The sequence below is a fragment of the Mobula hypostoma genome, chromosome 13 (genome assembly GCF_963921235.1).
Source record: "Mobula hypostoma chromosome 13, sMobHyp1.1, whole genome shotgun sequence".
NCBI lineage: Eukaryota > Metazoa > Chordata > Chondrichthyes > Myliobatiformes > Myliobatidae > Mobula > Mobula hypostoma.
The window spans coordinates 62,821,662-62,965,840 of record NC_086109.1 but is presented as its reverse complement, the minus strand read 5'-3'; the positions used below and the strand labels follow the sequence as shown (position 1 = coordinate 62,965,840).

Below are 144,179 nucleotides of genomic sequence, written 5' to 3'. Positions count from 1 at the left end.
TGCTCAGGAAGCTTCATGATCTTCAAGAATTGATAGATTCTGGCATTGTACTGGATGACAGGAAAATTGCAAATGTTACTCAGCTATTTAAGAAGGGTGGGAAGTTGTTGAAATCGATTGTTAGGGATGAGATTACGATATACCTGGAGGCACATGACAAGGTAGGCCAAAGCCAGCATGGTTTCCTGAAAGGAAAACCCTGCCTTACAAACCTCCTGCAATTCTTTGAGGAAATTACAAGTAGGGTAGACAAAGGAGATGCAGTAGACATGGTGTACTTGAATTTAAAGAAGGCCTTTGACAAGGTGCCACACATGAGGCTGCTTAGCAAGGTAAGAGCCCATGGAATTACAAGGAAAGTTACTAGCATAGGTGGACCATTGGCTGATGGGCAGAAAACAGAGAGTGGGAATAAAGGGATCCTATTCTGTCTGGCTGCCGGTTACCAGTGGAGTTCCACAGGGGTCGGTGTTGGGACTGCTGCTGTTTACGATGTATGTCAATGATTTGGACGACAGTATTTATGGATTTGTGGCTAAATTTGCTGATGATACAAAGACAGGTGGAGGAGCAGGTAGTGTTGAGGAAACAGAGAACCTGCAGAGAGACTTAGATAGTTTAGGGGAATGGGCAAAGAAGTGGCAAATAAAATACAATGTCGGAAAGTGTATGGTCACGCACTTTGGTGGAAGAAATAAATGGGCAGACTATTATTTAGATGGGGAGAGAATTCAAAATGCAGAGATGCAAAGGGACTTTGGAGTTCTTTTGCAGGTTACCCTAAAGGTTAACCTCCAGACTGAGTCGGTTGGGAAGAAGGCAAATGTAATGTTGGCATTCATTTCTAGAGGTATAGAATACAAGAGCAGGGATGTGATGTTAAGGCTCTATAAGGCACTTGTGAGACCACACTTGGAGTATTATGTGCAGTTTTGGGCTCTTTATTTTAGAAAGGATATGCTGACATTGGAGAGAGTTCAGAGAAGATTGAAAGGGTTACCATATGAGGAACGTCCGGCAGTTCTTGGGCTGTATTCCCTGGACTTCAGGAGAATGAGGGGGGAATCTCATTGAAACATTCTAAATGTTAAAAAGCCCGAACAGATTAGATATGGCAAAGTTATTTCCCATGGTAGATGAGTCTAGCACAAGAGGGCACGACTTCAGGATTGAAGGACGTCCATTTAGAACAGAGATGCAGAGAAATTACTTAATCAGAGGGTGATATATCTGTGGAAATTGTTGCCACGAGCAGCTGTGGAGGCCACGTCATTGAGTATATTTAAGGCGCAGATAGATAGTTTCTTGATTAACCAGGGAATGAAAGGGTATGGGGAAAAGGCAGGGGAGCGGGGACGACTGGAAGAATTAGATTAACCCATGATTGAATGGCAGAGCAGACTCAATGGGCCGAATGGCCTTCTTCTGCTCCTATATCTTATGGTCTTATGGTCTTGTGGTAATGTTGAGACTTTATAAAGCACTGATGAGGCCTCACTTGGAGTATTGTGAGCAGTTTTGACCCATATCTTAGAAATGATGCGCTGAAACTGGAGAGGGTTCAAAGGCGGTTCACAAAAATGATTCCAGGATTGAATGACTTGTCAAATGAAGATCATTTGATGGTTCTGGGCATGTATTCACCAGATTCAGAAGAATGAGCTGTGACCTCATTGAAACCTATTGAATGGTGAAAGGCCCTGATAGAATGGATGTGGAGAGGATGCTTCCTATGGTGGGTGAGTATAATACCAAAGGACCCAGCATCAGAATAGAGGGACATCTTTTAGAACAGAGATGTGGTGGAATTTCTTTAACCAGAAACCTATTGAATTGTGAACCTGTGGTATTCTCTACCACAGGCAGCTATGGAGACCAAGTCTTTATATATATTTAAGGTGAGGTTGATGGATTCTCATGAAGAGATACGGGGAGAAAGCAGGAGATTGTGACTGAGAGGGAAATTTGATCAACCATGATGAATGGGCAGAGCAGACTTGATGGGCCAAATGGTCTAATTCTGCTCCTATTGGCATTATGGTCTTGCATGTTTACATAATTAAGTATGTGGAGCAAAAAGGGAGGGAAAAATGCTAAGGTAGTGTTCATGGGTTCATTGTCCATTCAGAAATCTAATGATGGAGGGGAAGAAGCTGTTCCTGAAACTTCATGTGTGTCTTCAGGCTCCTAATAGTAGCAATAAGGATAACTCATCTATGTTAAGTTTTACTTTAGTGAAAACATATATGATGTCATGGCATAATAGCATATTTTTACAATGACACAATGGCATAATATATGCCATTATGCCATGACATCATATATGTTCTCTTCACTATATATAACATATATAACCCATAATGAATTATGTAAAGAAGAAAGAATGCTTAATCAAAAGTTCAAAGTAACATTTATTATCAGAATACATACATGTCACCACATGCAGCCCTAAGATTCATTTTCCTGCAGACATACTTAGCAAATCTATAGAACTGTAACTGTAACTGTAAACAAACTGTGCAAATGCAAATATAAATAAATAGCAATAAAAGATGAGCATGAAATGAGCAAATAAGGAGTGAGGGCCACTGTTGGTCAGAGTTGATCATAGATATTGCATCCCAGCTCTTTGGATGTGCAAGCCTGCGCAGTATGATATGGAGAGCAAGCTGTTGCTCATGTAACAAGCTCCCCCTCTCCATGCATCTGATAAATCCAAAGGAATGGCAGAGACAGATACAGTTTGGCACCAGCAACGTCACAGAAGTTGCCAGTCAGCATTGAACTCGATGAACTCGATGGAGCCTTAGGGGCTCCAACTCCAGATATTTCCCTTGGGAAAGCCTTCCTCATGAGTGGGTGTAGTTACAAGAACGTGGAGGTTTTGAGATCAGAGTTTTCCTTCTCCTAGATGAGCTGCCAACCACGGCTGACGAGCCTCATCTTCCCAAAATAATGTAACTAATGTATAGCCATCCACATCACAGCAAATTTTAAATTGTCCCACTCAAGCTGAAAGATTTAATCACTGAGGAGAATTTCTTACTCTTGTGGGATAACATCTTTCCTGACAAGGAGGATCACTCATCTTGGCAGGTGAGGCTTGTGGCTGTGAAACAAACTCAGGTTCTAGGGCTTCCTCCGTGGTGATTGGAGGAAGTGATTCAGAAGTTGGTTCTGACAGCTCTGGACACCTTTCGTTTCTAACAATTGACTCTGCTCTCCTCAACTGATCGTTGTTGTTTCCAGATGATAACGAGGACAATCTCCACTGAGTTGAAAAATGCTCCAGTCCTGTTCTTAATCTTTCCAAGTACACACTTTTGATCACTTTTGTAGGCCCTCACCAGGGCCACTAGTCAAGGAGTGAAACATTGAATGTCCTTGTCTGAGAAACCATCAATTTTTCTCAGCTCTTTGTCCTACATGAGAAGTGAGTGAGGGCCTCTGTTGGTCAGAGTTGACCACGGATATTGTGTCCTAGCTGTCTGGATATGCAAGCCTGGGCAGTACGAAATGGAGAGAAAGCTGTTGCCCATGTAGCAAGCTCTCTCTCTCCACACATCTGATGAACCCAAAGAAACAGCAGAGACCTGATACCAGCACTGTCACAGAAGTTGCCAGTCTGCATTGAACTTAATGTAAGACTGCCTTAGGGACTCCAGCTCTGGGTTTTTCCCTCAGGGTTTACACCCAAAGCCTTCCCCATGAGTGGGTATAGCCACAAAGCAGCGAAGGTTTGAGATCAGAGATTTCCTTCTCCTAGATGAATTGCCAACCACAGCTGATGAGCCCCATCTGCCCAAAGCAACTGGTTTTAAGGTGCTAGTAACCCGCCTTTGCCCCTTCTCCTGTCTGACGAAACAGTTCCGCTGGTCTTAGTAGTTGAGGCACACATGAAGGCCAGGAGCTGGACTTGGTTGCCAAAGTCTATTTAAGGTGCACACCTTTGGGAGCATTTAATAGGTAGTGGGAACTTGTCCCCATTACCACCTCCTGCTATAACAGACTTGAGGATCTACATGCATACTCCTTCTGATATAGGGTTTGAGGAGGTCCAAGTGTGAAGGCAAGGGATAACCCAGGAACGGAGTAGCTGGTGAGTGTGCTGCACCGTGATATGCAAGGAGGAAATTGCTGAGCTTCCGGTTCAGTGTCAGTGTATTGTGTTCTGCTAACGTTGCTCATAGTACCTTCTCCAGATTCTGGACAAACCTTTCCACCAAGCTGTTTCTAGCTGGTGGAACGGTGCAGAAGTAATACGTCTTACTCCATTCATTTTCGGAAATGACTGAAACTGTTCTACAACAAACTGTGGTCCATTGTCACTGACTAAGTGTTCTGGAAATCAATACTTGAGCAGAGGCTTCTCAACACATCAACAATGAGTGAGACTATAGGGGACACACCTGGCTACTTTGTAGAGGTATCCGCTACCTCCAAGAAATTTGTGCCCATGTATGTTCCAGCAAAATGTACATGAATGCCCTGCCAGAGAAAAGCAGGGCATTCTCAGGGATGGAGAGGTGCTGCTCTTGGCACCTTCTGGTCATGTTGGCATCCCAAACAGTTTGTGCTGATTTGCTCGATCTGCTTGATCAGACTTGCTCTGAGGTCTTCACTTTTATTTTCCAGAGACTACGGTATACATTGCCAGTCAGATAGTCAGGAATGGAGGTCTAAGGCCTCTGTATTTCAATCATACTTGTAGACCAGCATGGCATCTCTGATTCCGTTTTCTTAAAAGGAAATGCACTTGCAAACTGAGTATGCTGTACAAGGTTTGTTGATTTTGAGCACTGATAGATTTTTAAACATCCTAAACAATGCTGCTTACTGAAGTATCCATTGCTGTGACTGTGGATTTCAGCTGTAGCAGTACGAGACAGGAATAATTTGATGATTCCCATTGGAGCTGCATGTAGAGCCGCCATTAATGGCACCGTCTCACCGGGCAGTGTGCTGCGGGGGGTGGTGGGGGAGGTTCAAGAAGGAAAGGGGAGTGATGAAGTCAAGCCAGTTGATGTCTCATCGGCAATTAGAGATGAAAAGATCTGGAGCAGGCAGAGATCCGAGGAGAGGAGGAAGTGTTGGAGATGGGAGAAAGGGACACCGGGGTGGGGTGGGGTATTCTTGCAAAAGGTGTGGGCTCAGAGACGGAGGCAATGGAAGAAGAGAGCGGCGTCATGATGTGCGTGAAGTACATTGGTGCGCAGGCAAAGGGGAACAAATATGTGAATAGGTTGAAAATGTTGCTCTAATATAAATGCATTTTTTTTCTGGAAGCACTGAGCATAAGATAAATACGTTCTGTTTTTGTTTATTGCAAACCATTGAAGGTCTGCTAACAGGAGGGAAAGTTAATGTTGGCTGATGGAGCATTACAGGTTGCTCTGCATAGATGAGCGAGAAGCACAGCACTTCAGCATACAAGGTAAAGACATCAGGTTTATTTTGTTTCAGCCAGCTTTTGTAGTTATTCTCATCCAGCTTATCAGTGGCCTGAAGTGATCAAATGATTCTAGCTGAGGTGAGTATTCAAATGATTCTAGTGACCTGAAGCCAATGAATTAATTACATATAGAATCTTTTGCTGCGCTTTTTCTCAGTAAGGGGGAATTCTTAAAGGTGTAAGCAATCATCTTCTTGCTAAATTATGAAGCAGGGTACATCATCTGATGATCATTTGCCTCTGAGCCCAAGGTTTGTGACCTAGTGTCCCATTCAGGGGCAAATACACTGTAGTGCTATACTGTGGGTCTGCTGTACTCTCAGATATATTATCCATCAAATGAAAGATTAAACCAAGGTACAATCTCAGACAGGTATAGGCATTGCCACGGTTGTACAGAAGAGCCAGACAGCTTTTAGAAGTCTTGCACAATACATATCCTTCTACCAACATTTCCAAAAGGAATCCACACTTCCATGTCATTCTTGCCTGTGGAGATTTCCTGTACTCAAATTGGCTTCATTGCAAGACACTATACTTCAAAATGTACTTCGGTGGCTCTGGTGGACTTTGGTACCGTTGAGATATGAACAAAATCACTGGAGAGGCACTGAAGCTAGTGGACATAAAAGTGTTTTATTCAGCAAAATCAAGAAACATGCACTGAGACACTCTTGGAAGAAGAGGTCTGCTAGACCCAATATCACATGACATTTATATGCTAAAGATCAAAGGTAAGAGCTAGATTACAATGTATCTACAATGCTTCCTTTGAATTGCATGTAGTTTTCAAACACCTCCTTCTTTGAAACCACTTACCAGATGCACAAAACAAATGTTAATCAGCACTGTCTGGTTTTCAGGAAAACTATTGTTCAGGGCTGCATTTTTAATTCAATATACAATCCACATTCAGATCTGAAGATTGGTTGCTGGTGAAATTAATATTTGTGATGTACCCTAACACCAGAATCTGCCCTAACCATGCATTATGAATTTATGAATGAAAGAAAGCAGGTGTAAGCTCACTGGCTTGTTTCTTAATCACTTGAATAGGAAGTCATACATTAAAATAGTTGACAGTGTTAACCAAGTCCTTTAATAGTGATGGATGACACCATTGTCTTAGACAGAATAAGAAACCTTAAAATAAATTAGGCTGTTGCCCAAGATAATTATCACTTGAGAATCTGTAAGAAAGTTAGACAGGTACAATACCTGTACAATGGAATCAGAGATGATTCAATCAAGTAGAAAGCTTTTAATGTGGTTCCAACATTAGAAAGCTCAGGTAAAACAGTCTCATGGTAATCTGTTATCCTGACTTCTTTAATAAATAAGATCCTTGAACAAAACCTTTGCTAGCATGAACATGGGAATTTTAACAAGGAGCTGCAACACAGGTATTGGTTTTCAGAATACTTATAAGTTGAACTTCACTCAGATGTTCAACAGCTCTGCTGGAAAGGGTAACCTGGTAGAAGTTAAATACCTGGACTTTGATTAAGTACTTCACAATATGCCTTCATGTCAAGATTGAATCTGGTGGGGTTTAGAATAATCCACTTCAGTTAATTCAAAATCAGTTAGATTAACTTCTACAAATAAGATTCTTAAGTATTGGCATAATGGCTTATACCTGTTAAATAATGGTGAATAAAATTAGAAAATATCAACAAGCTACAGCAAGAGAAATGAAAGCCAATATAGATCATTCCTGGGTTATTAGTCCGTAAGCCAATAGGGTTGGTCGGTATCATCTGAGGGGAATAATGCTCATAGTGATCTTTGGCAAGGTATACATCTCTAGAATTAGAAAATATGTGATAGCATTGCACCAGTGGTATCTTTATCATAATCATAATAATCACAATAATTTTCATAGTTATGATTAATAGTCATAATAATTTTCCAAGTCTTCCATATCTTCATCTGAACTTTCCACACTCTGTGAGGTGGATGCCTGGTTCTCACAGTCTGCCAGTCTACACATGTCAGTACACCTGAGGCCATTTGCAACACACATACATCTTGGGAGTGAACAAATTTTTGGACAGTTACAGGCCAGTAGATCCAGGACGGCATTGGGTGCTGGCTGGCCTTCCATCCAGTGCACACCAACTGTTCAGCTTCCTCTTCTCTCTCCATCTTCCTGTGGTTCCTTCTCCAAACATCTTCTCCATATACCAGACTGGTAGTTGGTTCGCTGTGCATGTTTTGTTAAGCAGTCCTTGTATGGTGGGGGTTGATGACTTTCGATGTCACCTTTTTTAGCACAGAAAAGGTGATACCTGAGCTCATTGACCTTGGTGGTCGATGCTTTTGGGGCATACAGGAGACATGCAAATGCCTTCACTTTGTCCATCAATTCTGGGGAGAGGTCCCATTCCTGACCCAACTCTAAGAATGTGTCCTGGGTTTTCCTGTTGCTGGTCAGAAGTTTTAGGGCACTTGTCTTCCCTTTGCCTGCAAAAGCGCTTACAGTGTCACATCCTGTATATGCGTGCAACCCGATGAGAGCCCTACAAACCTCTATGCCAACAGTGGCAGCAACCTTCCTGATGTCTACAAGCCTTGTACGGGTTTTAGTGCCACATTTCTGGAACAATGGGGCCTCAATCTTGTCACAAAATGCTAAAGACATGATGAAGACATCTGTGGCTTCTGAGCAGATCACTACAGATTGGTATCCCTCTCCTGTGGCATGGGCAGCTTGGAGAAGTAGGTGGCCAGCTGCTTTTTCTTGTTGACACTGAAGAGCTGACACCTCCTCACTGTCTTGAGATGTGATTCGGTAACATTTGTCATTCACAGTTGCGTACAGAATCTTCTCCTGTAGCTTTGCTCTGTACTCTGCCTTCCTCCATTCACCATCTGTGTGCCTGTGATACTTTGCAACTCATGACCAGTTTCTTCACCCTGTAGCGATCTTTCACTATTCTTGATAGCGTTCGCCCTGTATGTGTCGACCACAACATCTATTCTGCTACTCTGACTGCCTTCCCTCAGAGCCATACACAGAATTGTTGTGGCAACATCTCTGAAAGTAACTTGATCACTTTTCACACTTTGGACCAAGTTCATTCCATCAATCAATGTAGCAGAGTTTCCTGCGAGTTGCTCTTCTACTGCTACATTTTTCTACAAAGTTGTGGCTCAAGTAGCTTTATTTGTCTTTCTCAGCGATCCTTCTGGTGTGGACAGGGCCCAGGGCAATGGTCCAAGGAGATGAGAAAGGATATCCACCATACGTAGACTGCGCTCTTGTGCCATCACTATGATGCGTCCAAACAAAGACCTGTCTTCTTTCAAGATGATCCCCTTCCCATTTGATTTCACTTCTCTCTTCTTACACATATCACTGAAAGTTTTCAGCTTGTTGGTTTTCATTTCGTCATGGAATTTCTTTGCTGGTGGGTCTCCATCTAGTCTCTCATCCTTGAAGGGTGCATAGCATTGCTCACAAATCTCAATCTCATATGCCTTCATCAGGTCGGAGGCAATGTCCTTGGGGGCTGCCTTTGCCGTAGAGATGCTAATGAGGTCCCGCTTCTCTGCAAATGGGTTGACCCATTCATGTATGAGGCTAACCACTACCTAAACTGCTTCCTCAGCTTCCTGGATTCTTGGCCGCTGTAGCTCTGCATGACAAAGCTCTGATTTGTTGCCTTGAACCATTTCCCTAAACTGTCACAGGAATGCTCTGCAGTGCTCAGCTTTTATGTAGTAATGCTTGATAGCTCCAGCATTCATGCTGAACTGTGATGTGCCTCCAGGAGTCTGTGTGTCTTTGTTCACTGTGGTTTCAATAGTCTTCTCCACAGGGATCTGCCCAAGGGGGTTGTTACTTGACAGCTGCACTGAGAATTGGCCTGTCTCGAAGGCCTCATACACAGAAGGATTCTTCTCTGGGAGGTTCATCATCTGAGCAAAGTAAGGGGACAGGTACCTGGCATAATTCATCTTATCATAGGCAAAGCACCATGGGATCTCAGAAAGCTACCACCACTGCAATGCTATCACATATTGTCTAGCACTAGGAGTGTATACCTTGCCAAAAATCACTATAAGAATTATTCCCCCCAGTTGGTACTGGTGGCCCAAATTTGGGGTTCTGGCTCACAGACTATATGTAGGACTGTCCCTAAACCACTTTCTCTATAAGTCAGTTTTCTGTAGCTACTTGTACCATGCCACTCTACCAACACATGCAATAATTCTTTCATCTCATCAAATGTTCACCTTAACATGACCCATAGTTAATCTAATGGAGTATCCAGCTATAAATGAACATCATAAAACATTTTATTATTACTACCATCTTGAAAAATGCTTCAAAATGTATGGGAATAAGTAGGAGCCTCTGCAAAGAAAGAGATGTGGGTGTCACAGTACATTACCCTACAAAGTACCGTGACCAATGCTATGATGATATAATTGAAGCAAATAGCATAGAAATGAGCACTTCAGGGCACTGAGTCCACACCAGTTATCAACCATCCATTATTTATTCTACCTATATTCTCATCAACTCTTCCAAATTTTACCACTCACTTACCCTCTGGGAAAAATTTACAATGGCCAATTCACCTACCAACCCAAATGTTTTGGGATGTGTGTGGAAACCGGAGCATCCAGAGAAAATCGGTGCAGTCACCAGAAGAACATGTACACTTCACACAGAGGACATGTGAGATCAGGATTAGACCTGTGTCACTAGAGCTGTCAGACAGTGCTTCTGCTGTTTTCCACAGAACATATCACACAGAAGAGCACAGCACAGGAGAAGCCCTTTCAGCCCACAATGTTGTGCCGAACCAGCAATAAAGGAAATGAAAAGCACCCAAACATTAATCCTTCCTATCTGTGCCGGCTGCTACCATCTGGGAAACGGTATCGCAGCATAAAAGCCAAGACTAACACGCTCCGTGACTACTTCTTCCACCAGGCCATCAGACTGATTAATTCATGCTTGCACAACTGTATTTCTACATTATATTATCTATTCTGTTGTACATGTTTATTATAAATTACTATAAACTGCACATTGTACATTTAGACGGAGACATAACATAAAGATTTTTATTCCTCATAAATACGAAAGATGTTAGTAATAGAATCAGTTCAATTCAATTCTACACCATGTCCATTTCCCTCCACCTTCCATACATCCATGAGACTATTCAAACATCTCTTAAAAGCCTCTAATGTATTTGCCTCTACCACCATACCAGGCATCCACGAATGCCTGAGTAAAAAACCGACCCCTCTCATCCCCTTGAACCTACCTCTTCTCACCTCTAGTATAAAACATTTCAATCCTGGGAAACAGATGCTCTCTGTTCACTCTATCCATGTGTAACCGGGTGTCCATCGGATCTAATTCAGTATCATTAAAAGTGTACTGAGGTATCCATCCGGGTAATGCTAGAATAGTTGCCTGTGCCTTTAACAGAGATGGTGATGTCATTACGCACACGCGGGATAGTGGGGAGACCATTTTGCTTTCTGCTGAAGACGTGGTAAGGTGTTGGAAGTGGGTCCCTCCCAGAGTGTGCTGGGCATGGTGAGGAAAGGTGAGCATTAATTGACAATATCCAATTGTTTATGCTTGTTGGCAGATAAAGAACATCGGTAATTTGACATGTTTTACATGTGGATGCTTTAGATTTTCTCGAGGAAGTGACTCAACGCTGGATTGTGTGGCTTGGGCAAAGTTCCTCACCAGCCAAGTAGGTCAGTCTTCCTGTAATTTAACTACCAGGCAATACCTTGTAAAAGTTATGCCAAAGTGTAACTTTTGTATAACTTTATTGAATCGGGACTGATTGGGCATATAACCACGTAACGTGAATGTTTAGTCTCTGTTCAGAAGTTCAGCACATGTGTACGTCTTAGATGAGATATATTCGCTTACATTTTTCGCTGTAATGTATAAGATACAGGATGGGTGGGATTCTAATATTGTTTGTATTGTGTTACTTCAGGATTGCCACTACCGTATTAGTACCATATTAATACCATATTTGTACCGTATTAGTTCTGGTATTTTCTATACTGCATATGCAATTCTGGCCATACACAATTGTGTGAATCGGAATTTAAACTGAGATTGTGATGGCAAGAACTGGTTGTAAATTCGTTCGTTTTGTTTCGTGACCCTCTACTGGCACTTAAACATCGAAAACCGATAAAGGAATTAAAACCAGAAAAAGTCTTTGTTGTCCTGAGTGTGTACTTTTCCCCAGGCTACATATGCCTCTCTTGTAAACCTCTATCAGATCTCCCTTGAGCCTCTGGCACTTCAGAGAAAACACCAAATTTTATCCAGCCTCTCATGATAGCACATGTCCATTAAACCAGAAGCATCCTAGTAAACTTCTTCCACACCCCTCCAAAGCCTCAACATCCTTGCTATAATGGGATGACCAGAGCTCTGTGCAATACAGTTGGCTAACCAGGGTTTTATAAAGTTGCAGCAAAACCTCTGGACTTTTTAACTCAGTGCCTTGACTAATAAAAGCAAGTATTCCATAAGGCTTCTTAATCACCTTATCAATCCATATAGCCACTTTCAAGGAGCTATGAACTTGGATCCCAAGATCTCTTTGCTCACGAACACTGTTAAAGATCTTGCCCTTAACTGCTTCCTTGCATTTGCCCTACTGAGGTGCAAGACCTCACACTTATCTGGCTTAAAATCCACCTGCCATTTCTTAGCCCATATATGCAACTGTTCTTTTCCAGTCTTCTACACTATCCACAATCCCGCCAATATTGGTTATCATCTGCAAATTTGCTAACCCACCCATCTACGTTTTCATCCAGGTCATTTATATACATCACAAATAACAGAGGTCCTAGCACAGATCTCTGTAGAACTCCAGTAATTCCAAAACTCCAGCTCAATTATGTCCCTTCAACCACTACCCTCTCTCTCTTCTATGCACCAGCCTCCAGCGGGACTTTGTCAAGTGCTTTACTAAAATCCATGCAGGTAACACCCACTGACCTACCCTCATCAATCTCTCTTGTCACCTTGTCAAAAAACTCAATCAAGTTGGTAAGGCAAGACCTGCCATGCACAAAGCCATGCTGGCTCTCTCTAATCAGGGCATGGATTTCCAAATGCTCATATATCCTATCCCGAAGAATTTTCTCCAGCGATTTCCCTACAACTAACATGAAATTCACCAGTCTATTCCAGGATTTTCCCTACTTCCCTTCTTAAGAAGAGGTACAACATTAGCCACTTGCCAGTCCTCCAGGACCTCATCTGTGGCTAGAGAGGACATGAAGATACTCACCTTCATGAAATAATCTCATGAAATAATCTCACCTCTTGCCTCCTTCAAATAACCTGGGATAAATCCCTTCAGGCTCTGGGGACTTATCTACCTTAATACTCATTAGGAGGCCCAACATTTCCTCCTCCGTGACCTCTAAATGTCCTTACATATTTATACAGTCAGCACTGATCTCCTGGTCTTCCATTTGGTTTTCCTTGCTTAATACTGAAATACCTCACTCACATTCTCTGCATCCAAGCAAACGTTCCCCCACTTTAACTGTGAGTGGTCCCATCCTCTCCCTAGTTATCCTCTTGCTCTTGATGTATGTATAGAATGCCTTGGGATTTACCTTAACCCTACTTGCCAAGGACTTTTCATGGCCCCTCCTGGTTTTCCTAATTCCGTTCTTTGGTTCTTTTCTGGCTTCTTTATACTCCTTGTGTGTTTCGTTTGATCCTAACTTCCAAAGCTTTACATACTTTTCCTTTTTCTTCCTGACTAAATTCATCACCTCTCTGGACATCCAAGGTTCTCTTATCTTTCCACCCCCGTCCTTCCTTCTAACAGGAACATACCTTTCCTGTTCTCTGTGCAATTGATCTTTAAACACCCTCTACATGCCTGATGTGGACTTGCCAGAGGAAAGCTGTACCCAATGAATACCTCTTAGTTCCTGCCTAGTTCCCTTGTAATTTGCCGTGCTTCATTGTAAAACTCTCTACAAGGACCTGGGACGAAACCTAGCTTTATCTATAGCTACCCTGAAGGTTAAGGAGTTGTGGTCACTGTTCCCTAACTGTTCACCCATTGATAAGTCAGTCACCTGGCCAGGCTCATTACCTTATAGCAGGTTCAGAATGGCCTCTCCTCTCGCTGGACTGTCCACATATTGATTTAAGAAACCTCCCTGGATACACTTAACAAATTCTGCCCCATTTAAGTCACTTACACTAAGAAGGTTGCAGTTTATATTAGCGAAGTTGAAATCCCCCATAATAACCCTATTATTTTTATACACTTCCTTAATCTGATTACATATCTGTTCCTCAGAATATTAGGGGTCTGTAGTACAATCCCATCAGTGTGATTGCACCTTTCCTACTCTGGAGTTCCACCCAAGTGGACTCAGTGTCTGACCCCTCCATTACGTCTCCCTGAGTCCAGCTGTGATGGTGTCCCTGCGTCGTTGTGCAACTCCCTGCTCCCTTTTGAATCCCCTCCTATATCTTTCCTAAAACTTCAAAATCCTGGTACATTAATCACCCCTTTTTCAACCAAGTTTCAGTAATGGCTGCAACATCGTAGTTCCATGTACTGATCCATACTCTAAGTTCATCACTGATAATACTCCAAGCATTAAAAGGTGCACACTTCAAACTATCCGACACATCGTACCTGTTATTCGCAGGATATTTTGCTACAATATATGGTTTTGTCTGTGTAAGACCCTGATTGGGCCTGTGTTGGAATATTCACCTAAAAATTAGCATTCACCTCATGACTACAGACCGGTGGCATTGACCTCCCACATCATGAAGACCCTGGAGATACTTGTTCTGGACCTGCTCCGGCCTATGGTCAGGCCACACTTAGATCCCTCTCCAGTTCGCCTACCAGCCCCGACTAGGAGTTGAGGATGCCATCGTCTTCCTGCTGAACCGTGTCTACGCCCACCTGGAAGCTAGCGAGCACTTTGAGGGTCATGTTTTTTGACTTCTCCAGTGTTCAATACCATCCGCCCTGCTTTGCTGGGGGAGAAGCTGACAGCGATGCAGGTGGATGCTTCCCTGGTATCATGGATTCTTGATTACCTGACTGGCAGACCACAGAACGTGTTCTTGCAACACTGTGTGTCCGACAGAGTGATCAGCAGCACTGAGGCTCCACAGGGGACTGTTTTGTGTCCTTTTCTCTCCACCATTTACACCTCGGACTTCAACTACTGCACAGAGTATTGTCATCTTCAGAAGTTTTCGGATGACTCTGCATAGTTGGATGCATCAGCAAGGGAGATGAGGCGGAGTACAGAGTTACGGTAGGAAACTTTGTCACATGGTGTGAGTAGAATTATCTGCAGCTTAAATTGAAAAAGACTAAGGAGCTGGTGGTAGACCTGAGGAGAGCTAAGGTACCGGTGACCCCTGTTTCCATCCAGGGGGTCAGTGTGGACATGGTGGAGGATTACAAATACCTGGGGATACGTATTGACAATAAACTGGACTGGTCAAAGAACACTGAGGCTGTCTACAAGAAGGGTCAGAGCCGTCTCTATTTCCTGAGGAGACTGAGGTCCTTTAACATCTGCCGGACGATGCTGAGGATGTTCTAAGAGTATGTGGTGGCCAGTGCTATCATGTTTGCTGTTGTGTGCTGGGGCAGCAGGCTGAGGGTAGCAGACACCAACAGAATCAACAAACTCATTTGTAAGGTCAGTGATGTTGTGGGGATGGAACTGGACTCTCTCACGTTGGTGAAGATGCTGACTAAGTTGCATGCCATCTTGGTCAATCTCTCCCATTCGCTCCATAATGTATTCAGTGGGCACAAGAGTACATTCAGCCAGAGACTCATCCTACCGAGATGCAGCACAGAGCGTCATAGGAAGTCATTCCTGCCTGTGGCCATCAAACTTTACAACTCCTCCCTTGGAGGGTCAGACACCCTGAGCCAATAGGCTGGTCCTGGACTTATTTCATAATTTACTGGCATAATTTACATATTACTATTTAACTATTTATGGTTCTATTACTATTTATTATTTATGGAGCAACTGTAATGAAAACCAATTTCTCCCGGGATTAATAAAGTATGACTATGACTATGTAAACAACAGGAATTCTGCAGATGCTGGAAATTCAAGCAACATACATCAAAGTTGCTGATGAACACAGCAGGCCAAGCAGCATCTATAGGAAGAGGCGCAGTCGACGTTTCAGGCCGAGACCCTTCGTCAGGACTAACTGAAGGAAGAGTGAGTAAGGGATTTGAAAGCTGGAGGGGGAGGGGGAGATGCAAAATGATAGGAGAAGACAGGAGGGGGAGGGATAGAGCCGAGAGCTGGACAGGTGATAGGCAAAAGGGGATACGAGAGGATCATGGGACAGGAGGTCCGGGAAGAAAGACGGGGGGGGGTTGACCCAGAGGATGGGCAAGAGGTATATTCAGAGGGACAGAGGGAGAAAAAGGAGAGTGAGAGAAAGAATGTGTGCATAAAAATGAGTAACAGCTGGGGTACGAGGGGGAGGTGGGGCCTAGCGGAAGTTAGAGAAGTCAATGTTCATGCCATCAGGTTGGAGGCTACCCAGACGGAATATAAGGTGTTGTTCCTCCAACCTGAGTGTGGCTTCATCTTTACAGTAGAGGAGGCCGTGGATAGACATGTCAGAATGGGAATGGGATGTGGAATTAAAATGTGTGGCCACTGGGAGATCCTGCTTTCTCTGGCGGACAGAGCGTAGATGTTCAGCAAAGCGGTCTCCCAGTCTGCGTCGGGTCTCACCAATATATAAAAGGCCACATCGGGAGCACCGGACGCAGTATATCACCCCAGTCAACTCACAGGTGAAGTGATGCCTCACCTGGAAGGACTGTTTGGGGCCCTGAATGGTGGTAAGGGAGGAAGTGTAAGGGCATGTGTAGCACTTGTTCCGCTTACACGGATAAGTGCCAGGATGGAGATCAGTGGGGAGGGATGGGGGGGACGAATGGACAAGGGAGTTGTGTAGGGAGCGATCCCTGCGGAATGCAGAGAGAGGTGGGGAGGGAAAGATGTGCTTAGTGGTGGGATCCCGTTGGAGGTGGCGGAAGTTACGGAGAATAATATGTTGGACTCGGAGGCTGGTGGGATGGTAGGTGAGGACCAGGGGAACCCTATTCCTAGTGGGGTGGTGGGAGGATGGAGTGAGAGCAGATGTACGTGAAATGGGGGAGATGCGTTTAAGAGCAGAGTTGATAGTGGAGGAAGGGAAGCCCCTTTCTTTAAAAAATGAAGACATCTCCCTGGTCCTAGAATGAAAAGCCTCATCCTGAGAGCAGATGCGGCGGAGACGGAGGAATTGCGAGAAGGGGATGGCGTTTTTGCAAGAGACAGGGTGAGAAGAGGAATAGTCCAGATAGCTGTGAGAGTCAGTAGGCTTATAGTAGACATCAGTGGATAAGCTGTCTCCAGAGACAGAGACAGAAAGATCTAGAAAGGGGAGGGAGGTGTCGGAAATGGACCAGGTAAACTTGAGGGCAGGGTGAAAGTTGGAGGCAAAGTTAATAAAGTCAACGAGTTCTGCATGCATGCAGGAAGCAGCGCCAATGCAGTCGTCGATGTAGCGAAGGAAAAGTGGGGGACAGATACCAGAATAGGCACAGAACATAGATTGTTCCACAAACCCAACAAAAAGGCAGGCATAGCTAGGACCCATACGGGTGCCCATAGCTACACCTTTAGTTTGGAGGAAATGGGAGGAGCAAAAGGAGAAATTATTAAGAGTAAGGACTAATTCCGCTAGACAGAGCAGAGTGGTGGTAGAGGGGAACTGATTAGGTCTGGAATCCAAAAAGAAGCGTAGAGCTTTGAGACCTTCCTGATGGGGGATGGAAGTATATAAGGACTGGACATCCATGGTGAAAATAAAGCGGTGGGGGCCAGGGAACTTAAAATCATCGAAAAGTTTAAGAGCGTGAGAAGTGTCACGAACATAGGTCGGAAGGGATTGAACAAGGGGTGATAAAACAGTGTCGAGGTATGCAGAAACGAGTTCGGTGGGGCAGGAGCAAGCTGAGACAATAGGTCGGCCAGGACAGGCAGGTTTGTGGATCTTGGGTAGGAGGTAGAAACGGGAAGTGCGGGGTGTGGGAACTATAAGGTTGGTAGCAGTGGATGGGAGATCCCCTGAGCGGATAAAGTCGTTGATAGTGTGGGAGACAATGGCCTGGTGCTCCTTAGTGGGGTCACGATCGAGGGGTAAATAAGAGGAGGTATCCGCGAGTTGTCGCTGTGCCTCAGCAAGGTAGAGGTCAGTACGCCAGACTACAACAGCACCCCCTTTATCAGCGGGTTTAATAATAATGTTAGGATTAGTGCGGAGGGAGTGGAGAGCAGAGCGTTCCGAAGGAGTGAGGTTGGAATGGGGACAAGGTGCGGTGAAGTCGAGATGGTTGATATCCCGTCGGCAGTTGGCAATAAAGAGATCCAGAGCAGGCAGAAGACCAGAGCGGGGTGTCTATGTGTCTATGACTATGTGTTGTGTTCATCTATAGCGGTGTTTTGCGTGACACCATACTGTCTCTGTAAAAATTGTCGAACTGATCAAATTTATACCTAAAATAGCTCAAGGGTGCTTTACACATACAGACTCTTGGTAAAACAGGACCCATGGCATCCCAAAGGCATCAAACTCAACCTCGTGCAGCTGCCAATACGGATGCACTCTCACGATCACAGCCAAACTAGTCAGCAATGCAAGAAGACATTTCATGTCCTGATTAGGTAGCACACCACCAATTATAATTCAGCCACACATCCAAACCCAGCCCCAGCCTGCACTGATACAGACCAACACAGACAGACAGACACACACACACACACACACACACACACACACACACACATACACACACAATCTTTTTTCTTTGCTTCCACAGATGGTCTGAGTTCATCCAATAGTTTCAAAATGTTCTCACCAAGTTCTGGAGGTTTTTATCTACCTATCATCCCTTGTCACTTGCCTCACACCTTCTTCACCACTTTAGTTATTTATTTATTGAGATACTGTGTGGAATAGGCCCTTCTGACTCTTCACTGTCCAGCAACCCACGATTTAACCCTAGCCTAATCACGGGACAATTTACAATTACCAATTAACTAACCAACTGGTGGTCTTTAGACTGAGGGAGTAAATCAGAGCACCTAGAGGAAACCCACATGGGAAGAACGTACAAAGTCCTTACAGGCAAGAGTGGGAGTTGAACCTGGATCACATACAGTGTAAGCGGTTGTGCTACCAGTATGCTACTAATCCACACCATGCAGGTTATCTTCTCCTTTACACTCTCATTCCTCATGCAGGATCATGACCTGAAATGCCAACTATTCCTTTGCCTTCACAGGTGCTACCTGACCTATTGAATTCCTCCAGCAATTTTTTTTTCGAAATGGTATATAATGAAATGCTGTACCTACTATATACAATGGTAATAGAAAATTTGTGAACCCTGTAGAATTTTCTCTATTTCTGTATAAATATGACTAAAATGTGATCAGATCTTCACGGAAGTCCTAAAAATAGATAAAGAGAACCCAATTCAATAAATAATACAAAAAACATTATACTTGTTCATTTAGTTATTGAGAAACTTGATCCAATATTACACGTACTTGTTGGAAAAAGTATGGGATGATGCCTTCTACAAAAGCTATCTGGAGTCAGGTATTCCAATCAATGAGATGACATTGGAGGTGTGGGTTGTAGAGGTGCCCTGCCCTATAAAAAAGATGCACAAAGTCAGGTTACAGACAGAGCCTGCTCTTCTCAAGAAAGATCTGTTTATGTGCACCATGCTTCGATGAAAACAACTTTCAGAGGATCTTAGAAGAAAAATTGTAGAGATGTATGAAGCTGGAAAATTCAAAAGCATTTTTAGAGACCTGAGTGTTCATCAGTCCACAGTAAGAGAAATTGTCTACGAATGGAAGAAATTCAATATTGTTGCTACTCTCCCTAGGAGTGGGCATCCTTCAAAGGTCACACCGAGAATTCAATGTGCAATGCTGAAGGAGATGAAAAGGAACTCAAGGATAACAGCAAAAGACCTGCAGAAATCTCTAGAACTTGCAAAAGTCTCTATCCATGTGTCCACTATGAGAAAAACACTGAACAAGAATGATGTTCATGGAAAGACACCATTGCTCTCCAAATAAAAACATTGCTGCGTACCTCAAGTTTGCAAAAGACTACCTGATGTACTACAACGCTTCTAGGACAATATTCTGTGGACAGATAATACAAAATTTGAATTTTTTGCAGAAATTCATATTGCTATGTTTGAAGGAAAAGGGCAGAGCACACCAACAACAAAATCTCATCCCAACTCTGAAGCATGGTGGAAGGTGCATCATAGTTTGGGGCTGCTTTACATCCTTAGGGTCTGGATAGCTTGCAATAGTTGAGGGAACAGTGAATTCAAAATTGTATCAAGACATTTTACAGGAGAATATTAGGGTAGCAATCTATCAACTGAAGCTTAGTAGAAGTTGGATAATTCAATAAGACAATGATCCAAAAGACAAGAGGAAATCAAGAACAGAATAGTTTAAAGAAGAAAATCCATGTTTTGGAATGTTTGAATCAAAGTCCTGACCTTAATCCTACAAAAATGCTGTGGAAGGACCTGAAGCAAGCAGTTCATGCAAGGAAGTCCATCAATATCATAGAGCTGAAGCAATTTTCTAAGGAGGAATCACCTAAAATTTCTGATGTGCAGGACTGATCAACAGTTACCAGAAACATTTGATTGAAGCTATTGCTGGGAGTCACACCAGTTACTGAAAGCAAAGGTTCACATACTTTTTCCAACAAATACATGTAATATTGAATCATTTTTCTCAATAAATAAATAAATGAACAAGTATAATGTCTTTGTGTTATTTGTATAATTGGTTTCTCTTTATCTAGTTTTAGGACTTACATATTTTAGGTCATTTATGTAGAGATAGAGGAAATTCTACATGGTTCACAAACTTTCTAGCACCATTGTATGACACTAACCCAGTCGGTCTCTGATTGCTACTGGCACTTCTGGCACCCCTGACCACCATCTTTGCAAAGGATTCCCACAATCTACATTGCATCTGCAATTGCAAATCTATCTCTGGAATCTGCCACATTCCCTAAGCTGTGCAGTTCCACACAGACTACTGTTTCGACGTTGCAGTCTGAAGTGTCACTTATGCAAGCTCTTTCAGCCACCTACTCTGGGTATTACTGTACGAGGAAGCACTGATTTGCTTTGGGAGTTTGCTTAGAGTTAAGGTTGATGCACCTGGGATCTGTGACAGAGAAACTGACAGTTGAGCTCATCTGAGACATTAACCCTGTCCCAGGGAGATACTCCCCTGATGTTACTACCATTTACTGGGGAACTGCCTTTGATGTGGCCAGCACTGTTCACTGTAAGCTATGCAGGTGCACAGTCGCACAATAACTGAAACGCTCCTGTGCACATAGCATTTGTTTCCACACAGCTGGAATTTTCTTTTATATCATTTTGAAATTATGCGGATATAATTTTAAAATCTATACTAATATAATAGTGAAATACCTTGTAATTAATTATGTGTTAATGAATATAATCCATAAATTTTCTAAATAATAAATGTACCACAACCTTTACTTTGAAGCATTTTACAGCTTAAATGTTAGTGTTAACATCGTTAGTGTTTCAAGTTACAACACTTTCACTGAATGATTAGCTTTTGACCTTATTGCTAATGCAATCACAACCAGTTCTAAATTTAGAAAAGTGAACATTGAACGACTGACAAAAATTTACTCAGCTACTATTACAAACTACAACAAAAGTGGCCCCTCAGAAATATAGCAATACTGTGATTTCAGATTTGTTGCTTCTGAGAAATTTAAGACTGGTTCAATTAAGATATGTTGAACTACGTGCTTAGGAGCAAAGAATTTGAAAAGCTGTCAATTCTTGTTGACATCATTGGAACATTTCAAACCTCTGTGAACATGGATTCAGTATTATGAATTCAATCAAATGTAAACCCAGAAACAGACTAGCAGTGGAACATTTGGATGGTCTAATGAGGGTTAAGATGCATCTTTGATCTGGATGCAAATTAATCAGGACAGTGTTTATAGACAATAGATTTGTAATAAAGACACGAGAAAAAGTTCGCAAAATGTGAAATATTTTTGTTGTACTGCATTTCATTATAACCTTCAATTAATAAATAAAATCATAAGTATCTGATTTTTCAGTTTTCATTCTAAACATTCATTGTATGCATGTTACAAAAAAAAATGGAAGTGCTGCCCAGTTTTCAGGCCATGGAAAAGTTTCCTGCTCAGAACAATTGTTGGTCCATACAGCTGTAAAAAAACATTAGAGGGAATATAGGTTGCCGGTTCAAGAGCAAGTGCCACAGCAGGAATAGTCACTGTTATGTTGCCACTGATGAGTGGGATGGAAAACTTAAAGGGATAATAGAGTATCTCATATGGAGAGGTATAATGTATTAGATGAGCAAAGCAAGTTGGATACAGAAGAAAGTGATGAAAGACTTAACTGACTGCTAGGGTAGAGAAGTGCCATGCATGTCCAGAGGCCACTAGTTTTCTATGGAAGTTAATTCCTGATTTTTTGCTTGTAAGTGTTCCGTCTGCATTTTCCAATCTCTTACAGGGCAGGTTCATCAGCTGCGTTGCATAAAGGATGCCATGATAAAGGCAAGAGCCATGGCAGTGCCCAAAAGAGATGCTATTGGCTAATACAGCCTTGGTGTGTTGGCAAAGAATCAACTCTGTTGCCAATTTAATTCTTAATTCTTATTATGCCTATTTCCTGCCCAACTAAAATAACTGCCAGGTAGGCTGTGCATTGACTAGATTTCATACTGTCATCCACTTCAGTTACAGATCTAGTTTGTTAATATATATCTCAAGTTTCAGTTCAGCTTGCAAAGTTCCATAACAGTTCCATTGTTCTTCAGGACAACTTATATCCAATTAGCTTATGGTCTATCCACAGGCACGCATCTGTTCCTTCATTGCCTTGGGCAATATTCCCCTCACATCTCCAGCATAACCCAGCTCCAAACTAAGTTTCTCCGATACCAGATCAGTCCATCTGTCTGCTCTCCTCAATCTCTTCAATCACTCCATGCCTCCCTCTTCTTAGATTCCTTCCTTTACCAATATGCCAGTCCTATTCCTGTTCCATCTGCCACTCCATCCCACAGCACCCAAAGTATTGGTCTCAGACGTGTTTTCTTTACGGACCTGAAAATGTAAAAGCCTGGTCTCCCGCTCTTGAGTCCTTGTACTCAGCGTGGAACCAATGACTGGATCACCACTTTAGGGTCTAATGACATTCTAGATTAGTACCTGACTGTGGGATCTTGCTACATAAAAATTAGCAGCCAATTCGCCCATGCATTGCCCTTAGAAAGAATTGAACGTGCTTGAGGGTTGAAGGAAATTTTGAATGATATAGTACAAATGCAAATACTTGTTTCTCTAACTGGCAAATGAAATGAGTGATCATGCTGAATGCTGAATATTCTGTGCACTTGGGGAAGGATTGCATACCAACCTTATGAAATCAAAGCTGTTGCCAGTTAATGTGTTACTTTTGACAGATGACGGCTGAGCTCAGCGTTACAGTATTTTTTCCTCTAGTCAGAAAATTATGATTTCCGAGCCCATTTCAAAGTTCAGAGCACGCCACTTAAGGACAACATTGAAGGAATGTCATTTTCAAATGGAGTTCCATTTTGCATTAAGGTGGTAACTAGTGGAACTAATCATTCATTGCTCACATTTGGACGTTATGTCACCCCCTATAATGGTGGCTACTAGTACTTCACTGTCTTGGGACATACCAAGTCTCTGAAAAGTGTTGCAAACTAAAAGTGATTTGTTTCTATACCTTCCGCTAACACAAAGCAACTGAATGCTTTGGTATTAATCTATTTTTAATTGGCAACTGGACCTCAGGGAAATAGGTTGGCCAATGCAATTGTAGAAATCTTACTCAGCGAATCATTGACTGACAGCTGTGCCTCAGGTCTCCCGTGAGAAGGTCATGTCTGTAATTGGCTATGGTCCTTGACTGACACCTCTGTTTTCAGAATCACCATTTTAGCTGAGTTTTCTTTGGAGTCGCTACAGCCATGAATATTCCCCAATCCGCTTAAGTGTTACTAGCTTGTCTCTGTACTCCAAGATGAATTGCTGTTAACAGCCGTGATTCAGTTGAAGTAGAAATCCCCAGATCTGCACTATATGGCTAAACTTTAACTTTGTCCTCACAAGTCACAAAGAAGCAACAGAGACAGTGTCCCTTAGAACACATAGCCTGCAACTTTACATTCATCCTGTTCTGTCCAGTAAAATAGATAGGAAGCTGGAGTCAGTCCATGAAGAGTGACTTCCCTGAGATTTGAAATTGGGTTCCTGCTTTCAGGAATGTTTTCTGACATCTCACATGGAATTAAGTATCATGGAACCGTTACCCCAGATCTTAAGAGGATTTGAAGAGCAATATTCATGTCTATGAATGTTGGGTTTGTTTACCACTTGGAATTTTTGGTCAAGTTGGTTGTTCAGTTGTAGGTAATAATCACATCACCTACCCATTATACCTACTTGACTTAAGAAGGTAGTAGATTTGACTATTAATGAAGAACTGCAGATTTTGTGCCGGAAATGATCATGCAATGATGCTGAATCACCTAGGCACACAAGGCTACAGAAGATGAATTTTTTGAGGATGTAACTAGTAGAGTGGATAGGGGAGAACCAGTGGATGTGATATATTTGGATTTTCAAAAGGCTTTTGACAAGGAGATTAGTGTGCAAACTTAAAGCACACGGTGTTGGGGGTAAGGTATTGATGTGGATAGAGAATTGGTTAGCAGACAGGAAGCAAAGAGTGGGAATAAACGGGACCTTTTCAGAATGGCAGGCAGTGACTAGTGGGGTACTGCAAGGCTCAGTGCTGGGACCCCAGTTGTTTACAATATATATTAATGACTTGGATGAGGGAATTAAATGCAGCATCTCCAAGTTTGCGGATGACACGAAGCTGGGCGGCAGTGTTAGCTGTGAGGAGGATGCTAAGAGGATGCAGGGTGACTTGGATAGGTTGAATGAGTGGGAAAATTCATGGCAGATTCAACTTAATGTGGATAAATGTGAAGTTATCCACTTTGGTGGCAAAAATAGGAAAACAGATTATTATCTGAATGGTGGCCGATTAGGAAAAGGGGAGGTGCAACAAGAGTCATTATACACCAGTCATTGAAAGTGGGCATGCAGATACAGCAGGCGGTGAAAAAGGCGAATGGTATGCTGGCATTTATAGCAAGAGGATTTGAGTACAGGAGCAGGGAGGTACTACTGCAGTTGTACAAGCCCTTGGTGAGACCACACCTGGAGTATTGTGTGCAGTTTTGGTCCCCTAATCTGAGGAAAGACATCCTTGCCATAGAGGGAGTACAAAGAAGGTTCACCAGATTGATTCCTGGGATGGCAGGACTTTCATATGAAGAAAGACTGGATGAACTAGGCTTGTACTCGTTGGAATTTAGAAGATTGAAGGGGGATCTGATTGAAACGTATAAAATCCTAAAGGGGTTGGACAGGCTAGATGCAGGAAGATTGTTCCCGATGTTGGGGAAGTCCAGAACGAGGGGTCACAGTTTGAGGATAAAGGGGAAGCCTTTTAGGACTGAGATTAGGAAAAACTTCTTCACACAGAGAGTGGTGAATCGGTGGAATTCTCTGCCACAGGAAACAGTTGAGGCCATTTCATTGGCTATATTTAAGAGGGAGTTAGATTTGGCCCTTGTGGCTAAAGGGATCAGGGGGTATGGAGGGAAGGCTGGTGCAGGGTTCTGAGTTGGATGATCAGCCATGATCATAATATATGGCGGTGCAGGCTCGAAGGGCCGAATGGCCTACTCCTGCATCTATTTTCTATGTTTCTATGTCTATGTTTCTATGAGATTAATACAGATGAGTACTCAATAATCAGGTAGGATATGGTGGGTTGAATGGCCTATTTCTGTGTTACATGGAATGCTTGATGGACCAGGTGGCCTATTCTTGCTTTTATTTTCTTCTGTGTAATTGTATGATGAAGAGTGATCAACCTGGCACAGTAATTTTCTCTCCACCTATGCTGCCTGACTTGCTGAGTGCTTCCAGCATTCACTCTTTTTAAAGAGAGGAAATAAATCTGCTGTTGAGAAAGTGAGAAATGACTGAGAACAAAAGCTCCTCCAACCCATTCTCAAACTCCGATGGACCATTTCTTCATCCATAAAATTCAAGCAAAGCAGATTTCAGGTCTGAAGTTATCATTACTGTGATGTCATCTAAACATTCCCTTGCTGAGGGGAAAGCAGAGAGATATACAGACATTTGGTTAATCACCTTTCCACAGTAAGGATAATCTATCAGTGGAGGTATCTTAATGTAGAGGCAAAGGACACAGGCTCTGGTTTAAGATGGTGCAGGTGAATCTCAGTGGCTTCTGGCTGGTGGTGAATGAAACAAGGAAAGCAACTAAATACTTTGTTAGTCACTCTTTTTCTGGTAAATGATCAATGCAAGCAATAGTCTGTAACCTCCCTTTGGACTTGGAGGCAATTCAATGTGACAGAACCGAGGTAAGGCGAGGCAGCAGGTCCATCAGCAAAAGCAAGGAAGATTGATTTAAGTGCTGCATTGAGTTGGAAAGGTCAGGTACAAGCCAAATCGAGGCGGTGGAGTCCAAGCCCCAGAGTGCCCAGAGTGTATCAAAGCAACAGAACCCGATGTTTGGAAGATGATTTAGGCGCCACGCCAGATTGAGAGATTCGGGGGGGGCGAGCCCCAAGGTAAGTGATGGGCTTCTTCAGCTTGCTGCTTCACTCTGTGCTGAACTAAAGGAATGTAGATGGACCCTCTTTGTGGACTTCAGTTCCAAATGCTATTTGCTTGTGTTTATTGTTTGCATGATCTCTTTTTCTCTCACTGCACATTGGGTGTTCTTTTTTTAATGGGTTATTTTGGGTTTCTTCCTTCTGTGGCTGCCTGTAAGGAGATGAATCTCAAGGATATATAATGTATACATACTTTGAACTTCGAAGTCCTAGTTTTGAAACCTGGAGTATTTTCTATTGCCTCTTGAGAAATGCCTGTCAGAAAAGGTGTCAAGAAAAGATCATGCAGCTTGTGACTCTGAAATCTTTATCCAACTGCACATCCTCTTCCGACATCATTTTGGTTGCTTTCCAGATGTAAGATGAAAACATGACAAGGAAGATGACAAGAATTGCTAATACTCTAAAGAACAGTGAAGATGCAAAACTTCACTTGGCAATGGACAGCACAGTGGTGCACCTAGTAGACCCACTGTCCCATAGTGCCGGAGATCCTGGTTCAGTCCTGACCTTGGGTGTTGCCTGTGTGGAGTTTGCATGCTCTCTCTGTGACCATGTGGGTTTCCTCCCACATCCCAGTAACAGGCTGGTAGGTAAACTTGCGAAGTGGGAGGGTGGTAGAAGCTGGAAGGAGTTGAAAAGAATGTGGGGAGAATTAAACATGGGATGTATATAAAAAGGGCGGTTAATGGTCTGTTTGCACTCAATGGGCTGAAGGGCCTGTTTCTATGCTGCATAGTTCTGTGACTTGAATACCTGAAAAATCTCACTAACCCACCATAGACATGTACTGTGCTGCTTGATTTCCAATCTCTACACTGCCATCGTGACAATCTTTCACCTGCTATTTAATCGGCTTCTATGTTAGCTGCAGATCTGACACAGATGGTTAGTGACAGACCGCAAAATATTTTATTGCTGGAAATGTGTAACTGGATGGTGGTGACGGAGGACCTCCTGGTGGGGTCCTTTTAACATCCGGGTAAGCTCAGGTCCACCACCACACACCCTGAGACTGCAGCGGGTCAAGACCTGCCACCCACCATGAGGTGAAATATCCCTACAATGGAGGATGTCTCGGGGTTGTGCTGGGATCTGTTCTAGTTCACCCCAGTCATTCAATAAGACATATCTGCGCAGTTTGGCTTTGTCCCCAAGTTTTCTTCTTGTATGTGTCAAAAAAGATATTCTCAATCAACAGTGTCATGAATTTGTTTCAGTGCATTATTACATTGGCTGTGATCTCAACCTGAATCACGGAGATTTATTTAAATTTTAATATTGATCCAGAAATTCTATTCCAATTATTTGTTTTTTGAGATTTTTTTTTGAGTTTATGGAATACTAGTCATTTTTCTTCAACTTAGATAATGTATATTACATAATTCACAAGCCCCACTGCTGCTATAATACAGTGTGTGTAAATAAAGAGCTGGGAAGTAGCTATTGACTCATTATATTCAACACGGCAACAGTGTGAAGAAGCAATTATAAGGGCAAATTGAACGTTACCTGGATCACAGAACAGTATACTTAATCTCCAGAAAATAGATAGTGAATTAAGAATACAGTCTTGAAATACATAAGGATAGAATAAGACAGTTAAAAACAGTACACCTCTCTTTGCTTTCTATCATTCTCGAGCAACAGTGATGAGGTCGTTGGCTAATCATAGCTATCAATGTCTACAGTAGCCAATGGACCCAACACAAAACTCAGTGGGGGAGAGCATTGGGAGCCACAAGCTTCTCTCCCGCATGAGAAACTTAACCATCAGTCACATCTTAACTTACTCATTCCTTTTTTTTTGGCGTGTTCCTGCATGCGTGCGAGTCTGTGCGTCTGTATCTGTGTGTCCATGCATGCGTCCATGATGATGTCTTTTTCATGGCTTTTTATAAGGCGTGGAGTGAGAGAGTGAGAGAGAGACTGTGTGGTGCGCCACTCCTCACACAGACACCTTCGCAGTATTTTCCCTTCGAGTTGCGGTCTCCACACTCAACCCAGCACGGATGGAAAGCATGCTCAGGGGCAGACCCGAGTTCTGAACCCGGGAACCTCCACTCCCAGGTCTGGCACCAATGTCATTGCGTCACCAGCCGGCTCTAACTTACTCATTCCAATTATCATTATCAACTGTTCTCTGTGTCCACAGTGGAGAACTCCACAGGGTGGATCAATAAGAATTAAGTGTAAAATGAACAAGAAATGACGAACTAGACAAACCGATCAGGCTGGTGAGGAGGTTAAGTTTTGGCCCTGTGCCTCTGGAGACTACATCAAAGGATAATTCAACAGCATAGCAGGAGCAGCATGGAGCAAAGCATGGTGAGAACACAACCGTACCTCAGTCTGTCTCCTTTCCTGCGTGTTACTGAAAACAGTGCCAGCCACTGATCTGTGGCTCTGACTCAGTGACTCAGTTCGCCTCCGGCTGTTAATTCTAATCATGAATTGACGTGTGGATGGGTTAAGGAAGTCCTCAACTTTGGAAAGTCTGTTCACCTGGCTGTACTTCTACTCCCTGAGTATAGGCAGAGACTGAAGTCTGCACACCGTTAGTGAGGACTAAGAAGGTATGGCCAAGGGAGCCACAGGAGCACTTACAGAGCTGCTTGAGTCGGTGGACTGGACCATATTTAGGGATTCACCTTCGAGTCTGAATGAAGTCTGGCTGTCACTGACTTCATTAAAACTGTGTGGACAAGTGTGCGCCTACGAGAACCCAAATCAAATGCCATAGATGAACCAATAGGTTCATAGTTCTGCTGAGAGCTAGATCTGTGGCATTCAAGTCCAGCAACCCAGGTGTGTACAAGAAAACAAGATACAACTTTGCAGAGGCCTATTTCAAGAGCGAGGGAACAATTCCAAGCAAGGTTGGAGGCAACATTGGATGCACGTCAGCTCTGGCAGGCTTTGCAGGCCATCACTTCCTGCAAAGCAAAACCCAACTTCATGAATCCCAGAGTATTCTCTCTTTTGCTTTGAAAGGGAGAATAAAACTACAGCTATGAGGATCCTTGCAGCACCCAGTGACTCTGTGATCTCTGTCTCAGAGGCCGACGCCAGGCTGTCTTTCAAGAGGGTGAACCCTCGCAAGGCAAGAGGCCCCAATAGAGTACGTGGCAAGGCTCTGAAAATTTGTGCCAACCAACTGGCAGAAGTACTCAAGGATATTTTCAATCTCTCATTGCTACATTGGAAATTCTCACCTGCTTCAAAAGGACAACAATTATACCAGTGTCCAAGAAGAGCAGGCTGAGCTGTCTTAATGACTATCATAGAAAGCATAGAAAATCTACAGCACAATACAGGCCCTTCAGCCCACAATGCTGTGCCGAACATGTACTTACTTTAGAAATTACCTCGGGTTACCCATATCCCTCTAATTTTCTAAGCTCCATGTACTTACCCAGGACCCTTAAAAGACCCTATCGTATCTGCCTCCACCACCATCACTGGCAGCCCATTCCACGCATTCACCACTCTCTGCATGAAAAACTTACCCCTGACATCTCCTCTGTACCTACTTCCAAGCACCTTAAACCTGTGCCCTCTTGTGGCACACATTTCAGCCCTGGAAAAAAGCGTCTGACTATCCCCATGATCAATGTCTCTCATCAACTTATGCACCTCTATCAGGGCACCTCTCATCCTCCGTCACTCCAAGGAGAAAAGGCCAAGTTCACTCAACCTATTCTCAATAGTAATGCTCCCCAATCCAGGCAACATCCCTGTAAATTTCCTCTTCACCCTTTCTATAGTTTCCACATCCTTCCTGTAGTGAGGTGACCAGAACTGAGCACAGTACTCCAAGTGGGGTCTGACCGGAGTCCTATATAGCTGCAACATTACCTCTCGGCTCTTAAACTCAATCCTATGGTTGATGAAGGCCAATGCACTGTATATCTTCTTAACCACAGAGTCAACCTGTGCAGCAGCTTTGAGTGTCCTATAGACTCGGACCCCAAGATCACTCTGATCCTCCACACTGCCAAGAGTCTTACCATTAATACTATATTCTGCCATCATATTTGACCTACCAAAATGAACCACCTCACACTTACCTGGGTTGAACTCCATCTGCCACTTCTCAGTCCAGTTTTGCATACTATCAATGTCCCACTGTAACCTCTGACAGCCCTCCACACTAACCACAACACCCCCAATCTTCGTGTCATCATCAGATCTACTAACCCATCCCTCCACTTCCTCATCCAGGTCATTTATAAAAATCACAAAGAGAAGGGGTCCTAGAACAGATCCCTGAGGCACACCACGGGTGACCAACCTCCATGCAGAATATGACCTGTCTACAACCATTCTTTGCCTTCTGTGAGCAAGCCAATTATGGATCTATAAAGCAAGGTTCTCTTGGATCCCACACCTTCTTACTTTCTCAATAAGCCTTGCATGGTGTACCTTATCAAATGCCTTCCTGAAATCCATATACACTACATCTACTGCTCTACCTTCATCAATGTATTTAGTCACATCCTTAAAAAAATTCAATCAGGCTCGTAAGGCATGACCTGCCTTTGACAAAGCCATGCTGACTATTCCTAATTATATTATGCCTCTTCAAATGTTCATAAATCCTGCCTCTGAGGATCTTTTCCATCAACTTACCGACACTGAAGTAAGACTCACTGGTCTATAATTTCCTGGGCTATCTCTGTTCCCTTTCTTGAATAAGGGGACAACATTTCCAACCCCCAATCCTCCGGAACCTCTCCCATCCCTATTGACGATGCAAAGATCATTGCCAGATTCTTAGCAATCTCCCCCTTTGCCTCCCACAGTAGCCTGGGATATATCTCATCTAGTTCTGGAGATTTATCCAACTTGATGCTTTCCAAAAGCTCCAGCATATCCTCTTTCTTAATGTCTATATGCTCAAGCTTTTCAGTCCACTGTAAGTTATCCCTACAATCGCCAAGATCCTTTTCCGTGGTGAATACTGAAGCAAAGTATTCATTAAGTATCTCTGCTATCTCCTCTGGTTCCATACACACTTTTCCACTGTCACACTTGATTGGTCCAATTCTCCCATGTCTTATCCTCTTGCTCTTCACATACTTGTAGAATGCCTTGGGGTTTTCCTTAATCCTTCCCGCCAAGGCCTTCTCATGGACCCTTCTGGCACACCTAATTTCTTTCTTAAGCTCCTTCTTTCTAGCCTTATAATCTTCTAGATCTCTATCATTGCAAGTTTTTTTAACCTTTCGTAAACTCTTCTTTTCTTCTTGACTAGATTTACAATAGCCTTTGTACAACACGGCTCCTGTACCCTACCATCCTTTCCCTGTCTCTTTGGAACATACCTATGCAGAACGCCACACAAATATCCCCTGAACATTTGCCACATTTCTGCCGTACATTTCCCTGAGAACATCTGTTCCTAATTTATGTTTCCAAGTTCCTGCTTGATAGCCTCATATTTCCCCTTACTCCAATTAAACGTTTTCCCAACCTGTCTGTTCCTATCCCTCTCCAATGCTATGGTAAAGGAGATAGAATTGTGATCACTATCTCCAAAATGTTCTCCCACTGAGAGACCTGACACCTGACCAGGTTCATTACCCAATACCAGATCAAGTACAGCCTCTCCTCTTGTAGGCTTATCTACATATTGTGTGAGGAAACCTTCCTGAATACACCTAACAAATTCCGCCCCATCTAAGCCCCTTGCTCTAGGGGGATGCCAATCAATATTTCCCATCACGACAACCCTGTTATAATTACTCTTTCCATAATCTGTCTCCCTATCTGCTCCTTGATGTCCTTGTTACTATTGGGTGATCTATAAGAAACACCCAGTAGAGTTATTGACCCCTTCCTGTGTCTAACTTCCACCTACAGAGACTCAATAGGCAATCCCTCCAGGACTTCCTCCTTTTCTGCAGCCGTGACACGATCTCTGATCAGCAGTGCCACGCCTCCACCTCTTTTGCCTCCCTCCCTGTCATTTCTGAAACATTTAAAGTCTGGCATTCTAAGTAACCATTCCTGCCCCTGAGTCATCCAAGTCTCTGTAATGGCTACAACATCATAGCTCCAAGTACTGATCCACGCTCTAAGCTTATCCACTTTGTTTATGATGCTTCTTGCATTTAAATAGACACATCTCAAACCATCGGTCTGAGCGCATCCCTTCTCTATCACCTGCCTATCCTCCCTCTTGCACTGTCTCTAAGCTTTCTCTATTTGTGAGCCAACAGCCCCTTCCTCCGTCTCTTCAGTTCGGTTCCCACCCCCCCAGAAATTCTAGTTTAAACTCTCCCCAGTAGCCTTAACAAACCTCCCCGCCAGGGTATTGGTCCCCCTTGGATTCAAGTGCAACTCGTCCTTTTTGTATATGTCACTCCTGCCCCAAAAGAGGTCCCAATGATCCAGAAATCTGAATTCCTGCCCCCTGCTCCAATCCCTCAGCCATGCATTTATCCTCCACTTTACTCTATTCCTATACTCACCGTCGCGTGGCACAGGCAGTAATCTCGAGGTTACTACCTTTGAGGTCCTGCTTCTCAGCTTCCTTCCTAACTCCCTGTAGTCTGTTTTCAGGACCTCCTCCCTTTTCCTACCCATGTCGTTGATACCGATATGTACCACGACCTCTGGCTGTTCTCCTTCCCACTTCAGGATATCGTGGGCGCAATCAGAAACATCCTGGACCCTGGCACCTGGGAAGCAAACTACCATCCGTGTTTCTTTCCTGCGTCCACAAAATCGCCTGTCTGACCGCCTAACTATAGAATCCCCTATCACTGCTGCCTTCTTCCTTCCCCTACCCTTCTGAGCCACAGGGCCAAACTCTGTGCCAGAGGCACGGCCACTGTTGCATCCCCCTGGTAGGCCGTCTCCCCCTAACAGTACTCAAACAGGAGTGCTTATTGTTAAGGGGGACAGCCACAGGGGTACTCTCTAGTATCTGCCTCTTGCCCTTCCCTCTCCTGACTGTTACCCACTTATCTGTCTCCCGAAGCCCCGGAGTGACTACTTGCCTATAGATCCTCTCTATCACCTCCTCACTTTCCCTGATCAGATGAAGGTCATCGAGCTGCATCTCCAGTTTTCTATCGTCCAGTAGCACTCCATATACAGTGATAAAATGCTTTAAGAGATTGGTTACGGCTAGAATCAACTCCTGCCTCAGCAAACACTGGACCCATTGCAATTTTCCTATCGCCACAATTGGTGTACGGTGGATGCGATCTCATTCGCTTTTCACACAGCCTTGGATCACCTAGACAATACAAATACCTATGTCAGGATGTTATTCAGTGACCACAGCCCAGTGTTTAACACCACCAGTCCTACAGTTCTGATCAAAAAGCTCCAGAACCTGAGCCTCTGTACCTCCATCTGCAACTGGATCCTCAACTTCCTAACTGGAAGACCACAGTCCGTGCAGGATGGAAATAACATCTCCACTCCGCTGGCAATCAACACTGGTGCACCTCAGGGACGTGCTTTTAGCCCATCGCTCAACTCTTTGTACACCCATGTCTGTGTGGCTAGGCACAGCTTAAATGCCATCTATAAATTTGCTGACAATATAACCATTGTTGGTAGAATCTCAACAGTCGCCCGGGAGCAAGATAGACCAGCTTGTCGAGTGGTGTTGCAGCAACAAGGTTGTAGTCAACGTCAATAAGACCAAAGAGCTGACTGTGGACTTCAGGAAGGGTCGGACGAGTGAATACACACCAGTCCTCATAGAGGGATCAGAAGTGGAGAGAGCGGGCAACTTCAGATTCCTAGGTGTCAATACCTTTGAGGACCTAACCTGGACCCAACATATCAATGCAGCTATAAAGCAGGCACAGCAGCGGCTATATTTCATTTGGCATTTGAAGAGATTTGGTATGGCACCAAAAACACACAAATCTTTACAGATGCACCGTGAAGAGCCTGCTAACTGGCTGCATCACTGTCTGGTGTGGGAGCAGAGGGGCTACTGCACAAGATCGAAGCAAGCTGCAGAGAGTTGTAAACACAGTCAGCTCCATGATGGGCACTAGTCTCCATAGTATCCAGGACATCTTCAAGGAGCAATGCCTCAAAAAGACGACATCCATCATTAAGGATCCCCACCACCCAGCACATGCCCTCTTCTCATTGCTACCATTAGGAAGGAGGTACAGAAGCCTGAAGGCCCACATTCAATGATTCAGGAACAGCTTCTTCCCTTCTGCCATCAGATTTCGGAATGGACATCGAACCCATGAACACTACCTCACTACTCTTTTATTTTTTGCACCTCTTGTTAAATTTAGCTATTTAATATATATATATTCATACTATAATTCACAGTTTTTTCTCTATTATTATGTATTGCATTGTTTTGCTGCCACAAAGTTAACATATTTCACAACTTTGCCAGTGATCTTAAACCTGATTCTGATTCTGGTAAGGAACATAAATCAGCAAAGAGTTAAACAAGATCTTAAAAAGTAAAGACATATTTGAGGCTTAAATTTTTTTTAAAAGCAGAAAATACTGGATATATATAGCAGGTCAGGCCACACCTCTTCCCACATTTGCAGAAGGTAGAGGTTGCCCTTGTTTAGAATGCCTATCCTTGTGAATAAGCTTACAGTGAACTTTTCCAGAAAACATAACTGAGTTCAAAGTGTGTGTCAAACTTCGTGAGAAGATAGACTACCTGTCCCTTTGTCTGAGAGCCTGCCCTGTGATGCAGAATCAGGCAGAATAAAACCAAACAGCTCGTGGACCTTGCTCCGCCATTCAGTACGATCACAGCTAATCTGATCTTGGCCTCAGGTCCACTTTCTTGCCTCTTCCCCATAAACCTTGACAAACCCTTGGATTAAAATCCTGCTCTACCTGGAGACTGAATGCAAGTTAGTGTGGTGATTCATGGTTAACATCACACTGGAGTGTTCTATGCCATTATTCAAGAATGGCAGCAGGTAATGACAGGCCTAAGAATCTGTGGTAGGGAAGTTATTGGATGAAAAATTCTGAGGGAGATTGTCTCCAAGATTAACCTAGTTTGGAAAGACAGGGATTAATCAAAAATGATTTTGTCTGACAAATTTGATTGAATTTTTGAAGTGCTAACAGATGTATTGATACTGGCAGAACAGTTGTGGTAGTTTACATAGAACTGCGAAGAACCCTTGACAAGGTCCAACATGGAAGATTGACCTAAATGGTTACAGTCGTTGAGACTCAAGGCTATTTGACAAACTGGATGCAAGATTGGCTTGATACTGGGAGGCAGAGAGTGATAGTGAAAGTCATATATTTTGTAATTTGAAACCTCTGACCAGCAATATTTCAGGAGGATCAGAGCTAGAAACCATACTATTTGCTACTTATATTATGATTTAGATATGAATTCAGAAGGCATAATTAGAAAGTGTGCAGACAACATGAAATTTAGTGAGGAGTACTTTTAGATTACAAGATACTGGTGTTGAGCCGGTAAGAGGCAAGGCAGTGGCAGCTGCAATTTAACCTCAGAGTTGAGTCGAGCAGTTTGGGTGGACTAATATGGTAGAACATTAAAAAAATACATGATTAGGCTCTTGGGAGTATTGAGGGGTTTTAGTGTACAAGTCCAAGAATCTCTGAAGGTAACAGTACAAGTAGATCAGGTGTTGAAAAAAGCATACAGGATACTTACCCACCTACCTAATGCAGCAGCAGGGATATAAATAATAAAAGACAAAAGATTATGCTTCCTCACAATCAGAATCACGTTTCATATCACTGGCATATATTGTGCAACTTGTTGACTTTGCAGCAGTGGTAATAGAGATAAAAAACTGTGAATTACAGTAAGTATATATATATTAAATAGATAAATTAAAACAGCAGTGCAAAAATTGAAATAAAAAAGCAGAGAGGTAGTGTGCAAGGGTTCAATATTTTGGAAACATACCAAAGCTTCTCAAACTCCAAAGTTACAACCCCACTCAACTAGCTGATAAATCTCACTCCTGTACATCCTCTCCTCACCATCTGAAATTCTGTCAGCAATGTATAAATGGCATTTGACCTGTGCCTAGCCACCCAGCCATATGTGTAGAGAATAGTGCAGACATCCTGGGGTGTGCCAGTGTTGAGGGTCAACGAGGTGGAGATGTTGTTTCCAATCTGCACAGGTTGTGTTCTACCAGTTAGGAAGTTGAGGATCCAGTTGCAGAGGGAGGTACAGAGGCCCAGGTTCTGGAGCTTTTCGATCAGAACTGTAGAGATTATTGTGTTAAGCACTGAGCTGTAGTCAATAAGCAGCATCCTGTTATAGGTTTGTATTGTCCAGGTGATCCAAGGCCACATGAAAAGCCAATGAGATCATGTCCACTGTAGACTTAGTGTGCCAATAGGCAAACTGCAGTGGATCCAAGTCCTTGCTGAGACAGGAGTTAATTCTAGCCATTACCAACCTCGCAACACACTTCGTCACTGTAGATGTCAGGTAGTCCACCGTACTCTTCTTTGGCACTGGTATGATTGTTGCCCTTTTGAAGCAGGTGGGAACTTCCACCTGTAGCAAGGAGAGATTGAAAATGTATTTGAACACCTCCACTGGCGGTTAGCACAGGTTTTCAGAGCCCTACCAGGCACTCCATCAAGGCCTGTCAATTTGCAAGGGTTCACCATTTTGAAAGACATCCTGATGTTGACCTCTGAGACAGAGATCACAGAGTCACCAGGTGCTGCTGGGATCCTCATAGCTGCAGTTATATTCTCCCTTTCAAAGTGAACAGGAAAGGTGCTGAGTTCATCTGGGAGTGAAACATCACTACCATTCAAGATATTAGGTTTTGCTTTGTAAGAAGTAATGGCCTGCAAACCCTGCCAGAGTTGACATGCATCCGATTTCTTTGGCACTGGTATGATTGTTGCCCTTTTGAAGCAGGTGGGAACTTCCACCTGTAGCCTTGAACCTCATTCAGAATTGTTCCTTAGCTCTTGAAATAGCCCAGACTTGAATGCCACAGATCCAGTCCTCAGCAGGCTATGAACCTCCTGGTTCATCCACAGCTTTTGGTTTAGGGATTACAAAAAGTTCTTGTAGGCACACACTCATCCACACAAGTTTTAATGAAGTCAGTGACACCTGTGGCATTATTTTTCAGGCTCGAAGATGAATCCCTGAATACTGTTCAGTCCAGTGATTCAAAGCAGTCTTGTAGGCACTCCTGCACATCTTTCTCCATACCCTCTTGGTTCTCACCACTACTGGTACTGCAATTTTCACTCTCTGCCTATACTCAGGGAGTAGAAGTACAGCCAAGTGATCAGACTTTCCAAATCATGGGCATGTGATAGCACGGTGAGCACTCTTGATGGTGGTGTAACAGTAGCCCAGTGTTTCGGTTCCTCAGCTACTACAAGCGATTTGTTAATTATAACTATTGAGAGACTTTTTCAAGCTGGCCTGGTTGAAACCCCCCAGAATGATGGGGAAGGCATCAGGATGTGCTGTTTCCCGGCTGTTGATTATATTGCTCATTTCATGTAGAGACTGCTTGACATTGGCCTGAGGAGAGAAGTATAAAGCAGCCAAGATAATGGCTGAAATCTACCGTGGCAGATAAAAATGAACAGCGCTTGATCGCAAGGTCTTCAGGACTGGAACAGAACTGCCACGTTTGTACAGCACCAGAAGCACACTCCGCCTCCTCTGCTTTTGAAAGGCTCAACAGTCCTAACTTGATGGTGTATTGCGGACACATTAATCTCAATCGCTGTGACCAGAATGGAAGGGGTTAACCAAGATTCTGTGAAACAAAAAAAATGCAACTGTCCTAATGTCCCTCTGGTACAGCATTCTATTTATTTATTATTGAAATACAGTGTGGAGCAAGCCCTTCTGGCCAGTGATCCCCGATTTAATCCTAGCCCAAACACTGGATAATTTTCAAGGACCAATTAACCTACCAACCAGTATGTCTTTGGATTGTGGGAGGGAACTGGAGTTCCTGCAGGAAAGCCATGCGGTCACGGGGAGAACGTACAAACTCCTTACAGGCTCTGAGGTCTTCAATTTTATTTCCCAGAGCCTGTACGTTTGACAGCAAAATGGTCAGTATTAGGAGTCGAAATCCACACTTTCTTGGATGAAAGTTTAAGCCAGCTCAGCATCCTCTCTTCTGCCGCGTTAAAGGAGAACCGCCGCAATCAGAGCCCGTTCGAGCTTTGCCGATCTTAGGCAGTGGAAGATTCTTTAATCTCGGTAAAGCGGTGTTACTAACCTGGGTGTACTTATGGTTGTATGGGGTGTCAGGGAGGGGTAGCACCTCTGGTGGGGGAACATGTCACGTCCTTTTCAGGGCGGTTTTTCCACCTTTGGTCCCCACCTGGCACTCAGCTCTCACCTGTGGCTCCCCGTAGCTGTTTGCATGTGACAGTGGCCACACTCCGGGCAACGGCTTCGACAAGCCGGCTAAACCAGGTGAGGGTAGCCGACGGGTCTCAAACCCTCGGTGAGATAGGGAGTTGTCTATTCCAGCATGTGAAGACAGACTCCGGCGGATTGAGCGGACGAGACCAATGGAAGGTCCAACGGTCAAGAAGGCGGTCTCTGCAAGCGTCGTGGAACGTGTAGAGCAGGACAAGACACAGAAGACGTCCTGGTCATCCACTGCACCTAGTCCCATCTCCAGCCATCTCGACTCTGTCTTGCCACTGGATCCAGATGGGAATTGGGAAGAGAGAGTGAGGCTGACGCTGCGCAACTCTCCCTCACTTAAATCCAAATCACACGCTAGTCTCGACACCATCATTATGGTGTCGAGGTCCTCATCGATGTCAATGATGGACGAACAACTTATGGTTCTCAGCTGTAGCAGACTGAAACAGGAGTATTTGATGGTTTCCTTCTGAGCTGTTTGCATGAGTCACCTTGTTTATTGCGCCACTGAAGTAGACATAATAAACATTGGTCAGACCTCAGCTGGAACTGCTGGTCTCCGCACTATAAGAAGGACCCATGGCTGCACTGGAAAGGAAATATGAGGAGGTTCATCAAAATGTTGCCTGTGATGAAACATTTCAGATATGAGGAGAGAATGGATGAACAGAGTTTCTTTTCCTTGGAGGACAGAGTATTTACTACAAACTATTCCCAGAGTAAAGGAATATAAAATCAGAGGGTACAGGTTTACAGTAAGGGGTATGAGCTTTAGAGAGGATCTGAGGAAGAAGGTTTTCACCCTGAAGTTGGGTAGAATCTGGTCAAGAAAATGGTGAAAGAGACCTTCCTAACATCTAAGAAGTATCTAGAAGAATAGAAATCAGCAGGACATAGAATGCTGTTAGATCTGGTGATATTCACTGACATTCTTCAGCTGTCAAAATTGAGGCACAAAGTCAGTGTGACAAGAATAAAGAAATAACAAACAAAAATGTGAAAAAAAGGAAGCTGCGGTCATCTCTTACTCAGACTAGAGATAAACAGAATTCCAATGATAGCAGTTAACCTATAAAGGAGCCAAATTCAAGTGGCATGGCACCTGCTCATGAAAAACTGAGGAAGTCTTAGAAAAATATAGAATCAGCTATACTACAATTACTGTAAGGCATACTGAATAGTTACATGTATATAAAAAAAAAGAAACAGAGGAAAGTTAAACTCCAAGGAAAATAGTAGATAAATAAAAATCTTACACCATAATCCAACAAGGCTGAAGACTACTAGGTTCTGAATGATGGCAATTAGTATAGGTGGGTTGGAATGAGCATTATGGGTTGATGGGCCTGTATCTGTTTTTAAGCTATGAGATATAAGATATTAAGTTATCAATGTTATTTGGCAGAAAAGGTCAAGAATAGACCCCTAGTTTACTTAAATACAGAGCATAAATAATATCAGCCACATGTTCATTTGTAGATTTGTAGATCTCAATAAAACATAACAGATGATGTCACATTGCTGTTTGCTCATGCAAGGAATTTGAATACAGTCACAGTTGACCTTTTCATCTTTAAGGAATGCCCATGAGTGATGCTGTTTAAGATAAATCCCATCATGTGTTACCTTTGACCACAGTCTATTCAGTAATCCATTGAAGACTGCCATAGTACATCACAACCCACTCACTGTCTTGTGATCCAGGCCTTTTCTCATAACCATTGTAGAGATCAGACAGAAACATCTGAAAGTAATCATCTGACAGCAATATATCTGATGACAGAATGTAGCCGTTGAAGGGAGTCAGGTTAATTTATCAGTGTCAGCTAACAGGACTTAACAGATTTATTATCAATGTAAATTCCCATTACCTTGTTCAGATGTAATGAATGGACCGAGTCATTACTGCTGTGGTTAGAGATTAACAATAGTGACTCATCTCTGAAGACGAAAGGAGAGATGGGCTGAGGTGGGGCATGTAACATTTGTGGTTTCTTTTACCGCTCGGACTTTGAGTAACCCAACCTCTAACTATGAGGTGATTTGTGAACTTCTTACCGAGGCAAAAGTAGAGGAAAAGCTAGTTTAGAGGCTTCTGTCACCACAATAGAGGTATTGTTTAAGAACCAGTTGTCCACAAAGAATCGTTGGTTAGAATATTTAGACTGTGTCTCACTGATAACAATACAGAGAGTTATTAAGATATGCATAATTGATGGATGATATAGACTTTCATATAAACTCAAAGGGGAAGTCCTAAAGTAGTACTTTATATTTTTAAAAAACTGCCACTCTCCATAAGGAGTTACAGATGTTTTTTTCTAACTAAGCACTCTGCTTTTATAAATTTCATAGCTCTACTGCTCAGAAGCGGGGGAGGGTGTATGGCAGCCATTTTGAATTTCCTTCTTCAGCTAAAGCAATAACTTTGGACTCATGAAAGCATTCCATTGTTCACAGAGCAGATAATCTCCGAGTAAGGAACATGTTACGCAGCCATTTGTGATGTCAAGTAATTTACTGTATGAAGCATCAATTTTTCCTGTAAACTTCGGCATCTTCAGTTGAGCTTATTTTCACACACTGCTGGAAATTCCTCCAGCCCTCTTGCCTTATGAACCTTGGATATTTCACCCATCCTGATTCCCAACTGTTTTCCCTTAACAGTCGCACAACTAAATGAGATGCAGCTTCACCACTCCATTGACACGAGTTCAATTATGACCCCTACTGTAGCCTTGTGGAGTTTGCATGCTCTTTCTGTTGTTGCCTGGTTTTCTCAGAGGTGGAATAGAGTCATAGAACATCACAGCTGAGAAACAGGCCCTTTGGGCCATCTAGTTCATGTCAAACCATTAATCTGCCTAGACCCATTGACCAGCACGCAGACCACAGCTCTCCGTACACTCCCCGTCCAGATACCTATCCAAATTTTTCTTAAATATTGAAATTGCCCCGCTTCCACCATTTGCACTGGCAGCTCATTCCACACCCTCATCCCCCGCCGAATGAAGAAGATCCCCCTTATGTTCTCCTTAACCATTTCACCATTCACCCTTAACCCATGACCTCTAGTTCTAGTCTCACTCAAACTCCCTGGACAGAGTCTGTTTGCATTTAACCTATCTGTATCTTTTATAAGCTTGTATACCTCTGTCAAATCTTTTACATTCTAGGGAATAAAGTCCAAAGCTGTTCAACCTTTCCCTTTAACACAGGTCCTCAAGTCCCAGCAACATCCTTGTAAATTTTCTCTGTGCACTTGCAACCTTATTTATATCTTTCCTGTAGGCAGGTGACCAAAACTAGACACACTACTCCAAATTACGACTCAGCAATATTTTATCTAATTTCAACATGACATTCCAACTCCTGTAATTAATGTATTATTTAATGCAGGCCAAGAACTTTTTTTTGACCCTGTCTACCTGTGATGCTACTTTCAAGAATTTACGTATCTATATTTCCAGATCTTTCTTTCTACCACCCTCCTCAGAGCCCTACCACTCACAATGTAAGACCAGCACTGGTTGAGCCTCCCAGAGTGCAAGACCTCACACTTGTCTGCTTTAAATTCCATCTGCCATTTTTCAGCCCATTTCACCAGATCCCGGTGCAAGATTTAATAGTCCTCCTCACTGTCCACTAGACCTCCACCTTGGTGTCATCCGCAAACTTGCTGATCCACTTCATCACGTTATCATCCAAATCATTGATATAAATGGCAAACAACAATGGACCCAGCACTGAATCCTGTGGCACACGACTAGTCACAGACTGCCAATCAGAGAAGCAACCATCTACAACCACTCTCAGGCTTCTTCTGCAAAACCAATGTCTAATCCAATTTGCTACATCATCTTGAATGCTAAGTGACTGAACCTTCTCGATCAACCTCCCATGCAGTACTTTATCAAAGGCCTTGCTAAAGTCCATGTAGATAACCTCCACTGCCTTCCCTTCATCAACTTTCCTCAAAAACTCTTGAAGATTGGTTAGGCATGACTTACCATACAGAAAGCTATGTTGACTAACTCTAACCAGTCCCTGTAATTCCTAAGGTATATATATCAAAACCCTTAAAATGCCTTCCAATAACTTTCCCACTATTGATGTCAGGCTTGCTGTGTGCTGCAAATGCTGAAGAGCTGCAAATGGAACTGAAAGTTGTGCAATCACTAGTAAACATCTCCTGTTCTGATCTTATGATGAAAGGAACAAAATTGATGAAATGGATGACAATCATTGATGTCTGAAGTCTGCGATGATTGGTCACCAATTACCACAGCCATCTTCCTTTGTGAGTGGACTGTCCCCAGGCACTGGACATCTTCCCTTTAATGCCCAACGTTCTCAGTTTTATCAGAACTATAATGCCACACTCCGTCAAATACTGTCTTGAACTTAATGAGCAGTCATGCTCTCTCTCTGCCCAATTTTAGACTAAAGGTGTTATAGAATCCAGAGGTAGGTTTTTCTGGTGATTGAGTGACCAGCTGTAGGTTTTTGAGGAAGGGCTAAATTTAGAGGAAAACAAAAATGACAGAGAGTAAGTGGATCACCAGCAATAATGCTAGGTGCAGGATAGAAATTCATGTCACCAGCAGTCAAATTAAAAAGGTTTAGGGGGCAGGAGGTTGGACCCGTGGACTCGTGAAGCAAATAAAACTGGGAGAAGGTATAATGGGAGATAAGAATGGTTAGGACAGGGGTATCTGAAGGGAGGATGGTTTAGCTGTGCATGACAAAATAAGGGAAGTTACAGGGGCAGCTGTATGGATATCAATATTAAAATTGTACTGAATGGCAGAACAGGCACAGGCAGCTAGGTGAATGGATATGTTATTTCTTCATATAAACACAAGAGATTCTGCTGATGCTGGAAATTCAGAGCAAAACACACAAAATGCTAGAGGAACTCAGCAGGTCAGGCATCATTTATGGAACTGAATAAATTGATAGCTAACCAATTTAATTCCTATCCCCATTTCCTTTCTGACATGTCAGTCCATAGCCACCTCTTTAGCCATGATGATGCCACTCTCAGTCTGGGGGAGCAACACCTCCTATTCTATCTAGGTTAACCTCCAACCTGATGCATTTTTTTCTTCTTTATTTTCTTTTCCCTTCCCCCTTCTCTCTTTTATTCCCCGCTCTGGCCTCTTACCTCTTCACATCACCTGCCCCTCCTCCTTCCCTTTCTCCTACGGAACAAGTGCTACATCTGCCCATACACTTCCTCCCTCACCACCATTCAGGGCCCCAGACAGTCCTTCCAGGTGAGGCGACACTTCACCTGTGAGTCTGCTGGTGTGATATACTGTGTCCAGGTGCTCCCAGTGTGGCCTTCTATATATTGGTGAGATCCGACACAGGCTGGGAGACCGTTTCGCTGAACACCTACGCTCTGTCTGCCAGAGGAAGCAGGATCTTCTAGTGGCCACACATTTTAATTCCACGTCCCATTCCCATTCTGATATGTCTATCCATGGCCTCTTCTACTGTAAAGTTGAAGCCACACTCAGGTTGGAGGAACAACACCTTATATTCCATTTGGGTAGCCTCCAACCTGATGGCATGAATAATGGTTTCTCTAACTTCCATTAATGCCCCTCCTCCCCTTCTTACCCCATCCCTAATTTTTATTTTATTATTTTTTTCTTCTCTCTTTGCCTCTCACTGTAACTCCTTGCCTGCTCTCCATCTTCCTCTGGTGCTCCCCTCCCCCTTTCTTTCTCCCCAGGCCTCCTGTCCCATGATCCTCTCCCTTCTCCAGCTCTGTATCCCTTTTGCCAATCAACTTCCCGACTCTTAGCTTCATCCCTCCCCCTCCTGTCTTCTCCTATCATTTCGGGTCTGCCCCTCCCCTTCCCACTTTCAAATCTCTTACTGTCTCTTGTCTTCCGTTGGTCCTGACGAAGGGTCTCAATCCGAAACGTTGACTGTACTTCTTCCTATAGATGCTGCCTGGCCTGCTGCGTTCCACCAGCATTTTGTGTGTGTTGCTTGAATTTCCAGCATCTGCAGATTTTCTCGTGTTTGTGATTTTATATTTCTTTATGTGTTTGAAGAATTTGATTTCCCGGTCTAGAGTTAAAGTCCACAAAACAATTAATCAAACATTTTTCTTGCTGTTTTTAGGCTTTTCGGATGAAAATCAGTATGAGCATTTATGAACTGAATTAAAATGATGAAAGAATTTTGGAAGAATTCCTAAGTTGCTAAATTTAACTGGCCTATTGTCACTCTCAGATGGGGCAGCACCGTATTAGCATATTACTTATCCAATATTGCATTTAATTTTCATTTTTAATAAAATGTATCAGGGAGCTGTAACTGGACAATGCCATGCAAATTTAAATTCTTCTAATGGCAAGTATTAAGACCAGTCAAAGCACATTCTTCAGTACAAACCGCCTACATGTTTGTTTTCCATCTCCAAACACGGACTGATTTCACCAGCTGGAAAACGCATCTTTCTGGGATTCCTTGAAGTTTTCCATTTCAGTTCATTCAGATAACACTCACAATAAATTACAGTGAAGAACAAGCAAGTACGATCTGCAAAACATTTAGTAAACATGTCAGATCAGATCAATAAGCTCCCATTTATATTTTGTCAATGATTGTGTGGCAGGTTAGAAATATATAATAATTACAAAATGAAGATGAATAAGCAAATGTTATTTGCACACAGCAACAAAAAGGTCCACTAACTTCCTATAGGGCACATTACTTGCTGAGAAACCAACTTTTATAATTTTGATTTTATAAATTAGATCAGTTTTGCTTCCAAAAGAGCATTGGGATAAAATATGGATTATTGGCTATTGCTTGTGCCCTTGACTTTTAACATTGCAACAGACTGTCCATTGATTGATAGATGTCATAATGGCAAAGATATTAGTGTGAATAACAAGGGTAGACACATAATGATATCAATCAACAAGCAATGCTGATTTGTCACCAGTACTGCCATTTAGGAGCTCTCTTACTCTGTACTCTCGCTAACTCCTCTCTTAATCTTCCATAGCTGGGCAGTCATTCAGCAGGTCGAATAATCATTCACCAATGCAATTTAAAGTGATCATCTGTTAAGATAAATAACAGTGGGAGTTTGTTGATCTGATTCTAAACATTTATTAAATGTTTTGTTGCAGATCACGCTTGCTTGTTCTCTGCCCTAATTTAATGTGAGCGTTATCTGGATGAATTGCAACAGAAAGCACTATAAAACCCCAGGCAACTGTACGATTTCCAGATGGACCATTCTCAAGTTACGCCAAACTGTTGTTATGATTCACATGTATCTGGTATGTTCCAGTTTTTTCCATTTGTAAAGGTCGGCATGGAAATGGGGAGGAAAAATGTAGGAGGATATTTTCTTCTTCCGAATCTTCTGCATAAATCAGTTCGTCCTAGACGAGAGTGGATTGAATGCCATTCTCTTAAAAGTCCAGCCATCTGGGAGAATGAGCAAAGCCGCACAAGAACTTGGGGGGAGCGCAGAGAGAAGGCGTCTCTATGGAACTTGTCCACTTGTGAGAAAGGGTCAGTGAACTGCAGAATTAGTTCTTTCTGCATAGGTGCAGCTTCAGTTGCTAGGTATTTCTGTCACTTTCTGTTTCAGATTTCCAACATCTGTTTTTTTTTGTTTCCATTTCAGCAGAAGACATTTTCTAGTATATGTTCCCCTGCCTTAAAGTGGTGACCAGACAGCGGCAAATAGAGTTGCCTATCACTGTTCTGTCACAAAGGATGGACCCCACACTCAGCTCAAACCCCTACATTGCCCTCTGCTCCTTCCCAATGCACTAAGATAAAGGTGATGACTACAGATTTTTGAAAAAAACACTGTCAAAGCTCTATAGTGGAACATATGCAAAAAATGGAACGTCTGTCTGCATTCTGATGCTCAGAATCAGTATCAGGTTTAATATCACCAGCATATGTCGTGAACTTTGTTAACTTTGAGGCAGCAGTACAATGCAATACATGATAATAGAGAAAAAAATATGAATTATGGTGTAAATGCTCATGGTTCAAAGTCCATTCAGAAATCAGATGGCAGAGGGAATGAAACTGTTCCTGAATCACTGAGTGTGTGCCTTCAGGCTTCTGTACCTCCTACCTGATGGTAGCAGTGAGAAGAGAGCATGTCCTGGGCGATAGATGTCACCCTTCTGAGGCACCATTCCTTCCTGGATACTACAGAGGCTAGTGTCTATGATGGTGCTGACAAAGTTTACAACTCTGTGCAGCTTTCTTCGATCCTGAGCAGTAGCCCCCCTCCACCCATACCAGATACTGATGCAGTTACTAGTATATAAAAATCATAGTGCTGTGTTTGAAAATTGCAGTTGGAGGCATCAAACAACGTTACACTCCAGTATCAGGCTTGTGCTGACTGTTTATGCACCAGTCAAAAGAGAGTGAGTTTCCCAAAATCAGCAATCACAGGTAGGTATATTTAACAATGCAACACAGAGAGGCTATAGTCCCAAAGGAATGTGCCGCAACGTTCTCAGAGAGTAATGTGATTATCTTTTTGAAAGAAACTAAAGAAAGGTAGGATCTGCCTTGTGTATAGACAGGGCCATCCGAACTTCCCTTCTCAAGTATTGTGAAGTTTTGCAGATTCTCACTGTTGTCTTGAGGTCCACATGTGTGCTTTCAGTGTTTTGAGCTGCAGTTTGCAGATATTGGGAGTGTCCCTTTAAATAACAATGTTACAAATCATATATTGGAAATAAAGAATGGTCCTGCTGGAGGTGAGAAATGAAATGGGACAATAGAGCTTTGAGAACTAAAACTAATTTTACAACTCTCTGCAGTTTACTTCGATCCTGTGCAATAGCACCGCCCCCATCCTCCATACCAGACAGTGATTTTCACAAGTATGAACAAGGTTAATTTCAGCCTGCTTCACGTGGAAAAACATGTAGGCACCCACCTTAGCTGACAAAATAGCAAAGCTGACAAATGTTTAAACAGTCAGAAACTGAAAGCTGGTGAGTGCCCTTGTACCTGAATTAGCACATAGGTACAGCAAGCAAGTTTACTGGCATCTGGCACATTGCAATTGACTGCCAGGGTAAATGATTTCTGACCAAAATTATATAAGTCTCTGGGGAGGCTGTATCCATCTAAACAACAAATAGGGTCAAGCAGAGGTACACCAGATTGATTAGGCTCACACTCTCTTGAGCAACAGTTCCCAAAGAGGGCTACATCACCATTCCACCCCCCACCGCCCCATGGTCAGTGGGAGCTGCTAAGGCAGCAATAAAGTTAGAGGGGGAAGGGGTGTGTTTGCTCACGCGACTCCCTTGTCCATTCGTCCCCCCCATCCCTCCCCACTGATCTCCCTCCTGGCACTTATCCGTGTAAGCGGAACAAGTGCTACACATGCCCTTACACTTCCTCCCTTACCACCATTCAGGGCCCCAGACAGTCCTTCCAGGTGAGGCAACACTTCACCTGTGAGTCGACTGGGGTGATATACTGCGTCCGGTACTCCCGATGTGGCCTTCTATATATTGGCGAGACCCAATGCAGACTGGGAGACCGCTTTGCTGAACACCTACGCTCTGTCCGCCAGAGAAAGCAGTATCTCCCAGTGGCCACACATTTTAATTCCACATCCCATTCCCATTCTGACATGTCTATCCACGGCCTCCTCTACTGTAAAGATGAAGCCACACTCAGGTTGGAGGAACAACACCTTATATTCCGTCTGGGTAGCCTCCAACCTGATGGCATGAACATTGACTTCTCTAACTTCCGCTAATGCCCCACCTCCCCCTCGTACCCCATCCGTTATTTATTTATATACACACATTCTTTCTCTCTCTCTCTCTTTTTTCTCCCTCTGTCCCTCTCACTATACCCCTTGCCCATCCTCTGGGTTCCCCCTCCCCTTGTCTTTCTCCCCAGACCTCCTGTCCCATGATCCTCTCATATCCCTTTTGCCTATCACTTGTCCAGCTCTTGGCTCCATCCCTCCCCCTCCTGTCTTCTCCTATCATTTTGGATCTCCCCCTCCCCCTCCCACTTTCAAATTTCTTACTAGCTCTTCCTTCAGTTAGTCCTGACGAAGGATCTCAGCCTGAAACGTCGACTGTACCTCTTCCTAGAGATGCTGCCTGGCCTGCTGCGTTCACCAGCAACTTTGATGTGTGTTGCAAGGATTATAGGCTTAATTTTTAAAATCAATTACTTATTATAAGCATTTGATCATCAGTGCCTCACAATTGATTACAATGTTCATGCGATCACCTCATCTCTTGCTAATCCACTGTTCACTTGGACTTTGCTCAAAGCGTGTTATAGTTGTTGAAAAGCAATATGACACTTCTGTATTTGGCATATCATGAGAAATTGTGTTATTTCCAGTCCCAGCCTATGCATTATAGCCATTCCCTTCTGTAGTCCAGTGTTAGCAAGTATGATTCCCATACTCTAACCAAGCACTGATGCAGTTCCTATGAATTAGGGTGTGGTGTTCAATGGGGAAAAGTTAAGAATCTGCCCTTTCAGTTGGACTTGACCACATTTCTCTAGCCCACAGCCCCTCCAAAATATTATTGCCCCACTTTATGTACCTTCAGGCAGAGAGTCAGGTTTTGCCTGAGCTATGATGATGTTATAACTTTCCCCTTTATTGATCGCAGCACTTGAGGTTGGACATAAACAATAGATGATTGACTGTGGTCAGTAACCCATAACAAACATGGCAGAAGCAGACCAAATGAAAAAGAAGCGTAGACAGTAGAGGGGAGAGTATCTGAAATATGGTTTGTACTAGCAATAAGCAACCAATAACAGCCAATGTGTCTGTTGTGTGAAAAGGTTTTCCAAAAAAGGCAATGAAACCATCCAGGCTCCTTGAACATTTGAAGAGAATACACTCTGATAAAGCAAATAAGAATTTTGGCTTATTTTCAGTCACTTCATGAAAACTTTTAGGAATGGAAAACACTTCAAAACATGTTCACTAGCTCTTCACAACCAAATGGTGATCGTTTGTGTACTTCACACATTTCATTGCTCATTGTTAAATCTGAAAAGCTCCATACAATTAGAGAAGAACTAATCCTGCCAGCAGTAAGGAAGGTTCTGAGTACAGTTTTGCATAAGTCACCAGACCAAACTGTTAAAGAAATTCTGCTCAGCAACATCTCTTTTCAAAGGCAATCAGATGAAATGTCTGAGAATGTGGAAGAAACATTGTGCAACTCACTTAGGACAACAAAATTTTGCTCTACAGATAGATGAGTCAACTTTACCAGACAACAAATCTTTGCTTCTTGATTATGTTTGCATCATAAAAGTGAAAGCATGGTTCAGGAGTTGTTATTTTCAAGGGGACTGGAGACAGATATGAAGGGAGAAATAATATTTTAGGCTGTTGAGAAATTTCTGCTCACCAACATACTTACTTGTGCCACAGATGGGGCAGCATCTATGACAGGATGCCACCCTCGAGGCAACAATGCTGTACCTAACATAATTACCATTCACTGTGTAATTCACAGACAACATCTCATTGCAAAATGTCTCAAATGATTGGCAGCACAGATCATTATATACTGTTATCACAGCGGTAAATAAAATCAAGTCCCATGCTGTCAATTCTTGACTATTTTGAAAGCTTTGTAGAGTCATAGTCGTAGTCATAGTCATAGTCATACTTTATTGATCCAGGGGGAAATTGGTTTTCGTTACAGTTGCACCATAAATAATTAAATAGTTAAATAGTAATATGTAAATTATGCCAGGAAATAAGTCCAGGACCAGCCTATTGGCTCAGGGTGTCTGACCCTCCAAGGGAAGAGTTGTAAAGTTTGATGGCCACAGGCAGGAGTGACTTCCTATGACGCTCTGTGTTGCACCTCGGTGGAATGAGTCTCTGGCTGAATGTACTCCTGTGCCCAACCAGTACATTATGTAGTAAATGGGAGACATTGTCCAAGATGGCATGCAACTTGGACAGCATCCTCTTTTCAGACACCACCGTCAGAGAGTCCAGTTCCATCCCCACAACATCACTGGCCTTACGAATGAGTTTGTTGATTCTGTTGGTGTCCGCTACCCTCAGCCTGCTGCCCCAGCACACTACAGCAAACCTGATCGCACTGGCCACCACAGACTTGTAGAACGTCCTCAGCATCACTCGGCATTGAAAATGATATCATATTCAAAATGATAAGCGATATAGAAGCTTGCTGTTGCACATAGAAGTCAGATAGGTCTCAAAAGGAAACTGCCTGATATGTTTTTAGGCGCTTTTTGAAACTGTGACAAAATTCTTTGAAGATTCGAATGCCTTATTCAATATTCAACTCAAAAATATTAGGCATGGCATTGCATATTTGTCAGAATTATTCGCAAAGTTTAATGATGTGAATCTTATCAAAGTCAAATCAGTCGCGTCCACATTTCAGTCCAAGTTAATCCTATTTAAGTGCAACGTTGGCCATTACGACCTTTTCCAATTTTCAAGCTTGTCTGAGTTTGAAAGGAAAGAAAGAATACCAGATGATGATCTTCAGGTATACTATGTCCAACTGGGTCAGCTGCATAAAGACATGTCTGAGAGATTTCAGGACCTTCTCTCGATCCTAATTCCAGATTGGCTAGTAAATCCATTCCTGTCCACTTGTTGTGACGAATTTACATGAAGGATGGAGGAAGAACTGATCTTGCTACAAAATGACTTTGAGCTGAAGTCGAGATTCAAAAAATCTTATCAAAACTTTTACTTGCAGAAGGAAATCTCTAAATGCTATCCTGCACTGTGGAAAAAGATAATGTTCTTTATTGCCTTCCCAATGTTATATTTAGTAGAGCATAGTTTCAGGGCAGTCGCCCAACTTCTTATAGAGCAATGAAGCAGACTGTAAAATACTGAACGTGTGCATTTGAGACCCCTTCAGGGTGACATTCAGCCTGATGTGGAGAAGCTGATAACACTGCACCATGCCCATCCATCTCATTGAAAGGTGAAAAAGCAATGAAATAGTGAAATGGATTGGGGGGAACACAGATGATGTGATCTAGGAGACAAGGGGGCAGTAACCCAAAAAGTTTTAGAATCGCTGTTCTAATCTTTAGTGGACTAAAATCTGGAACATGCAAACTTCTCAGAGTATTTGACAAGGTAGAAGCTGGGACGATGCTTCTCCTGGCACAGGAATCCAAACCAGGGGTCAGAGTCTCAGCATAAAGGCTCAGGAATCCAGGTCTGAGATAGGAAGAAATCTCTTCATCCAGAGAATAATCATTACAATCCTGACACGTATTTTCAGGAGAGATCAAATTTTGCCCAGTTCTCCTTACTGTTGAGCTCTGGGACTCAAATGCCGAGAAATGTTTCAGCAATAACAATAAAAATAAGAAGTTACTGTTTGGAAATTGTAGCCAAGAAATCCTGAGACAGTCAATGCCAAAATGAGCAGCTGCACTTCAACATCTGAATCCCTGCTTTGTTCTAATATCAAGGCTGGTATGCAAAATCTGAGCAGTTCTGTGGTTTGATTATCGCACAATATGTTTTACATCGTCAATAAAGAGCCTGCACCTGCAGGAATGAAGTGGTGGGGGTGGGGGGGATAGGGGAGAAGAGCAAAGAGCAGAGAGAACAGGGAAGCGAAGGAGAAAGGAAAAATGAGGACAGAGCAGAAATGGAGAGAAAAGAGAGGTGATGACAGAGGGCGGGGAAGTGACAGGGAATCAAGGTTAGAGGAAGCTAAGAGCAGGGAGGTATGTGAGTGTGTGTCCCATTAGGTCCTGTGCATTGCATGTGGCATGGCTTGATCCATTTTAGTGCCAACCAGGGCTGTCATCTGAGTGTTGACTTGTGTATACAAAGGATATTTTGCTGAGAATTCATGTTTCTCTTTGCGATGAGCGTTATAAAAGAGTCCACCAGCTCCACCATGAGGCAGTAGCAGGGCAGTGATGAAGTATGAATGATAAAAAATGACATTCTCCAGTTAGAGCAGTGTCAATGGCAGCCAGGGGCTCTGCAGGAAACATTGTTGAGCTTGAGACATACAAGCAGAATCAATTGCTGACCCTGGAAATGGAATGAATGGAAAGGTCTGGAGATGAGCCATGGCCCAAGGATGGTCACAGAACAAATTAGAGAACTTCAGAAACAGGAGAACCACTGGCCCTCTATTTCTGTCTAATGCCACTGATTTACTCCAGTGTCCATCTCTTCTTCTGTGGCAGTGCCTCATAACACTGAATTCCCTGATTTAAAAAAATATGCCTCTTCTTTAAATGCACCCAGCGATGCAGTCTTCAGCCATTCAGGATAGAGAATTCCAGAGATTCTCCCCCTTTTCACACCACAGTTTTAGAAATCAATATCCTAATCTTATAACCCTCATTGTTTTTTCCTCACTAGTGGTAACACCTTAAAATCTACCCTATCATGGCTGTCAGGAGCTCATAATAAGATCATCCTTTTTTCTTCAAAACTTGGAACACTATAGATGTAATTTCTTTTGTTGTTCATGATAGGACAATCCTCTCGTCCCAGGAATTAGCCTAACAATTCTCCTTCGGTCTGCCTCTAGTGCCAATATATCCATTCTATGAATAGAGTGGTCCACCTTTTTAGTGTGTTGGCCAGGCAGGATATTTAATTTTACTGTAACTGGAATGTTCTTTGTTTGGAAGCAGGGATGTACTGTTTGGATTAGGGATTGCCAATGCCGTGGTGCTGCTGCTGGAAGTGGCATTGGTTTGGAGATGGGCACAACCGATCCCAGTAATAGAGAGGGACAGCTGTGGATGCCACAGAAAGGGGAGCAAATCCTTTATCCCCTTTCAGACAGGGATGAAAGCTCCAAGAAACAATAAAGCTTCAGCCACTATTCATTCACATTTAAATGGCAAGAGTGACCTCTAGTGCATCAAACACAGTGCACACTAAGGCACAAACAACAGGAAATCTGCAGATGCTGGAAATTCAAGCAACACACATAAAAGTTGCTGGTGAACACAGCAGGCCAGGCAGCATCTCTAGGAAGAGGTACAGTCGACGTTTCAGGCCGAGACCCTTCGTCAGGACTAACTGAAGGGTCTCGGCCTGAAACGTCGACTGCACCTCTTCCTAGAGATGCTGCCTGGCCTGCTGCGTTCACCAGCAACTTTTATGTGTGTTGCACCCTAAGGCTCGTGTGCTGAGAAATTGCTTTTGCAGCACTACAATTTTGTCTGCAATTATAATCTAATTTCCATGAAACGCTATTGAAAATCAAGGGCTTAGTGCAAAATGTGCAGAGTCAACAAATTTTCTCTGTGTCTCCACGGGATAGATATTTACCGTAATGAGGGCATTGACCCCCTGGATGGTGGACCCTAACACAGGTCAGGAAGACCCTGAACAGGTACATAGGGAACCTTGAACCCATGCAGTACATGAATACATGCATGAAGAATCCTGAACATGCACACGAGCCAATAACCTGCAAGATGTCCCCAGAAACATATATGAACCCTGAATATATATGTAAAGGACTCTGACCACACATGGAGGATGCATACAAAGAGACAGAGGACTTTTGTATATTCAGGGAATCATGCGTTATGGGGTTAGTAGAAATTGCTGCTGTGGTAAAAGATCAGTCATGATCTTTTTGAAGAGTTCTGACAGGCTGAATGGTCTAATTTTGCTTCTATTGTTTTCTATATCATTATGTGCTTTAACGTAACCTAACATTCCAAAGCATTTTGCAGAAAAAGTAACAAGTAAAATTCTGGCACCGAGCCAAAGAAGGAAGCACGAGGAGAGATAACTAGCACTTTGCAACGTGTTCTTCTTTAGCAAGAAGAAAGAGAATGTTCCAGGAGTGAATTCCAAGCTATCAGCCTTCATAGCTATGGAAGTAGCCATCAGTCAAGGAACAAAGGGAATGGGGCTCGGACAGGGTTGTTCAGATCGTGGACTGTTACAAGGCTGGAAAATGTTGGAAGGATGATGAGAAGAATGTGAGACCTGAAATGGAAATGTTGGCTGGCTGAAGGACAATGTTGATCGATGAATAGGATGAAGTAGTTTTGAATCAACAAGAACTGATGCCCTCTGCTCATTGTTGCCATCGAGGAAGAGATACAGGAAACTGAAGGCACACACACGGTGCTTCAGGAAAAGCTTCCTCTCCTCTGCCATCCGATTTGTAAATGGACACTACCTCACTACTTTTTATTTCTGTTTTTTTGGCACTATTTATTTTAACTTGAGTATTTAATAGACAAATACCTTATGTACTTAATGTAATTCAGTTTTTTCTCTATATTTATTCATTGTGTATTGCGTTGTACTGTTGTCATAAAGTTAACATATTTCACGACATATGCCAGTGATATTAAACCTGATTCAGATGCTCATTCTGATCTGATTAACATTTATGACATTATAGTAAAATGCTCCTTTGTGTCAATTACAAAAGAAGAGAGAAAATCAGTGCCAACCATCTGACATTCACCTTTATTTGGTGTGATAAATGCATGCTGGAGATTAACCTCAGTGTTCGTTGAGGTGCCCTCAAAAAATATCACAGGATTGGGAGAACTAATTTAAATAAAATACAGGGAAGATTTTAATGATGTGCAGCCTGTGTGGTTCCTGACGGCAGAGGTTGCAGCTGTCCCAACGTTACCACTAGGAACCATGGCCTAACAAAGCTGTCTCCACTTCAGCAGTTGTGGAAGGGAGGGAGAGTGCGGCCAGCTGGTGGGGGGGGGGGCGTGTGCAGGGAGATCATGGCCAGTTGGTTGATGGAGGGAGAGCATGGCCATTTGGTGGGGGGAGGGGGAGAGACGGGGCACAGCACACGTGAGGGTGGCCGCACACAGCCTGTTGCAATCTTTGGTGCAGATCTAATCTCCTGCCATGTGGCTGCTCTGGCTCTTCACCATAACAGGACTGCAATGTATGGCTGCAGTGAATACTGTGAGGCTTAGCAAAGATGTGTGAAGAATACACCATGTTAAGATGCAATCACAAGCAACACATCAGTATCCCAATTCATATCCCAGAGTTTTAGAGAGATACAGCATGGAAACAGGCCTAGTGAGTCCATTCTGACCATCAACCACCTACTTGCATTAATCTAATGTTAAATCATTGCCTTTTATTCTTCCTACTTTATCAACTCTCACACTCAATTCTACCACTCATCTGCACATTAAGGGTAATTTAGAGCAGTCTGTTAAGCTACCAACCTGCACTTCTTTGGGATATAGAAGAAAAGTAAGTATCCAGAGGAAATTTGCAGGAAAGGACGGTCAAACGATAGCACTCTTGGTCTCTGGCACGGTGGGTAAAGTAGCTCGGTAAGCTGCATTACTGTGTCACCCTTTTGCTGTTGCTGGGGGTGCTTCTCACTGATTTCAAGCAAGGACCAAACTTCTGGAGGAAGGTAGCGGATCAGGTAGCATCTGTAGAGGGAAAGGACCAGAACCTTACATCAGGATGGAGAGAGGAGAGGGAAGATATGGGCATTTACAATTTTCAATTACAGGCAATCCACTCCTCCTGTGGTCCTTTCCCACGCCTACATCCAGTTGGGCTCTCTCTCCCTTTGTCCATCTTTTCCAACCGCTCCTCCCGCCCGTTCATTGCCTAGACTCATCACCCTCCATCATGCGCACACTTCTCCACTTGGGTTCCTTCTCCCTCGCTTTCCTTTTCTTTACCCTCCACCACCTGGCACGATGCCACCCTGACTTCTGGTTAAGAATATGCTGAACAATCACAGAACATTCTGGGACAAGAAGATGAACAGCCGGAGGTGTGATCCATATCAGTAGCTGGTAAATTTTTATATTTTTAGGAAAAAGATTTTAAAACTGGATGTCCGGATTATGGCCGCTATCGTGTACCAGTGAGCCCAGGTGAGAGAGCAGATGAATATGTGTGGTGTGGGAGTGAAGGACTTAGATTTCTGGGGTTCTGAGACCTTTCTGAAAGATGTGGGACATACACATGTCATATGGATTGCACGAGTGAGATCAATATTCATGTGGTTGGGTAAACGAGTACCATTGAGGAGGGTTTAAACCAGCATGGACAGGTTATAGAGTCATAGATTACTGACGCTCAGAAACAGACCTTTTAGACCATCTAGTTTGTTCAAATCTGTTCTTCTGCCTAGTCCCATCTACCCATGATAGGAACATGGCACTCCATTCCTCTTTCATCAACGTACCTATCCAAATTTCCCTTCAGTATTGCAGTTGAGCCCACATCAACCATGTATGCTGGCAGCTCATTCCACACTTGCACCAACCTCTGAGGAAAGAAGATCCACTTCAATTTCCCCTTAAATACTTAACCTTTCACACCAAACCTATGACCTCTAGTTTTAGTCTCAACCTGAGGAGGAAAAAAAAGCCTGCACACCTTTATCCTAATTCTACATATCTCCATAAGATCTCCACCCAATCCCCAACACTCCAGGGACTGAAGTCTTAACCTATTCAACCTTTTGCTAAAACTCAGGTTCTCAGTTCCCAGCGACATCTTTGTAATATTTTTCTGCACTCTTTCAAGATTAGTGATATCTTCCCTGTAGATAAGTAACCGGTATTGCACACAATGCTCCAAATTTGCCTTCTTTTAGAGTTCAACATAATATCCAATGCTTTGATTTCGAAAGGCCAATGCGCCGGAATCTCTTGTAGAAAGATGAACAAAGACTCAAAGAGAGGGAAGTAGAACTAGAAATGGAGTGTGCAAAGTTTTTGGAGAATTCAGGAGGTGGAGCAAACAAGTTTAGCATCTAGGTGACAAGGGCATCTGAGGTTAGTGGTGTGTGTCTCAAAGCAAGGAAATCAAAGGACAAGGCAGATGAGGTGAAGGTACACAGCCAAGGGGAAATATTATATTTTGCTTAGAGGGCAAGGACAGGTGGTAACCTGTTAAATATAGTGGAAGTTCTTCATTCGTGCTTCCTTCCAAAGAACAAATGCTGTCGTTAAGGAAGAGGATGGTTAAATATTCAGTGGGATAAAACCAGTAAAGGAGAGAAAGTATTACGGGGTTGAACATGTTTAGAAATGAAAAAAAAAGTAATCAGATTCTGATGAAGAGTATTTTCCAAGGCATTAAATATAAGAAATAGGAAGGAGGGAGACCATTCAGCTCTTCATGTCTGTTCCATCATGTAATGAGATTAAGGCTGATCAGTTACCTCAGCGCCACATTCCTGACCTAACCCTTGATTCTATCAATATTCAAAAATATCTCTTTCAGACATGCCCAGCAACTGAACCTTGGATAAATGGACAGATTAATAAGGTGACATTAAAGGGTGGAGATCTTACAGAGGTATACAAAATTGTGAGGGATGCGGATAGGGTAAATCTTCCAGGAGCACCACAACCTTGTTGTGCCTCTATGACCTGGAGAGCTACGTTGGTTGGAGTCTGGGCTTTGTGCATTGACTCTTGGTAGGATCACCCATGTCAAACAGGTCAGAGGGTAAAAGCCAGTCTAAGGGGGATCCACTGGTCCTCCAGTCCTCCAGTCCTCCAGGTTCTGGGGTTCATCTCAGGGCTGGCAACACTGACTGGTCAAAATAAATGTTACAGGAACAGCAAAAGCCGTCCAAAATGCCAGTGGCATAACAGGCAGTAACTAGATAGGGTAAATATATGTAGGCTTTTTCCCCTGAGTTTGAGACTAGAACTAGGGCAAAAGCTGAAATATTTAATAGGAAACCAAGGAGAACTCATCACTGAGGTGATGTAAGTAACGTCAACTGTTTATTCATTTCTACAGACGCTGCTTGACCTGTTGAGTTCCTCCAGCATTTTGTGTGTGTTGCTCTGGATTTCCAGCACCTGCAGAATCTCTTGTGTTTAGGTCAGTAAGGTACTTTCCTTATTTCTCAAGGCACAGAATGTAAGCGGTTGTGCTGGAACTGTGCACAACTCTAGTTTGGCCACAGAATGAGCAAAGCAAACAGCTCTGGTCACTGTTAAAGGACAGGTGTGGCTGCACTGAAGAGAGTGCCGAGGAAATTTACAAAGATGTCCTCAGGACTGGAAAATCTGAACTGAGGAAAGATTGAATGAGCTGGCTGTTCCCTTTAGAGCAGAAGAATCTGAGGGGAGGATTATTTGAAGTGTGTAAGCTTAAGAGAACAGGATAGAGTAAAATAGGAAGGATGGGATTATTTCCCATTGCAGAGGAATCATAAATACCGAGGGTGATGGGGTCTGGAACTCACAGGCTGAAAGGGTGGGAGAGACAGAAACCCTCATCGTATTTAAAGTCTACTTGGATTTTCTGATGGATAGGATTCCAACGGGATCTGGTTATTACCATGTTTAACGTGGCTTTTATACACCACCTGTGCATAAGAATAGGCATAAATGGGTCCAATTTATAGGCTCAAATTTTTTAACACCTGTTACCTTATTGCCAGAAAGGTGATGTAGTAACTGGAACTCGTTGCTGTAACTATCTTATTGCTGATCCTCATCTCTGCAAATACAGCACAGAAAACATGTTTGATTCACGTGAACTGAGATGATGCGTGGTGTGTGTGGGACAAACATCAGCTACAGTCTGCAATAAGGTGTTCTTAGAAATGGATTGAGTGTAAACTTAGTATTTCTTTACGATGTAATGTTGCCATCCTCTTGGGGTGCATAAATATCAGGTGCAGTGGCCTCACTTTTAGAGATGAGTTTGACTGCCAACTCACTTACCGTGTCATTAATGAAAATATTTATCAACATTTGGAAGTGATATTTGCCAAGTGCATTTCCTTTCAAAATAAATTGATTTTGAAAGTTCCAGGCAACAAAATAAATCGCAGTCTTACTCCTCATTATTTTGTTTCTTTCCCCCTTTTTGTGCATGTTCCTCTTCTTGCATTAAACAAGTGCGTACAAATGTTGTTCCAATCTTCCCTCGTTCACAGACATCTCACCACCAGCTACCTGGAACTGTTCAACTGCCTTATGTCATCATCTCACCTCTACAACATCCCATTAAATAAGAATACAGTATAATAAAATTACTATTCTTTAAGTGTTGAGGGGGAATTTCTTGTTCTGCATTATTGTTGTAAGATTCATGTGTTTCATTTAGTTGTGCATCCGTGCGGGGAAGGTGGCTGCTGAACGTGTGGTTGGAGTCCATGTTGGGTAAGCAGAATCCTTCCTACCATTTCCAGCATCTGTGACTTCTCCCAGTCACTGTAGAAGGGTTAGGAGGATCCCAACATCATCGTGACAGAGGGGACAGAAGGTACTCAGCCAGGAATGGATGGTGGTTGTCCATCATGTCCAACGATGACAGGAAACCCGTGCAGGAGAGTTTTCTTTAAGGAAAGCCGTTACAGTGGGGCAGTTCCACTCTCTTGACCTCAGAAGTCTGGTTCCAGTGGTACGAAGAAATGTCACAAACTGGGGTCTTCCCTGGTTGCAGTGGATGACCATGACATCTTCTGTGCCTGTGCTTCTCCAGAGCAGCTTCCTGACCATTGGATTTCACTGTTGATCACATCCATCCAGTCCGCCGGAGCCGACTGCACATGATAGGACAGACATGTCCCTATCTCCCCGGGGTAAGAGGCTGGCAGCTGCCCTCACCTGGCTTAGCCCACCTGTCAATCAGTGCACCGGGGTGTGGCCGGTATCACGTTCAAACAGCTACTTGGAGCCACGGGTGAGAGTTGAGTGTCCAGTGAGGACCAAAGGGAGTGAGCTGCCAGAACAGACAGGCAAGCCCCTTCACCAGAGATGCTACCCCACACTGGACACCCCATGCACCCCAAGCAGAAATGAATAGAGCAAAGAAAATTCCTGAGAAATATCAGAGCAAATCTCAACTCAAATGTCTACTACAGGAGGAAATGAGATTGGCATGATGGTCATATTTTCATTCTCTGAGCAATGTCCTTGGCTCATCATTTTCCTAAAGAGGAAATGTTACCTGCTTTCTAGGTATTGGTTTAATGATGAAAAGAATGTGTTCATTTGTTGGCACATTGAATATAAAGAATGACACCTACTAATTATATTATCCTTCCTGTACATACATGTTATGAATAAAGTATAGTTTTGCAGCAAATGAAAGGAAGCAGTCTGATTTTCCACACCAAGAGAAAATTGCTATTACTTTAAGACATGTTCCTGGCAGTGAGTGGAACTCCGGTAATGCCCAGTTGTACCAATGGCATTGGCTGGGTGGAGGCATAGTTTCAATTGGAGGGGATGGAATGTTGTTAGACACACAGGTTAGCCAGTCGGTGTAATCTGCACAGACCACAGCATGCAAGCTGCCCGAATGAGGGCCACGTGCCCATTCCATACTGCGTTCATTGTTGGCTAGCCCAGCCCAAGGAAATATTTTGTTTTAATGTAACTAAATCTGGCTGTTTCCAACAGCATCCCAAACTTCACCTGGTTTGTCTTCATTTTGCTCTGAATACACATCTGCCAGAGGGATTGGTGAAAGTGAAAGAACTCAAGCCTTACAGGGACTTCACCTCATTGGTCTGAATATTGAAAGATAAATTGAGGATGCATCTTTTATTGATTCAAATTAAACTGATCACAAATTGGCACTAATAATTTTCTGCGGTTGCTCATGACAAAGCAATGCATGAATCATTGATTTTTCTCTGTAAACGAGTACTGAAGTGTGCTTCTTAATATCAAGCAAGCACGAGGACAGGACTGACTTGTAAGCAGTTTTGCATCACGTAGACAGACAGAGGGAAAAGATCAAAGGATGTGCTCAAAGGAAGAAGTGTATCATATGCACTGTCTCTTCGGAACCTTTGGCCTGCGCCAGCTCGAAGTGAAGGATGAGCATTTGGGATGGTACTGCGAAACTCGTACATTGGGAAAAGCCCTGTGGATGTGGACCACCTCATAATCTACCTGCCACCCAGTTAGGCAAGACTCTGTGGCACCCTCAGAATCTCAAAACCTGAGCAGGAGCAAGTTATCTTCAATTTGAGAGACTGCTAAAGAAGAAGGTATGCTTAATTCTTAAATTAGATTAGATTAGATTATGAGGACACGCACTCCTCTTTTATTGTCATTTAGTAATGTGATACAATGTTCCACCAGAAAGATATCACAGAAACATAAGTCAAATCAAGACTGAAAAACAGACAAAAGCCACATAATTATAACATATAGTTACAATAGTGCAAAGCAATACCGTAATTTGATAAAGAACAGACCACAGGCACGATAAAAAAAAGTCTCAAAGTCTCTTGAAAGTCCCATCATCTCACGCAGACGGTAGAAGGAAGAAAAAAATTCTCTCTGCCATGAGCTTCCAGCGCCGCAAACTTGCCGATGCAGCATCGTGGAAGCACCCGACCACAGCCGACTCTTGAGTCCGTCCGAAAACTTCAAGCCTCCGACCGGCCCTTCGACACCAAGCACCAAGCACCATCTCTACTGAGCGCTTCGACCCCAGCCCCGGCAACAAGCAACTTAACCGAGACCCGAGTCCAGCTCAGGATCATTCTTCACATTAAACTAATGTTGTTCCAGTGAGTTTTTCTCACAAAAAAAGCATTATTCCTGATCCACCAATAATAACTCAGAGGGAAGTCCAGCCGGCAGGGTAGTGCATGAAGTAACTGGGGTCAGAGAGACATTTAGAAGAGGCAAAGAGAAAGACTGCAGCAAATGAGACCAGCTAGGTTTTCCTGCCCTTAGAAAGGCAACACAGTTTCTTTTCAGCAGCATCACGTATGAAGCAAATTGGCAAAGGAAAGATAGAGTAAATGAAAAGCCATGGATGAACCAGGAGGTTCATAGTCTGCTGAAGGTTAGATCTGTGGCATTCAAGTCTGGCAGCCCAGGTCTACACAAGGAAACCAGGTACAGCTGTTTTCAGAGCAAAGGAACAATTCCGAACGAGGTTGGAGGGGGAATTGGATGCAGGTCAACTCTGGCAGGGTTTGCAGGCCATTACTTCCCACAAAGAAAAACCCAACATCATGAATGGCAGTGATGCTTCACTCCCAGATGAGCTCAACGTCTTCCCTGTTCACTTTGAAAGGGAGAATATAACTGCAGCTATGAGGATCCCTGCAGCACCCGGAGGCCGACGTCAGGTTGTCTTTCAAGAGGGTGAACCCTCACAAGGCGACGGGACCCAATGGAGTGCCTGGTAGGGCTCTGAAAACCTGTGCCAACCAATTATTCAAAGATATTTTCATTGCCTCATTGCTCCAGTCAGAAGTTCCCACCTGCTTCAAAATTATACCAATACCAAGAAGAGCAGAGCGAGCTACCTTAATGACTATCACCCTGTGGCACTCACATCTACAGTGATGAAGTGTGTTGAGAGGTTAGTTATGGCTAAGGTTATCTCTTGTCTCAGCAAGGACCTGGACCCACTGCAATTTGCATATTGACTCAAAAGGCTTACGGCAGATGCGATCTCATTGGCTTTCCACGTGGCCTTGGATCACCTGGGCAATACAAGTACCTATGTCAGGATGCTGTTTATCGACAACAGCTCAGCATTTGACAAGCCTTTTCTACAGTTCTGATCAAAAAACTCCAGAAGCTGGGACTCTGTACTTCCCTCTGCAACTGGACCCTCAACTTCCTAACCGGAAGACCACAATCTGTGTGAAGCGGAAATAGCACCTCCACCTCACTGACAATCAACACTGGCACACCACAGCAATGTGTGCTTAGCCCACTGCTCTACTCTCTCTATGCCCATGACTGTGTGGCTGGGCGCAGCTCAGATGTCATCTATAAACTTGCTGACGATACAACCTTGGCCGGCAGATTTTCAGATGGTGATGAAAGGGTGTACAGGAGCGAGATATATCAGCTAGTTGAGTGGTGTCACAGCAGCAACCTTGCACTGAACATCAGTAGGGCTAGAAAACTGCTTGCTGACTTCAGAAAGGCTATGATGAGGGAACCGACACCAGTCCTCATAGATAGGTCAGAAGTGGAGAGAGTGAGCAATTTCAGGCTCCTGGGTGTCAGTATCCCTGAGGATCTATACTGGACCCAACATATCACTGCAGCTACAAAGAAGGCACAACAGCGGCTATATTTCATTACGAGTTTGAGGAGATTTGGTGTGTCACCAAAGACACTCTCAAATTTCTACAGATGTACTGTAGAGAGCATTCTAACCAGCTGCAGCATTGACTGGTGGTGGTGGGTGTGGGAGAGGGCTGCAAAGGATCGAAGTAAGCTGCAGAGAGTAGTAAACTTAGTCAGCTCCATCATGGGCACTGGCCTCTGTAGTATCCAGGACATCTTCAAGGAGTGATGTCTCAAAAGGTAGCATCCATCATTGAGGACTCCATCACCAAGGACGTGCCTTGTTCTCATTGCTCCCATCAGGGAGGAGGAACAGAAGCCTGAAGGTATACACAATGATTTATGAACAGCTTCTTCCCCTCTGCCATACAATTTCTGAATGGAGATGAAACCCATGAACACTACCTCACCACTTTTTTATTTCCATTTTTGCACAACTTAATTAATTTAAATATTTAATATATGTACTTACTCATGTTTTTCTATTATTATGTATTACATTGTACTGCTCCCACAAAGACAACAAATTTCAGGACGTATGCTAGTGATATTAAACCTGTTTCTGATTGTGATTCTGATATATCTCACAAGACCCCAATTTGTATATTACTGAAAGTCACTTCTTATTCAAATAATTAGTCTCAATGCGCCACACTCTCCTCACATCCACATGTCAATCCCTAACTAATCCTACTGACCCAAATTCTCCCAGCAATTCTGTCACATCCAAATGTCCCACTTTCTTCACACAGCCCTACACCAATATAATCAAACTAATCTCACTGCCCTGTTCACACTTCACAGTTCTGTATCCATCCCAGTCCCATAACGTTTATCCATTTTTTTTCTTCCAGTACTGTATCCAAGCAAATGTACTAAAATAGAGATTGGATAAATCCTCTAACAAGAGTTGGAACCCAGCTCTCAGTCCTGTCATGCTGAGGACCCACTCCGCCTTCAGCTTCCCGTGTGCGTTCAGTTGCATGCAGACATTTAGCCTTCCTCCTCACTGCTCCCTTCTAACAAGTCCTGAGAAAACATTCATGCAAACATTAATCTGGAGCAGTATTGATGCAAGAACACAGAATTGCAAACCAAACCAAAAAACCCCTAAAATAATCAAAACCCTCACAAATTTAAATTCATTTCTAATAATTCACATAAATATTCTCACTGAATTGGCCAATCAACAATTATCAAGGCAACAGCAAAAAAAAAGAAGCAAGGCTATTGAATATTTTGGTTTAACCTCTAAGCAAGTAGTAGAGAAAGTTTGTTTCCTGTCTGGGGGATGATTCTCCCGGGGAATCGGAGACTGAGTGAACTGCTTGAAAGCCATCCCACAACTACCAAGAGAGAGGGAAGTGTGAAAAGAAGTCGCCCAGTTGTTGCTATCTTTACCACCAAAACCGAGGAAAGTATAGTGTAAAATTCGCTTGAGATTCTGTCCTAACACCACCAGTGAAGGAAGTGTAGAAATTCCCCAGGAATCAGGACTACTGCTTTCCTTAAGATATATTCATGTCTTGAATTTGGGTCAGGACATAGCTTCCAAATTTGCAGGGGGGCACAAACCTGAAGGCTTGGTGAAATATGCGAAAGGTAGTGATAGACTTCAAGGAGATGTATAGCGGCTGACGGAATGTGCCAAGATATTGCAGGTAAAGGTTAATGCTGGGAAATCCAAGTGGTGCATCATGGTGGGAAAGATGAGAAAAGCAATAAAGACAAGAAAGTACATTTCTGAAAAGAGTACAGAAACGGCCAAGTTTGTTGAAAGAGGCAAGGCAGTTGTCTTGGGCTTTTTAACTAAAAGCACAGAATATAAAAGCAAGGAAGTCATGAGGAACTCCTACAAAACATGAGCTTGCTCACAGCTAGAGTATTGAGTCCCGTTCTGAGCACCACAGTTTAGGAAAGGTGTGAAAGTTTTCCGGAGGACCTTGGACAGCGAGCCCCAAGGATGAGGGCCTGTGATCTCCCAGGTGTCATGCCAAAATTCAAAGTCACGTGATTGGCGAGTTCTGGGGTTGATACTAGAGGTCAATGCCCGGAGGTCACAGACCGCATTCGGCAAGCCCAGAATTAGAGACTGAAAATTTGAAGCACCTGGGTCAGCATGCTGAGAAGTTGGAGGTCCAATGCCTATCAGCCTGTGAGTCCAGTCCAGGAACTAGAGGTTCGAGGAGACTGGGGCCAAGGATTCCAGAGGCAGCCGATCTTGGGGATGGAGGCCTCTGTGTGTGTGTGAATGGGTGGGTGGGTGGGAAGGGGACTAGCTTCATATTTTGTTGTTTTATGTTATTGTTGATTGAATTGTTCTGCTGAACATTGTGGGCATGAAATGTGTGGCGGCCCTCGCGGTCTGCCCCCAACACACGCACTGGTTGTGTTGGTTATTAATGCAAACATTTCATTTCACTGTATGTTTTGATGCACAGGCCATAAATAAATAAATTTGAGTCTGAATCTGAATTAGAGAATACAAAAACTATTTGCCAAAGTGGTAGGATTGACTTTTTTTAATATATGGAAACCTGTGGCTAATCTTCTGAAAAGGTTATGAAAAGATCTGATGAAGTAAAATCATTGAGTGTAGAAAAAGTAGATAAAGAAAAAATGTTCCAATTGGCACAAGATTCCAAAAGCAGATAACATTGATTGAAAGTGATTGACACAGCAACCATTAATGGCATAAGCTAAGTTCCCTTCATGCATGGAAAGATTTACATACATCTGGTACTCACTGCCAGGAGTGGTAGTAGAGACAGATTAATGTACCTGAAGGGAAAGGATTTGCCAGACTATGAGGAAAATAAGGAAAATGGAATGAGAAAGATTACAATTACATTGTGTTAGTATGGACTTAATTGCCTCTGTCCATTAGTAGCTCAGCAGTGATTCTGAATGAGGTACAAGAAGGAGAAAGGAGAGGTGAGATTTAGGGGTTAGATGAGGGAGAGAAGGGAGATGAAAGGATATTGGTGGAAGCAGGAATACCATCATGGTCCAAATGGACCAAATGGCCTGAGTCTGTGTTATACTCTCAATGTGACACTCAGGCATTTGCAACATCTCTCCCTACTCCTCCTAGCTCAGTACAACACTCATTCAAATTTAGACAAATGTTTATCTGACATATCCTAAATCTTGACACCCTGAAAGTGAATCACCTAGCATGATCCCTTCCCAATTTAGGAGATGTAAATCTATAAAAATGCCTTCTTTCCTGATGGTCAGTTCATGACCTTTACTGTTGGTGGTTGAAGTCTGAATGTCTCCTTTTGTAGACAATGCACACAACATTCTTCTCCTCTGATGCTTCATTGAGCCTAATCTAATCCAACCGCTCTTCCACATTCTTCTGCTTCAAATATTTGTCCAACTTCCTCAATCAATGGATCAATTTCAGTCCCAACATTTTCTTTTCACACTGTGTGATGAGATTGCTTTTTCTGGAGCATCAGTGATGGAGGAGAAATCTGATAGAACTTCCTAAAAATTATGAGATGCATAGATAGGGCAGATATTGCTCTCCCAAGGTGGAAATGTCAAATACCAGAGGACATAGTTAAATGCGAGAGGGAAATGATTATGGGAAATGCGGGATGATGTTTTATATACCGACTGGAAAGCGCTGCCTGTACTGGAAGCAGATATGATAGTGACATTTAGACAGGGACATGAAAATAAAAGGAATTGAGGGATAAAGATCACGTACAGGCAAATGGGATTAATTTGATTTGGCATCAAGGTTGACACAGACGTCAAGGGTCGAAGAGCTGTGCTGTAATGGTCTATGTTCTACCTTCTTCACCTAATTATACTCACAGATTGACAAGTGCACTTCTGCCGTAGAAAAAATCTAGTAAAATATTTAAGGTAATAGCAGTCAATCAAATGAGTAAATGCATTTTTATTAGGTACTAGATAACTGATGGATTCATGATGGGCACTAAATCCTAGTTTTGTCAGTGACAGCTGCATCCCAAAAACTGAATATTTTTAAAATAAATTCTGGATGCAAGACTGCAGAAAAAATGACACAGCTTTTAAGAGAGTACAAGGAGACTGACTAGAATTGTCAAGGGCAAAGGGAGTTCAATTATGGAGAGAGAACGAGCTGGAGTGGGGGAGATCTGGTCCTCTGTTCAAAGCCCTGCCATCACACAATACTCAGCATTAAGGAACAATAATAGGAGCAGGTAACTTGCTGCCTGGCCTGCTGAGTTCCTCCAGCATTTTGTGTGTGTAAATTTATTGTGTCTTGTCTTTAAAGTCTGCTCCACCATTCTTGTAGATCATGGCTGATCTACCTCAGCCCCATTTTCCTGCACTTTTTCTATATTCCTTTATTCAGTTAATTTCCAGAAATCTCCAATATAAACCCTTGTGTTGAATATACCCCAAAGATACCTAAGGAATTTCACTGAGGTAGAGAATTCCAAAGATTCACCACCTTTGAGTGAAGAAATTTCACCACACCTTAGTCGTAAAGAGCCAACTCCTCAGCTGGATAAAAACATCCTACCCTCATCGAAATTGTTAAGCCCTGGAGGAACTCTGCAAATTTAAATGAGATTTTTCAGGTTTCTAAACTCTGGAAAAGACAGGTATACTCTGCTCAATCTCTCCTCACGTGGCAAGCCTGCCAGACCTGGAACTGCTCAATGGAAAGGACATCCTTTCTTTGGTAAGCAGACTAAACCTGTGCACTCCAGTCCAGGTACGCTTTCAACAAGGTTCTAGCAATTAAAATAAGACTTTAATATTTACTCCTGTTTTCAAATCTTTTAAACTGAGTACATCATTTGCCCACCTACGTGTGGGCATTCAGTGACTTGTACACAGGCACAACCAGGTCTGTGAAAATATCAACATCACCCAATTCCTATTTTGGAATTGGTATTGGTAACGGTTTATTATCGTCACGTACGAGATACAGTGAAAAGCCTGCCTTGCATATTTATTCATACAGATCAAATCTTACATAGTGCATTGAGCTCAAATAAGGTAAAACAATAAGCGTTGAGGCTTGCTGGCTGGGGGAATCTGTGAATCTCTGCAAGTCCTCCGGGAGTTTGAAGCCTGATGTCTGCAGGCCGACTCCACATCATCTGGAGGCTGGAGCTGGAGATCTGTTGTGTAGTTAACCATATATGAGTATGCAGGTGGGAGAATAGAAGGGGGTTGGGTTTTGTTACTTGTTGCTTCTTGTGGGCTATATTGTTCTGCCGAGCATTATGGGCATGCTATATTGGTGCCAGAATGTGTGGAGACTCTTGTGTCTGCCCCCGGCACACCCTCGGGTGTGTTGGCCGATAATACAAATGGCATATTACGCTGTATGGTCTAATGTATGCGTGACAAATACACTTGAATCTTGAACAATGCAGAACAAAGTGTAAAAGCTATCTAAAACATGCATTGCAGGCAAATAATAAAGTGCAAGTTCACAATGAGGTACACTGTGAGGCCAAGAGTCCATCTTATCATGCAAGATGTCCATTTAAGAGTCTGATACCAGTGGGATAGAAGCTGCCCTTCAGCCTGCTGGTATGTGCTTCTCGGCTTTTGTATCTTGTGCATGTTTGGAAAGTGGAGAAGAAAGCATGTCCAGATTGGGTTTTTGATTAAGCTGGCTGCTTTACTGAGGCAGCAAGTACAGACAAAGGCCATTGAGAGGAGGCTGATTTCTGTAACGTGCTCGGCTGGGCCCATAACTCCCTGCAGTTCCTTGCAATCACACGCAGAGCAGCTGGCATACAAAGTCGTTAAGCATTCAGACATAATGAGTTCTATGTTGTAAAATTAGTAAGGGTCAATGGGGACATGCCGAATTTTTTAAAAATCCTCTGCTTTTCTATTTTGTGCATTGAAGTTAATATCCTCGCATTTTGCCCATAATATCTTGTATCCGTCTGTTTTCACATCACTGGACCTTCCTCCCCTGCAAGCTGGCCCACCCCCACTCAGTCTTCCTGGAGCCATTGATGTACCTGATTTCTCTCATATGCTCCGTACTGGAAAATTGCACAGTGTCCGCCATCTACTGACCTATCCCATGACAGGCTTTGTCCAAAATGGTTGTAGCAAACGCCACAGCAGTGGGAAGACAGATGATCACACTGTTAGAGGTTCCAGTGAATTCCTACGCACCAACTCCCCTGGAGGTCTTCTGAACCTGATGGGATCCCAAAGTCATGGTGGAATTTGAAATGAAGGGTAGAATTCCAAAATCAATGTGTTTGCTGGATTAAGAGTCAGTACACATCAGTGAGTATAGGCAGATGGATGAATAGCATGAACAAGAATGGGAACAGTGGATAACCAGAGGAGCTGAAGGTTATTGATGGAGGGCCAGGGAAGGCCAGCCAGACCAACATAAGAATGGTCAAGGCTGGATACTTTTCAACCTGCGTCGAGGCCATCTCCAGCCTGAAGATTGGAATAAAAGGCCTCAAGGGTGTTGGAGGTAGACTGTCACAACTTTTAGGAAGTATGTGGAAGAGCACTTAAATTACAAGGTATTAGAAAGCTAGGGAACAGGTGCTTGGAAATTGCTATGTAAGTGGCAGCATAATGTGGTGGGGTTAAAGGGTCTGGGCTGTAATGGCTCACTGACTCGAAGAATGCAATTCCTTGGGCTCAGGTGGAGTAAAGGTAGACAGCAGAGAACCTGGCTGGGCCAAGCTAACTGAGCATGACGTGACGTTGTTTGGGCCTTTTCAAGGACGAAGGTGAAATCCAGGGTGCCAGTGATCAATTTCCGAGGATACAAAAGAGTATTCTGCCCTCTGTTGCCCACACCCATATACTCACACTTAGAGAATCATACAGCACAAAAACAGGACCTTCACCTCACCACATCCACATCTACCACCAGGTGCTACCTGTTCTAGTCCCATCTTCCAGCACTTGGCCTATAGTCTTCTCATCTTTGGTACTTATATGTCTCTTCTAGATCCTTATAAAATGTTGTGTGAGTGTCTACCTCCATCATCACCTGAGGCAGATTCCAGCCACCTTCGTAGAGAAATGCATTGTTCCCATATCCCACCTAAATCTTGTACCCATTACCATAAACTATAGCCTCTGATTTAGGCACATCTGCTGAATGGCAAAATTTCTCACTATCATCCCTATCTGTGCCTTTCATAATATTTAGTTAGAAATACACAGAGAAACAGGTCCTTCCCACCCAAAGAAGCACACGACCTAATAGCCCACCTATTTAACCCTGGCCTAATCACAGAACAATGAGCAATTAACTGTGATACCTTTTTTGACTGTGGGAGGAAACCAGAGTACCTGGAGGAAACCCACACGCTCACTGGAAGGACATGCAAACTTCGTATAGGGGATGCCAAAATTGAACTCTGAACTCTGACGCCCAGAGCTCAAATAGCATTGTGCTATCCATTACGTTACCATAGCACCCCAGACCTCTGAAAAATTCACCCCTCAACCTCCCCTCCACCAAAAAGAAAAGAAAACCCAGAATATCCATCTTTCCTCGTATGTGAAATGCTCCATCCCAACTAACTTCCTCTGTACCATCACCACAGAATTCTTGTCCTTCCTATACTGCTGAACTTAGATGTGAACACAGTCCTCCAACTGTATCTTAAGCAGGATAATCTTCCTGTTCTTTTATTTTACACCCCAACCAAAGACGAAATGTGTCCTGAAAGCAATCTTTATTGATTTATCTAACTTTGCAGCTGCCTTTAGGGATCCAAGGACTTGTATACCACGAACTTGTCCCCCTTTCTCTCAATACTCCATTTATTGTGTCTGTTCTACCTCTACTCATTCTTCCAAAATGCAACACCTCACACCTATCAGGATTAAATTTGATCTGCCTTTGCTCTGCTCGTCTTGTAGACTTTGACTATCCTTCTCACTATAAACAGTGCAGCTCTTAAATCATATCCCCTGAATTCATATCCAAATTGTTAACATACAGTAAAGACCACAGGACTAGTCTCTGTGGTACACCACTGTCATAGGCGACCGTCACAAACACAAGTCTTCATTGTTACCATATGCATCCTATTAATAAGTCAATTTTGGATCCTATTTGCCAATTTAAAAGGATGGTGGCTTTGACATGCCAGCTACTGTTGAGTGGACTGAACAGGGCAAGATCCCACCAATAGATTGCAGGGTTTGACTTTCATCAATGAACTCAAATAAATATAAACTCCATTGGATAAGTGGATGGCTTTATTAAATCCTGCAAAGGTCAGCATCCTCCTGCTCAATCCTCACATTCCATTTTAATCAGTAATTTAATCAAACGGGCGGTTCAGCTAAAAGCACACAGCACAACCAATACATTTTTCTTTGAATCCACTGCAGCAGAGTTTTCCAAACGGTGATATGTTCCCACTAGGGGTACATAAAGCAGGCTACCCAAGAGAAATAGTGTAATGATGGATTTAATTTCCATTATAATGTAAGACCTTAGGGACTTAGATTAATTAAAACTGATTGCAATCTTCTTACTTCAGAAACGGACTTTATTGTCTTAGTCCCCAACCAATTAGGACATTGCCTGTCTAACTTCCCTTTGCCTTACGACCATGTAGATTGCGTACTTGCCCTGAACCACAGCTGATTGTACATTTCTCTCTAGTGAGGATAATTGCTCAAAATAGCATGAATATTGTACTCTCCAGTTTCAGGTCACATGCTTGCCCTCGGCACTTTCTCTCTCCTCCTAATATACCCTTCTCCTCTGACACTCACCTCAGCCACCTCACAGACCCATATCACCCTGTTTCTTTCTCCCCTTCCACCTCCTCCATCTGCCAATTACCCTCACATTCATTTCACTGGGTCTTCGCTCTGTACGCTTCCCATCTGTCCATCCCATTGTGCTTATTTGCTTCATGCTCCACCTTTCTCCCCCATCTGATTCTTCCACCTGGAGCCCTTTGTTGCCTCCACCCATCACCTCCCAGTTTCCATCATTATTTCCACAATTCCCGCTTCCATCTGCCTATCACCCCTCCCCACCAGGATCAACCTAATGCATGCTAGCTATTGCACCATTTGTTTCTTTCTTTCTTTCTTTCTTCCTTCCTTTTTTTACTGATTATTTTCCCTCTACCCAAAACATCAACAGTCCATTTCCCTCCACGGATGTGCCTGGCCAACTGAGATTCTTCAGTGGTTTGTTTTTTTCTCTCTCCAGATTCCAGCATCTGCAGTATCTTGTGCATCCTAACTGCTCAAATGCTATTCTTCTGCTGGGACCAGGAGTAGTGAAGCTACCTGCCAAATCTAGGGTACATAAGCACCAAGGATTCTTCCTTAGCTAGGAATGCTCCTAGTTAGTCAGCCTGCAATTTTAGACTGCATTGGACTTGGAGCTCGTGCACCAGTATTGCCTATGCACACCCAGAAATCAGCATTTATGTATTGAAGGCACTCTGCAAAATAACCCACTGTAAAGTCAAAGAAGCAATTCTCCTCTATCTTAGTGCAGAATATTTTAATAAATTACCAAAAGATTCTTTGACAGCCCTGAATAAGTTAACCCCTTTCTTGCACAATGGTTCCAAGCACTGATATAAATCAAAGAGTGTTCGACCGCTGTAAGAGACATAGGAATATGGACAAGACATCATTTCAATTTAGCTTAACTAAAGAAACAAAATTAATCTGATCAGAAGAAAGAGTACTTTAAACTAAAAGAATAATTGTATGTATTATTATTATTATATATCATGATTTTTCTCTTTCAGAATCACAATTGAGAATTGAGTTGATTATGAAATTAATGAATCTTTTACTGACTAGTTTGCTGTATTGAGCACTGAGTAGTTTGATTGGGCATAGAGAGCAATTGTTTGATCGTGATCCAGAGAACAGCACATTGGGATTGTGTCAGCAAATAAGATTTGCCAGGTCTTCCTGTTTGCCTCCACTTTCTAGTCTGATATCAAAAGCCTTTGATTCTTACCATAGTACAAAAATCTGTTTCACCACTTCAATGATTCCTCCTCATCTCAGCCCTAAGCAGCCAAACCCAGGGCCTTTTGTTCTACACTAGGATGATTTCAGTGCACTGAAAAGCAGTTCTTTGGCAATAAGAGGTTCTGCCACATCCTGTGGTCATGAAAAACACTCTGTAAAGTCAAAGTTGAGTTTATTGTCATATGCACAAGTACATGTGTGCACAGGTGCATTGAAAAGCTTACTTGCAGCAGATTCACAGGCACGGAGCATCGGAGAAGCAGTGTTTATGAAATAAACATACAGTATATTCAACATTATTTAATTTAATAACAGCTCAAAGTCAAACCAGTACATTTTGTTGCCAAGTAGTCAAAGTGTTGATAAGTTGTAGTTATTAGGGTTGTGTCAGTTGGTTCAAGAACTGAATGGTTGAAGGGAAGTGGGTGCTCTTGAACATGGTGGTGTGGGACTTCGGGTCTCTGTACCTCCTGCCCAGTGGTAGCTGTGACAAGATGATATGGCCCAGACAGTGGGGATCATTAATAATGGGTATTGACTGCTTGAGGCAATGCCTCCTGTAGATACTACTGATAGTGGGGAAGGAAGCACCTATGACGTATTGGGCTGATCCACTGCTCTCTGCAGCTTCCTACATTCCTGGGTATTTGACTTACTGTACCACACCATGTTGTAACCAGTCAGCGTACTTATAGCAGAAGTTTATAAGACTGTTCAGTGATAAGCCAAATCTCCTTAACCTTCTATGAAAGTAAAGACACTGGGACACCTCCCAGTGATTGTACTGATGTACTGGGCCCAGCAGAGATCCTCTGATAAGAAGTAAGGTGCGAAAGGCAAATGCAATGTTAGCATTCAATTCCAGAGGACGAGAATGTAAGAGCAAGACTGTAATGTTGAGGCTTTATAAAACTCTGTTGAGGCCTCACTTGGAGTGCTGTGAGCAGTTTTGGGCCCCTTATCTTATAAAGGATGTGCTGACATTGGAGAGGATTCAAAGGAGAGTCACGAAAATGATTTTGGGATTGAAAGGCTTGTCAGATGAGGACCGTTTGATGGCTTTGGGCTTCTACTCACTGGAATTCAGAAGAATGAGGGGTGACCTCTTGAAAACTATCGAATGTTGAAAGGCCCTGATGAAGTGGATGTAGAGAGGATGTTTCCCATGGTGGGAGAGTCTAAGACCAGAGGACACAGCCTCAAAATCGAATGGAGATGAAGAGGAATGAGAGTCGTGAATCCGTGAAATTCATTTCCACAGGCAGCTGTGGATGTCCAGTCATTTGGTATATTTAAGGCAGAGGTTGATGGATTAATCATGGCTTGAAGAGATACTGGGAGAAGACAGGAGATTGGGACTGAGAGGGAAAATGGATCAGACATTATGAAATGGTGGAGCAGACTCAATGGGCCAAATAGCCTAATTCTGCTCCTAAATCTTAAATCATGGTCTGAACAACCAGGAATTTAAACAGGCTGAATCTCTCCAGAACTGATCCCCCAAAGAAGATTAGTTCATTCTCCTTCCCTTCCTGAAGTCAACAATGAGCTCTTTAGCTCTGCTGAGGTTATAAATCCATGGTTACCTCAGGCCCTAAAAATATTTAACATCTTGCTGGTTCATTTTCATTTCTGTTACATCATTTATTCCATTACAAAAAAACAAAATCAACAACAGTAAATGGAATCCATAATTATGGTTTGAGGAACTGTGCCAATTTCTAAATAACATATTTATTGTAATGATCAGCTACTTATTAGATGTATGCTCTTTGCTCCCTGTAATCACCAAAAGAAAGATCAGGGAAGACTGATGCTTTATTGATTATAGACAATATTTGACACGAACTACAAGAAAATAGGAACCCCTTAAGTGTGTACCACCCTTCAATGTAATCATGGCTGATCTGCCCCTGGCCTCATCTCCTCTGCTGTGCCTGGTTCGCATGGCCCTCAATCCATAGCACACAGCTATCAAGTAGAGGAAACTTATCAATCTTTAATTTCCTACTTTACTAAACATTTTTCCCCATGATTTTTGAAGTTCTTCCTCCCTTCTGCCTCCTGACTTTCAGCAATTGTTAGGATTTGTTTAATGTCCTCTATTGTGAAGGCAGATGCAAAATGCTTATTGAAAATACCTGCCATTTCCATAGATATTTTATAAATAACTTCTCAATCTAATTTTATGAGGCCCAAGATTTACCTCAGTTGCTTTCTTCCATTATTTATATCTGTAGAAGCACTTACTGACTGCCATTACATCCCTTGTTAATTTATGGTCATAATCATTTTTAGATGGCCCTGTACAGAGATATTCCCTTCACGCCATTTGTCCTTCCACCACACTTTGTGCAACTTAAAACTAATTTTTGATCTCACTTCCCTTCCTGTTTGATAAAACAAATTCAACATAAAGAATTACCTTTCCATACCAACTGACATGCTGAGTGTTTTCAGCTATTTCTGCTTTGGTTTTAGGTTGCCAGCATCTGCAAACCTTTTTGTTTTAATTTTTGAGTCATTTCCTCTTTTTTTTTGATGTTCCACATCCTGAAGCATTATGGTCTTATGTTCTAATCAGCTTAAAATTAGTGGGGGTATCAGAGGCAGTTTTTTTGACATAGAGAATGATAAGTGCATGTAAAACATTCATTGATTGGCTTCCTTCCTGACCTTGAGAAGGCTAAGCTATTGTTTCATGCATCCAATCAGTGTCTCAAACAGACCTTCTAGGTAAGGTGACACTTCACTAGCCCCTTTGGTTCACCTACATCCACAGTACTTCTCATGACCTCAATCTCCACATTAACCTTCAATTCCCTGGCCCCAGCCACCTCATTTTCACCATGGATGTCCTATCCCTATACGCTTCTATTCCCCATCAAGAAGGCCTTAAAGATTTCCTCTTCCTTCTCAAGAGAACCAACCAGTTTGCCTCTTCCACCACCTTTCCTCCATCTGGCAGAACTGGTCCTCAAGCTCTTCAGCTCCACCCACTGGCAGATTCGAGGTGTAGCTATAGGGACCTGCAAGGGCCTCAGTTATGTCTGCCTTTCACTGGCTATGTGCAACAGTCCTTGTTCTAAGCCTTCCTAGTAATGCTCCCGCAACTTCCCCTGCAGCATTGATGACTGCATTGCACCCATGCTGAGCTTGTCAATCTCATCAACTTTGCCTCCAGCTACCACTCTACTCTTAAGTTCACTTGGTCCATTTCTGACACCTACCCCACCTTTCTCAATCTCTCTGTCTCCATCTTTGGAGACAAGCTATCAACTGACATATTTTAAAAACACACTGATTCCCATGGTTACCTTGACTATAAGAGACAAGGTGGGAAGAGGTATAGTCAAGATAACCATGGGAATCTATATGTTTATGAAAGATGTTGGTTGGAGTGGAGGTGCCCGATGAAGTGGTCTCCCAATTTCCAACAGGTCTCACTAATGAGGAGGAGACTGTTCTTTGAAGAAGCAGGACATCTCTGATGCCCTGGAAAGGAAAGCAGCATCCTGGGAACAGATGCGGTGGAGACATAGGAATTGAGAAAAGATATTCATCCAAAGTATCATTCTCCACAACTTCTACCATCTCCAAAGGGAGCTATCACCAAACATACCTGCCTACCACTTCACTTAGCTCATTAATGTCCCTGCCAGCACTTACCCCTTCAAGCGGCCAAAGTGCTACACCTGCCCATTCCGCTCCTCCCTCACCTCCATTGAGATCCCCAAACTGTCCTCCCAGGTGCGGCAACATCACCAGCGAACCTGCTGAGGGTTGACTATCATGAACGGCGCTCCTGATGCAGCCTGCTCTACATTGGTGAGACCTGTTGTAAATTGGGGGGCCACTTCATCAAGCACTCCACTCCAACCACCAAAAGTGGAACTTTCTGGTGGCCAAACATTTTAATTCCCATTTCCATTCCCGTTCCGACATGTCAGTCCATGGCATCCTCTGCTGCCATGACGAGGCCACCCTCAAGTTGAAGAAGCAACACTTTACATTCCGTCCAGGTAGCCTCCAACCTGATGGCATGAATATTGATTTCTCCTTCCAGTAAAAAACCATTTCTCTCCCCCTTCCCTCTTCATCCATTTCCCATTCAGGTCTCTTACCTCCTCACCTGCCTATCACCTCACCCAGGTCCCCTCCTCCTTCCCTTTCTCTGATAGTCCACTCGGTTCTCCTATCAGATTCCTACATTTCCTATCCACCTGGCTTCTCCTACTACCTTGTAACTAGTCCTCCTTCCCCTCCACCCTCCACCTTTTTATTCTGTCATCTTCCCCCTTCCTTTCCAGTCCTGAAGAAGTACCTCCGCCCAAAACGTTGAATGTTTATTATTTTATATAGATGGTGCTTGACCTGCTGAGTTCCTCCAGCATTTTGTGTGTGTCACTTCACCTGCGAGTCTGTCAGGGTCATCTTCTGTATCCAGTGCTCCTGATACAGCTTCCTTGACATTGATGAGAATAGACACAGATAGAGGACCGCTTCGTCCAGCACCTTCAATTCATCTGCTCAAAAGGTGGGATTTTCTGATGGCCAGCTTCAGATTTGCATACAATACGATGAATGAAACAAAGAGTGACAAGAAACCAATCATCAAAAGAAAATAAACTGTGCAAATACAAAGAAAAATCATAAATAAATAAATAAATAAATTGCACTGTGGACAAAATTGTAGACTCATTGAAAGGGAGTCCATAGGCTCTGTGCAGTGATCAGTTCAGTGTTGAGGTGAGTAAAATTTTCCACACTGGTCCAGACGCCTGTTGGCTGAAGGGAAATAACTACTCCTGAAATGGTGGTTTGGCGCCTAAGGCTCGTATACCTCCTTCCTGATGGCAGCAGTGAGAAGAGAGCATGGCCTGGATGATGGGATCCTTGATGATGGATGCTGCTTTCTTGTAACAGGGGAGGGCTTTACCTGTGATGGACTGGGCTGTATCCATCACTTTTTGGAGGCTTTTTCATTCTTGGGCATTGGTGTTTCCATACCAGACCACAATGCAACCAGTCAGGTTACTCTTCACTGTGCACCTATGGAAGATCTTCCACAGATTGTGAGGTGAACTGCTCATTCTGGGAAGGAAAGATGAAAGATTTGCATCAGTGGAAATCGTTGCCTTAAAGATGGGCTCATTCATCCATGGTTCCACATCCTGACCCATTAAACCACAAATGTAAATGAAAAAATCCACAGGGCCACATTTGACACTAAGAACTTACAAAACCTCAATGGTCCCTCCTAGAAATCCTCAGAACCACATATATCCTACTAAAACCCAGAAAGGCAAACAGACATTGAGAGATGTTAGCTAGTGCTGTAGGAAGAGCAATATGCAGACCTGCAGGTTCAAAGGGGAAGTGTGAGAGGTGACAGGGGAATGGTCCAACTGAACTTCAACAGATGATCCTCCAGTGAAGCAAAGGAAGTAGTCATTGTATTCATGAGCTTCATGAGCTACTAGGGATTTCCCTGAAGAACAAGCTTTCTGATAAAGAATTTCCTAGGTCATGATCGCTAAGGAAACCAAAGTGGACCTTTACACATTTCACTCTTAACACCAACATAATGCACGAACAAACAACCATGAAAGAACAGCTGACACATAAAGTTCTTTCGCATCCTGCTATAACGTCTTATCTGGACTGATTTCAGTACCTCAGAGAAGGAATCACAGATCCAATTAATTAAATTAACTACTCCACCATCTCTGCATTTCCTGATGAGTGGTACCTTGCTTAAACAATAAGAGTCTCTGCACAGAATACATGTTGCTTGAATGCCAGTCCATATATGGGTCAAGATCTTGTATTCATCACCAGTGGTGGTTTGTTAAAATGTGGTCACAGCAGGTGTGAGTAATGCAAGTAACAAATATTGACTTTTATTCTGTGGATAGGCTGATGCATGAAGAGATCAATGTTTCAAATCAATGAAGTGTGGCAATGAGAAATCCCTCATGGAACTACATTGAAGTGAATTTATTCCTAAGCCACTGTACCAGTCATCTATTTCAAGGTATAAAACAGGGAACAACTGATGAAGTGACAATGACAGAAACTCACAACTTTTGGATCTGATCAATAGGGGGCCATTCTGTTCTACATAATCCATAACTTCTGAGTAATTTTTATTCAAACCTTCAGCTTTTAATGCCTCTACAGAAAGTTGGGCTCTTTGGAATGAGTAACATTCATTAGTCTTTATCTCACCATGCAAATTAACTCAGATTTTAGCAGTTCTTTTAGAAGTCCCTCTCTCAAAGGTCACCCGATAAGTATCAGAGGATGTGATGGATATTCACTATCCAGGAGCAGGGAGCATGTTTTTTGCCAAGATCAGCTTTCTAACACAGCACCTGACATTTGGAGGGATAAAAAAGTTGACTTGAAGTAAGTTAAACTCCCAACCTCTGATGAGAGATCTAGATGAGGATAGTAAGGACCCAAGTGCTGGAGTGTCGGAGACTAGAATTGAAACATGATACAAGACCCAGACAAGGACAGGGTTGTAAACTAGACACTAGATGTGAATTCAAAGTTGAGCTGATGATTGAGCACTGAACCTTTCAGGTCCTCTTTAAATATTAAAATCTTGGCATCAAAACATGGCCGCCAATTAGCGGGTGGGCCTGCGTCTTTAAAGGGACCATGCCAGCTGTCCATATTCTGGAGTGTCTGAACGTCTTAACCCCAGCAGCTGGATGTGTATCATAACAGGACCCCTCCCCTATGGCCAACTCCTGGCAGCCCAGGCTGCTCAGAGAGGAGATGATAGTACTCATGGATGAGAGCTGGATCCAAGATGTCCCTTTCAGGAACCCAGCACCTTTCCTTGGGTGCAAGTCTTTCCCAGTCAACGAGGAACTGCTAAACACCCCGAACAGTTTGTGAATCCAGAATTCTTTTTACAGTGAAAACCTGTTCCCCATCAACAAATTTTTGTGGCGACGGGGCTGATGGTGGTGGGGCCAAAGGACTGGTACTCACAGGTTTCAACTTGAAAAAATAGAATGTGGGATTGATCTTAAGGTCTTGGGGAGCTGGGAGATTTACTTTCTTTAGCACCTTGAAGGCTCCAATGATCCAATGAACTTGGGCACCAGCGAGGCAAATCCTGAGCAGACAGCTAGACATCTTGTCCAGGCTGCAAAGCTGGTCCCTGTCTTCTGTTGCTGTTGGCCTTCAATTCAGAGGCCAATAAAATCTTCCCTGCCCTCACCCATTTTTCCTTGAAGCGTCAGATGCAGATGAGATCTTCAGCAGCAGGAAACCCAACCTCGGCCTTTTGCTCGGGGAGGAGTGACAGAGAATACCCAAATTAGCATTCAGTCGGGGTCATCCTGTACCCTGAATTCTGTAGGCTGCTCTGGGTGACCTCTGTCCACTTCAAATGGTCACACGATTTGTCTGGATCTTCCGAGGCCAGGCATGTCAGAGTTCACTCCATATCCTAGTTCACCCATTCCGTCTGACCATTGGACTGTAGGTGAAACCCAGAGCAAAGGCTCACTGTAGCCCCAGTCTGAAAAGGCTTACGATCTTCATTTGAGTTTAGAACTTCGCAGACAGCAAATCCAATATGATCACAAGGAGCATACCAAGTCAGCTTTTCAATGAAAGCCACCTGCAAACAAAAGGTGGCAGCTAAGTAATGTCAGATTATTTTGTAATCATGGGATCTGTTGCAGCATGGTTACTGGTTTTAAGCATCACTTGCTATCTAACAGGAACTAAATACTTTCCTGAACATATTGGCATGAAACGCATGACATAAGTAACCTTTCTAGGTGAAGAATTGCAAGATCGGAAACAATGCCAGCAGCAACCACACAAGTGTAATGTATCTCGATACATTCAAGTATATCATTACCTCTAAATGAAAAGAATGCACTTGAATGTTGATTTTTTTTAGATTCATTATTGCAAAGTAACAGCATGATACATAAAAGGAAAGTTACTACATTTACCTGTAATTATATAACCTATTGCCATTGTGAATTGAGGAACTTGGAAGTAGATTCCTATGTCCTAGAGCTACTCAGCCATGCTCTCTCTATGGCAGGAGTTTGGTCGCTGGAAGGTTGTTTCCACCTTCAGGCTGTATGGGTGTCTTAATGATACATTAGAATCCCTTGACCATGGTGGACCATCTTCTGACTACCATTTACAATAGAGCCTTTAGAAGAAACAGTGAGAGATGATGGGGTGGGGGTACCATGTGCAAGTTGCCTGAGAGGCTGAGAGGTTAACTGAAGATCTCCTGAGGGGGTGATAATGTTCTGAACTTGTACATCTTCTGAGATGGCAATGATACACTGAAGAGTTTGCCTGGAGATTGGTCCAACATTGCTTTAACTGCCAGATGTGGAACAGACCAGCTGATGGCCTTGACTCACCCTTCTGGGGTACAGCACTATTTCTCAGTGAGTACATCCACTAGTGTTCAAATAAAAGGGAGCTAGTAATTACACTGCAGCATTGAATCATAGTGGCAGATTCTATAGAGACTCTGCCAAGTGGTATGGGCCTCTGAAGTCTTTTGGCCATAAGCAAAAGACTATTCCATCAAACCTGAGAGAAGTGGATGTCGTGAAGACCTTATCTCCATTACAGATGATCTCCCTCCTCCTCCTTTTGTTTTAGCCTAAATGGGAATAAAGGACTTTGAACAGCCTTCACAATATCAGAACATTGGGGTTTTGATCTCAGTTTAGAGGATGGAGGGATTGAAGTTTAAAGATCAGGTGAGCATGATGGGAGTTGTAATTAAGGGTGGGATGCATGAGAGTATGTATGAATGTTTAATTTTTGACTGGTACACAATCTTAACAAACCATGCCCAATCATGGAATACCTTCTGATGCTTCTCCAATGATTTCCATTCGTTGGGATGGAATCCTTAGCCACCTCTGATCAGGCTAAAATAATGGAAATCCTGATAGGTTTGGAACAACCCATCCACCCACCCACAGTGCAATAGGACCACTTCCATCCTCTTTCAATGCCCTGTGTTTCCAAGTTGCTCTTAAAGAAAGAGAGAAGTACTTCTCTTTCTCCTGCAGCCTATCTCTCCTCCATGGCACCCACAACATGTGCCACTGCCATCTACCTACATGAGAAGGGTGGCTGACCTGACCTGAGGTCAGTACATAGATGTAATCTTAAAGAAGAGAAAGCAAAACCTTCTAAGTTCTTAGAAACTTAAGGAGGTACAGAAACCCAAGTCCCCTTCCACCAAGTTCAAAAACAGCTACTTTGCTACAACCATCAGTTTCTTGAGCCGACCTGCACAATTCTAATCGTACATCAACAATTAAGCACTATTATTTTCAAAAACTTTCAAGACCCTCAATTTGATGTTTAAATTTAGATGTTGGCTATTATTAATTTTTATTATATGAGAAGGTATTTTACCTTTTTCTCCTTAATAAACAGCTTCGGTCTTGGTATGGGTTAGACTCTTTTTTTGTAATAAATTAGTATATTTCGATATAACTTTGACTAACCTACGTGAATACAGGATAATGAGATTGTTATGAATAGATATAATGTAATTGGTAGTTGTTTTTTTTTACCTTTATATATACTTTCTTGTACTCTGTATTTTTCTATGTAGAAATTAATAAAAATATTGAAAAAGAGCAATTAAACACTATGGACCACCTCAAGCACTACCATGGTTGTGTCTGGTTGTGTCTTTTTTGTGCTAATATCTTGATTTGCGCAGTCTCTTCACTCACTGGTGGTTTATGTATGATCTGTGCATTGTGCGTTGTCTGACCTACATACCTGTAATACTGCTGCAAGGTCGTGTTCAATTGTATCTGCACCTCACCATACATGTGCACGTGACTTAAGGGGGATGATGCTTTTCATTGGCTGCAACACAGCCAAGTCCATGGACTCACAGATGCACTTAGATTAAACTCAAAGCAGGTTCACAATTAAGGAAGAAATACTTAAAAGTCAGATAAAAAGTGCGAAGAGAAAATGAATCAGAACTAAATATGAAACATCCAAATGGAAAATGGGACAGAAGAAGTGATGTTGAGGCTGGAGAAGGTCAGGGAAGAATAGTTAAACTGAAAAGGGTGGACAGACAGGGAGAAATTAAATCACTAATAGTGTATGTGTAGAATAAGAGTGCTAGCCTAATGCTCATAGAAGTTCTCAGATCCTCTCAGCCACGTGGTCTATTAATCTAGAAAACAGGGTGGCACGGTAGCATAGAGGTTGGCGCAATGCTTTACAGTACCAGCAACCCATGTTCAATTCCCACTGCTGTCTATAAGTAGTTTGTACATCTTCCCCATAACCGTGTGGGTTCTGTCCAGGTGCATCGGTTTCCTCACACATCCAAAGGCATACCAGTTGGGAGGCTAACTGGTCATTGTAAATTGTCTCATGATTAGGCTAGGGTTAAATCTGGAGTTGCTGGGTGGCGTGGTTCCAAGAGCCGGAAGGGCCTATTCCACACTGGATCTCAATGAATAAATAAACAAACAACATATATGTATATTGTATGCTGTCACAGTTATTAAACTGTATTAATATCTGAACTGTACTTCTTCATTATAGCAAAGCAAATTCACTCTTTTATATGTGCTGGGAATAACTGAGGGCTGCCAAGATAAATATTATTTTTATTTCACATTATGCAAGAAGCATACTTTCAAGTTCTAAACTGGTATACAAGTTACTGAAATTTAATGCAGGCATAACAACACACTGACTAATTCCAGAGGTTGCCAAAATGCTAATGATTTTCTGTACAAATTTTCATAAAGACAACAATCTTCAGAGAATATGAAAGAAAAGACTTGCATTTCTATAGCATCTAGAACAACCTTGCAATTTCCAGGACTACAAACAGATAATGAAGCACTTGTGAAAGAGACATCAAGAGAAATGCAATAATGATCAGGCAGGGTGAAAATAAAAAAAGATGCGGGTGTTGGGAGAGTGGGAACAAATCATGACCTTAGGTCAACGAGTCTTTACCAGACCTGGGAAAACAAAAGTGCAGAGAGGGGGAGGGGTGACATGATAAGAGGGAATGTCCGTGATAAGGTGAGACAAAGGCTGCCCAGGAGTTTAAATACTTCAGAGCATGAAGTTCATAGTTGAATGAGACCAGCTGGAGAGGAAAGAATCAAAGTTGCTGGTGAACACAGCAGGCCAGGCAGCATCTCTAGGAAGAGGTACAGTCGACATTTCAGGCCGAGACCCTTCGTCAGGACTAACTGAAGGAAGTAACTGAAGGAAGGACTAACTTCCTTCAGTTAGTCCTGACGAAGGGTCTCAGCCTGAAACGTCGACTGTACCTCTTCCTAGAGATGCTGCCTGGCCTGCTGCGTTCACCAGCAACTTTGATGTGTGTTGCTTGAATTTCCAGCATCTGCAGAATTCCTAGTGGAGAGCAAAGCAAACAGTTTTTTTCTCTCTCTCTCTCCAACTGCCTGCAATGACCTGTTACACTAATGGAAATAAAACCAACTGCGTCACCTTGATGATATTGTTCTACATCTTACTAAAGATTATTCTTGCTGATTTTTCACCTCACCTCCTCACCGTCTGCTGGGACAGAGAATTCCAGAGATTCATCACCCTCTGCCAGAAGGAATTTTTATATGTCTCAGTTCTGATTGACTGGTCTCTTATCTTGCAGTTATGCCCTCTTGTTCAAAAATCTCTCAGTAGTGAAAACACCCCAACAACTATCTTGACAATTCCCCCTTAGAATCTTATATACTTGAATATGGTCACCCCTTATTATTTTAAACTTCAAGAAATACAGACAATGCTGACCTTTTGCATCACAACCTGGTACTCCAGCTGCAGTGCTGTTGACAAAAAAGCCTTGCAGAGGGTGGTTAGGGGAGCAGAGAAGGTTATTGGGGTCTCCCTACCTTCTGTCCAAGACCTCTTTCAGAGTCGATGCCTCCAGAAGACACGGTACATCATTAAAGACCCCTCACACCCTCTCCATGAACTGTTTGTTCTTCTGCCATCAGGCAAACGTTACAGGAGCATCAAAACTAAAACCACAAAGCTACTAAACAGCTTCCTCCCACAGGCAGTCAGACTGCTAAATAGCTGCTCTTCCTGACTCTGCTTTGGACACTTTTAACTTGCACTGGACACTTATAATTTAATTTTAACCGACATGTGGCTGTTGTGTTTTACTATTTATTGTTATGTTTATTATTTAGTGTTGCGTTTGTTATGTTATGATTGCACTGCTCCTGAGAAACGCTGTCTCATTCTGCCCTGCAGAGCTGATGTATGGTTAGAATGACAATAAAGTTTTTTGAATCTTGAATCTTAATGTTCCTTGATGGGACAACTGTCTCATCTCAATTTACTCTCAGTTCCCTTATATACTCTGCATGAGATTGTTAAGTAAGAGTTTGCTCATAAAACCGTCAGGCCTGCACAAGCAGGGACCTTCCATTCTCCTCCCAGCTAGCAGGAGTCACCTGCCACTCATTTCCAACTTGTCACCTGCAGCCTATTTAAACCCAGCTTCATCCACTACCCTCTGTACACCCATAAAACTATTCACCCTCAACCAGTTGCTCCTAGCTTTCAGTTATCTTGATGCCTTGTTGTGTTAATTATCTTTTCTCTCTTGTTTTGTGGCCCCTCGTGGCTTGTTATTTTGCAAGTTATTAGTAAATTATTGTCTTTGCTGTTCTGCTTTTGGGCCAAGCCTTCTCTACTTTTCGACACAGAAGCCAACATATAGTTTCCCTGCACAGTTTCCCTTAGGACATTGTGTCAGTACCAGGGCCCACAATTTGACTCCGAGCTTCTGCGAGCCTTCTGTTCCCACCGCCACACCTCAGTCCTCTGGCCATCATCTGCAGACCAACGGTCAATCAGAAACAGCAAATCAGCAAGTGAAGAAGTTTTTGCGATGCTTTGCTGCCTCTAACCATTCCGCATGAAAGGAGTGCCTGCTCTGGGCCAAACTGTCTCACAATCTACACACCTCCTCTGGCACTTCGAGCACCCTTTGAAGTACTTTATGGTTATGAACCCCAGTTGCTCCCTCTGGAGGAGCCAACAGTGGTGGTCCCATCCACTAGGGCCCTGGTTCGCCATTGCCAGAGGGCACAGAGAGCCATCCCAGCTGCCAACTCTGCCTGCTGTCACCAAGCTAACTGCCATCAGTGCCCAGCCAGACTATTCCAGTTTGGGGACCATGCCTGGCTGCCCACTCGAGTTCTGCTCCTGTGCAACAATTCTTGCAAACTCTCACCTTGGATCACTGGTCCCTTTAAAAATACCCATGCATCAATCCAGTCACTTAGCGTCTCCAGTTGTCACTGCTCCTCAAGATCACACTACCTTCCATGTGCCCTGTCTTAAGTCCATTGCCCATGGACTACTCATCCCACCTGAGCCTGCACCTCCAAGACCAAGTTTGCTGGAAGATGGTCTAGTTTATAGAGTTCACAGGTTGCTGGTTTCACGTCATCATGGAAGGGGTGTGCACTACCTGGTTGACTGGGAAGGGTGTGTTCTGGAGTAGAGATCTTGGGTGCTATCCACCTTCACCTTGGATCCATTGTTCATTGAGGAATTCCACCGAACACAACCAGATCATCCTGGGCCATTGGGTGCCAGCTGTGGTGGGGGGGGGCGGCGGGGAGGAGTCCAGTCAAACCTGCACAGGCAGGTGCCCATTTCCAACTCCTCACCTGCAGCCTATTTCAACCCAGCTCTCATCCACAGCCTCTTGTTCACTCATCAAACCAGCCTGCTTCATCCAGTTGTTCCTAGCCTTCAGTTACTTTGTTGCCTTGTTGTGCTAAGTGTCTGTTCTTGCACTTTGTGGCTTTTTGTGGCTTGTTATTCTGCAGTTTATTAGTAAAACATCACTTACTGCTAAATCATCTCCACGGCTCCGCATTTGGGTCAAGCTTCCTTTACATTTCCTGACAAACACCCAGCATGGATTTATAAATTTGTGGGACTCGCCACGGCTCCACCATCCTGCTGTGCTTTATCTACCAATCAGATCTGCAGGAGCATCCAAATACAGTTTCAGAACCAGTGTGTCTTGCCAAAAGTGTTACACTTATTTTCCAAAAGAAACATGAAAGCTTTTACCACTAAAGGAATAAAGATGATGATATACAGTAACTGATACAAAAATCATGTCATTTTGTAGCTCACTGATTAATGTAAACTTAAAAAGAAAAGATAAATCTTTTGACACAAATTTATTGACTATATCTCTCACTGATCATTGTTGAATCAATGTCATAGTTTATTAAAATTTCACTGACAAAAAACATACACATATAAATTGGTTTGTAATCATTTATGAACAACTGATAAAATTTGTTAAACTTTTTCTCCTTTCCTGAATTCTACAGTTGAGAAATTAAGATTTGAAGCAGCATTGTGGCCTAAGAGATAGTCCAACCAAAAGATCTAAGAGTCCAACTCTCCAATGCAGGTTCAGTACTGAGCACTGTTTCTGGTTTTGCCAGGTCCACCTGTAAAAGCTGTCCCCAACAGCTGACATAATCAGCAAGACACATTTATGAATGGCATTGACTGAGCTCATTTCATGGACATGCAACTGCAGGATTCTCCTGGAATGTCACATCTGTGATGGTTTAGATTGATAGTAAAAGCCCCTGATGTTTCTGGGGACCAGAAAGTTCAGGTTAAAGGTATCTTCACATTATTGTTTTACAGTGAAACAAATGAAACAGTTTAAAAATGGTGAACCCAACAATCAACTGTCAGGACTGAATAGCCTGAGTTACAGGGAGAGGTTGGACAGGCAAAGATTTGGAACATAAGGAACTAAGGGGTGACTTTATGGATCTGTAGAAAACCATAAGGTGCATAGATGAAGAGAATGTACATTGTCTTTTTCCAGGGTAGGGAATCTGAAGACTGGAGAGCACAGGTTTAAGGTGAGAGGGAAAAGAACCTGAAGAATGGTTTAACACATGAAACATTAACACTGTTTTGCTCTTCATATATGCTGCCTGACCTGCTGCGTGTTTCTACCATTTTTTGTTTCTTATGTTTTTTCCAAGAGCTTATTCAGAAAAAGGTGATAATTCTGATTACACTCTCTCATCGGCATCTTTTACCAATACCAGCTACAGAGTGTCTGTGATTTTCAGAGATCTGTTGTCCCATGGTCCAGCTCCAAAGTCTTGGGCACCTGATCCAGGCAAAGGGCTGCTGCAGGATTTCTACACAGTCACACATACCATTTCAAAACCAATGCTAAGCCAAAGATCACTGCCCTCCTGGGTGAAAGCAGAAGTTCCCTTATGAAAGCAGGGTAGAAGCTGTCCTGGTTTTTGTAGGCAACGTACCTGACAAAGCTTCTGATATGTAAATCAGGGAGATACTTGTGAAATTTGGCTTGGTTTTAAACTACCAGACAGTCCAAGGAGCTTCAGGAAAGTTGCAAGCATTTAGCTTTTGGGAGTATAAAGAAACAAAATCTACCCTGAGTGCTTTAGGTTTTTGCATGAATTTCAAGTGGGACACAAAAAGCTGTTTGTAAAAGTGGTAGTCTTGGTGATCTATGCTTTCAAGTTTTTGTGCCTTCTCCCAAAGGAAGAGGGGAAAAGAAAGGATGCCTAGCATGAGTGAAGTAGTGTCAGACTCGAGCCCTTCCTGAGTCAGCCATATAGATGTTGGTCTCTGTCACTACAACCATCCACTCAATGCCTCCCAGGACTACTGCAGGGAGTAAGGAGTTCTTCACCTACCGGACGGTCTTCATCTGCCAAGTCCTGGTCTCCCAGACATGATTCTGACCCCTGCGAACAATTGATCTAAGAAGTGAATGAAACAATTGAGTGCGAGGAGGGTGTGAAGTAAAGTGGGAGAGGGAGACTGGGGAGGAGAAAGAGAAGGAGGTAGTGAGAGATGGAGGGAGAAGAGGAAAGGAAAGAGCACAGATTGAGGGAGAGAGTGGAGGGGGTGAAGGAAAGAGGAAGGAATGAAATCAACAGAGATGAGAAGGAGAGAGACTGGAAGAAACAGGAAAGCGGAAATGAGAGGTGGAGATCAGAGGAGAACAAGCAAGTGAGAAGAGATAAGGAAGGCAGGAAGGGATAGTCAAGGGAGAAGGGGAAATGAAAGACAGATAGAGGGAGGGAGGTGCAGTCAGAAAGAAAGGAGGAAGTGGAGAAAAGAAAAGGGTTAAGGGATGAGGGAAGAGAGGGAGAGATAGTGAAAGGAGGGAGAAGAGAGGGAGTATAGACAAAGAAAGATGTGGAGATGAGGAGATAAAGGTGAAGAGGTGGCATAACAGAACGAGAGAGGTGGTGAAGAGAATAAAGGAGAGAGAGAGAGGGATGGAGTGCAGAGGAGAGTGCTGGACAGAGATGGTAGAGAGAGAAAGAAAGGAAAAAGTGAAGAAAGGTGGAGAAAGCAAGACAGTGTTATGTTTTGTAACTTCAAAACATTAAACTAATCTAAATGAAGACATGGGAGTCTGCAGGTCTAACTTCAGGTTTACTTTAAGTGAGGTGCACACATGGTAGTGTGGTGACATATGCAATTAACGTATTTATACATATAACCCATAATGAATTATTTAAATAAACAAGAATGGTTAATCAAACAATATATACCAGGATTACTCAAATATTACTGATACGTTAAAAACACAACACTTCTCCCTGCTTAGCTATAAACTCCAACTTAACATAGAAGGTATCTCAACTAGGAAGGGAGGAGAAGATGGCAGCGCGACGCAGCGCGCATAGCCTCTCCGGTGAAATGATATCGTATCTGTTAAATAGGGGCAGTGCACAACTCTGATTTGATGGAGACAGCCGTGAGAGCACGGAGGAACATCTGGAGTAACTTCTGAAATGCCTGGTTCGCTGCCACTGCTACTGTGCGATCGAGAATCTCCGGAGGGAAGGCCCCAAAATCTTCGGCTTTGCCTGCTGCTGGCGACCGGGGCTGAGGTTGAAGCGTTCGGCAGAGATGATGCTCAGTGCTCAGTGTCGAAGGGCTGGTCGGAGCTCGAAGTTTTCAGACTACTCGGAGTCGGACTGTGGTCGGGTATGGCAGGGAGAGTTTTCTTCCTTCTGCCGTCTGTGTGAGATGTGGGACTTTCGAGAGACTTTGAACTTTTTTACCGTGCTCACAGCCTGTTCTTTATCAAGTTATGGCATTGCTTGCACTGTTGTAACTATATGTTATAATTATGTGGTTTTTGTCACTTATTCAGTCTTGGTCTGTCCTATGTTTCTATGATATCACAGCGGAGGAATATTGTATTATTTCTTAATGCATGCATTATTAAATGACAATAAAAGAGGACTGTGTGTCCTCATAATCTAATCTAATCTAATCTAACTATATAAACAGTATACTACACAATATAACTGCTATATAGGCATCCAGAGCAAAGTAAATTTTAATTTGTCCCATTCAGGCCTAAAGATTTAATCACTGCGGAGGATTTCTTACTCTTGTGGGATAACATCTTCTTGACAAGGAAGGTCACTTTGCTTGGCAGGTGAGACTTCTGGCTGTGAAAGAATCTCATGTTCTGGGCCTTTCTCCATGGTGGTTGTAGGAGTTGACTCTGGGTTGGTAGGCAGAGGTTCTAACAGCTCTGGATACCTCTTGGTTTTCTCATCCACAACATTATCTGATGAACCCTCTGCTTTCACATCTCCATTGACTGCTTTATTTTTGGCCTTCCATTCATTCAGCTGGGTCTTTTTATCTGCTTTTACAAGAAGCTTTTTGTCTCCCACTTGAAATTCATGCAATAACCTTAATGTGCTCATGGTAGATTCTGCAACTTTCCTGAAGCTCCTGGGACTCTCTTCCAGCTTAAAACCAAGCCACATTTTGCAAGCAACTGCCTGTTTAACATATCAGAAACTTTCTCAGATATATTGCCTACAAAAGCTATTGTAGTTGGACCACCGCTTTCATGATTTTCACACTTCCTCTGAGCAACATAGTCCTTCCTTGGTCCAATATACTTAACAACAAGAGACACAGAGATTGTCACACACACCTGTTTGTCCTCTATTGGGCGACAGAGACAGTTGTGGCATCATCTAGCTCCTTTCTAAATTCACTTTCAGTTGGCTTTATTGCAGGGGGTGTGGCATGCAAATTGTGGTTGTATCTCCAATCAAGCTGTCTCAGCCAGTCATGTCCCCAGAATTCTGGCCCTCCTGTTTTTACCACATACAAGCCCAATGTGGCTTGTTGGTTGTTGTATTTCAGTGTTAGAAATGTCATTCCCACAGGAGTTACCTTTTCTCCAGTATAAGTACTGACTTGGATATCAGCAGGCTTCAATTCAGTATCTTTGAAATGCTGTTCAAGTTCATTTTCTGGAATGACTGAAACAGGCAAACCAATGTCCAATTCCTTTTTAATCAATTTGCCATTCATTTCTGGTGTAAGCCATATTGCTCGTCTATTGTTAATTTTTACACAGTAAATCTCAAGGTTACACAGTCTTGTGTCACTCTTCACATTATCAGATTTTTCATCAACAGCATGCTGATTAGTGCTGTTATAGAAACTGAAACTTGACTTTTTAGCTTTTTCTCTTCCCTATGTAGTCCATTTATTTTTGTCTGTCTGGTACGCTCTTGGCATGTGTCCTACTTTGCTACATTGTCCTCATGTTTACCCTATAAACCCGCATTTGTTTGGTGAATGTGAGCCCCTGCCACAACAGTAACACAATTTGTTCAGCCAGGCTGGTTTCTCTTTAGACTTTGCAATTTTGTTCATGCTCAATTTCATTTATGACTGCAATTCAGTTGCACCTCTGTCCGTGGTTTTCATAAAAACATTGATTTCAACTGCTCCTTTAAATGCCAGTTGTGCTTCAGTTAGGAGCCAGTTTTGAATGATTTCTTGATAGATTCTGCAAACTAAACAACCTCTTAATGTATCATTAAGCCCATTACCAGACTGACAATGCTCAGACAATCTCTTCAATTTAGCCATGTAGGCTGAAATGGACTCCCTTTCTTTTTGATTCCACTTTTGAAACTTAAAGCATTCTGCAATCAGCAATTATTTTGGTTCTAAATATTTCTGTGTTACTTTTACAATAGCAGCAAAGCTCATTTCTGATGGTTTGGTTGGAGCAGTCAAATTTCAACGCAAACTGTATGCCTTTAAACCCAATGTACAGCAAAATTAGTACTTGTTTCTCATTGGATATTTAAATTGCTTCAAAATACTGTTCAATTTGCTCAGTATATAAAATCCAGTTATCTGTTATGTAATCAAATATGCCAATCGTTCCAATATAGACAGCTATTTCTGATATTTTAAGACTATTATCACCCAGTATTCAATCTTTATGAACCCGTGAACTCTTCTGTTTTCAGCTTTTTTAAAACTTGGTCATGTCTTCCCTTCCAAAGAACACATGCCACAGTGATTTTGTAACTCAGCCATTTCTCACTATTTTTTTTAGTTCGAGGCCTCCAACAGGTCGGTAGCCATCTTGCGTTTGTTTTTAAATATCTCATCACCACTGTTATGTTTTGTAACTTCAAAACATTAAACAAATTCAATAGAATACATGGGAGTCGGGGATTGTGGGCTGAACTTCGGTTTACTTTAAGTGAGGCACATGCATAACGCATGGTAGCATGATGACATATGCAATTCACATATTTATGCATATAACTCATAATGAATTATTTGAACAAAACAAGAATGCTTAATCAAACAATATATATACAAGATCACTCAAATATTACTGAAGCATTAAACACACAATAGACAGAGAGAGGGCGGAAGCAAATTGGTAATGGGATTGAAGGGAATCTTTTCCTTTCCCTCACTCTTCCTTCACTCCCCTTCCACTCCAACATCCTCACTCTTCCCCCTCTATCATTAGCCTTCTCTCTCTCTCTCTCTCTCTCTCTCTCCCACCCTCCCACCCCCTCACACTCTTTTTCTCTCCCCCTTTCTATCTCTCCCTTCTTCTGACTCCTCTTCTTCCAGAATTGTCTCCTAACCCTCTTTCTTTTGTGCCTGGTCTTTTCTCAGACTTTCCCTTTTACGGTTTATTTTTCTTTTCCTTCTCTCTTTTCACCGTCCTTCTTGTTCTTCAGTTATTCTCCTCCATTTCTCTTTAAAGTATTTCTCTACCCTGTTTCTCTCGTCCTTATCCCTCGCTCTTTCTCTTTCCATTTTCCTCCCCCTCTCCTCCACTGTCTTTCACAGAATCGCAGGATGCTGACAAAACTGAAGGAACCATTTGGCCCACAGAGTATGTACTAGCTCCACATGAGTGCAATCTAATTGGTTCCATTCCCTGGCCCTCTCCCCCAAACACTTCAAATTCTATCATATGTTAGACATGGTTATCGTCAACAACTCCATGATCGTGTCCTCAGTTCAGTCTGCACTTGATCACATGACTGGAAATTACTCTTTTTGGATTAGGGTCTCCTAACCTTTTTAATGCCATGGAGCCTTACCATTATCCTGGGGGTTCAGGGACCCCAGGTTGGGAACCCCTGATCTAGATATTTCCCTGATAGTGAGGTTAAATTGACTGATCTGTAATTTCTGGATTTACTTTGTATTTCTTTTGAATAACCTTGTAATTCCCTAAATATGAATATAAAGACAATAGGAAGATTATGGCCAGGGCCTTGGCAATTTCCACACTTCATTCCTTTACAAACTAGGTTGTATTCACATGGAGCAGAAAATTTGTCTACTTTAGATTTAGCGAGCAATTCTAGTAACCTCCCTTAATACTCTTTAGCTTATGTATGATCTTAACTTTATCTGTCTTTGCTGAGATTCAAGGAACCTCATCATCCATAAAGACGATTGACATAAAGTAATCGTTTAGTCACAGTCTCTGCCTCCGTCTATTGGGTTTCTTTATTTTTTATTGCAGATCAGCTCCACCTCTCCTTCACCAGTCTTTCTCCAGTTTGCATGCAAATGGAAGACCTTCAGAATATTTAAATTTAAATCCTTCTTCATGGGACAAAACAAGTCCAAGCTGGAGTGAGTCCCAATCCCATCCACTACAACAAGTTGAGTCTACAAGCTCAAACACAAAAGATTCTGCAGATGCTGGAAATCCAGAGGAACTCACCAGGTCAGGCAGCATCTATGCAGAGGAATAAAGAGTTGATGTTTTGGGCTGACACCACTCATCAGGACTTGAAAAGAAGGGGAAGAAGCCAGAATGGGAAGGTGAATGGAGTAAGGAAAAGAAGTACATGTGGAAGGTGATAGGTGAAGGGGAAGGTAGGCAGATGAAGTGAGAAGCAGGGAGGTGATAGGTGGAAAAGGTAAAGGACTGAAGAAGAAAGAATCTGATTGGAGAGAAAAAAGGGGAGGAGAAGGGGCACCAGAAGGGTGATTGGAAAGTGAGGAGATGAGGAAGGGGTAAGAAAGTAGCCGGAATGGGAATGGGAAAGGAGAGAATGGAGAGGGGAGAGAAATTACCAGAAGTTGGAGAAATTGACCTTCATGCCTTCTGGTTGGAGGCTACCCAAACGGCATATGGGATGTTATTCCTCCAACTCGAGAGTGGCAGTAGAATCTCAAGCTCCATCCACAACCAGTACCAATGTTGGTTACCTTATTATGACAGGAAATGGATTTTGTTAACAGTAAATCATTATAGTCTGAGTTTGTGAACTATGCAATATGACTAAAAGTACTTGTTTTGTTACAGATGTGTCTGAGGCAAGGACTCAGATATTTTTCTGCTGTTCAGATTGACCAAAAAACAGGAGCCAAAGCCTTTTAACGTCAGAGGATCAGCATGACCTCCTCATACTGATTTCAACATGGAATCCTATTTGTGATGAGCACCCGGTGGACTGCAATCTTTTCCGGCTCCTTGACATGTTTGTGAATGGTTGACATAATGGTCTCAAATTAAGTCATGTCTCAAGAATTTCAATTACTTAAGCATTGAGATGTTTATGTGCACTAGGGCTCTGTACAAAGGAGAAAGAAAAAATTCAGAGCTCTGGACACAGATTACAAATACCTCTCTGTCTAGACTTGACTTCTAATGTAATGAAGCTGTCACATCTTTCAACAACTCTGCATTTGCTCTAACCGTGATGCCGACACAAGCAGGAAAACCAAGTAAACGAATTCTGTAAGTGCAACACTTTCTCCATGTCTGCAGGTTTCTGTTTGGAAGAAAATGGCTAAAAGCAGCTTTTTTTACGATACGAACTTATGGATTTGTTAAATTCATTGGTCATATTAAACTCAATAAGCAGGAAAATGCATTTGCACTCCTATTATCTTTCTAATTCAGAGCTTTACTGGACGCAGTGGAACTCCAACATTGATGTGTAATATAAGGCTGTGTGGTTGAGTAAAGTGAATTATGAGTAACTCACAGCAGCCTAGGTGGCTGCAGATAATATTCCGGCTTCTAAGGTAACAGTGCGACAGAAGTAGAGGGAGAACTGTGCTTCCTGTAACCTAGTGCTTCTGCAATCACCGATATCTCCTGCACTCCCTTCTCCTCTGCATTTTGAAAGCAGAATGTAAAAGACTTGCACTTCAGTTGCTCTTGTCTCACCTCACAGTTCCTGTTGATTGGTCCAGAAGAAAAGAAAACTCAGAAATGGGATAAGTGGTCAGCTTAGTTTGTGAAACTAACATTGGCTAAGATAGCAAGACAACTCATTATTTGTCTTCAAAAGGTGATATGGAATATTAATATTCTCAAAAATGGATCTATTTGGGCTCCATTAGCAACTTATTTCCCAATAACTCATTAAAACCAGTACAGTTCTCCTTCAATATTATACACTTGTTAATGTAATTAGTGCGGGTTCTATGTTACTGGATGATGAACCTAGAGAATGTAAAGTCTAATGATAGCTGGAAAGATCCAGGAGTCAGTTCTCAGAATGCCACTGTCGTTGGCCGAATGAAAGATAGTGATGAATCAGCATATAGGAGGGAGATTGAAAATCTGGCTGAGCAGTGCCACAATGAAAAGCTCTCAGTCAATGTCAGCAAGACCAAGGAGCTGCTTAGTGACTTCAGGAGGAGGAAACTAGAAGTCTATGAGCCAGTCTTCATGGCAGCATCTATCCTAAAGGATCCCCACCAACCAGGTCATGCTCTTTTCTCGCTGCTCCCATCAGGAAGAAAGTACAGGAGCATCAGGACCCACACCAGGTCCAGGAACAGTTATTACCCCAACCATCAGGCTCTTAAACCAGAGGGGATAACTTCATTCATTTTCACTTGCCCCATTATTGAACTGTTCCCACAACTATGGACTCACTTTCAAGGACTCCTCATCTCATGTTTTTGATACTTGTAACACAAAGGTGGTCATCCAGCCCATCTATCCATTCCAGCACACAAAACATTCCCATCAATCCCATTTCCCTATTTATTTCCCTGTAATTTCTTCAGTCTCACATATCCATTAACTCTTCCCAATTCTCCCACCAGATACCTACACTTCAGGCCATTTTACAATAACTCATGAGATTAAATGAGGGGCTCCCAACCTTTTTCATGTCATGGACCAATACTATTAAGCAAGGGGTGCATGGGCCACAGCTTGGAGTCAGACCCAAGGGGGACTGCAGAACTGGGAAATCAGCACTGTTTGAAATGAAAGCTTGTACTTTTCAGGTGGTTACAGAGTGAGATTGGTTGGTAAGGATGTAATTTAGTAGCATGGTTCAGGTGTGATTGTGATCTGATCTGATCTGTAGAAGTTAGATCATACAACTTAATATGGTCTCTGCCCAGCATTGCACAATGTAATTGCTGTAATTAGTAATTGGCTTTTATGTCACATGTACCAAGAAACAGTAAAAGGCTTTTCATTGTGTGCTCTCCAGACAGATCGTTCCATACATAAGGACATTGAGGAAGTACAAAAATACAACAAAATAGCATTCAGGATATAGTGTTACAGAAAACCTGCACTGCAGGTAGAGAAATTAATTACAAGGTCATGACACAAGGTAGGTTGGGAGATCAGAGGTTTATTTTTATCAGATAGTGTTACAAACTTCCAAGTTGTAAGCTTGGGTGTCCCAAAACTGAGCAACGAAAGTGAACAGAAGGTTGTGAACTATATGCCTAAGTGACCGGGCATGCAGTATGGGAAAGATCTTTTCACAGGACAAATGGCCCAAGATGGATATAATTGTGCTTCATTTTGGGAAGAGGGCATTTTTGGCAACTTAGCACTGAAAAACATTGCCCAGAAGAAGGCAATGCCAAATGACTTCTATAGAAAAAAGTGCAAACAGCCATCATTGTCATGGGAAAACCATGATTGCCTATGTCATACAATATGGTACATAACAAATGAATGAGCACTGAAGCAATCAATCCTTGAATACTTAATTTTTGAGTCATTTTTTTCATTCGTCTCTGACAAACATGATTAGCCCTTTACTGTCTGATAAATTGGCTAAGCAAATTCATTTCCTTTTTACATTAAGCCACTACGAATCAATTCCACTACTCTTCCTCAAGGCTGTAAGTAGTGGTCTAGCCAAGAGATCAGAATGTGAGGCTTTGAGTCCACACCACCTTGGTGCAGTATGGGAAAACTAAACTAAGACTGTTGTAAGCTCCCCTCTGTAAGATTGTTGGTTGATGCTTCAATGTATTGCATGGAAGTTTACATAATGGATGGAAAACATTGATGAAGGAAGGGAAAGGTAGTGGACTTGTCTCATTGTCTACATGCAAGGCCTTTGACAAAATGCAACCTAAGAGGCTGGTTCAGAAGGTTCATTTGCTTAGTATTCAAGGTGAAGTAGTAAATTAGATTGGACTTTGGCTTAGCAAAAGAAGCCAGAGAATGGTAGCAGGTGGTTGCCCTTCTGACTGGAGGCCTGTGCCACAGAGATCTGTGTTGGTTCCATTGTTGTTTGTCATTTATGTTAATGACTTGGATGATAATACAGTAAACTGGATCTGCAGATCTGCAGATGACACCATGATTGCAGGCGCAGTGGACAGTGGAGAAAGCTACTTAAGCTTGCAGTGGTCCTGGAAAAATGGGCTGAAAGTGGCAGGTGGAATTTAATGCAGACAAATGTGAGATGTTGCACTGCGGGAGGACAAAGCAGAGTAGAACTTTGGAGCATAGGAGAATGAGGGGAAATTTGATAAAAGTATACAAAATGATGAGATCTATAGATAAGGCAAATGCAAGCAACACTCACAAAAAATGCTGGAGGAACTCAGCAGGCCAGGCAGCACCTATGGAAAAGAGTACAGTCGACATTTCAGGCTGAGATCCTTCATCGGTGCTGGAAAAAAAGATGAGAAGTCAGAGCAAGAAGATTGGGGGAGTGCAGGAAGAAGTACAAGGTAGTAGGTGATAGGTGAAACCAGGAGTGGGGAAGGGGAAGTAAAGATCTGGGAGGTTGATAGATGAAAGAGGTAAAGGGCTGGACAAAGGGGGATCTGATAGGAGAGGTCAGAAGGCCATGCAAGAAAGGGAAGGGGGAGGAGCACCAGAGGGAGGAGATGGGCAGGTAAGAAGATAAGGTGAGAGAGGGAAACAGGAATGTGGGAATGGTGAAGAGGGGGAGGGTAATACAAGAAGCTCGAGAAATCGATGTCTATTCCATCAGGTTGGAGGCTTCATAGATGGAATATAAGGTGTGTGACGAGAATACACATAAAATTAAGATGTTTGCTGGCCTGGGTTAGCATCAGTGACATCAGCAAGTGGTCTGCCACCTGCCCTCAGGGGAAGGAGAGATAAGGAACAATGGAGCAGCGTCTGGAGATGTGTAATGAAGGGATGGGGTAGAGAGAGCTGTCTGGAGCGGCTCCCCCCTTTGAACCTTGAACTGTTTGAAGTGATGGACAGGCGATACCCCAGCAGGGGGATAAAAAGGGACCGGTTTGCTAAGGCAGGACACACGCCACCCGAGGTAACGAGACCCTGGAAGCGGTACGCTTCTCACAAGTCGGTGAGAAGTACCAGACAACGGCCAGGGTGGAAAGGTACGATCAGCGGGAACCCGGTGTGTGTCCGCCCTTGCCTGGGTGCCGGGTTCACTGCAGAGGATCGACCGCATCTGGAGGAGGGGTCACAGTCGGTGACCTCAGGTGACATCACCAAGGACCCGCCCAAAATCGCCGGTCTGTGAGTGAAGCCGTGTATGAATAGTTGTTCCTGTTCTCTCTCTCTCTCCCCGCACGTTGTCCATCGCCATGGCAACGATTACTGCGAACTGAACTACTAAACTGGACTGAACTTTGAGTCACTTTGAAATTTGGTCATTTACCCCTAGACAACGATAGAGCTTGATTGATGCTGTTATCTTAATTCTGTGCACATGTGTGTTTATCATCGCTGAACTGTTGCATTTATTATCCTTTCGATTACTGTGTTGCTTGTTTCTTTAATAAAACTTTCTTAGTTCTAGTACTCCAGACTCCAACTGAGTGATCCATTTCTGCTGGTTTGGCTACCCAGTTACGGGGTACGTAACATAAGTGGGGTTCTCGTCCGCGATTTTGAACGCTAAATTTGGGACGGAGTAAATTGATTGGGTTAAAATTCCCGAAAGAAAGAAAAGACAAACAGCAGAAATGGAGACTGAGGAATTTATAAAGGCGCCGACCTTGGAGGCATTAGAGGATGCCAGGAAATCGGAATTGGTAGCTGTGGCCAAACGGTTGAATCTTGCTAAGGTGAAGTCGACAATGAGGAGAGAGGAGATACACAGAGCTATTGTAGAGCACTATGTATCTAAAGGTATGTTTCCCCAAGGTGAGCTGGGGGTGGTGTCTATTGAAAAACCTGCTGGAGACGCAGTACAGGTACAGCTTGAAAAACTGAGACTCGAGCACGAGTTCCGGGTACGGCAGTTAGAACACAAAGAGAAGCAGAGAGAAAGACAGTTGGAGAGAGAAGAGAAAGAGAGGGACAGACAGTTAGAGAGAGAGGAGAAAGAGAGGCAATGGGAGCGAGAAGAGAGAGGGAAACAGAGGGAAAGGGAATTTGAGCTGGAGAAGTTAAAGATAAGGGCCGAGCAGGGGCTCGTGCCGAACCAAGGTGGAGGGTTCCGGGCAACCCAGGAGGTTAGGCTGGTTCCCCCATTTGACGATACCGACGTGGATCGGTACTTCCTCCACTTCGAAAAAGTGGCTATAAGTCAGGACTGGCCGAGGGATAAGTGGGTTGTTTTACTTCAGAGTGTACTGAAAGGGAAGGCCCAACAAGCTTACTCAGCTTTGTCCGCGGAAGATGCCCAGAAGTATGAGGTGGTGAAAGAGGCCATCCTCAGGATTTATGAGTTGGTCCCGGAGGCATACCAGCAGAGGTTCCGGAATGCGAGGAAGCGGTGGGACCGCACGTATTTGGAGTTTGCCCGTGAGATGCAGACATATTGTGAGCGTTGGTGCGCCTCGAAAGGGGTAGAGGGGGATTATGACAGACTGCTACAACTGATCCTGATTGAGCAGTTTAAAGGTTGTGTCCCTGAGGGTATGAGACCCTACCTCGATGAGAAAGAGGCAGCCACGTTAGCTGCAACTGCTAAGTTAGCGGATGAGTATGCGTTGACGCATAAAATGAAGTTTGCCCCGAGTAAAGGCTACCAGAAGGGTAGTCAGGACGGCGGGGAGAGTCCGCCGGAAAAGTCAGAAAGTAAGCCGGGGACTAGTGAAAAGGATAAGGTAGACCGGGAGCAGTCTGGTAGGAAGTCTCCTGGGGTCGTCTGTTATAATTGTGGGAAAGTCGGACACTTTGCGTCCAGGTGCTTTGCCCCAAGGAAGGAGACGGGGAAAGGAAAAGCGGAAATTTTGAATGGCTGTATCGAGCTGTTAAGCGAACCGCTAGGGAAGGACAGGTCTGAAAAAGTCCAGGAAGGGCGCGAGAGGTTTACCTCGGCCGGACTGGTGTCAGTGAAGGAGAGGTTAAAACCAGTTCCAGTGCGGATCTGGAGAGACACGGGAGCGTGTCAGTCACTAATACTGAAGAGTGTATTAGAGTTTAGCTCAGAGACCCAGACTGGGGAGGTAGAGGTCAAAGGTGTTGGGGAAGGGACAGAGTCAGTCCCTTTGCACCAGATACACTTACAGAGCAACCTGGTCTCTGGACTAGTCACGATCGGGGTGAGGTCCGAATTACCGATGAAAGACGTGGAAGTCTTGCTCGGTAATGACATCGCCGGAGGAATCGTGTTCCCAGTCGTGAGATTGACAGGTCAGCCTGCCAGCATTGAGGCCCCGCCCATGGACTCACAGGTTCATCATGGGGCTGCGGTAGTGAATTTAGCTGTGGTGGTAAATTTAGCTGAAACATTTCTGCCAACCTTGTATGAGACGAGGTGTAGTGAGACAAGAGGCAGTGAGGGAGCTGGGACAGACGTAGCAGTAGCCAGGAAAGAATTTGTGCAGACGCAGGAGCGAGACGAGGGGCTGATGGTTTTTGCAGAGACCGCTCTCTCTGACACAGCCTTGACAAGGGAACTAGTAGGCTATTGTGCGGAGGAGGAAGTGCTAAAAGGGAAATCAAGTACAGTACCCGCAGATGAGGAATGGGGGGTGGTGCAAAAGAGTTATGGGGATGAGGTTTTTAACATGGCCCACGAGGTACCCCCCGGTGGACATTTTGCGGTGCTGGAGGAAACAGTTGGTGGAATCATGAAAGAGATTTACCGGCTGCCCAGGGGGAAGAATGTTATTGATCATGACCGACGCGAACTGAGACGGTCACCGGCTTTTGATATGCTAACAAACCTAGTCGGTGTTAGCGTGGAAATCAATGAAGCTAGGGGCCCCCTGATAAGAGGAAAAAACCATTTTGAAAAGATTAGAATGGGATCGATCAAATGGGAGAAGGTTATTGTTTTGGCCAGGTCTACTGATAAGGTCTCTCTCTTAATCCCCGAACAAAGCGAATCTTTAGAAGAAGTAATTAAACGACTCGCACCCGTGTGTTTGATTGTCCCGAGGAAATGCAAAGAACTGGGACGTTGGGTGATGTCTGTTACAATAGGGCAGCCTAGTAAAGAACACTCATATATAATGAGTAATTCAGTGACTAAAGGGCTGATGAACACAGAGGTGTGTATTGGCAATTTAATACGGCTGTCTGAAGCCAGCTTGATAGTGAACCTTGAAAAAAATGAATTCGGCCACACGAGGGTCACTTACCTAGGAATTGTGGTGACACGGGCAGCTGGCAGCGATGCAAGCTACAGTGCAGGCTATCGCTGACCTCCCAACCCCGACAGACAAGAGGGCCCTCAGAAGGCTCTTGGAGATGGTGGGGTACTGCAGGAAGTTTTGCAATAACTCTGCGGTCAATACCCATCCCCCTCCTACTAAGCCCTTGCGAGAGAAAACTGAGTCGGAATGGGACGACCCTTGTTATTGTGGTCCGGGACAAAGCCAAATGAGAGGTTACATTGATCGCAATTCATCAGTGTTTTTGGCCACTATGAAGTTTGCTGAGTTGGAGCCTGGTCTAAGGGATTATTAATAACACGTGTAAAAGGAACAGAAAATGTGATGACTGTCTGTCAAGGTGTTGACAGCTTCAAACTCGCTGTGTTAGCCAAATAGCTGATAAAGATGTATATTTGTGTATGTATCAAATAATGTATTCATGTTTGTAATTTTTACCTCCCGGTAAAAATCCTTAAAGGGGGGAAGTGTGACGAGAATACACATAAAATTAAGATGTTTGCTGGCCTGGGTTAGCATCAGTGATATCAGCAAGTGGTCTGCCACCTGCCCTCAGGGGAAGGAGAGATAAGGAACAATGGAGCAGCGTCTGGAGATGTGTAATGAAGGGACGGGGGAGAGAGAGCTGTCTGGAGCGGCTCCCCCCTTTGAACCTTGAACTGTTTGAAGTGATGGACAGGCGATACCCCAGCAGGGGGATAAAAAGAGATCGGTTTGCTAAGGCAGGACACACGCCACCCGAGGTAACGAGACCCTGGAAGCGGTACGCTTCTCACGAGTCGGTGAGAAGTACCAGACAACGGCCAGGGTGGAAAGGTACGATCAGCGGGAACCCGGTGTGTGTCCACCCTTGCCTGGGTGCCGGGTTCACTGCAGAGGATCGACCGCATCTGGAGGAGGGGTCACAGTCGGTGACCTCAGGTGACATCACCAAGGACCCGCCCAAAATCGCCGGTCTGTGAGTGAAGCCGTGTATGAATAGTTGTTCCTGTTCTCTCTCTCTCTCCCCGCACGTTGTCCATCGCCATGGCAACAATTACTGCGAACTGAACTACTAAACTGGACTGAACTTTGAGTCACTTTGAAATTTGGTCATTTACCCCTAGACAACGATAGAGCTTGATTGATGCTGTTATCTTAATTCTGTGCACATGTGTGTTTATCATCACTGAACTGTTGCATTTATTATCCTTTCGATTACTGTGTTGCTTGTTTCTTTAATAAAACTTTCTTAGTTCTAGTACTCCAGACTCCAACTGAGTGATCCATTTCTGCTGGTTTGGCAACCCAGTTACGGGGTACGTAACAGGTGTTACTCCTCCAGCCTGAGTGTGGCCTCATCACAGCAGTAGAGGAGGTCATGGACTGATATAGCAGAATGGGAATGGGAAGTAGATTTGAATTGGGTGGCCACCAGGAGATCCTGTCAGACAGAGAGTAGGTGTTCAGCAAAACAGTCTCTCAATCTACATCGGGTCTCACCGATATATAGGAGGTCACACAGAAAGCACTAAATACAATAGATGACCCCAACAGATTCACTTCACCCTTTGGGGTTATCTACTGTATTTCACTTCACTTGTGAGTCTGATGGGGTCATCTACTGTACACTTCACCTGTGAGTCTATTGGGGTCATCTACTGTATCAAGCGCTCCTGGTTTGGCCTCCTGTATATAGCTGAGACCCGACATAGATTGGGAGACTGCTTCGCTGAGCATCTATACTCCGTCCGCCAGAAAAAAAACGGGAAAACCAGGTGGCCACTCATTTCAATTCTACTTCTCATTCCCAATCTGTCACCCCATAGCCTCCTCTACTGCCTCACCATTCCCCCATTCCTGTTTCCCTCTCTCACCTTATCTCCTTACCTGCCCATCACCTCCCTCTGGTGCACCTCCCCTTTCTCCAGCCCTTTATCTTTTTCACCTATCAACTTCCCAGCTCTTTACTTCACCCATTCCCCCTCCCAGTTTCACCTACCACCCACCACCTTGTACTTTTTCCTCCCCTCCCTCAGCCTTCTTGCTCTGACTTCTCATCTCTTATTTTCAGTCCTGATGAAGGGTTCCCCACCCCCCCCGGAATGGCCCGAAACTTCAACTGTTTGCTCTTTTCCATAGATGCTACCTGACCTGCTGAGTTCCTCCAGCATTTTGTATGTGTTGCTTGGATTTGCAGTATCTGCAGGTTTTCTCATGTAAATGCATCCTCCCCCGAGGTTGAGTGAGACTAGAGAAGTAGAGGTCAGAGGCTAAGGGTGAAAGGCGAAATATTTAAGAGGAACCCGAGGGAGAACTGTAAGAAGAAATATTTACGAGCAAAGATTCAGAGTATAATGCGAGTGTGGGACAAGCTGTCAGCATTTGTGAAAGATGCAAGTTTGATTGCAAATTTAAAAGAAGGTTGCATAAGATGGTAGGAGTAGGGAGGTCTGTGGTCCAGGTGCAGATCAATGGGGCACAGCTGAATAACAGTTCAGCACAGACTAGATGGGCCAAAGGGCCTGTTTCTATGTTATTGTGCTCTGTGACTCTATGACTATCTAGCAGGGAAAGCACCCACCCAAGTAGAGAGAGGTAAATGTGTGTGGGACTGTATGAGTGGTACCTAAAGTAATGGTCAAGAATTTGTGAAGACATTTGAATAGTGTAGGACAGTATGAATTTAGGATAGCATTTTCAGAGTGTAAGGAATTGATAGAAAATTATACAATTATACAATTGCTTGTATAATTCAGGGCTATGTCTTATTGTACTTAAAGCACTTTCTAATTAAAGAAAGGACCATATTTCATAAAACAAGTTCAGTCACCTCAAAATGGTCCAAGGTGTTTGAAGCCAGTGGAAATATTTTTGAAGTGTAGTCACTGAATGAGTTGAGGAAACACAGAGCCAGTTTGTCTATGTCATGTTCCTACGAAACCAATACACATAACGAGTTCTTCTATTTTAGGTATTGACTAAGACAGTCATTGCCGACGAAACTATGAAGAGTCCCTTGCACTTCTTCAAGTGGGATCCTTCACAAAATCCTTAGAAGGCAAGTAGACTTGAGACAACACATACGAAATGCTGGAGGATCTCAGCAGGTCAAGGAGCAGCTATGGAAATGAATAAGCATTTGACATCTTGAGCCGAGACCCTTCTTCAGGACTGAGAAGGGAGGAGGAAGATACCAGTCTGAGGTGCTGTTAGAAGCCTCTGCATTTTTGTAACTACACCACTCCTTCAGTTCCACACAGAGTCCTGTAAAGAGGGAGGGATGTTAATGACCAGCAATGTATGGTTTTGGATTTGGTTTGAGTGATGGGGTGGTAGGGGTTGCTATTTTAAAACAGTGAAATTAACAAAAGTCAACAGAAAACTGTGAATGATTGAAACTTTATACTTTATTGTCACCAAACAATTGATACTAGAACGTACAATCATCACAGCGATATTTGATTCTGCGAAACCTGCTACCTGAATTACAAATCGATAGTAAATATTAAAAATTTAAATTATAAATCATTATTAGAAAATAGAAAAATGGAAAGTAAGGTAGTGCAAAAAAACCGAGAGGCAGGTCCGGATATTTGGAGGGTACGGCCCAGATCTGGGTCAGGATCCGTTCAGTAGTCTTATCACAGTTGGAAAGAAGCTGTTCCCAAATCTGGCCATAAGAGTCTTCAAGCTCCTGAGCCTTCTCCCAAAATACTGAAATGGAGATAACAACAGAAAATGTTTGAAAACTCAGTAGGCCAGGCAGTGTCTTTGGAGAGAAACACAGTATTTAAACTGAGAAAGTGATCAGCACAGACTCAGTGGGTGGAAGGGCTTAATTTGATGCTTTAGGACTCTGAGGAATCCCAAGTTAAATCAGCAGTGAGCTAGCTGGTGTAAATAGCAGGGCTGTTGGGAGTAAATTGAGTGACACCAAAAATTGTACCGCACACCAGTTGATGTCAGAGCTGCAACGTGTGTGAGGGTAAATTTAGCAAACTCTGTGACCCATACATACCAGATATGATTTTAGAAGATGAAATTCCTTTATAAAGTGGCATAAATTGTATGATGCATGGAAGAAATTCTATTTCTTTTCATTTTATATTCTGTAAAATAAGATTTTAGTGAAAACCTGCTCCAACCTTAGACACAATAGTTGGGATAGGGTGGGAGGTGTTTACGGGAACAGAAATGCTCTCACACCAAAGGGTTCTAAGCTGCAGTCTGCTTCCCTGAGTAGTTTTAGTTCCGAGATCAAGGCTATGTTGTCTAATTCGTGTGCAAACCAATAATTTGAGTTCAGTCATTTTGGCTGACTCAGGATTGAGCCAACTTTTCTGTTTATTAAAATGCCTCATAATCAGAAGGTAAGAGCTGATGTTGCAACATCCAGTATGTTAAGTGAGGTCACAATTTCCACAGCAGCAGACTTGGCTTCAGTCCCATTTCCAAGCTGCCGAATTTTTTTCCAGTCTATTCACTGATATCCAGAATGTCGTGGCTTCCACATAACTGGTGAGCTGCTGTATATCATTGATGTCCAACAAAAGCTTGCCATGAATGGTCTTTACAGTTACTTTTCTAAATTGGATCGGGTGGTACATTGGCTCAGCAGGCGATGCTCTGCTGTACATCTGCATAGACCCAGGTTCAATACTGACCTCCAACAAGGGGTTTGCACGTTCTTCCTGCGTCTCTCTGGTGTTCTCCCCCCCCCCCCACCCCACAGTATCTTCCCCATGCCAGGGTTCTGTAGGTTGGTAGGTGACTGCTGGCCAGTGTAAATTGTCTTCAGTGTAGGTAAACGGTGGGAGAATCAGGATAGAGCTTACTAGAAAATAGAAGGGTATAGTGATTGATAGGATTGTTCCGAGAACCAGCATTGGTGTGATGGGTCAAAAGGCCTCTTTCTCTGCTGTAATAACATTTCAAACATGAGAAGTTATACCATATCAATGTTCCTTCTTGAAATAGGCACTTCAGCCCAACTTGTCCATGCCGACTAAGATGTCTATCTGACCTAGTCCCATTTGCCTAAGTTTGTCCCATGTTCCTTTAGGTCTTTTCTATCCATGTACCTGTCCAAATGTCTTTTAAACATTGTAAATTTGCCCAACTCTACAGCTTTCTCCAGAAGCTCATTCCATAGCCCTATCGCTCTCTCAGTGAAGAAGTTGCTCCTTACATCCCTTTCAAGTATTTCCCCTCTGAACTGAACTGCACCTGTGTGTCCTCCAGCTTTACAGCCCTCATTAATGAATCAAAATCCTGCAACTTGCTTTCTTGTGGTAGTCATTCTAGATACGATCCCACAATAAAACCCTTAACGTGCTTTGAAGATGGGAGAATAATGATCATCCGGCCAGTGATGCTCTAATCAGAGAAAAATCCAGGGATCTCTCCTTTCCTTTAAGTAAAATTTTATTATCGTTATCTTAAATGTCCTGTTCTCAAGAGAGAAATAAATAAAACAAAGGAATGCACAAATTGAAGTTCAGCAATGATTATCTTTCTGTGCATAATATCTTCGCAGACGTGCAGAAATACTTCAATTAATCACCGTGTAATTTTCCTTGCAATAAAGGACAACCAAGTGCTTTGAAATTCATGGTAGAAGATAACACAAAGGATGGGTCTATTGAGATTGAAATTGCTGTGCAAAATTGTACTACATGCTTCAAACAATAAGACTGTGAAATTTGTCTCTATAGTCCCTGCTATTCAGGCATATCAGAAGGTCACCACCTTGGGAAGGGTTGGGAAGCCTGACACACATGCACACCTACTCAATCATTTAGGAACAGTTTCTTCTTCTCCACTGTCAAGCAGTCCATAAACCCATGCACAAAAGCTCATATTCCTTATTTCTGCTCGATGGATTTATTTTTCTGTAATTTATAGATTTTTATGTCTTTGCACAGTACAGCTGTCACAAAGCAACAAATCTCACATTGTATGTCAAGGATAATAAATCTGATTCTGATTGATTCAGATTCTGAAGAATGTAAATTGTAACGTCAATCAAAGTGCGACATTGATTTGGTGATTTTGTTGCCAAGTTGGATACCATCAAAGCTGCTGATGCCAACTTTTACAAAGGAATGAAATTTCATTATCAGGGAGTGGCATCTCTGTCCTACAAAGTGCTGTTTGAAAGAATTTACTGAAAGATTAGGTTTGCAGAGAGCTAATTGGAATGGATTACAAATTTGGTGGTCGGCAGTGAGTGGTTTTATAGAAGGGAGTTATAGTGTGCGTTGACTTTAAGCGTCAACAGGACCCTGTTTTGTTGAGATACAGGAGTATTGCAGGATAAAAGGGAAAATAAAGAGCAAGTCTAGCAGCCCAAAGAGCTTTAAAAGATTCCATAATCAACAAAATTGTTCAAAACATGAATGGCGGCACAGTAGCGTAGTGGTTAGCATAATGCTTTACAGTACGGCCTTACTTCTAGTGGTGACAAGACAGCCTATGGTGGAAAGGTTAACAAGATGCCAAGATAATTCTTCCTCAACGTCCAAAAAACAAAAGAGCAGATCGTGGATTACAGGATGAACAGAGACAGGCTTGCCCTGATCAACATCAACGGGACTGCAGTTGGGAGGGTGACCTGGGTTCAATTTGACTCTGCCTGTAAGGAATTTGTACGTTCTGCCCATGACTGCATGGGTTTCCTCCAGGTGCTTCAGATTCCTCTCACAATCCAAAGGTGTACCGTTTGGTGGGTTAATTGGTCATTGCAAATTGTCCCATGATAAGGCTAGGATTAAATCAGGGGATTGCTGGATAGCACGGCTTAAAGAGTTGGAAGGGCCTATTCCAAGCTGTATCTCAATAAATAAATCTGCTCTTACATATTCAGAGTAGCTGACAATAAAAAGCTGGGTGGCAGAACGATTTGTGAGGAAGATACCAAATGGGCTAATTCTGCTGGTCTTGTGGTCTAACAGTCTAAGCTCTGGACAGGCTAAGGACATAGCACAGCAGTATAATGTGAATAAATGTGAAGTCATCCAATTTGCTTAAAGAAACTCTGTGATGACAAGGATAATGAGGTAATGTTCAGATAAGACTGATTTAATTTTTTTTTTCAAGAGCTAGGGCAAACAAAACGTCGACTATACCACTTCCTAGAGATGCTGCCTGGCCTGCTGCGTTCACCACCAACTTTGATGTGTGCTGCTTGAATTTCCAGCATCTGCAGAATTCCTCATGTTTGGATGTTTTCTTTGATATGTTGCTCATCTGAATAGTGATAAGTAACTTTATTCTGCACCTTGTAAAGTCTGCTCAGTGATCTAAAACATAGCGAGGATCAGAAAAAGCCTGTGCCCCTCAGCTATGTGGAGTACTTTGCCATGTATTCAACCTAAGCCTGAGGCTCCAGAGGGTTCCTGTATTGTGGAAGACTTTCTGCCTTGTCCCTGTGCCGAAGACGCCACGCCCCAGCGGCCTCAATGACTACAGACCGGTGGCATTGACCTCCCACATCATGAAGACCCTGGAGAGACTTGTTCTGGAGCTGCTCCGGCCTATGGTCAGGCCACACTTAGATCCCCTCCAGTTCGCCTACCAGCCCTGACTAGGAGTTAAGGATGCCATCGTCTTCCTGCTGAACCGTGTTCTACGCCCACTTGGACAAGCCAGCGAGCACTGTGAGGGTCATGTTTTTTGACTTCTCCAGTGCGTTCAACACTATCTGCCCTGCTCTGCTGAGGGAGAAGCTGACAGTGGTGCAGGTGGATGCTTCCCTGGTGTCATGGATTCTTGATTACCTGACTGGCAGACCACAGTACGTGTGTTTGCAACACTGTGTGTAAGACAGAGTGATCAGCAGCACTGGGGCTCCACAGGGGACTGTCTTGTCTCCCTTTCTCTTCACCATTTACACCTCGGACTTCAACTACTGCACAGAGTCTTGCCATCTTCAGAAGTTTTCGGATGACTCTGCCATAGTTGGATGCATCAGCAAGGGAGATGAGGCTGAGTACAGGGCTACGGTAGGAAACTTTGTCACATGGTGTGAGCAGAATTATCTGCAGCTTAATGTGAAAAAGACTAAGGAGCTGGTGGTAGACCTGAGGAGAGCTAAGGTACCGGTGACCCCTGTTTCCATCCAGGGGGTCAGTGTGGACATGGTGGAGGATTACAAATACCTGGGGATACGTATTGACAATAAACTGGACTGGTCAAAGAACACTGAGGCTGTCTACAAGAAGGACCAGAGCTGTCCCTATTTCCTGAGGAGACTGAGGTCCTTTAACATCTGCCAGACGATGCTGAGGATTTTCTACGAGTCTGTGGTGGCCAGTGCTATCATGTTTGCTGTTGTGTGCTGGGGCAGCAGGCTGAGGGTAGCAGACACCAACAGAATCAACAAACTCATTCGTAAGGCCAGTGATGTTGTGGGGATGGAACTGGACTCTCTGACGGTGGTGTCTGAAAAGAGGATGCTGTCCAAGTTGCATGCCATCTTGGTCAATGTCTCCCATCCACTACATAATGTACTGGTTGGGCACAGGAGTACATTCAGCCAGAGACTCATTCCACCGAGATGCAACACAGAGCGTCATAGGAAGTCATTCCTGCCTGTGGCCATCAAGCTTTACAACTCCTCCCTTGGAGGGTCAGACATCCTGTGCCAATAGGCTGGTCCTGGATTTATTTCATAATTTACTGGCATAATTTACATATTACTATTTAACTATTTATGGTTCTATTACTATTTATTATTTATGGAGCAACTGTAATGAAAACCAATTTCCCCCAGGATCAATAAAGTATGACTACCACCACTAAAATCACAATTATATTATTGCGGAGTTAACATGGGCTGGCATACAGTCCAAAGAATTTGGAGGAAAACCAAAAGGAATGTAGAATCCCAACAAAAGCACTGTATATTGCTTATTCAAAAAGTTATAATAATAATTGATTTGGAATAAAACTGAAGCTTTTATGGGAAAGATCATAACTGAGCTATTGTTCTGTGGAGAACATTTAGGCAGAAGCAAATGGAAGAAATTGCATGAAAGATATGTTGAAAGATACAATCCTCAACATGAGTTGTCTTCTTTCTTATAAAAATTCATCACTAATTTTTGACTCTACTGAGAAAATGAGGAACAAAAATTGAGGGGACTCAAAAGGATTGAGTGATCTTACAGTATATTGCCCATTTTGTACAATTGCCCAAAGCTGGAACAAAGCCCAACATTCAAACCAGTTAGCAAGCAACAAAATCAAAAATATTGTGTTATATAAGCAGACTGTTGAGTGCACCATGCTTTGGGCTAGATTAACATCATCAGGACAGAACCCTGAGAGGATAGGACATTATCTGCTCAAAGGCACTACCCTCATATGCAGTCTATTCTCACACGCCTAGAGGACGGTGGCCTCAACTGTGGACTATGTGCTTAAGCCAAATAATGTATGGTGCTATAGTGGTACAGTAGTTCATGCTGCTGACCCCCCAGCTCCAGCAACCAAGGTTCAATCCTGGGTTTGGGTGTTGTCTGTGTGATGTTTCCATGTTCTCTCCTTGACTATGGATTTTCACAAGGGCTCCATTTTACTTCCATATCTCAAAGAATTTGTAGTCTATTGGCTATTGTGCATTCCCAATTACTATGTATAAGCAGCAAAAATAATCACCAGGGAGTTGGACTGGTGAGAGAGGCAATAAATTGAAAGGGCGATGGAAGTGAGGAACCAGACTAATGGGACTGTATCCCCGGGAGCTAGTGTAGATCTGATGGACCAAATGGCCTCCTTGTGTGTGGGAAGGAAATATACAAGTGATGAAATGCTTCGTTATTGGCAATAAAGGAACACCATTCAGAATAACTATGTTTCATGTCAGATACAGAAAGATCTCCGGAACTTTCATAATCAATCCAACTCTCTGGACTTTCCTACCCCAGAGAACTAGGATATTAAAATATTTTAAGAGAAAGTAGATAACCTTCGATGTGCAACTAGCAGAGAAGGAGATCAGGCCTGGGATAGCTCTGAAGGACTAAATGGCCTACAGCTGCTCCTATTTCCTTGTGTTCTTGTCTTGACATTTTTTTCTTCACACTTTATTTGAGTATGTTATAAAGCAAAATTAGAAAGTTCTATTAAATCCTCTGGACTTTTGTATTAACAAGATTTATTACTTCTATTGAACACAGTTCTTATATATTCCACACAGTACACAAGGGACATGATATTTAAAAGAAAACATTCAATATTAATTGCGAAAAGAAGCAAAACACATTTCTATTTTACTTTGTTGAAATGTTGCCTCCAGTGAAGTTAATACACAGATATGAGTTCCATTTATTCTCAATGGATACTCTGGGAAAAACTCACAATTGACTTCAGCCTATTCAAATACATAATGAATCTTGGGTTAAGAAGCAGAGTTATATTATTGAACAATATTACTACCTCAAAGTATCTTGAAAGTCATGACATAGGAGGTTAATAATAGCAAGTGTGTTTAATTACTAGTTATCTCATATTCTTCTCTTTGTCATTGGGGTTTTCCTGATAAATGGATCAGAGAACTCCATTCTTAACATCTTATATTGTATAAATATCTTGAAAATGACCCTAGGGACAATATTGTTACACATAAAGAAGGAAGTACAGTTTTTGTGAATGGATGAAGATTGAAGCAGAGAAACATGTGTAAGAAGTCCATGCAGAATCTCATTTACAGTAGTTAGACTCCTTGACTGTTATCCTCACCCTTTTCGATATTGCTAAAGTTCACAAAAGGATAGCTACACTCCTACCCATCCCTCCTCCTCCAATTCCTGTACCTGGAGAACACAGGCAAGGAAAGAAAGAATCAGCTAATAATGAGCCAATCTTATGGGACCCAAAAAAAAAATCCTGTGAGTATGTGAAAGATTGTGATAGGTGATATTTCAAAGGGATATTAATTTGACTGTGTAGGTTTGGTCATTGGATATTTTGGGTACAAAACTGCTTCACGAGAAAGGCAAAAGAAATAATTTGATTTCTAATCAGTCTTTCATGATCTCAATCTCATTGGTGGCCAGTGGAGTACTACAAAAAATGTGGTTACTTTTACAGTGTAGGAAGCACATTGGCTAATCAGGAGGACATGAATAAGTTCAGATATACAGAAACATTTCCCTGTAGCAGAGATATCCAATATGAGATGTCAAGTTTGGAATAAGGGGTAAGACATATATAGGTGATTTGAGGAAGAATGTTTTCACCCAGATAATGGTTAGAATATGAAACACACTACCTGAATGGATGGTGAAGGAAAAGACTCTCACAGCACTTAAGAAATATCTGGACTTAAATTGCCAGGACTAGTAAATGGGATTAGCCATGGACCAAAACCATTAAGCAGGGGTCCATGAACCCCCGGTTGGGAACTCCAGCATAGATGGTACTTGATGGTCAGTATGGGCATGATTTGTCTAAGGGCTTGTTTCTGTGCTCATGACTCTTGACTTAATGAATGCCATGACTCCAATTTGTATGTGACAGGCAATGCAAGAAGTTGTTTACATTATATTGGTCGAGAGATAAATATTTGCCAGTATACTGCCATTGTAGATGAAGAAAACTTGATGTTGGTATATATTAAAAAGTCCATATTGAGCTAAGGTAGGTATTTTGCAACTAGCTATTTTCTAGATCAAGGAGGCTACACACAAAAATACTGAATATACTGATTGTCAGAGTACAGAAATGCTTTTGAAAAGATATTGAAGAAACCAGCTAAGGTGGCGCTGAGGGTGACTTCTTTGAGCTCATCTGCGAAGCAGCTTAAATTCCTCTCTTTAATGTCTCTTTCTCCCCTTTTCAAGGTGGCTGGGGTCCTGTCAGGGTCTGCAATCTACAGCTGCACTCAAAATGCATTTTTTCACGGCAGTGGATTCCTGCCCCTGGAGCTCACCGACCAGCTGTTTTATGATATTTTCAGGAACGACCTGGAGGGCGTGTGCCTTCAGTGCGCAACCTCGAGCGGCCCGTGTGTGGTCCTGATTCCTTGCCGTTGACACCAATTGAAAAGTCGCGGGTGATCGGAACATCGAGGCAGCGGGTGCAGCTGTCCGAGGCCTTTGTACTCAAGCTATCACTCTCTCTTCCTCTCTCTATGGGGAGAAGAGTCTACTGGTTTTTCATCTGGGTGAGCTCAAATAAGCATTGCTGCAGACTGTAGCATCAAAACAGTGATCATTTTGTCTCCCGCATCATTGTAGAAGAGATGGCACGTCTCTCTTCCTTGTTAGTGAGAGCGAGCGCAAGCCTGTTGCACGTCAAAGTGCTGGGCTATGGACTGTAGTTTCTGATGGACCTAGATCATGGTCTCTCTTTGGGGGCTTTGCTATAGCTTGCTTGCTGGGTGGTGGGAGCTGATGCTTCCTGCTGGAATAAGTCGGGGGAGGTGGAGGAAGGAAGGCATGATGCTTCGATGCTGCATGTGTGTGGGAGGGGAAAGGGAGCTTTGGGGTTTTAATGATTTTTTTCTGTCATTCATCCTTTGGGGTTTTCTTCTGTTTCATGTATGTGTGTGAAGAATAAGAATTTCAGGTTGTATACTGTTTACGTTCTCTGATATAAATGGAGCCATTGAACCACTGAAGAATAATTGGATTATGAGGAACAATTATGTTAATTGGGCATGCTTTCACTGGAAAAAGTTAGGTTGCTAAATTATCTGATTGCTATTGTTAGAACTCTAAAGGGATAGGATATCAAGGGTAATGACAAACTAATCCACACAATTCAGAACAGTAAAACCAGAGGGTGCGGCCTTCAGTTGAATGGGGTAATTTCAAAACCAGTCGGTGAATGAGAGGCAAGATATGGAACAGAGTCTCTAAAGAGAGAGTGTGAATAGGTGGGTATTAATTAATTCAAAACTAATTCATTTTTATGTATCTACCTGACTAAATCTTTTATGTCATGATTACCCTGGATTACCCTTAATGTTTTATAGCTCAAACAATACAAATCTGGTTCATGCCTGAAGTCTTCTTTACAGTAGCATTATTCTATCAGTTAGATGGGTATCACAATGAAAAATGAGGAATTACAGTTTCCAATAACCAGGGAGATTTACGGAAAGAATAGTTTGAGAAACAACACTTCACTTCATGTCACAGTCTGGAAACCTCTTATTAAATTTCAGAGAGGCAGTTTTTTGTTTCATCATCTACTGTTGTTGTTTGATATTTCCCTTTCAGATTGTTCCTTTGTTTCATTTATACTGTTCTAACTGGCTGAATTTAATGCAATTGTTACCTTAATAAATTTGGCCTGCACCTGTCACAGACACTCTCTCTGGTCTGAAAGTGTGTCCTTGACCCAAAGTATCGATCCTGAATGTCTCTCAATGGACCTGTTCAGTTATCCAGCATTTTCTGTTTTTGTTTTAGATCTCCACCATCCGCAGCGCCTTCTGTTCTAGCTTGCAAAGGGTTAGTTGTACAGGAGTGGGTGTGGGAGTTTGGAGGATGGGCAGCGGAATAGAATGGCAGTCATGTCAAGTCACATCAAGTTGAGTTTATCCTCAGGTGTACAAATACGGTGAAGCACAGGTACAACAATAAACCTGTAACAGCATCACAAATATATACAATAGATTCAGAATATCCATCATACATAAATTATACAAGACAGTGAAGATGAAAAAAAGGACTGCAGAAAAAAAATCTTCAATCATAGACAAGCCCATGCTAGTGCAAAGTGTTCTGTTGCTGAGGTAGGGTTAAGGTGGTGCAGGTCACTTCAAGAACCTGATAGTTTAGGGATGTAATTGCTCCCGAACCAGGTGGTTTTGGACTTGGGGCTTCTGTACCTCCTGCCTAATGGAAGTGGTGAGAAGAGGGCATGACCTGGATGGTGACAGTGATCTCTGTGTCCACCTGAAACTCAAGTAAATCAGCAAATGATAAAGCACCTTTGTGCTAGCTCATTGCCTTTGCAACTTCTGGGGAAGTTGGTCCAGAGATGAGGCTTTTTGGACCAAATCACACAATTTCTCATTTTACGAGTGGATTAATTCTCTGGACAGACCATACTTTCCGCATGTTATTGTCAGAATGACATTTTAAACCCTGAGAGCTGCAGAAGGGAAAGTGAAGCACTCGCTTTAAATTCTGTTGTAAGCCTGCCCCAGTCTCACTCCTGTGAAACTAGACAGTCATGCACTGCCCTCTACAGACCTCGTTTCAACTTGCTTGTTTAAACATTGGAGTGTTCACAGATCACAGATACCACGTGATTCAATTTCAATGGAAAATCACAGCAAGCTCACACAAAGCTCAGTGTCCACTCTGCATTGATTAGGGTTTTGTGTGCCATTGATTGGCTCTTCCACACAATCACATTAACACCCCTTTGCAGGCAACTTTAGATGCAAGAGATTTTGCAGGTGCTGGAAATCTTGAAACCCACCCACCTTCCCCCTCAAATAGTCTCACCTATCATCTGCCAGCCCGTGCTCCTTCCCCTGTCCCCACCTTCTTATTCTGGCTTCTGCCCCCTTCCTTTCCTGTCATGACGAAGGGTCTCAGCCCAAAATGTCGAGTGTTTATACCCTTCCATGCATGCTGCCTGACGTGCTGACTTCCTCCAGCATATTGTGACAGTTTCTCATTTATATTCAAATTGCTTGTTCACCTTTTAGCGCTATTTTGCATTTCAATGAAAGCTATGCCAAAGAATTCCACAGCTGACCTTAACATGCATTGTCATTGGGAAGGTGATTTCATATCAGGCAAAGCGCATGAGAAAAAACCCTGGAATCTAAACTAACCCCTCTTCTTTCTGGGAAGCAAAAACAAGTCAGAATCAATAAGGCCATATGTTCCCTTGAGAATCAATGGAATCTAGAGTCAAACAATCTTGCATACACATCTGGGAGTCTAAGTACTCATTGGGAATTTAAAATAGTGGGATATTCATTTGTTCTGCTGATTATTTTCCAGTATAATGCTTCCCTTCGATATAATGACATCAATGAAGATGAAGTATCCAAAATTCATCTCCAGTATCATTATCAAACATAGTGGTCTATGGAATAACTGCTCTTACTTACCTAGAGAGCATTGAAGCACTGACCCAATTCATTCTGAAACATTGCTACTAAAAGAAAACAACAGGCAAACTTTGTCCTGGCTGAGATCTGAGATCTGCTATATTGTTAAATCATGTGACTGGGATCCCTCATGTTCCTGGCATCAGGATCATTTCATACTCCTGCCCTTTTCCACATTGAAGGTTATTCCTCACAGCTGTGATGGGGGTGTGATGGATATTCACTTTCCGAGGGCCCAAGAAGCTTATTGCAAATCTCAGCTTTCTAGTGCAGGAGCCTGACCTTTCCAAAGGGTCAGGGTTGCTTTTTACAAAATTAAACATCTAACTAATATTCCTTGCTCAGCTTCTTGTTAAAAACAAGTAAGCAGTGAGATCATGTAAGTTCATGTTTAATCAACATATGGCAGTGGTCCCCAACCTCCTGACAGCAGATCGATACCGCGCCACAAAGCATGCAGGGGTACAGCAGTAACCGGAGTGCACCCAGCATATCTTTAAGAAAAAAGCCGAAATAAACAAGCCAATTCCTATCATTCTTCTCCTATCATTTCAGATCTCCCCCTTCCTCTGCCACTTTCAAATCTCTTACTACTTCTTCTTTCAGTTAGTCCTGATAAAGGGTCTCGGCCCAAAACATCGACTGTACCTCTTCCTATAGATGCTGCCTGGCCTGCTGCATTCACCAGCATTTTTTTATGTGTGTTGCTTGAAATTCCAGCATCTGCAGATTTCCTCGTGTGAACACTGGATAAATTATTTGCATCATTGCAACAGAGTTCAAGGAAGCTTGCAGACCGGACTGATTTTATCACTTAGCACATCAAACATGATCACTGGTATAGTTGATTGTTGGGAGATTTGTGTATACAAAGAGTCTGACACATGGCATTATCTTTGAGTGTCTGGGATCTTTATCTCCCGAAGCTTTTAGACCTTCTGTGTAAAATCCTTTGTCCCATCAAATATCATATGTAGATAACGTCAACTAAAACAGTAAAAACACTAGAAAGCATTGGGATTCTTAAGAATGACAAGGAGAGTGACAGAAAGAGGAATAAGAATTCATTCCTCAAGCTTCAGTTTCTGTGATGGACAACTCGTTCATCTGTAACTCACTGGTATGTTCTCCTGGTTCATAGAAATTGTACCTGTGATTGGAAATCCTTTGTTGTTTATAAATCTTTTGTAATTTGAAAATCTTTTATAAACCAGAAATCCGCTGTGAGTGTTCAATGTGCGCAAAGAAGTATTTGTCTAAATTTAAAACTGTATTATTAAAAATAAAACAAACAGTACTTAAACTACTAGTTAGCTGGAAGTATCTCCTCCTCAGAGGGAGGTGGAGGGGATCCACCAATCAAGTAGTGGGTATTGACAGCTAGACATTGTTGCAGAGACTGGACAGGGAAATAAGTTAGTCTTTGAAGAGTAGGCTAATGCTGTTTAACCTCCCTAAAATGAGGGTACTTGTAGATGCCTATATCAGCTTAAGATCCCCTTTTGAGTTTAGGTCTATGCGGACAGTAAACCCAATACCATCACATTCTCCGTTCTGAAGGAAGGAAATCTCATCGATATTTCCTTCAGTTCTTGGGATCAGCCGGGGTGACACAGAAATTTGCCTGCAGTGCAGGTTTCTCCAGAGTACAGATATTCAGACACTGCAGCCGAGTCCTTACAGTAGCTCCTGCCAACAAGTACTTAGCTACAACCCAGAGTGGTCCCCAAGGCTCTAGTGAATGTAGAACCTTCCCCCTGTGAGCTCTGATTTCCACCAACCTGTCCGGATCCATCTGTTCCCTGTCAATGGGAGACCTTTAGTACTCTCCTAGCCCACCTTGTCCGGATCCTGTCCGGATCCATCTGTCTGGATCATGTCCGGGTCCATCTTGTCCGGATCCTGTCCAGATCCATCTGTTCACTGTCAATGGGAGACCTTTAGTACTCTCCTAGTCCACCTTGTCTGGATCCTGTCTGGATCCACCTGTCCGGATCCACCAACCCGTCTGGATCCATCTCTACCCGTCTGGATCCATCTCTTCCCTGTCAATGGGAGACCTTTAGTATTCTCCTAGCCCACCTTGTCCGGATCCATCTGTCTGGATCCTGTCCGGATCCATCTGTCCGGATCCTGTCCAGATCCATCTGTCCGGATCCACCAACCTGTCCAGATCCATCTGTTCCCTGTCAATGGGAGACCTTTAGTATTCTCCTAGCCCACCTTCCCATGGGATCCACTCTCTAAGCAGCAGCACCGCCCAATAACTAGAAGTGAACTGCTTACATTGTGTTACATGACTGTCACTGTAAGGACCTGCAAAAAGTTTGATAGGTAAATTGACACAGAGTGGTGCTAGACAGGGAAACCTGACAGAGAAATACAATTGAAGATTAGGACTTTTATCTTCTTCACATCAGGCAGTCCCTCAGGACTGAGATTTGTTTTAACCTGTTTGATCAAGAAAAAAAAGAACCCTTTTTAATTCTGCAACTTGCAGTAAATGGTCTTTTTTCTCTCCCCACTCAGTCTATCGGATCCTTATCACCATGTTTCTTTCCCTCTCTTCACTTCACCATCTGCCCATTACTGGCACACTCCTCACTCCCATTGGTTCCCATCCCTGCCCTCCTGCCCTCCTCCCCTTTTATCCACCTTCCTCTCCTATTAGATCTGATCATCCTCAGTGCTTTCCCATTTCCACCTATCACCTCCCAGCCTCTGACACCATTTCCACAGTCCCCTCCCCAATCTATCACTCTCCTCACCAGAATCCACCCGTCACCTGCCTGATCATGCTCCACCCCTTCTTTCCACGTTTTTATTCTGACGGTCTCCCCACAATCAGTCCAAATGAAGCGTCTCAATCCAGAATATTCACTGTCGATTTTCCTGTAAGATGCTGCCTGATCCGTTGAGTTCCTCTAGCATTTTGTGTGTGTGTTGCTCAAGATTTCCGGCATCTGCAGATCTCCTGATTCTGAGTGTAATTAGAACCTCAGTGCTGAGTAAGTTGGTCTGAGAAAGGACACTGACATTGGTTTACTTTTCCTTCCAGTAACTTCAAAGGGCAAAGGCTTTATAAGGCAATGGTCAGACCACACTTGGAGTTTGGGCAGAGTGAGCAGTTCTGAGAAAGGATGTGCTGGTATTGGAGATGGTCCAAAGGAGGTTCACGAAAATGATTCCAGGGGTGAATGGATTAATGTAGGAGAAGGGTTTGATGGAGTTTAGAAGAAGTAGGTGGTTCTCATTGAAACCTATTCAACATTGAAAGGCCTGGATAGAGTGGATGTTGAGAGAATGTTTCCATAAGGGAGCAGTCTATGATCAGAGGTCACAGCCTCAGAACGCAATGACATCCCTTTAAAACAGGACTGAGGAAGAGTTTCTTTAGCCAGAGGACAGTGAATCTGTGAAATTCATTGCAACAGGTTGCTATGGAGGCCAAATCACTGGAGGTTGATAGGTTCTTGATTAGTGAGGGTGTCAAAGGTTATGGAGAGAAGGCAGGAGAATGGATTTGAGAGGGATAATGAATCAGTCATGAAGGAATGGTGGGGCAGATGTGATGGGCCTTATGGCCTAATTCTGCTCCTATGTCTTATAGTCATATAGTCTTATAGCTTTGCAGAGAAAACATTAGTGATATCTTCCCGTTGCCTGGAGGTGTCTGTTGTGGGTGGTCCACGTCTCAAGCACATAGGAGAACAGGGATTGTGGCTTCCCAGCAGACCAGGAGTCTTCTGCAAGCTCTGTGTTCTTCAAATACTTTTTTTTCCTCAACTAACATAAGTTGTACAGTGTAATGCATGCTATGGTGAATGTTATTATCATTCACGGAGAACAGGTGACTTCATTTAAAAGTAGTAAACCAATCCCTAGACAAGGTACTTCTCAAAACTATGGAGAATTTACTTCTAACCTCCAGAATTACCTCAATTGCTCCACCCCCCACACTTTCTCTCCCTTTAAGAACTTGCTTAAGACAGCATTCTTCTACCAAGCTTTTGTTAACTTCTTCCATAATAGCTGCTTCTTTGGCTTGGGGACAATTTCTACTTGATAAATATATCTGTGATGTTCTTAATGTTAAGTGCACCATGTTGTTCAAACTGTTTTTAATAAGAAAGGTTCATATGAAAATCCACTGTATTCATTCTGAATGGCGTAATTGTTTATTCCCGGGAGGGGGGAGAAGATGGCGGCGCAACGGCAGCACACGTGGCCACTTCGGTGATGATCTCTGTTATCTGTCAAGTAGGGGACCGTGCACAATTCTGATTTGATGGAGACAGACATGAGAGCACAGAGGAACATCTGGAAAGTTTCTGAAATGTCCGCTTCGCTGCCGCTGCTACTGTGTGGTAACCGGAATCTCCGGAGCAGAAGGCCCTGAAATCCTCAGCTTTGCATGATTTTAGCGGCCGGGGAGAGGTCGAAGGCGCTTGGCAGAGGATGGCGCTCGGGAGGCTGTATCGGAAGGGCTGGTCGGAGGCTCGAAGTTTTCGGATGGATGGACTCAGTGTCGGCCGTGGTCGGCTGCTTCCAAGGTATCGGCAAGTTGACGGTGCCTGGAGGTTTATGGCAGGGAGTTTCTCCCTTTTGCCGCCTGCTATCGGGGACTCGGGGACTTTGAGACTTTTTTTTACTGTGCCCATGGTTTGTTCTTCATCAAATTATGGTATTGCTTTGCACTGCTGTAACTATATGTTATAATTATGTGGTTCTGTCAGTTTTAGTCTTTGGTTTGTCCTGTTTTCTGTGATATCACTCCGGAGAAACATTGTATCATTTCTTAATGCATGTATGCATTTCTAAATGACAATAAAAGAGGACAGAGTGTTCTCATAATCTAAATTTAAATTATGTAAAATTCAATCAACTAATTTGATTGTACGTCTCGCTTCTCAATAGATTGCTAATCCACAAATAACTCATGAGTTTCATCTATACCCAGAGCTAATGTAGTACGTGCTGACTGGTCCATCTCTTAAGCCTGACAATGGCTTAACTAGAAAACTAGACATTGAATAGAGAAAGGGCCACTCTTGATTAATAACGTTTATAGAAAACAAGGATAGGAACAGGCCATTCAGCCCTTTGAATAAGCTTTACCATTTAACAGAACCACATTTGACCATTCACTTCAGTACCCTGTTTGCACCTCCCCCTTATTCCTTGATTCCTGTGGCATTAAGAAATATACCAACTCTTGTATGCATTTAAGAACTTGACCTCCACTGTCTTCTCTAATAGAGAATTGTATAGTTTTATCACCTTCTGGATGGCTCAGAGGGAGAGCTAGTTAAGCCATCTGTCACAACTCAAACAATCTGGGTGCAATCCTGATCTCCATTGCCATCTCTGTGGTGTGTACCTGTGTCCTCTGTGATCTGGTTTGTCTGGCTCCTCGATAACAGATTTTCAGAGGACTTGGCCTGGGCTCAGCATTTAACTGCAATTACAAAGAAAGCATGGCAACACCTCTACTTCCTTAAAAGTTTGTGAAGATTCAGCAAGATATCTAAAACGTTGACAGATCTCTATAAATGTGTGCTGGGGAGAATATTGATTGGTTGCATCACAGCCTGGCATGGAATCAAAAGTGCCCTTGAATGGAAAATCCCTCAAAAAGTGGAAGATACAGTCCAGACCATCATGGATAAAGTCCTCCCAACCATTGATCACATCAACACAGAGCACTGTTGCAGGAAAGCGGCATCCACCAAGGAACCCCACCACCCAGGCCTTGCTCTCTTCTCACTGCTGCCATCAGAAATCAGGTACAGGAGCCTCAGGACCCACACCACCAGGTTCACAAACAGTTATTACCTCTCAACGATCAGGCTCTTAAACCAGAGGGGATAACTTCTCTAAACTTCACTCACCCTACCACTGAACTGTTACCACAAGGACTCTTCATCTCATGTTCTCAATATTTATTGTTTCTTTATTTATTTTTGTATTAATAATAATTATTATTATTTTCTCTTTGTATTTGCATAGCTTGTTGCCTTTTGCACATTGATTATTTGTCTGACCTGTTAGGTACAGTCTTTCATTGATTCTATTGTGTTTTTGGACTTACTCTGTATGCCCATAGGAAAATGAATCTCCAGGTTATATATAGTGACATATCCAGTATGTACTTTGATAATAAATGTACTTTGAACTTTGGTTCTTTCTGAAAGATGTGCAGATTGGTAGATTCATTGGTGACTACAAATTTCTCTTACTGAGTTTTGGAATCTGGGGGCCATTATTGGACATGTAGGGAGAACAGATTACAATGAAAATTACTGGGGGGGGGGTGGGAATAGGATTCTTATTTGTCTTCATAGACCTGACGAGCTGCAAGCAGAGTCATAGAGTCATGTAGCACTGAAACAGGAGTTTCAGAAAACTCAATATTTACATCAGTGAGTGCAATGGCAACAGTTGTCAGGAAATTTCACACCATCCAGGAGAAAGCAGCCTATCTGACTGATACCCCATCAACCAGTCTTCATTAACTCTGTCACCAGCACACCATGGAGTCTTCGAGTTGTACGGCAGAGAAATGGACCATCCCAACACATCCTCCCACCATCTCTGTTGACCATTATGGCATCTATGCTAATCCCATTTTCCCACATTTGGACCATGTGCTCTATGTGTCTATTTAAATGCCTCTCAAACATGGTATTGCATCTGATTCCATTAACATCTTGGGTAATGCATCCTAGATATCACCCACTCTCTAAAACCACACCCCTCAAATTCCCTTTAAATCTTCCAGCTATCACCGCAAGAATATGCCCTCTTGCCTTTGATACCCCTACCATGGGGAAAATCTACCCTATCTGTGTTCTATCAGGTGGTCCCTCTGCCTCCTTCTCTCCAGGAAAAAAACAAGCTCAGCCTATACAAAATCTCACCATAATGAAAGTCCCGATTTTTTCCAAATGCACATAAATCCTGTTCCTTGGGATTCTCTCCAATAATTTCCCAACCACTGATGCAAAGCTCATCAGTCTATATTTACCTGGCTTATTTTTGCTGCCCTTCTTAAATAAAGGAAAAACATTAGCTATCCTCCAGTCTTCTCGTACTTTACCTGTGACAGATGCAAAAACCTTCATCTGGGCCCTAGCAATCACCTCCCTTGTTTCCCATAGCATTCTAGATTAGACCACTTCCAGCCCTAGCATTTATACATCCAGATATGCTCCAAGGCGTATCACCTTCTTAATACAAACATGCTCCAGACTGTATATGTACCCCTTCCTGAACTCACTGCCCCCCATATCCTTTTCCTTGGTGAAGAGAGACAAGTATTCATTTAGCAGTTCACTCATAAACTTTGGTTCCAAACACAGTTTTCTGCCTTTTTCCATAAGGGAACCCAGTATTTCCCTAGTTGTTGCTCTTAATATACTTATACAATGAACCTCATAGTATTTTTTGAGGATGTAACTAGTAGAGTGGATAGGGGAGAACCAATGGATGTGGTATATTTGGATTTTCAAAAGGCTTTTGACAAGGTCCCACACAGGAGATTAGTGTGCAAACTTAAAGCACACGGTATTGGGGGTATGGTATTGATGTGGATAGAGAATTGGTTGGCAGACAGGAAGCAAAGAGTGGGAATAAATGGGACCTTTTCAGAATGGCAGGCAGTGACTAGTGGGGTACCGCAAGGCTCAGTGCTGGGACCTCAGTTGTTTACAATATATATTAATGACTTAGAAGAGGGAATTAAATGCAGCATCTCCAAGTTTGCGGATGACATGAAGCTGGGCGGCAGTGTTAGCTGTGAGGAGGATGCTAAGAGGAGGCAGGGTGACTTGGATAGGTTAGGTGAGTGGGCAAATTCATGGCAGTTGCAATTTAATGTGGATAAATGTGAGGTTATCCACTTTGGTGGCAAAAACAGGAAAACAGATTATTATCTGAATGGTGGCTGATTAGGAAAAGGGGAGGTGCAACGGACCTGGGTGTTATTATACACCAGTCATTGAAAGTGGACATGCAGGTACAGCAGGCGGTGAAAAAGGCGAATGGTATGCTGGCATTCATAGCAAGAGGATTCGAGTACAGGAGCAGGGAAGTACTACTGCAGTACAAGGCCTTGGTGAGACTACACCTGGAGTATTGTTTGCAGTTTTGGTCCCCTAATTTGAGGAAAGACATTCTTGCCATAGAGGGAGTACAAAGAAAGTTCACCAGATTGATTCCTAGGATGGCAGGACTTTCATATGATGAAAGACTGGATCGACTAGGCTTATACTCGCTGGAATTTAGAAGATTGAGGGGGATCTTATTGAAACGTATAAAATTCTAAAGGGATTGGACAGGCTAGATGCAGGAAGATTGTTCCCGATGTTGGGGAAGTCCAGAACGAGAGGTCACAGTTTAAGGATAAAGGGGAAGCCTTTTAGGACCGAGATGAGGAAAAACTTCTTCACACAGAGAGTGGTGAATCTGTGGAATTCTCTGCCACAGGAACCAGTTGAGGCCAGTTCATTGGCTATATTTAAGAGGGAGTTAGATATGGACCTTGTGGCTAAAGTGATCAGAGGGTATGGAGGGAAGGCTGGTACAGGGTTCTGAGTTGGATGATCAGCCATGATCATACTAAATGGCGGTGCAGGCTCGAAGGGCCGAATGGCCTACTCCTGCACCTATTTTCTATGTTTCTATGAGTAAAGTTTATCCTTAAACTTCCCTGCACATGATATTTCGTGGCTTCATTTTGCTCTCCTAATTTATTTCTTAAATGATCTTCTTTTTTGGAGATATCAGTGAAGAAATTTCTCCTGATCTTGGTTTTCAATGGCATGCCCCATATTCTGAGCAATGACCCCAGTTTCTGATTCTTCGACCATTAAGAACATCTCCTGCATTTAATCTTAATGGAGTTTTATAGGTTTCTATGAACTCTCTCTTACTTTTCAGAACTTCTTGACCCACTCCCATGTCATACCAGAACTAATACTTTATAAGCTATGATTTGAGCTTCCTTATGGGTTTTGTGGATGTTATTAATCCGGTATTTCTTTAGGGTCCTGGTGATCCTTCTAGAAACCATAGAAATATCAGGAAGACAGGTGGTAGTGACAGGTTCTGCTTCATTGCCAGGTTTCCAGGTTTTTCCATCAGCCTTTTTAAGGGCCCGATTGATTTCCTTCATCCCTGATGAAGATGCAAACTCCTGGGTAGCCTCCAACCTGATGGCATGAACATTGATTTCTCTAACTTCCGTTAATGCCCTCCTCCTTTTCTTACCCCATCCCTTATTTATTTATTATCCCTCCCCTTTTTTCTTCTCTCTCTCTCTCTTTTTCTCTCTCTGTCCCTCTCACTATAACTCCTTGCCTGCTCTCCACCTTCCTCTGAGCTCCCCTCCCCCTTTCTTTCTCCATAGGCCTCCCGTCTCATGATCCTCCCCCTTCTCCAGCTCTGTATCCCTTTTGCCAACCAACTTTCCAGCTCTTAGCTTCATCCCTCCCCCTCCTGTCTTCTCCTATCATTTCAGATCTCCCCCTTCTCCTCCCACTTTCAAATCTCTTACTATCTCTTCTTTCAGTTAGTCCTGACGAAGGGTCTCAGCCCGAAACGTCGACTGTACCTCATCCTATAAATGCTGCCTGGCCTGCTGCGTTCCACCAGCATTTTGTGTGTGTTGCTCCAAGGTTATGTTGGCTGTGTTGTTAGTTGGCTGCTGTAAATTGCCAATATAGTTCAGGTGATCAGTAGAATCACAGGGAGATAATAACAGTGAGGGAGGAAAGAAAGTGGGGTTAATAGAACTAGTATAAAAGGGTGATTGATGGTCAGCATGGACCTGGTGGGCCAAAGGATCAGTTTCCTTGCTGTATCTCTCTGACTCTATGTTGTTGAGAGACCATTCAATAACTTAAAAGCTTTTCCAGAATATTTTAAAACTAGAGTTTTTAAAGCAACTTTATGTGCCTGGTATTCAGATAGGACCAGGCCACAGTTTTCTGAGAAATAAGAACACCATGCTGGCAGGGTAAAGTAAGAGAAAGAGAGTACCTGTTGCCAGGACCTTGAGACAGATAAAACAATTGAATCAATTAAATTGAAGCCCCTGAAGAAGAGTTATGACTCCGTGACTCTAGGGCTTAGCTAAAAAGGTTCTTTGGCCCATCCAGTCTGCCCTGACTATCTCCACCCATTTACGTTACTTTTACATTAAGCCCATTTTTATTTTCCCCATTCTCACCAACTGCCCCTCCCCACAAAACCCTATCTTATCACTCACAAACCTTCATGGGGAAATTCAAAGTGGCCAATTAGTCTACCAACATACAGGTGAAAAGGATCCAGTGCTTTTCCAGTGTATATGATGAATAAACTCGTCTCAGACTTCCAGCCAGGTACAGGTAGTGATTATAACCGATGTTTCATTGACAAACTCTGCCATCTTCATCAGGGATGATGCCTGGGCATGTCTAGTCTGGTGGAATTTATATCCCCATAATCTACCCCTCCTGATTGGTTAGATCTCATCCAATCAGGTTTTCGCTCTTCCACCTTGTTTACAGTTGAATTCCTGTTCTGCTTTGGTTGAATTCCTGTTCTGCTTTGAGCGAGACCTTCATCTTTGTTAAAATTCTTTTCCTTGAGTTTTATTTCAATGGCTTCCTTTACCAGGGGTCCCAAAAGCCACTGGCACATCACAGTAGATTTGTGCCATCGAATTCAATCCCATGTTCCTTGCGAATGCTGTGTTCTACTACCGCCGATTTCTCTGGGTAACCCAAACAGACACATTTCCTGTGTTCCTTGATGTGGGTTTCCACAGTGTATCCCGTCTGAGTGATATATGCTGCTCCACATTCACAGGGAATCCTGCATCCCTGGTCATCTTTGACCCGCATAAGCTATGATTTGAGCTTCCTTGTGGGTTTTGTGGATGTTATTAATCTGGTATTTCTTCAGGGTCCTGGTGATCCTTCTAGAAACCATGGAAATATTGGGAAGACAGGTGGTAGTGACGGGTTCCTCCTCATTGCCAGGTTTCCTGGTTTTTCCATTGACCTTTTTAAGAGCCCAATTGATTTCTTTCATCCCTGATGAAGATGCAATCTTCACACAGACCTGAGATCTAGAGTGAACCACTGTCTGGTAATTTAACTATCGCACTCACATGCCACTGCTGACAGAGGCTTCAAGCTGATCCTGCAAACTAACAACTGCATCCTTACATCTGTTGACTGCTAACCGAACCATGATGCGGGTGATCAGATTTCATAAGTGAATGCACAGTGGATCAACAGAATCCTTTCAGCAACTCCAGTTTAAACTCCAGTCGGTTTAAGATCTCCCTGCAAGATTTGCCAGTACAGTGCTTTTGCCACAGTTACACTGCGTCCAGGCAGAACTGTAATAGGAAGCTGATAAAGCCAGCAAAATTAGATTTGCGTTCAAGAGCAGAACTGCTGTAATCCACAGCGGGGAAAAGTTGGTGATAATGTTTATTAGTGGGTGTCAAAAGGAACGTCTGGCAGTGATTCCTATATAAAAGATTCACACCATGTTTTGCCTCACATTTTGGTTAATTGCTTCCTTGCTGTACATATTACTAACGTATATTCTCTTAGTGCTCCTGTAGTGCTAAAACACATTTGCTTATTGAGCGCAAACAACAGGAATTCTGCAGATGCTGGAAATTCAAGCAACACACATAAAAGTTGCTGGTGAATGCAGCAGGCCAGGCAGCATCTCTAGGAAGAGGTGCAGTCGACGTTTCAGGCCGAGACCCTTCGTCAGATCCTGACGACATTCTCCTGCCTCTGCAGGCTTCAAGGCAACAACTAACATTCTAGTATCCAAGAGAGCAACGGTAACTGACCGAAATGATTATCACCCAGAGGCACTGACTTTGAGTGTCTGGTAATCAATTGTATAAAATACCACCTTCCAGCAAGTTTGGAGTCTTTTCAGTTTGTTTACCACTCAACATAAGAACATAAGAACATTAGAAATAGGAGCAGGAGTAGGCCATCTGGCCCATTGAGCCTGCCCCACCATTCAATAGGATCATGGCTGATCTGTCCGTAAACTCAACTCCATTTACCTGCCTTTTCCTCATAACCCTTAATTCCCTTACTATGTAAAAACCTATCTAACTGTATCTTTAAGTATATTTAGTGAAGAAGCCTCAACTGCTTCCCTGGGCAGAGAATTCCACAGATTCACCACTCTCTGGGAAAAACAGTTTCTCCTCATCTCTGTCCTAAATCTTCTCCCCTGAATCTTGAGGCAATGTCCCCCAGTTCTAGTCTCATCTACCAATGGAAACAACTTTCCTACTTCTATCTTATTTATCGCTTTCAAAATTTTGTTTGTTTCTATAAGATCCCCTCTCATTCTTCTGAACTTCAGAGAGTATAGTCCCAGGCGACTCAATCTCTCCTCATAGGTTAACCCCTTCATCCCTGGAATCAACCTGGTGAACCTCTTTTGCACTGTCTCCAAAGCCAGTATCTTCCTCAGGTATGGAGACCAGAACTGCACACAGTACTCCATGTGCGGCCTCACCAGTACTTTGTATAGTTGCAGCATGACCTCCCTGCTCTTGAATTCAGTCCCCCGAGCAATGAAGGCCAACGTTCCGTTTGCCTTCTTAACCAGTGCACTGATGATGCCGTAGCCTTGGCCCTCCACTCTACCCTGACCCACCTAGAAAATGATGCACATACACCAGGTATTTGTTCATAGCCTTCAGCTTGGCATTTAATACGACTATCCCTCAGAGGCTGGTGGGTAAGCTGTCCTATGGGACTCAACACTCCTCTCTGGAACTGGATCTTGGACTTGTTGACAGAAAGGTTCCAGTCAGTGTGAGTTGGCAGCAACATCTCAAGCTCCATCACACTGAGCATTGGTGCCATTTCAGGTCAAACAGCCTTCATTGGGTATTAGCAAACGGCAGGTATCGGGTCTAATATTGGAGTTGGTTTGCTAGTAGAGTGGGTGTTGGATTGGATTGGTTTTGGTATGGAAGAAGGTATGATATTGTAGTCAATAAGATATTAAAAAAGGTTTGGTATTAGAGTGTTGCAATATTGGACTGGAGTGGTATAATGTTGAGTGGAAATTAAAATGTTACCAATGCAGAACTGGAATGGGTGCCATATTGAAGAAAATATGGGGGTCTCCTCAGGTGGATTCAGTATTTGACTGGGTATAGAAATACAGTGGTATGATCTTGGAAAGATTTCAGTGTATGAATGGGCTTGGATTGGTGTGACAGAGAGCACTCGGTAAACACATTTGTTACACACGCGCATTCACACACACAAACATTGGTATGTCATTCCGCTGCTGTTGCGATGAGAGTGCGCACTTCAATCCCCCCCCCCAGTATACTGTCATAGTTAACTACTGTTTTCCCTCTGCACTGCTACGTATATTCAGAGACAGACACCAAAGTTTAGTTTAATTTCATTCTTCATTTGTACTTAACTGTAAGTTTGTGATAGTGTTGAAGGTTTAATTATTTCATGCTGTTATCTCCCGGCATTTCTGTGGGTCCTAAACCAACATGATGCGCTTGGGTTAGCTTTGTGGTGCCTTTCCCACCACACACAGCAGAATATCCCATTTTGTTATAATGGAGATATGAAAATGTGTATATTTTGTTTGTAGATCATATTTAATATACAAATGTAGATACTTCTTTTTAATTTGTAATTGCATTGTGGGGTGCATAATATTCTAATTCATGTGTAGCTTTGTTAACTTTGTTAATAATTAAAGATGGTATGTTCCAGTGCCTATAAAAGGAGCTCATTACCCTCAGTAGAAGAGGAGAGATAAGGCCCCTAGGAGTTCACACTGGACAAGAACAAGAGTAGAGTTATTATCGTGTTTTCTCGTAGATAGCTTTTTGCAAATATCGACAATTTGTTTTACGATTTTCACTCATTTTTGTAAATTTGATTTTTGACACATTTAATAAACAGCCTTCCACTAAAGTGCTAAGCAACACAAGCCCTTCCTTTCTTTGGTAAAATTAAAGGTCATAACCAAAGTTTTTAACAATTGGGTATGATTTTAAAGCATGTATGGGTATGTACCAAATATGATATTGAAGTGGTTTGATACTGGAAGCATATGGGAATGGGGTGTATCATAATGTTGAAGAAGGAATAGATGAATTGGGCGTAGTATTTTTGAAGGTTTAAATGGTGCAAATATGGAGCTGATCCAAATTGGAAGTAAAATGGTTTCTGTCTTAAACTTCCAGTTTAAGTTGATGCTACTGAAATTGGACAGCTTACAATAGGTTCAGTAGGTACATTTAACGTCAGAGCAATGTATACAATATACATCCTGAAATTCTTTTTCTGGTGGTTAATTAGGCACAAAATGTGATTAAATACTTTATTAATAACATTTTTTGTAGTAAATTGTGTAAACCATCACCGCAAACAATGGGGCAAGCAAAGGTGAGGCTGACTCGAGGGCTGAGCAAAGTCGGAACGTGGCATGTTCAAGGACAAATGGTCAGAGAGAGGTCGAGACGGTGTTGGAGTTGGAGCGAGTAAATCAGAGAGGAGTTGGTACGGAGCAGTTTTGGAGCGCATCCACCTAAACCAGGAGCGAGGTTGGATCAATCTATTCGCCAAGCCGATTTGATAAGGTCAAGAATGGCCTTGATCTGGGTGGTGGGGTACAGGCCCAGAGTGTGTCACTGCAGTGGGGCCCAGGTCCTCATGTGGGGGACAACCTGGTATTTGGATGATTTAAATGCTGACCCAGATAGACCTAAAAGGGAGGGTGTCAGGACCAAAGGCAAGAGTCAGGCCGATTCCACTCACTCTTCCACGGCGTTTACTCCTCTGTCCACAGAGCTGAGGCTGTGAGACTGCTCCAACGGCTATGCACTTCGCGTCTGCAGGCTTCACGACAATTTGTCCTGCTGCGTGATGAACTGAGACGGAGACCATGGCTGCCCCATGGTCCAGGTATATGGACTCAATTTGGTTTGGAATGCTGTTGCTGCTTCTATTATTTGTATGATTTGTGGTTTTTTATTCTCTTTGAGCATTGGTCTTCATATTTTAATTGGGTTCTTTTGGGATTCTTGCTGTAAGCTGACAAATCTCAAGGTCACATTTACACACTCTTTGATAATAAATGTACTTTGAATCCTTTGAATCCCATCTGCAACTTTTGTTCTAGATTTTGATGGGACATGGTTTGGAAATCGGTTGTGATGTGTGAAAATAATTACTAGGACCATCAGTTTTATTCAAGGAAAGATCGTGAAATCTTTGAGCACGTGGTTCAACTGAATCTTCACCGGAGTAAAGACACAAAATGTTGGAAATTCTCAGCAGGGCAGGTAGCTGTAGAAGGAAGCAGAGTTAATGTTTCAGGTCTCACTGGCATCTGTTTATGAGGCTAGAGGCTGAAATAAAGTTAACTCTTGAGCAGGCACTTGTAAAATAGACAATTATACAGACATTTAATGAATTCTTCATTCAGCAGAGAAGCCTGAGGAGTGACCCAATAAACCATGTGAGACTGTGAGAAGCATAAATGTGGTAGACAGTTAGAATCTTTTTCCCGTGGTAGGGATATCAAAAACAAGAGGGTATAGGTTTAAGGTGAAAGAAAGAAGTTTTAGAAGGGTTCCGAAAGGTTAGTTTTTTTTCACAGAGCGGTTGGTATCTTGAACTCACTGTCAGAGGAGGTGTCATAGAAAAGTACAGCACAGAAACAGGCCCTTCAGCCCTTCTAGTCCATGCTGAACCATTTAAACATTGACCTGCTCTGGGAACATAGCCCTTCATACCCCTATCACCCATGTACCTATCCAAGCTTCCCTGAAATGTTGAAATCGAGCTCATGTGTACCACTTGTGCTGACTACTCATTCCACATTCTCATGACCCTCTGAGTGAAGAAGTTTCTCCTCATGTTTCCCTCTGGTTAACCCATGACCTCTGGTTGTAGCCCTGCCTGACCTCAGAGGAATCTAATACAATCACTCTGTTTAATAGACATTTAGACAAATTAGGATCCTTTTCCTCTATAAGTAAGGCATAGAAGGATACAGTCCTAATGCAAGCAATTGAATCAGTGCAGATACACAAAAGGGCAGGGTCATGGACAAGATGGACCAAAGACCCCATATGACCTATGACTGTAGAGTAGAATAGTATTGTGTATGTCCTAGTCTTTGCAGCCATCGTGTGGAATTTTACTGGTATTGCAACATTTCAGAAGCTATTGGAAAACTTGGAATGCTGCATAAACAGGTGAACTTCCATTATATTGGAGTGGTTTGTTAGTGGGAGCATGTGGGAGTGAAATGGCCATGAAACTGAAGGAGAATAGGTGGACAAATATTGTTGAAGAGTAGTATGAACATGGAACTAATCCAAACTGATAGTAAAATAGTTTGAATCCTATTTACAGGATTTATTCTGAATTTTGAGAGGAACTGGGTTGGAGTTTTACTGTGAAGAGTGACATTATCTATCAGGATAAGCAGTTGATGTGGGGGAAGATTGTGAACCTTTGAAGTTTCGAGCTTTTGGTTCACTGGAGTGAAAACACAAAATGCTGGAAATTCTGACTGATGATGATATTGTTAGTTTAAAACTGTACACCTTCCAATTTGCTGACAAAAATATTATTTCACCTTCTCAGCCTTGAGTTGATGTTTGAAGCCTCCATCCCTGCTGAAGAACAGAAGAGCTATGGCCAGGATGAAGAACTGAGCTCAAGGCCAGTGAGGATGGAGTAACTATCAAAGAGCATGAGGTCAAGGTTGAAGGAGGTGATATTAATATTAGTGGAAATAAACAAGTTTGGGAGTTAATAGAGTCAGAGGGGATATTCAAGGAGATAAAGTGATCAGGACCAGCAGGTAGGAACAGGAAAGGGACTAGGACCCAAATCCCACAGGATCCCAAAGGGAAAAGTTACAGCATAAGTGTTCTTCCTTGTTCTCAAAGTGAGAACACATCAGACATTTACATACTGATTGTGGACATCATTGCCTTTGCCAACGTTTATTATCCATCCCTAAGTTCCTTGAACGGAGACACTTAAACTCCAAATATATAAACCAGACTGAATAAAAATATATATATATACAATAGTTAATAGTTGAGTCGGTGGTGAAGAAAGCGAATGCAATGTTGGCATTCACTTCTAGAGGAATAGAGTATAGGAGCAGGGGTGTGATATTGAGGCTCTGTAAGGCGCTGGTTAGACTTCACGTGGAGTACTGTGGGCAGTTTTGGTCTCCTTATTTAAGAAAGGATGTGCTGACGTTGGAGAGGGTACAGAGAAGACTCACTAGAATGATTCCGGGAATGAGAGGGTTAACATATGAAGAACGTTTGTCGGCTCTTGGACTGTATTCCTTGGAGTTTGGAAGAATGAGGGGAGACCTCATAGAAACATTCCGAATGTTAAAAGGCATGGACAGAGTGGATGTGGCAAAGTTGTTTCCCATGATGGGGGAGTCTAGTATGAGAGGGCATGACTTAAGGATTGAAGGGCGCCCATTCAGATCAGAGATGTGAAGAAATTTTTTTAGTCAGAGGCTGGTGAATCTATGGAATTTGGTGCCACAGGCGGCAGTGGAGGCCAAGTCATTGGGTGTATTTAAGGCAGAGATTGATAGATATCTGTGTAGCCAGGGCATCAAAGGTTATGGTGAGAAGGCGGGGGAGTGGGACTAAATGGGAGAATGGATCAGCTCATGATAAAATGGCGGAGCAGACTCGATGGGCCGAATGGCTGGCTTCTACTCCTTTGTCTTATGGTCTTATGGTCTTAAATTAAATAAGTAGTGCAAAAATAGAAATAAATAGTGAGGTAGTGCTCATGAGTTTAATGTCCTTTCAGAAATCAGATGGCAGAGGGGAAGAACATAAGAAATAGGAGCAAGAGTCGACCATCTAGCCCGTCGAGCTTGCTCTGCCATACAATAAGATCATGGCTGATCTGGCCATAGACTCATCTCCACCTACCTGCCCTTTCCCCATAGCCCTTAATTCCCCTACTATGCAAAAATCAAAGAAGCTGTTCCTGAATCATTGAGTGTGTGCATTCAGGCTTCTGCACCTCCTTCCTGGTGGTAGCAATGAGAACAGGGCATGACCTGGGTGATGGGGGTCCTTTATGATAGATTCCACCTTTCTGAGACATTGCTCCTTGAAGTTGTCCTGGATACTATGGAAGCTAGTGCCCATGATGGAGCTGACTGAGTTTATAACTGTATATCCTGTAGCCCTACACTACTCGCCATGCCAGGTTGTGATGCAGCCAGTTTGAATGCTCTCCCCAGAACATCTGTAGAAAGTTGCAAGTGTGTTAGATGACATACCAATTCTTCTCAAACTTCTAATCAAATATAGCCACTGTCATACCTTCCTTGTAGCTGCTCGATATATTGGGTCCAGGATAGATCCTCAGAGATATTGGCACTCAGGAATTTGAAACTATTCACTCTTTCCACTTCTGATCCCTCTATGAGGACTGGTGTTCCTTCATTTTACCCTTTCTGAAGTCCACAATCAGCTCTTTGGTCTTCCTGACAATGATTGCAAGGTTGTTGCTGTGACACCACTCCACCAGCCGATAAATCTCACTCCTGCACACCATCTCGTCACCATCTAAAATTCTGCCAACATCAGCTAATTTATAGATGACACTTAAGCTGTGCCATCCACCACAGTCACGGGTGTAGAGAGAGTAGAGCAATGTGCTAAGCCCACATCCCTGAAATGTGTCAGTGCTGATTGTCAGTGAGCCGGAAATGTTATTTCCAATCTTAAGTTATATTAAATTTAATTGAATGTAAACCCCGCCCCCCCCACTGACAAATGGGGGCTGGAGGTACATTAGTAGCTGTAGCTCAATATTCCTCAGTCTTTGTACGCTTGTTAAGTAAATGGTTTCAGCTATACACACACCTCATCTTCTTCAAGTATTCTACTGTTCTTCTTCTGCAATGTGTCTTTTCCAATAAACGGAACCCCACAATTTACAGCAAAAATAACAGACAAATGAATAGTGTCTACAATGCCTAGAGCAAACCGTACGTTGTGTGTCCAAATCACACAGAACATACGGGTCAAGTATTTGTGGGAGATTATAATGTATAGGTATACAGTCTGGGAACTATCACATATCTTCTTAACAAGCAGTCTCTAGGAGCTCAGGGGGATTTGCCTCCACTGTGGGTTGTGAGCTGGCTGATGAGGCCAATGTGATTCCTGCGTGATTTATTAGTGTGGGCATGTGGATAGTTTGAAAGGTGATGCACTCCTTCTGTTGAATGGATTTGAGGTCGGACTAAAATCTTGATGATTGGCAGAGATGGAATGAGGGGCCAAATGACCAACTCCTATTTCTATCTGACATATGTAGTGCACAGGGAAAACCACAGACTGTACAACACAAACAGTGTCAAAAATACCAATTTGCAGTTCGGTATTTACAGTATGCAGGATATACTGTGTACAGACTACACCATGCCGGAGTATACAATATACAGGTAACATAGGGCCCAAATGAGACAGTGAACAGGATAGGCAGGATTGTGTAAATCAAAAACTCATAGTGTCATAAACCACTGAAAAAGGCCCTTCAGTTTACCATGTCAATGCTGACCATGTATCTTTATGTATATTAGTCCCATTTAACAACATTTAGTCTGTACATAAAATATAGTTTACATCAGGGGTTCCCACCCTGGGGTTCACAGACCCCTTGCTTAATGGCAATGGACCATGGCGTAAAAAAGATTGGGAACCCCTGCTGTAGATATTTTACAGGATATAGAGTATGTACTTTGTTCATGATATAGAGTGAAAATACAGTACAATGTGTAGAGTATGTAAAGGGTTTATGTTACAGTCATCCAAAAGAACCAACACCTATTGGTCAGCTGACTTTCACTGATTAATCGTTGCTTCTAACGGTGTTTCGAATGTCCTTGGGTAAACTGTGTAAATAGCTGTGCTCAGTATTCACTGTTGAGGTTTTTGTAGCTGCGTGGTTTTATTCAATGCAGGTTTATTTCATGTTCTGGCTTGTTCTATCTCCTGGTTTTGGGCCTCATCTGTAGTCATAGGCAAGCAAACACAACACACTGGCGATGAGGTGCTGTATATCGACATGGCAATTTCAGCAGAAGACATACATGCAGTCCTACAACAGCAGCAAGCTCAATTTGAGGTGGCCCACCTGAAGTTAACTGAAACCTTGACAAGCAGGTTATCAGTGATTTCAACGATGTCAGTCTCATATGTCAGAACAAATGTGAGTCGGTTGTTGCGTCCATTACCAGCTTCCAATTCAATGCCATTATCAGCTTCCAGTTCAAACGTATGTTTGAATCCTGGCTCAAACGTTACAAAGCTACCCTCTGGCTTGAGCTCACCAGTGAAGATGACTCATGGAAAGACTCTTCACTCTGAAAATTGGATATTGCTGAACATGAGCATTATTTCAACCTCATCTTTCTTAAAAACTCATGTGGCCTATCTTTTGACAAAAAAAGGAGGGAGGAGAAGATGGCGACGCGACACAGTGCGCGCAGCCATTCCGAATGATATCGTATGTGTTAACTAGGATGCCGTGCACAATCCTGATTTGATGGAGACAGCCGTGAGAAACACAGAGGAACACCTGGAGAAACTTCTGAAATGCCCGCTTCGCTGCCGCTGCTACTGTGCGATCAAGAATCTCCGGAGGGGAAGGCCCCAAATCCTCGGCTTTGCCAATTGCCTTTTGCCGGGGCTGGGGTTGAAGCGCTCGGCAGAGATGGTGCTCGGTGCTCGGTGTTGGAGAGCTGGTCGGAGGCTCGGAGTTTTCGGATGGACTCAGAGTTGGACTGTGGTCGGATGCTTCCAGGATGCTGCATCGGCAAGTTTGCGGTGCTGGAGGTTCACCGTCTGCGTGAGATGATGGGACTTTCGAGAGACTTTGAGACCTTCTACCATGCCCATAGTCTATTCTTTATCAAATTATGGTATTGCTTTGCACTGTTGTAACTATATGTTATAATTATGTGGTTTTTGTCAGTTTTTCAGTCGGTTTGTCATGTGTTTCTGTGATACCATTCTGGAGAAACATTGTATCATTTCTTAATGCATGCATTGCTAAATGACAATGAAAGAGGACTGTGTGTCCTCACAATCTAAAAACAATCTCCAACAGCTAACAAGCATTTTTGGAGAGCAGTCACCTCTCTTTAGTGGTAACTACCTTTGCCTAAAACTTGTTATACATGTGTGCAACATGTGCAAGTGTAGTCAAAAGCAAACATGAAAAATTCACACTGGGTAACATGACTGAATCACAGTTCCAATGTCTGATTTTTATTTGCTGGCTTCAGTCACCTGGCAATGCAGGCATTTGCGAACAGTTCCTGATCTATTTGGAGCAAGAACTTGATACCACTCTACAAGTTATCATTCAAGAATATCAGCAGTTTATCAACCTGAAACACAGTTCCAACTTGGTCAAAGACAGCCATGTCAATGCAGTTTCCAGTGGACCCAACATCATCCCTCAGCTGGTCTCTGAGCGGCCAACCACAGCTTGATGAAACTGTTTTGCATGGCATTACACGAGAAACTGCCAATTACAAGAAACACGTTTATAGCAAATGCCAATGCAGTAGTAACAAAGGCGGCTTTAGTCCATAAGACATAGGAGCAGAATTAGGCCAGTCAGCCCATCAAGTCTGCTCCACCATTCTATCATGATTGATTTATTACCCTTTCAAATCCACTTTCCTGCCTTCTTTCTGTAATCTTTGATGCTCTTAGTAATGAAGAACCTATCAATCTCCACTTTAAATTCGCCCATGACTTGACCCCCACAGCCATCTGCGGCAATGAATTCCTTCTGGTTAAAGAAATTCATCCTTATCTCTGTTCTAAATGGACATCCCTCTACTCTGAGGCTGTGCACTCTGGTCCTGGCCTCCCCCTCTATAGGAAACATTCTCTCCATATCCACTCTTACTAGGCTTTTCAATATTCGATAGGTTTCAATGACATCCCCCTCATTCTATTAAATCCAGTGAGCACAGGCCCAGAGCCATCAAATGTTCCTAATACCTTAACTCTTTCAATCCCCGAATCATTCTCATGTACCTCTTCTGGACCCATTCCAATGCCAGCACATCTTAGATAAGGGGCCCGAAACTGCTCGCATACTCCAAGTGTGGTCTGCCCTATGCCTTATAAAGCCTCAACATTACGTCCTTGCTTTTATATTCTAGTCCTCTTGAAATATATGCTTTACCATCAAGTCAGCCTGAAAGTTAACCTTCAGGGAACCCTGCACGAGAGCTTCCAAGTCCTTTAGCTCCTAGTTTTTGAATTTTCTCCCCACTTAGAAAACTGTCTATGTCTTTATTTCTTCTACCAAAATATATGACCATACACTTCCCAACAATGTATTCCATCTGCCATTTCTTTGCCCATTCTCCCAATCTGTCTAAGTCCTTCTGCAGACTCCCTGCCACCTGAACACTACCTGCCCCTCCACCTATTTTCATATCACCTGCAAACTTGGCCATAAAGCCACCAATTCCATCATCCAAATCACTGATATATAATATGAAAAGAAATGATCCCACACTGACCCATGTGGAACACAACTAGTCACCGGCAGCTAACCAGAAAGGGGAGGGGACGTCGACTCAGACCATGGGAGGCCTGCGTCAGGCACTTTCATGCCTTACAAGATGCAGATTGGAAGTCTGTGGGGCGCCACTCCTCACACAGACTAGAGCAATGTGTGATTAAGTGCCTTGCTCAAGGACACAAATACACTGCCACAGCTGAGGCATGAACCAGAAAAGGCCCCCATTTTTATCATTCTTTGCCTCCTGCCAGTCAGCAAGTGCTCTGTCCATGCTAGTATCTTTCCTGTAATACCACGGGTTCTATCGCATTAAGCAACCTCATGTGTGGCACCTCGTCAAAAGCCTTCTGAAAATCCAACTATACAACATCCACTGGTTCTCCTTTGTCTATCCTGCTTGTTATTTCCTCAAAGCACTCCAGCAGATATGTCAATCAAAATTTTCTCTTAAGAAAACCATGCAGACTTTGGTATATTTTATCGTATACCTCCAAGTACTCAGAAGCATCCTTAAAAATGGACTCTAACATCTTCCCAACTATTGAAGACGGGTTTACTGGCCAAAAATTTGCTTTCTTCAGCCTCCTTCCCTTCTTAAAAAGTAGAGTGATGTTTATAATTTTCTGGAACATTCCAAAATCTAGGGATTCTTGTAAGCTCCTTACTAATCCCACCACAATTTCTTCAGCTACCTCTTTCAGAACACTGGAATGTAGACCATCAGGTCCAGGTGACTTATCTACCTTCAGACCTTTCATCTTCCCGAGCACCTTCACCTTAGTAATAGCAACTACACTCACTTCAGTCCCCTGACACATTTGAATGACTGGCATACTGCTGGTGTCTTCCACAATGAAGACTGGTGCATAATACTTATGAAGTTCATCCACCATTTCTTCGTCTTCCATTACAACCTCTGTGGCTTCATTTTCCAGCAGGCCGATATCCATTCTCACCTCTCTTGTACTCTTTATGTATCAAAAAAAAAGAACTTCTGGTGTCTCATTCCATGTTATTGGCTAGCTTATCTTCATATTTCATCTTTTCTCTTCTCATAGCTCTTTTAGTTGCCTTCTATTGTTTTTTAAAAGCTTCCAAATCCTCTAACCACTAATTTTTGCTCTATTATATGCCCTCTCTTTTCCTTTTGCCTTCCTTCGCTATCTTCTAGGCCAGTGACTCACAAGGACAAGAAGTTTCAAAAGCCATTAAAATCTCCACGGAGTTTAATGATTACTTTCAAAGTTGATTCCACCGCCAATGTATTCAATCATCAATCAATTATTGAAGCTAAAAACCAATATGGCGTCAGTCATCACCATTATCTCCTAACGTACATGGCAGGCACTTGGGTCCCCACCAGTCAAATGAACTCATCAGTCTGCTGCAGTGCTCCAGATGGAACTACACCGCATGGTGAAGCTGAATGGTTACGAAGTCAATGGTATGTGTTACCTTACAGACCAGACAGATCTGAATGCCCTTGGCATTAACCGCATGGATAAGCTTGAACTCTGCCACTGGATATGGTCCATACGAAGACATTGGCTGCTCAGATCATATCATTCATTACCATACCACCACCAGTATGAGAGACCATAAGAACATAAGAAACAGGAGCGGGAGTAGGCCATCTGGCTCATTGAGCCTGCTCCACCATTCAATAAGATCATGGCTGATATGTCCATGGACTCATCTCCACCTACCTGCCTTTTCCTCATAACCCTTAATTCCCCCACTATGCACAAATCTATCCAACCTTGTCTTAAATATATCTACTGAGGTAGCCTCCACTGCTTCATTGGGCAGAGAATTCCACAGATTCACCACTCTCTGGAAAAGCAGTTCCTCCTCATCTCCATCCTAAATTTACTCCCCTGAATCTTAAGTTATGTCTCCTAGTTCTAGTCTCACCTACCAGTGGAAACAACTGTCCTGCCTCTACCTTATCTATCCCTTTCATAATTTTATATGTTTCTATAAGATCTCTTCTTCTGAATTCCAGTGAGAACAGTACCAGGTGACTCGATCTCTCCTCATAGTCTAACTCCCTGTTCTCTGGAATCAACTTGGTGAACTTCCTCTACACCACCTCCATGCTGAGGGTATTGACCATTTACCCTGACAACATCACTGTGATGGACATGGGTCAGTCAGAACTATGCACTGCCTGGACCATGTTTTGAACAAACTAGAAGACTTTAGACTGTGACCTTGGGTAGAAATATGCAGCCTCTTGACATCTTCAATCAGGTATCCGGGATTCATCATAGATTAACAAGGTTGTCGCCAGATCCAAAAAATATCGCTGCTATCTTAAAGGTGCCTCCACCATCAGGTGTCAGTGCTTTACGATCATTTTTGGAGATGATCATCATTATTCAGCATTCCTCCCAGCAATGCACCAACTGAGGGAGCCACATATACCCTGCTCAACGAGGGCACCATGTGGAAACTATCCAAACATTGCTAATAGGTTTCTGATCAGGTGAAGTATACGTTGTCATCTTATCTTCTCTTGATGCATTTCAATACAACATTGCCAGTCTTTGTTGTGATGGATGCATCAATTACATTTTGGGTGCTGTTATATCCCATATCTCCCCTAATGGTTCCAAGAAAGCTGTCATGCATGTCGCCAGATTACTGGGTGCAGTAGAAAGGAACTATGGACAAATCGAGAAAGAAGATTTGGGAGTAATCTTTGCTGTGAAGGAATTCCATGAAGTGCTTTATGGCAGACACTTCATGTCCTTACCGATTAGAAGCCAGAATTGTCCATTTTTTTTTCCCTCTAAGAAAAGCATCCCAGTGTGTACTGCTAACTGCCTACAAAGGTGGGCAATGATGTTATTAGCCTATGATTTTGAAATAATGTACACATCACCCCTTTCCATAATTATGAATCAGCAGGTTATTGTAAACGAAATGCAGTTGTGACTGCGATTTCAGTTAATCGTGAATTCCACCAGGTCGTATCACATGCAGCTGAAGATCTTTAGGTCACAGTCGACAGGATCAGAACAGAAATGACTGAAAATTCTCTTCTTGGGCGTATTCCAGATACTTCACTCACAGATGGCCAATCAAGATTGAGGAAGATGTCATACCCTTCTTCCACTGTCATACATCGCTCTGAAACTGTGCATTCCTGTTTAATGTTTGGAAACAGAATAGTAATTCCAGAAACACTTCGGCCAAAAGGGTATATAGCATAAACAATGAACAATAATAATAAACAATATTTAACAGGTAAACAGTGAATAGAATATACAACTACATGGTGTGTAGAGAGTTGTATTTACACAGTAGGGTCAGACAATGTGCAGGGTAAATGAAGTACAAACTATGTGTTGCACAGAGATTCCAACAAGCAATAAATACATAGTATAG

At 42.9% G+C, this 144,179-nt stretch overlaps 1 protein-coding gene across 18 annotated transcripts; it reads left to right on the top strand.

Annotated features, from left to right (window-relative positions):
• The first annotated feature begins 26,132 nt into the window (after positions 1–26,132).
• On the top strand, positions 26,133–106,206 carry LOC134355640 (uncharacterized). Of its 18 annotated transcripts, XM_063065830.1 has the most exons (7): positions 26,133–26,356; positions 45,956–46,108; positions 56,648–56,708; positions 58,597–58,680; positions 91,318–91,401; positions 94,792–94,998; positions 95,584–104,308. In XM_063065830.1, the coding sequence occupies exon 7, from the start codon at positions 100,470–100,472 to the stop codon at positions 103,101–103,103; it is 2,634 nt and encodes an 877-aa protein (XP_062921900.1). In that variant the 5' UTR covers positions 26,133–26,356; positions 45,956–46,108; positions 56,648–56,708; positions 58,597–58,680; positions 91,318–91,401; positions 94,792–94,998; positions 95,584–100,469; the 3' UTR covers positions 103,104–104,308. The 18 variants fall into 18 exon arrangements, 17 of the variants coding, with proteins under 17 accessions (XP_062921900.1, XP_062921901.1, XP_062921903.1 ...); XM_063065831.1 differs by lacking the exon at positions 45,956–46,108; XM_063065833.1 differs by lacking the exons at positions 45,956–46,108; positions 91,318–91,401 and adding an exon at positions 59,917–59,972.
• Positions 106,207–144,179: the final 37,973 nt, after the last annotated feature.

What these genes read in the sequence shown, in the direction of transcription:
- LOC134355640 (XM_063065845.1), top strand. Translation starts at nt 100,470, where the DNA reads ATGGAGACTGAGGAATTTATAAAGGCGCCGACCTTGGAGGCATTAGAG.